This window comes from Apteryx mantelli, chromosome 15 (assembly GCF_036417845.1).
Source record: "Apteryx mantelli isolate bAptMan1 chromosome 15, bAptMan1.hap1, whole genome shotgun sequence".
NCBI lineage: Eukaryota > Metazoa > Chordata > Aves > Apterygiformes > Apterygidae > Apteryx > Apteryx mantelli.
The window spans coordinates 16,101,483-16,203,981 of record NC_089992.1 but is presented as its reverse complement, the minus strand read 5'-3'; the positions used below and the strand labels follow the sequence as shown (position 1 = coordinate 16,203,981).

Below are 102,499 nucleotides of genomic sequence, written 5' to 3'. Positions count from 1 at the left end.
GTAGCACCAGGGAGGATGAACAACAGGAGATCAACAGGGTCTTTGCAGAGACCTTGCAGAGGCAAGAGACCAGACCACACAGTGCCAGTGAGGAGGGGCAGCTAGAGGCCATATGTGGGCAGGTGGTGGATGGACATTCCCAAGGTGGGAGTGGCTGGAAACTTGTGACATCTGGCAGCAGAAAGGTTTTTTCTCCACCCTCAGATCCAGGGCAAGCCTTCTTGATCCTGCAGGTGCAGGGGATAGGCTGAGTTTGGAATTAACTTGCAGGATGCATCCACAACTGGCCGCATGGCTAGTGTCAGGCTTTGACTGTGGGGCTCTCTTTGAGGAGCTAGGATTGCTGTTGTGAAACAGGACCCATTTGACAGTAGGAGCTTCTTTGCCAGCAGGCTTACAACCTGGTGAGGAGGGCTTTCAACTAAGTTTGTTGAGGGATGGTGATAATGACTGGCAGTTACGTGAGGAAACTGAGGTCAACGGTGCTAAGTACTGGGGCAGGGTGATGGGAGTGAGACAGCCCCTGTGAAGTATGCCACAGGCTGGAGGGGGCCCACCTCAAATGCCAGAGCTAGGGAAAAAATTGCAGATGACTAGGGGAAAAAAAGGAGCGAGAGCTCTATCTGCAGACACAAAAAGTGACCGAGGTGTGGTGGGACAGCTTGTGTGGCTGGAGCCTGTGGTGGGTCTCCCTGGGGGGCACAGGCAGGGAAGAAGAGGAGGAGTCACCCTTGATGTGAGGCAGCTGCTTGAACGTGCCCGATCATGATGAGCAAGTGGACAAAGTTGTCTTTAAGCATCTCAAGGAAATCTCCACAACACAGATCCTGATTCTTGTGGGAGACTCTAAACTCTCTGACATCTGCCAGACAGGCAATGCAAGGGGATGCAAGAGACCTGGGAGGTTTCTGGAGGGTGTCAGAAACAACCTCTTAAGAGGCACTGGATTGACCAGCGAGGGGTGATGCTCTTCTGGGCCTGCTACTCACAAACAGGGGAGAACTGGTCGGGGAGTTGTAATGGCACTTTCAGCTACAGTGACCATGAAACAGTTGAGCTCAAGATTCCAAAATTTTGTGGAATAAGCCAACAGCTGATGTTCTCTGTTCCTCTGTGCTTGTATTTTCTGTACATCACACCTCCGTGTTCCTTGAAATGCATGTCTTCAGATTTTGGGGGGGCAACTCCAGAGATACCACAGTCACCAAATTTTTCACCAGAAACACTATTAATAGTATGGTTTTAACTGCCAGCTACAGACCATTTACCATTATCTTACAGATGAAAGAACTGTTTCCTTAAGGGTTAGCTACCCTCTCTTAGCTTTGCTGTAACTTCATTACTCTTAATACCCGTTTTTAACAAGCAAAATGAAAGCTAAGGCAGAAAAATTTCCCAGGTGGATAAGAGCTAGATATACCACTCTATTGGTAAGAGTTGCTATTTAATCAGACCTGCACAAAATCCCTTACTAAAGAGGCTAGCTATGTAAAGAAATTATCTTTTAAGGAAAATACCCAAGAAAGATGTTAGTTGTAGGTCCAACAGGGGCTGGACCACAAAGCAAGAAAGAGGCTGAGTGCAACAGGAATAACTTCACTTTCTCAGTTTTAAATACCACACTGAAAATTAGCAGGTACTTTGGGTATTTGTTTTCTGGGCTGCTCCAAGCCCAACAGCTATGAGCGAAAGAGTTCACTGCAACTGATTATTTCTTCTGAAAATAAATACTTAGTTCAACTTGGCTTAAATGGGATGTGAAACATGTAAGTAAAGGTTCTGGCCTGTATTTAATCCGTTTTTTTTTCTCCTTTTAGAGTGATAGCATGAGTGACAGTCTGTGCTTCCTGCAGCAGTCACTATCTTGGCAGTTTGGCTGGGTTTTCTTAGCAACACCAAGAGCTCGAGGGTTTGCTGGGCTCATCTAGGGCTTGTAGCTTCTGCTCCTTCGGTTCTGAAGCTGCTGCTGCTGCTGAATGGCAAACCGGGCTGTGCTGCGGACCGGCACCCGCCAGGTGGCACCGGCTACCGCAGCTGGGTCGGCGTATAGCCTGCAGGAGGGCTCAGGTTGGTAGGGTGCATAGCATACCGTGTTTTTAGTAATGTCCATTCCGTTAAAAGATTTTTAGCCTGGTTTTGGCTCCTGTTGGGGTCAGTAGCAAAGCAAATCCTAATTCTTAGCACTATCTGAAATGGAACAGGAAACAGAAGCGAAATAATTTCTATAGCAACTTTCCTCCAACGTGCTGTTAGATGCTCAAAGCACAATGTCAAACCTCTTAGAAAATTTTCAGGGGCTTAATTTTTCTGAAGTTAAACTATTTCACTTTCATTATTAATAAGGATGAATGGTGAAGTTTATTGTGCATTAACTATTTCAATTATATGACAAGTAGTGTTTCTGTTTTGGTTTTGTTTAATGTAAAGCCTGAATAAACAAGATGCTTTCAAAGAACTGAATTTATTTAGTCTTAATGAGATAAAGCATAGAGCATAATCACAACTAATAACTGAGCAAGGTTTGCGGTATAAACTGATTAGAATTCAAAGGTCTGCTTAGACTGCTTTGGGTGAGGCTTTCTTAGATTTTCAACTCATGTCATTAATTTGATTTGTATTGACTTCAAGTGTTTTGGCCTGAAATTATCTTTCTCTCAAATCTCTCATTTACTCCAAAGATTATTATGCATGTGTAAACGCTTAGCAATGTAGTGCTATAGAAATGAGACATTAGGTATGAATAAGAAGTGTCAGTTATCCAACAGTAACTTGCAGTTTGGGGGGTGGTTGGAGTTTTGTTGTTTTTTTTTCTTGAAAATTCATTTCTTCCCTTAACTGACAATTTTTAGACTGGATTTTAGATGTTTCATATCTTTCATTTTGCAGAAAGTGGTGTAGTTAATCCCTCTTCAGCATTCTCATTGTATCGTGAGGCAGAACTGCTGCGGATTATTAGAAAGCAAAAAAGATCATAGTTTCTTCTAAGTGTAACTGAGGCTTCACTTTTTTCTTGTGCTACTTGAAAGAAATGACCTGAAAGAAAAATATTTTTAGTTACTATTAATATGTCACATCTGTAATATACTTAAATAATTTTTTACTAGAGACAGGGTTGAGTACTTCACATATCAAACCTAGGCAAAATATATGAATGTATGCTGATCATTTTTCTACTTGATTCTCATTTTCCCTCTCTGTCCTCATTGTTTCATATCTGAACTTGCTTTGCAAGCTCCCTAGTGCCTTGGCATTTGATTTGTTCTGTCAATCCATAGCTCAGTTTTGGTGCTGTTTCACTAATTAATTGTCTTTACAAAAATCTGTGTGTCTCTCACTGATACCCACAGAAGCCTCCAGCATATTTTCAGCATGAGATGTGACCTGTTTCAGCCCATATTGCCTTTTTTTCTTTTGTACTTTTTTTCAGTGTAACTTAAATGTTAGTGTGAATTTATTTAGCAAATATACATCATTTCCACTCTGGGGACTTATCAAGAGTGGAAATTATATAATTAAAATGAGAACATGTTAAATACACATGAAGTAAATACTGGAGAGATGTATTTTTAAATAGTTTTTTATTCATTTCTTGTGATCAAAAATAATGTAGCTTGTTAAAACAGAAGACTAGCCTCTTTTGTCTGTCATTCTTCATGCTGTTCATTTATTTGTGTTTTCCTTTCTGCTTCTCATTAATCAGTTTTGTTGTGGTGTTGGATTCTTCACACAGGGTTATATCAAATGATTTTCTTTGAGATTCTGCTTTCTTAAGGCAGTTCATTTATTTTAATACCTCCCCTTTCTAATGATCCATTTCTTTAAAGGAATAAATGTGCAGTTCTTCTGATGTGAACTGAAAGGCGCTCGCTCATTTACCTGCAGTCAGACCACCACCTCCAACAAAAATCCAAACCTCTTGTCCCAAACATGCACCATATTGAAATGTCTATAGGTTTAAAACATGTTCAACACCTGCCTTCCTCCAGTGTTAGGAATAGGAACGAAGCACTTAAAAGCTGCCCTGTTGCTCTACCTCATCCCCAAACCAGTGTAAGATACAAGTGCATGCTTGGTACTCTTATACTAAATTATTTTTCTTTGAAGTAGAGACTTAATTGCTTTTTCTATGTGGAACATAAACCATTAGCACTCTAATCAGAGTACAAACAACTAGCAAAGGGGATAATTAGGTAGACTGTCCCTGTAATGCTTGGTTTACATTCACGTGACTCTGTAGAAAAATGTTTTGTTTTGCTGAGCTGTCCTTAATTTGAAGTTTCTGGCTTAATGAGACTTCAAACAAATTGTGCATTGAAGGTTTCAGGTTTTCATCCCAGAGAGAGGTTTGGGATTAAAAAAAAATAACAAAGCAGCTTGGAAAACCTGAACAAACATTAAGTGAGCATAGCTCTTAAGGAAAGGTGGCTAAGACAGCCTTCCTAAATGGGACAGAATGTAAAAGTTTCTGTTCAAACACATCGCAGCCTAAAAAATGCATCATAATTGTTTTTTTTTATACCCTCTTAAGCGAAAATTTAATTTAATGGAAAATATTTTAATAATTGTCTGACAGCTTTTCTAATATTATCTGCAGGTCAAAATATTTCTGACCCAGATTTTGCTTTGAGGGCCACAAAGTATGACCTTTGGGGGGCTGTGAACACACATGTCCGGCTATGCGCTGCTGCTTGGGAGTATGCAAAATGCTGAAGGTTTAAATCAAACTGCCCTGAGGACTGATTACTGACCTTTTGAATGCAAAGCTGTCAAAACCTTCAGCTAGACATCAGCTAGGGAAGAACACTTAAGGCAGATCGATGCGAACCGCAAACAATGTGGTTCTGACTTTTGGCGGTTCCTAGTGAGAAGCGCGGAGCCCGCAGCGGCCGTGCTGCGAGAGCGCCGGCAAGCAAACCCCCGCTGGCTCGGAGCTGCTGGAGCACACGCGATACTTTGTTTTTCAGGGAGAACTTTTTATAATCTTGCTTAAGAAATTAAAAGTTTCCATTAATTGCCAGATCCTGATATAGTTATCTGAGCAGGACGCTTCATTGACTTCAAAGGGATTTTTTGTCTACTTAAGGAATGCAGGGTCAGGCCCTGAACTGGTGATAACTTTCTTCATTGGGTTGTCAGATATGACAAACTATGCCATTTTTGCGGCGGTTGCCCTCGCCACACTGTGCCATCCCTTCGTCCTGAAGCCAGGCGGCTGCTTTCTTCCCTTGCTCGGGCAGTCGCCTTTCTGGGTGCTTGCTGGAGAGAAGAGCTCGGAAGCGACTCTTCACCTGACGCTGCAGCATTTCTGCGAATACGCTGTATTTTCTTTACTTTGAATAGCTATAGTGCATTATTTTCTAGTTACAATGCATTATATAATAAATTCAGATGGGCAAGTGTTTGAAGGAGTCATGAGTCCCCCTGTCCTATGAACTGCTGTCCAGCCATTAGTCCCTCCTTGATAGTTTTATTCCTAGTTATTCATGCACTATTGCTTGCCCCAATATAGAGTTTTAAATAAATGCCTTCCTGTCTATTTAGGCTTACAGAAACAGAGCAGAAAAAAGGGGCTTAGGAAAATGTTCATTCGTGTGTTGAGTCTCAGCCCAACAATTAGGGGCATCCTGTGTGAACGTATTAAGCAATCCTGTATATCCTGTGCTGAGGACTCACAGGTTAGTTACTTCATAGGTCAGTAAAAATAACTGTCCCTGCTTTGTCAGAAGGTTGTAACTGCTGTTCTGTGAGTGTAGTTGAAAGTTAGCTATGGGAGAATTGGAGGTGCTGCTTCGTCCAAGGCAAAAATAGTATCGTTGAGCTCTATTAACACGTGGCTAAAAGTTATGTCATTTATCAAAATAATTCCTCCTCACTGTTGTCCCTAGTCGAGAATTCTGTCAGGATTGTAAACCACTCTAAAATCTGATTTTCACTTATATAAGCATTTGCAATTTTTTGAAGAGAGAAAAGAAGTCGAATTTTTTCCGCATACGTAAGTAAATCTGAATTAGGAAAACAAACAACATGTCACTCATGTAGATGTATTTTCGTATTGGAAAAAGTCTAATTGATTATTAATTGATTAATTGATCACTAAGGTGCAAACAGGCTGGCTCAGCAGCTCCCTTGTTGTAAAACCATGTTTATTCTAATAATGCTGCATCTATCATGAAACTGGAGCAGGGAGATCACAGGCTGCAGCCCCGGGGACGGGACGGGACGGGACGGGACGGGACGGGGCGAGGGAGCGGTGCCTCGCCGGGCGCCCGCCTCGCCCAGCACCTCGTTACTTCTAAGAGATTAACATTTTGCTGTGCATGTGATGTGTACTTCTGATGCGCGTTACTTGCCCGACACCAGTTCTGCCACGTGCCAGCAGCTGGCCCTGCGCTGCGGCCTTGCGGGAGCATCTGGAAGTAAATACAAGCAAGACGTGATGCAGCGTTTCCCGAGCGCTATCCCGGGGCCATGGTCAGAGCCCTGGAAGCAGGTTGCACCATCGCTGCCTCCCTGCGGCTGCTCCTCCCGGCCCCACGCGGGAGACGGATCAGGGCTGCATCCTGCCGAAAAATACCCCACGTCCCCCCGCCCTGCGTGCCGCCCACCAGGACCAGCGCTCCGAGCCCACGCCTCGCTTGGCCGCACCAGCGCTTGCACCAGTCCGCTGCAGAAAAATCAGAAGTAACCTGCGGCATCAGACCGAGGGGAACCTGCACACGGGCGCAGGAGGGTGCATTTCACACCTGTTGCTAAACAAGCTGCAGCAGGACGGTGGGGCGTCAGGATAATCAGGAAAGCCACTGACAGAGGTACCTCTTGCTGCAAGACTGGAGATTCCTTTGTAGGTTCCAACATAGAAGGTGGTAACCTACCAGATTATTTTTGCTCACTTACTGATTTTATTGACCCAGCATATTAACATTTTGGTTTACAGAAGATGACATCAGCCTTCTGTACTGCAGCATATTCGGGGTTTGGCTTGGTTTTCCTACTGGGGAAAGGCCTGAGGGAGGGGACTGTACGGAGCTGATTAAAAAAGTATATATATTGCAGAAGCACGTTACAGGGCAGCTCTTCTCCATTCCCATCCCCTCTGCGCAGTCTGCGCTTGCACATAAGCACACAGTGAAGTTAGCGGGTGCGTTTCGGCGTGTGGCGCTGTGGGGCCCCGCTCGGCGGAGCAGCGCCCCGAAGCCAGGGAGCAGCCGAGCGCCGGCGGCCGCGGGCACCCTCGGGATCGGCCGCCCTCGCCGCGCGGAGGCTGAGCGGGCGCAGGGTGCCGCCGCCGCCGGAGGAGTGCCGCTCCGCGTGGCACCGGCCGGCGCAGCCCTCCGCCTTCCCCCGAGCCGTGCTCGGTTTGTGCTGCAGTGAGCCCGCTTAGGGGGATGAACCGGGAGAAAGCAAGCCCGATCGGGGAAAAAAGAGTTTTCTGAGAGTTTGCATCCAGAGAGCTTGCTGCAGGCGGAGGAGCACCCGCGCAGGCACCAGGGCCAGCAAGAGCGCTTGTTTGGCAAGTAGTTTTGTTTCTTCCGCTTTGGTTTATAGCCATGTGAAACCTGTGCTGCAACGCCTCTGCGACGGCGGTGCGCGCGCCCCGGGCCAGGAGCCTCGTCCGCACCGTGGGGCCGCCTGGCTGCGGGGCCGCGGGGCCGCCGCTCGGGCGCCGCCGCTCGCGGGGAGCGAGGCCCCTCGGGGACGGCCGCGGAGGCGGCGGCGGCGGCTGCGCGCACGTGCGAGGGGGCAGGAGCCCTCCGAGCGGCCCAGCGTGCCGGAAGGGAGCGTTCGCCTGCTGGGTCTCAGCGGGCTCAGTCCGAGGCACCGCGAGTCTGCGGATCCAGACGTAACTGGGACGGGAGTTTGGTGCGGAAAGCGGCTAAACACGCGTACGGTGACGCGAGAGCAGAAAACACGTTATCGAGAGCCATAAAGGAGAAAAGGGGCTTCCTGGGAGCAGGGGTTAGCGACGCCCCGCGGGGAGGCGACTGCCGCCGACTCGCGGGCGGCTGCTGGTCGGGACGGCGCGGAGCGAGCGGCGGCCGCACACAAGCGCTGCTGTGTCGCTGGGCCAAGGCCGCAGAGAGGCCGGGGAGCTAAAGCAACGCTGCTGCTTTTACCCAGGTAAAATCCCTCTCTCTCCTCCCTGGCTCGTAATGTGCCCAAAGTTGGGGATTTCACGTCTCGAGCCGAGCTCAGCGGCCCTGGACAGAGGTGTCAGCTGCCATCACACGCGCAAGGGGAGAAAGCCCTGAGCTAGGTTACATTCGTGTGCGTCCGATTTTTAAAAATCCCTCATTTTCAGGACACGCACAAACTGGGGCGGCCGGGGCTCAGGCGGAGGGTGAAACGCAGCAGAAGCCGCGCGGGGTTGTGTACAGGCAGCACCCAGGCAGCTCGCTGTTATCCCTGCTGTTGGCAGCACGGGGAAGAGAGCGCGTGGTGCTCGCTTGGCCTTTAAGGCATCAGGAAGGTGACTGCTAAAGTATCGCAAATTATTATTTCTTTGAAGGGTATGTGAAACTCATTTATAGACCCAGAAAACTAAGAAAAGGTGTTATATGGATTTGAAAAGAACCGGAGCACCAGGGACGTTTTCGTAGCTTCCCACATATGCCACAAATACGGATCGAGTCAAGTGAAAAAGTCTGTGTGGGTGACAGGAGAAAAAATTGCCGCCCTTGAGCAAAATAGGCCTCGGTGCACTTACGCTGGCTGGCAAATCTTGTCCTCGTCCTGGACTGTCATTCCGTCTTTCTCAAGATAACGCTGCTCCAGGACTGTTAGCCGAGTAGATAATTGTGTTTATTAGCTCCACGTTTACTGACGTGGTGTATTTGGCAAAGTTATGGCTGGCAGTGCCTTTAAACTGTGGCTCAATGGGTCTATGGGCTTGTGGCGAAGTATGAATTTAGATATGTTATTACAAGTCTGCACCATCTCCAATCCGATTAATTACTGGAAAGTGCGTTAAAATAATGACGTCTGACAAACTAGAGAGCCACAGTTTGGGCTGATCTAGTTAGAGCACTGCTTAATTCTAACATGGAATTGGTATTTGCTTTGCTCAACAGAAACGCCAAGGTGGGGATGTTTGTGTTGCTCGCAGCTGCCCAGCCCCAGCCACAAGGAGCGCGGAGCCGGGAAGCACTTTCCTGCCTTCGGCCGTTTAGGACAGACACTGCACGCGATCTAGCAGCGCAGCGCAGCGCAGTGCAGGGAGGCTGTGCAGCGATTTCACCACCGCAGCGCAGCGTGGCAGCTGGCGCAGGTGACCCCGCTGACGGAAAGCAGCCGCGAGCGGGGCCGCAGCCGCGAGCGGGGCCGCAGCCCTCCCCACGCGCCAGGCTTGCGCGGCAGCGTTGCGCGGCTGCCCGGCAGCTCGCGGGGCGCGTGCCCTGCCGCTCCGCGTCCCACGGGCCGCTGCTGGCCCTGCCTGAGGCAGCGTGGTGGGACGCGCTCTCCCCGTCCGCGGCGTCACAGCAGCGGCCGCTGGCACGGCGCGGCGGGTTTCTTTGGCGGTCACCTGTGAAACGCCATCTTCGGCAGGTAGCAACTCTTCTTCGAGCTTTTTTTTGGAAAAGAGAGTGCAGGCACGTTGCAACGGGGAATCTTTAGCGAGTGTTGACCCTGGCAAGGTAACCTGAGCTGCAGCGCAGGACAGGCGCCTCCGAGGCTCCGAGAGAAGCCGGGTGTCGGGAGCAGCCTGCCCTCTCTGAACCGCTGCTCTCTGACGAACGGGCCTGTCCTGCAACGCAGGACACGACGGTTTTGGAGGGCCTGCTCGGCAGCACCGCAGGGACGCCCCGGCCCGCGCGAGCAGCCTGCGGCGGGGACCTGCCTTCCGCAACACGAGCGCTTGCTTCGCTGCGTCATTTTAAAGGCCGCAGGCTGGCGACCGCTGTGAGCAGTGTGAACGGCTGCGGAGGCCAGGCCTCCCCGCCAGGCCGTCCTGAGCCTTTGAGAGCAGCCACCCCCTCCACGAGCACTTTGAACTCGCGGCGAGCAGGGGCTCGGCACCGCACAGCGGACGGGTGCCGCCGCCGGCCCCGCGCTGCCGCCCGGCCCGCAGCTGCCCGGCCTGGGCGTCACTCCCTCTTCCCCCAGCAGCACCTGCTGCCGGGAGCAGGACGCAGCTGGGACGCCTCACACTCTAGCTTTTGACTTTCTCCTAGTAAAAATGCCACGTGACTATATCAAATCATAACAGATCAGAGCTGTATCTCGAATTATATCTAGTCATCAGAAATCCATACAAAAACAAGACAACTGATAAAAGGTTATTTGGTAATTATTTATTAAAGATGATTGCACTTCTTTATCACAGCATAAACATCTGGTACTCTTAGACTTAATTAATTGGTAACAGTCACAGTAATGTGACTGAGGAAGATGCATGTTTCTCTATTTGGTCAGATTCGCCTTGGTAAGGTGCTGCCATGAAACATTTGGCATCTGTCCAAAGGGATTTAGCAAGGGGATGCAGCTCATCCAGATCTTGGGATACATTTTACATTGTTGTTTTGTAAATGTTATTGTTTGAAAGTCTCATAAACATTGTTTTTATCTATTTATTTTTATGCAACCTTAAATGCCTCAAATATAGCATATTTTTAATACTAACTTTTCAAATTAAGAAACAAGAATTGCAAAAATATTAAATGACACTTGCACGTGTTATTAGCATGATTTGGGAGTGTTCTGTTTAACAGTCGCATGGCTTTACACAGTTTCTTACACTCCCACTCTGTGAGGTCCTGCGCATTCCTGGAGCATCATGCTGCATTGAAAAGTCATTAACTTCTGAAAAAAAAACCCCAAATCTTTAGATGTACCCCAGATAATCTATCTTAAAGATAACACCTATTTTAAGACCCCTATCAGAAGGGAAAATTACAGATAAAAATGTATTGAATTATTATTTGTGTTTAACCTAGAGCCCGGTTTTTGGTTTGCCCTGGACACGAGCGGTCCCGTTTCACCACCCCAGGCTGGTGGCCGAGAGTGGGACACAGGGCTGGCGCAGCCGGTGGGGCCGCGTGGGAAACATCTTGTACTGGCTGGAGACGCTGCAGGTGTGCCAGTCCTTGGCGCGCTGGCTTCCTAGGTATGCCGAGGTCACCTAGGAAATCTCCGACTTGGGTCGCTCCGATCAGCCAGGGTGTAACAGGAGAGAGCGCGGGGATGAGCTGCAGATGGAAGCGGTGAGTTTGCTACAAGCAAAAATACACATTTAATCATAAGCAATTTTGCTTAGATTATTTTTGAGTACTAGTAAGTGATGCTTTCTTCATAGTTCACACTTTGTCTTTTGTGGCTGAACAAAACAAGACATTGAGGAAACTTCAAAAATACTGGGCCAAGCTGATCCTGTTGCTACATTTGCTCTTAGTTGGACAACAAAGTGGTGGATGTGCAGTTCTGCTCTGCAAAGTGACTGTGGAACCGCCAGGACTGCCTGGTTGGTCGCTATGATTTGCACGTAGAGCAAATCGGTCCAAATTACCTGTCCTGAAAACTCACGCTCATATCAGAGCAAGCTGAATTCTGCTCGTTTATTTATGGCACCTAAGGAGGGTGATACATGCCAAACTACAGCTTATGTCGTGTGTACACACCCCGTTTTTCTCCCGAAGGCTCTGGGGTTGTGGCAGTCCTGGCGGCGGTGGCGCAGCGCCGGGGCAGGACCCAGCTCGCAGGCTCCCACGGCGGTGAGCTTTGCAGCACTGGCAGGAACAAAAAGCAGTAAAAACTTGCTCATCACTGAAGTCAGCAGCTCTCACAGTGAATGCAAACAGGGGCCAAATCTGCTGAGTAAGAAGATGCCTTTTTACACGGTAACTTTAGAAACCAGAACTCTGCTCTAAGCAGACAAAAAGGAGCTTAGAGCCAGGAGACCGCATTTCCATACATACCGCGAGCACGGTGTAAAATAATGGGTGAATCTGAAAGCTTCAGTGATAATGACAGCATTCGACTTTATGGCATTTCCTATGCAACTTGTTCACAGGGCTGATGAACGCTTGTTGCATTTCAGCAAGCCGCAGTTTGGGGCGCAGGCAGCATGCACCTTGGGGCTGGCTCCAGGCAGGGCCGCTCATCCTCGGGGGCCGGCCAGGCGCTCCTCCGCTGTGCGACGTGGCCATCTGGAAGTGGTTTTAGCGACGCTGGAGCCAGGGGGCTGCAGGAACTGCAGACAAAAGGGCATGCCGTCGCCGGCTCGTTCCCATCCGCCACGTGTAGCTCAGCCTGCACGTGCGCGAGCGCAATTTCCATGCAGGCACAGGGATGCTCTGGCGAAACTTTGTCGCTGCCCCTGCTCTGCACACCTGCCTTGGCCCCGGTGCCCATCGCGTGGCCGGGGCAGCCAGCCTCGGCCCAAACCCAGGGAGCCCGCGGCACTGCTGGCAGCGAGGTGCTGCTGGAGGGAAGAAGGGCCGGGCACTGCTTTATTTGTTATTAATTAAGGTTCCAGGCTGTGGCAGCCACCGCGTGTGCTGGGCTGAGCTTGCTGCTCACCGATACCAGCGGAAAAGGGATATTGGGAAACGCCGTATTGCCACCCTGAGCCACAGACCTGGGCCTTGGGCCCCCTCTTGTTTTTCCCTGATAGAAAGGGACGGGGGGAGACAAACCATAGCAATTATCAGTATTTTTGGCACAAGCTTTTGGGAAAGTTTTGTCCAACTTCGCGTTTTGTAGACCACGTTTTCCAGGGGGCCCTGGGCTCCCGCGCGTCCCGCAGCGCCTGCCCTGGGCCGAGGGGCTCGGCCGGAGCCCCCGGCGAAACGGTGGCGGCGGCGGCGGCAGCGGCAGGCTCGGCCGCGCCGTCCCGGCGCTGCTTCTGTGGACGAGGGTGGCCGGGAACCGCCGTCGGGGCGGGGGGAGCTGCCGTCGCGGCCGGGGCTGCGGGCAGCGACCGCGCCGATCCGCGCGGAGGCAGCGCGGGGGTCAGGGCCGCCCCGCCGCGCCCGGCCCAGATGGCGCCGGCGCCCCCGGCCGCGGCCCCCCCCGGCGGGGCATTGTCCGCCGCCGCCGCCGCCCCGCGGCCCGCCCCGTCCAGCCGCGGCCCTGCCCCCGCCGGCCCTGCCCCTCGCCCCTCGCCTCCCCAAAGGCCAATGGGGGCGAGGTGCGGCGAGCAGGGCCGGGACGGGCGCGCCGCGGCCGCCCCGTCCGCCCCTGTCCCCTCCCCTCGCCCGCTGACCGCCTCGGCTCGCCCCGCGCCGCGTCCCCGCCGGCGGCCGAGCATGCCCGGCGCGTCCCGCTGATGGCGCCGCTCCCCCGCCGGGCGCCGCTCTGGGCGCTGCTCCTCCCCCTGCCAGGTGAGTCCCGCCGGGCCGGGTCGTGTCGAGCCGAGCCGAGCCGAGCCGGGCCGGGCCGGGCCGGGCACCCCGTCCCTGCGCCGCCGCCGCACGTGGTTTTACTGATGCGGCGGCGGCGGCGGCGGCGGCGCCGGGCGGCAGCGCGGGGAGCGCGGCTCGACCCGGCTCGGCTCGACCCTGTTCGGCTCGGTCCGGCTCGGCCCCGCGCGGCGCTTTGTTCGCGCGGCGGCGCCGCGACGGGGCGCGCGGCCCCGGGGGCGGCGGGGGGACGGGGGCGCACGCCGGTTAATTACCCCCCCCCCCCGCACCGAGGCAGCGCGCGATCAATTAAGCGCGCGGAGCGGGGGGGCCGGAGCCGTCCGGGGGCGGCGGCAGCCCCCCGGCGCGCGGGACGCAGGGGCTCGCGGGGGCTCCCCGTAACCATCACCCTTTACGGCTCGCCCCGCTCCGCTCGCGGGACAGGCTCCTCGGATCAGCGGCGGCTCGGGCGCCGCGGCTCCCCCGACGGTGCCGCTGAAGCCCCGCCGAACCGCGGCCCCGGCACCTGCCCCGGCCCCGCGAGGGGGAGGGGGGACGGCCCGGCCCGAGGCCCCGGCCGCAGGGGCTCGGCTGCCCCGGCCCCGCTTCCTCGCGCGCTGCCCCGGCTCGGGCGCTGTCGGGGCGAATCCCGGAGCGCTTGGGGGCCTCGTGCGCTGGCCGGACTCGAAGCCGCAGCGCGGTTTTCTCTGAAGCCCCCGGGCCGCGGCGTGACGTGCTCGAAGGCCTCGGAGATGGGAGTTTTGCCCCTTGCTGTAGGTCCAGCAAGGCTGCTCGCGGGCCGGGGGCGCCTCGGTCACGGCGCCCGGGCGCAGCTGTGCTCACCCGGGTCCCTGCTCTCTCCCGCAGGCGTGTGGTGCTTTAGCGAGCTGTTCTTTGTGAAGGAGCCTCAGGACGTGACTGTCTCAAGGAAGGATTCGGTGGTTTTAGACTGCCAGGCCCGCGGCGAAGCTCCGATAACTATTACGTGGCTGAAAAACGGAGGCAAAATATCTGAAAGTGAACGGATCTACACGTTATCCAATGGCTCGTTGTACATCAGCGAGGTGGAAGGAAGGAAAGGAGAGCCGTCTGATGAAGGACTTTACCAGTGCTTAGCTCTGAACAAGTATGGGGCCATTCTCAGTCAGAAAAGTCGCCTTACGCTAGCAAGTAAGTCCCGGCTCCCAAACACGGGGCAGCGATTCCCTGACCAGCACACAGCAGTCTCTTGTTTTGGTTGCGTATCTGAGCAGACAGATTACAAAAGCAAAGGGAAAGTCAGTTCTGCCGGTCGCTCGTTTCTTTTTCAGCGTATTCAGATAGCGAGCAAGAGCTGTCCGGGCCCTGCCGACGTCAGCGGTGCCTCGTGGGTCGGCTCCCCTGGGCGCAGGGTGGTGACGCGCGGCTGACCTGGCCTGGTGGATGCCGTATGCCACGTTACCCACACTCTCAAGTGCTGTTCTTGCAGCCTTACAAGGGTTATCTCCAAATCTGGTCTAGAAAAAAAGTTTTTTTCCCCTTGTTCTGTAGCTTGGTGTTGTGCCGATCAGTCTTGGGGCTATCGTGAGCCAGAACAGTATGATAGTGGAGACTGCTGTCTTTGGGAGGGGGCAAGGGTTTCTGCTCAGCTGAGGATTAAATTGCCAAGTCCTTGCTCTTCTGTCGCAGGCGTGCGGAAATGGGTGCCGATCCTTTGGGAACCGTTTCATGGTACTCTGTACCCAGCCATAAGGGTCTGTTACTTGGTGCCTCTAGGAGCTGAGGGTCAAATTTGTAAGGCAGTCTAGGCACCTAGGGCTAGAGGAACGGTGAGTAAAACAGCTGCATGTAAGTGCCTTTGAGGCTTTGATGGTCTGACCCCAAGCGTGCCTTGCCCTCAGTCCTCCCAGCGTCCTTTAACGTGGGAACGAGGGGTGCGTGTGGGAGCCGAACGCCTGCCTCTAGCCATGGTGGTGCCATGGGGCTTCGCCCACGGGCTGTGCAGCACTATTCCTTTTTACGTCCAGAAGCAAACTGAGTCATTTCTAAGAAGGACTGTAACACAGAGCGTACACAATCTACGTAGTCCTCTGGTGTTCCCTCTCTAATAGGACTTAACTTAATCTTATAGGAAAAGGTTTCCTTTGACCTATTCAGCCTTGTTCTTAGTGGCAAGTTGCACTGAACTGTGGCATCTCTATGGAAACTTGACATGAGCTGCAAATTGCAGGTTTTACCAAATTCAAGCTGAAACTAGTTAACACAGTTGGCACATTTGCTCTCATTGAAAATGCCTGGATGTTAGTACTTTCTGTGTGTGTCTGAACAGATTACAATAACTGTCCATAAGGTGTCACAGGAAGGTGTGAAATACCTTGTTCAGTGAGCCAGAGCTTTGGGCAGTCGAAAACCAGTCTAGAAGCAGGTGACTCCGAATAAGGGATGTGTTTTCACATGCTGCAAGAGGCGGATTTCCGAATTCTCCATTTCTAAACACCGGCTACTTATTACTTCATACCATGGCATCTTATTCATGTACAGGATGAGTAGACCAGACGGTTCTTGGATATTTCTGACTAAATGCTAAGAAATGATGTATTAATAATGCTGACACTTAAATTGTTGTCATTAGGTTTCAGAGTGTCAGTGCCATTAATAAACAGACTGAAGAAAGTCTTTCTTAAGAGGATAGGAATCTTGGTTTTTAAAAATATAAAGCAAAGCAGTGGAGGATGGATTCTGTGCGTAAAACTCTTTGAGCAGAGAATATTCAGGGACATGCGATATTTGAGGCACTGTAGGACAGGTTCTGTGTTCTAGATTTCGGAGAACTTCTAGAACAGTACAGAACGCCACAGTGGTGTAGCATAATAATAAACTCGTACCATCTGTTTTTATTCAGACACTACTGAACTTTTATAACTGTTTGTTTCTCACATAAACATTATTTCACCAGAAAGCTGGTGTTGTTTTGCTTTGGGGGTTGTTTTTTTTGGGAGAGGGGGATAAATGTTAATGAAAGATTTTCACAAAGGGAGAGTTGTGACCAATGGATTGCATGTTGTGGAATGACATTCTTGTTTTGCAGCCTCTGCATTTTTTTTTTTTTTCCCCTGCAAGACTGTGACAAAAGGTTTCTTTTTATTTTTTTCTCTTGGAATACTTAAAAGGTTTCCAATTTCTGTTGGAGAAAACTGGAAGAGATAGTGGATCTATCATGATCACAGTAGGTGTTGCTGACTTAGAGATTAAGTGGTTAAACAGTGACCAAACGTGAAGTTAGCCTGGGCGGCAGCCTCTTCCTTTTGGTCATACTCCAGTCTGATCGGGCTCCGAATGTCCTGTCTTTTCTGTAAAACTGTGAAATGAGGCAGGGATTGGTATAGTTATATTTTGAAGCCCACAAAACAGAGATGCAAAATCAGTTTTGTATTCTATTTTCTACAGTTGTTCTCCCTCCTATCATGATATGATTGAACTTTGCAGACATTTTAAATGAATGAAATTAAAATCTTATGGGGATTTTTTAGGCTTATGATTTTGTTTAGAAGCTGTTGTCCGTTGCTGCAGAGACGAATTACCTTGTGGCCAGGGTACAGAAGGAACTATACATATTAAACAGGTGGAGAATAGGCATTAAATGGGCATTCTTTCTATGGAGGAAAAAAAGCAAATGCTCTCCTCTGTCTCTGGTAGCAGCAGGGTGCGAGGATGTGCTTTTACTCTGCCTAGTCAGAGCTTTTGCCAGTAAGCTTATCTTTTACTTTGGAATTGTAATGTTTAGTGTTGCATTTGGAAACCAAAAACTTTAATCTGTCGAAAAGTTTAAGATTTGAACACACAAGGAGATCAGGTCTTGGTTTCTAAAGTTAGGAACTGGAAGCTGAAGGTTGCACTCTTGGCAAGAATTCCATTATTCATGTGCAAATTAAGAATTCACAGGGTTAAAAGGTTAGAAACTGGCCAGGATGAGGTTTACCCTTGTGATAAAGAGCAGATGACCCTCATTCATTGGCCAAAGCTTTTATGTAGCTCCTCTGCAAAGTTAGTGATTGCCATGAATTGTTCTTGAGGAATGCAGAAATTCAAATGTGAGCAGGCCTTTCCTTAAGTGTCACTATGGAGCCTTATCTCACGAGCACATCAGAGTAGGTCTGCAGGGACAGGGTTCCTCCCCAGAGGCCCCAAGGCTTTGCTTTCCTGTTGTTCATCCATGCACAAAAGAATTTGACTAATTTAGGGCTTTTTCCCCCCTGTAAGATCCCCCTACTTTTTTAAAGGAAACTGTGGAGCTGAGGTATTACTTAGGTAAAAATAAATATTAGTTTCAGTACGCGCTTGTAGTTGCTTCCAAAGCTGGCTAATTGACCTAGGGGGGAGAGGAGGAGGTTCCTGTGCAGTTCTTTGTAAGGCACCATGTGGGGGTAAAACGCTGCTAGTGAAGAGAAAATGACTTATTCAAAATACAACTTATTGCTGCTGCTAGAAGAGGTCTCTTTTACCAGAATATAAAAGGAATGTGGAATATCTGAGCATTTTTTGGTACAAGTTTGAGTCAGTCAGAAATGAATACTCTGAGACTTTTGTACTTCTGCATTTTTGAATTGGGAATAAAAGTTTGGACATAGAGAACTAAGAGTCTGTCTAAAAATAAAGCTGGACTTCCAATAAACTAGCATTAAGAAAAAACGGGAAAGAGGGATGATGTTCTGAAGTGAGTAATGCTGGCTTTGGGTAGTGATTGGACAGGATGCTTACTGTTTATTTCCTTTCCACAAAAAGTGGAAATTGAAGCCTTAAGATGGATGGATGGGATATATACAGCTGGTAGGAACATTCCTAGATAACCCTTTCTCCTCTCCTGGCTTGGCTGAATTGATCTTAATGTTTGGTTTTCAAAGTACAGGAAACACAAGCCCAATCTCTCACGCACCGGTCCCTGCATTACACAGGAATGAAAGGTTATGCAAGCAGAAGGTTTCTTGGGACAAGGCGTTGTTAACATGTTCCTGGGAGAGAAGCTGTTGGCACGCTGCATTGCAGTCCCTGAGCTCAGGGATTTTTGCACATAACGGAGTATACTTTGAGGAGGGTTTGTGCTTTTGCTTACCTGCTGCAGCAGTGATGTGACTATACCTTCCTCTGGTCCCATTACAGTGTCAGCTATTGGTAACATTTATATTTTGATACCCTAATAACATCTTTTGCTCTGGTTTTAAACATTTGATTACTTAAGAGTGCATCCAGCTGAGCTTTATGCTGTAATGTGACAATTGCTTTTTTTAGCACCAGACTGTGCTTGCTCCAGCTGTTTGCTCACACTTCTGTGCCGTCCCCTTGCCTGTGTGGGCACAGCTGCATGTGCGGCTAACTGAACAGGGAACTGATCTGGGTTAAAATAATAGAATTAAAACAAAAGACGGTGTTAACCCAAATGAGTTCCCTGATGCGGCATTGATTGTGCCGGCGTGACTGAGAGCGGCGCCGTGGGGGTGGGAAGGCTCGGGGGGGGGCGGAGGAAGGCTGCTGGAACGGGTGCTGCCACAGAAATAGGGGTTCATCAGGCTATGGCCTTTATGGACCGTGCCTGTAGGCAGCAACGGTGCCCTTCCGCTGCACGTTTTTACAAAAGAATCTCAGATTTTCGTTTTGCTTTCAAATGAAGGGATTACTAGCTGTGGTATAACCCGCTGTAGTTTTCATTTTGTATGGAATCTGTCACTTCAGGTATCGCCCAGCTGTTTATAGAGCTCCGTAATATGTTTATGTTAAAAAGCAGCGGTGTCATTATGCGCTGGAAGGGGGCGGGAGGCGGGAATGTTTCCTGACTGAGGTGGGAGTGAAGTGGCAAATGGCTGCAGGAGACAGTGGTCTTGCTTCAGCAGTGATGCACCACTAGTGTGGCCACCGGCAGTGTGAGGAAGCCCTCATCTTGGGTTTTTACAAATGCTGCCTCACTGCTATGGCTTCGTTCAGCTGATGCGAGCATCCCAAGAGGAGAACCCCTGTCTGAGCTGCGGGTCGATGGGGCCAATCCTCGGTGCCTTCGATTCTGATATTTAAAGCAGGAGGACGAACTTGGATGTCCCAGCTGGCAATGCCAGTTGATAACGGTAAAGAAGAGCAGTACACTTTTTGTCCTTTAACTGAGATACACTGAAGAAATAAGAAAACAGGGAGATGTTTGCCTTTTTTCCTCTCTTTTTTTTTCTTCTAGAATTTCCTTCTAGAGCCTCTCCGGACATCCTTTGCCCTGAACCCCTGCATCACATTTACAGAAGAAATTTTCAGCATCCTTTTAAGATGTAATCACCAGTTAGTTTTTTGCACTAGGACATTCCCCATTCTTTCAGCAGTGACTGGTCTATACTCGTAACAGCTCTTTCACAGGCTAATGGTTGGGTTTTTTATCCTTGCCAGGGCAAAAAATGTATGAAACTCTACTTAGTGCACATGAGCAGTGTTTGTTTCTACTACCCAGTCACCAGAGCAGTGGGCTTTTTATGGGCTTCCTCAACACTTCAGTTTCAAATTTGTGTTGACTGTAATGCCACACTGAGCTGTTTTATGCCCTTGCTTTTCTTCTTAGCTAGTAAGGCCAAAGCTGTTATGTTTTTGGGGTTTTTTTAACCGCTTTTTATCACCTTAACTTTATAATGTATAAAGTTTTACCAGCTTCTTTTTTTAAAGGAGCACTCCATCCTCCTGGCCTTGTGCTCTGTAGCTAATAAAGCCTTCACCTCCCGGAGAAATGTTGAAGGAAAGCACGGTGCCGTGCTGGCAGCTGGGACTAGAGGCACTCTTCTTGCCTTCAGTATGTGTGATTGTTGCACTAAACTATGAGATTTTTTTTTTTCTACTTGCAAAGCAATGTACTGCAGCAAAGGATGCTGCTCTGGTTTTGCAGTGTGGTGCTTTTGCTTCCCTGTCTCCCCCCTCCCTCTCTCCCTGCATTTCTTAGTGTAGAAATTGTTGAAAGGGCATTCAGTAAGGCCCCCTTTTGTCAGGCAGCTCTGATTATCCTAAAGAAAAGGATCTCACTCTGAGCAGTTGTCTGCCTAGAGACTTGTTGTCACGTCTTCACAATTTAACAGCTGTGGCTATTGATGGTGTGCAGAACAATTTAAGACAATGACAAAAGAGAATCTTGGAGGAAGAATTTAAAAGTTACTAAGCATTTTCCTACAGAGACATGGTCATTTCCGTTGTTGGACACTTTTGTGTTTAGTTTTGGGGTGTTTTCCTCAGCATTTCTTATTTTTCCACATCTTGTCTCCAAAATTCTGGACATAACCTTTTGTTTAGTTTTGCATTGTTTTCTTTTTTTTTTCTGTTCCATCAATAGGCCCAGCTGTTAAATTGGGATTGATTACTTCCAGTCTTTATAACTGGTAATCACCACCTAAGTGAAAAAGTAATCAACAATGTGGAGTCTCCACATTTTGTTGAGCAAGTGTGGGTTGTATGGTCAACATTAGTTACTAGGGTCAACCTCTACGTAGCTTTTAAGCAGCAGCATATCTACATTTTTAAGTTGATTGTCTCAACAATTGAGTTAGGGAGAAAAAACATCAAACTAGGTAATCTGTGTTGGGCAGTTTGGGCAATCTTAAAAATCCTGCATTTGTACTGGAAACATTTTTTGCCTTTTCTCCCCTGTGTGGGTAAAATTGTTACTTTTTTATATAGAGAGATAAACAGGAGACACAGGAAGGAGATGGATATGAAACCACCAAAGTGTGGGAGGGTTTATCTATGATTTAATTAATGAAATTTTCATAACATCCTTTTATGTTTTGTTTTTTCTATATATAAAAGATTCAGAGGGAGGTGGCCTTCCTTATATGTTGGAGGAAAATGTAAATAAGCAGTACTAGACAAAGAGATTTTCTTTACTGCTTTTGTTATTTCGATGTTTCCCAACTCAAAAGCTAATTCTGTGGGGGGTTTTTTCAATGAAATAGAATTTGATCTCCTCAGGGGAGGGGAAGTGCCTTTTTCTTTGTGAGGTTTTACCCCTTTTCTTTTTAACAATGTGAACATTCACGAAGGCAAAATAAACTAAGTGACATCTGGATAATACAATTATCATCCTGAGGCCCTGTCCCGAGATGCTTGTTTCTTGGTTGCCTGTTTCTGCTGGGCTGCTGGGAGGCGGTTTCGGACGCGTCTGCAGCGTGGGGGAGCACGTTCTAGATGTCGCGCCCCTCCAGGTGCACCGAGGCCTGCCACATGCTGTGGAAGTTCCCTTTGATTCTTCTCATTACTGTAACCCCAAAATGACAGAATTTGCAATGTTCATATTTTACAGGGAAGAGATTTCAGGGTGACTGAGTCTTTTGGTGCTGCTGTTGCACTAAAAGGCTTTTAAAACTCCTGCCAAGGTCAGGGGATCGCACAGATCTGAGTCTGGCTGATGGAGAACTCTGTCTGTAAGTTTTCCAGTAGCTAAACTGTTGAGGAAGTAATATTCACTTTTAGCCCCAGTCATTTATTGTAGCAACTTTGATACTGTTCAGTAAGGACTTTCTCGTTTACTTGAGTGAGAGCAATATGAGAAATGAAATACTGAAAATAAACATGTTACAGAAGATGGGGGAATGGTGAAAACAAGCCTTATATCTAATGCCAAATGTTACTGGAATTTTATCATTAATTTGAAGCAAAAGTTGTAAAGTACCAGGATGCTACCTGACACTTTTTGGAAGGGTTATTGGGGATGAGTGACTCGGTACTGGGGAGGGGGAAAACCAGCAAGGAGTGCTGTTATTTAATCTTTTGTAACCTTGGTCCTCAGGTTTGCAGCTGTATAAGCTGATTTCCTCTTCTGACTGAAGCAGTGAGAACACTTGTTGCCCTAAGTTATACAAAAATGATCTTACAAGCTTGTTTCTGCAAGTAAGCAATGTCTTGAGGAAAGAAATGACTTGTGGAATATGGAATAAATGGAAATGAGTGATGTGCTGATTGCGAAGTTCCAGCAGAATTGAGAACAGACAAGAACTTTCATTATAGAACTAAAAAAAGGGTAAAACGTCAGTACGTTGAGTTTCCTGCAGTCATGAACATGGAGACTTGTGGGGGTCCCAGGGCATGTGGTGCACTTGCTGCCCCAGTCTTGCCATGGTTAATGCAGGAAAGAGCATGAAGGAGCGAGGGACCATCCCTGTCTTACACCTCTGTGGTTGTGGGGAATTTGTTTGTCTCAGGTGATCTTGAGAAATGAAAGGAAAGTAGAAAACAAATACAACCATAATGTTTCCAGCTGGGAAGATAGTCCTTCCTGACACTAAATCTAGGGATTGGCTTAAAACAATGAGCATGCATAAGAAACAACTAGGTCATCTAATTTGACCTTGTGTAACATAGACCAAAGAATCTTTTTCTCCACCCCCCCAAAAAACCCCACCACCCTTAACAATAACTTGGAAAACTGAAAAATCAAAGAGCAGGTGATGGAGCTAAGACTTCTGTTTTACAAATATGTGCACAAATGATTTATAATGTGCAAGTGTGGAAGTCCTGCCTTTGGATAGTTCAGTAGACACTAAGCAACTTTCTCGATGGCCATTTTTGAAGGGACATTGCTGCATGAGAAAATACAGTTGAGCCATCTGCTCATTAAGTCAGTAGAAGAAAAAATCTCAGCAGACCCTTCTGTAGGCATAGTGATCAGCACTTTTCCTCTCCAGACTTTACAGTTATGCTTAACCTCTATTTTACTAATTTTTTGTAATAGTGGAAGAATACTGGACAAATTAACTGTCCAGCCTTTGAAAAGAGCTATGCTTGAACATGGTGATTCCCATGAGAGCCCTGGTAAGATTCTCCTGGACAACAAGGAATAGGATTTTTTTGCTTCTGAATTATGACAGAAAGTTGTTGTGGAAAGCACAAACCTAACTACAGAGAGGATCTTTGACATGCTTTTCCTATCTATAGAGTCTTATGAAGAAAACTTTTTACATACAGGCCAGTGTGATGGGACTGGTGGGATGGGTCTGGTCTCAAAACACTGCATTTCACTAAATTTGTATTCAGATGGGAAATATCTTTGTCAAGCGCACACTTCAGTAGGTGTTGGAATGGGCAGCAGATTCCATTCTGCGCAACTTTAAAGTTGTGTCCAAAATCGGCATGCTTTTCTGAATCACAACTTCAGAAGGCCTGAATGAAATACTTCAGAAAGGAGGGAAGAGTTTATCTCTAATTACAGGCTACACTAAGTGGTATATTGCTGCAAAAGGAGCAATTCTTACCTAGTACACAAACATAGTTGTCTTGTTCTAGAGCATGCTAAAATTCTGCTTTTGATCTTCATGATAGCAGTGCTTTACGTTATGCAAGAAGTACGTGTAACGGGAATTTGCTCTTTAGATCTTAGGTGTGGTAGTTCCCTTCTGAAGTGATTTGGGTATGAGAGACAGCTTTGAAAGAAATAATCAGCCTGATTGACCAAGGGTAAGGGGTATGCAAAAGTTATTACAAGCATTGAATGTGTCATCTGGTGTTCTTCTAGTACATAGCTAGGGGGCAGTTAAACTAAGTCTTCACGGCTTGTGATGTATATCTCACATACGTGGATGCATGAATGATGGAAACTGAAGGGGATTCTGTGAACAGAAGCAACTCTGTGACTTCAGTTGAGATTCCCGGGCACGCTGATTGATGGCATCGTTTGTTCTCATTTCATTCGAGCCAAATTTCTTGTGTGCAAAACCCCCAAGTCTTAACGCTATCACTGGTAAATTGATAGAATTATAAAAGGAGAGAAAAGGTTGGATTTTTTAACTGATCAATAGGATTTTACCGCATTGTAATATGTAATCTGCTTTAGCTGTCCTGATAGATATACATGGCTCGCTTTCTGAATCTTGTGTTGCACCAAAGATCTTTCTGAATCTTCCAGTCAAGAGGGTTTTGGATTTTGATTTTTGGCTCTCCTTTGAGTCTTGTCAGATTAAAGACAACACAAGAGAAAATCAGATGAGAAAAATAACTTTCTCTTCTATCTCTCGTCGGCCTCTGCAGCACGAGTTTCTCATGTGAAGTAGCGACAGTCAGCTTTCTTCTCTCCCCCCAAACTCTTTAAGGCTATCCGTTGGTCTGCTAGAGTGGGATGGTCAGTTCTTTTCAGCGGTATCATGAGACACTCGCTTCCTGGGCACCTTAAAATAACTTGCAGAGGAAGGAGTACCAAATGGAAAAGCTCATCGTTTATTTGCTGAGCAGTCTTATGTTCATAATCCCTCTTTGCTTGTGTCCTTTCCAATGTTCCCACGTGCTCCTAGTTTTCATGTCAGGTGCATGTTGTTTCTGCTGCATGTAGTCAGTTTTTTTCTTTTTCTCTTTACAAATTAAATCTCTCATATGGTATATTCTTGCTCTGGATTTTCAAAACTGTTCCTAGTAGCCCCCCCTTCTTATTCATTCATTATGTTTAGTGACTGGAAGGAGGTCCTGTTTACCAGGGGAGCTTATTTTCACAGCTGTGGCTGAGGAGGGAAGTGTCATAAGATATTTCGAGGTCACTTTTGACCCCAAATTTAGATTAGGTAAAAATGATTGGACAGCAGTGTAACATCTTGCTCAAGTGGTCTGGCTGTTGTTTCAGAATCCGATAATAATTATGATTAAGGGAAAGCTGTTTTGATAGCCCTTGCATTATACATTAAAAAGGGCTTGATGTTACCCAGTATTGTTTTTTGTTTTACATCTTATTACAACTGGAAGTTATCAAGCCATTTTCTTTTCAAAGAAGTTTCAAAATCAAACTCGGGGTCTTTGAACATTGAAAAGAGTTGTAAATAACTTTTTTGCTTACTTTTGCTCTTATGATCTTCAATATATTAGTAATTATTAGGTAATTTATCAGTAGATTAACTAGTGTAAGTTGTTAAATTACCATTTCACTCTCCACATCAAGGTCTCTGGTAAACCTTTAATAACTGTAACATGTGCCTCAGGCAGAGCTGTGCATTATGTATGCTCTTTGTAACTAGAATTCATTGACTTTATGAAGCCATTGACAGACATTTATCATTTTGTTCATTAAAGTTGTCTGTGACATCCGGCAAATTGATGTTAACTGGAAAGAGTCTCTGGGAGTTCTGGCACGACTCCGTCATTTTGCCTGAGGAGAGAGAAACTTTGTACGTAGTGTGTCCCAAATTACAAGGGTGAAACTTCCTTCCCACCTCCCCCCACTCCCAAAAGCGTCAATGAGCATACGACCAGCTCTTTTTTCTTTTGCCTTTTAATGCTCGTTTATGCAAACAGCCCTGTGGCCCACAGTTTGCAAGCAGATTTGTCATTGATCTTCAACAGAGGTTGAAAGTGGATACTGCTCTTATTAATTTGGCCAGTCTGTGCCAGGAAGGCAGCTCAGTTGTATCGCATAACCACACTGCTGTAAAAGTGGGCATAATACTGATCTGTAGTGCTCCATGCACCGTGGCCAGTGCAGCCCGTATGTTTGAGTTTGTATGCTGGTGCGTTACCCTGTGTTCTCAAACTTAATGTTTTGTTTGCTTAAAAAAAGGAGACATATTTATTTGTTTAAGAAAAGGAGACATAGTTGGGTATGGGGATTTTTTTGGTTTGTTTTTGTTTGTCATTGGTAGAAAATTTTTTTTAATCCAGTTAATAACTTCTTTTTCTTAGGGTGTGAACCTTATTTCTAGCAGTGATTATGTTTTCTAATGTTTGGAATTCTTGGATACACTGAACACCAGAGAAGACAGGTATTGATACAGTGAACAAGAAACTGGCTGTGGATTTCTTGCTAATATTCATGGGAGCTTTGTGATGTTCCTAGCACGTGGCTTTGCATCCTAATTGTTATTGGTCATCATCTTTACCTGATATTGCTTATTGCTGATTGACATAAAATGATACGGTAGGTGACCAAATGCTTTGCTGAAAGACTTTGCGATATTTGTTGTAGAGTAGTGATTCATTTGGTCTTTTAAAATTAGTATGTTAGGAATGATGGACAATATCTCATTCATCCTGCTCTTGAGCACCCATGGAAAAACATGCACTTATAACACCTGCCTGTGTTTCATTCTTGTGGGTAGCCGTCTCTAATGACGGTGGAGGCTTAATAACATATCTGCCCACCTGCTGGTGTTCCTGTATGCTACCTGAATCCAGCGGTACTGGGGATCTTTCAGACTGGGCATGAAAGTACTGGTGATTTGTAACATAAACAACTAAAATGATTATTAGTGGGCCAAAGATAATGTTCAGATTTTAAAACCTTCCAAAACTGGAGTATCCAAAAACCCATAAGAAAAATGTTCTTTTGCAAGAAAGAACAGTTGGCTCTTTAAAATATATTGTGTCCTGCTACATAATAGTTCACTAGATTAAATGAATTTATTGATTTCTGCTTCTTTACTGACACACATTTATGAGCAGTTTCTTTGGCACCATAGCCACATGTCAAAGGTCATAACTTTCCTTCACTGTGGAAGAATAAAAGCTTTCAGATGGTGAATCCCTAAAATCTACACAGTGCTTTTTTTTTTTCCCCCTCCCATGTATAGAATTACTGGGATTGTATGACTTCAAAAGAAAAACAAACAAACAAAAACACCCCCAAAGCATGTCCACACTAAAAAAAAAAAACCCTATACTTATCTATCATAAATTAATTGTAGGGAACTATTTCTCTGCACAAAGGAGGAGTATTTAATCTGCTGATAGTCATCATTGAGAGATACAAAATAATATATTAGGCTTTCCTATGGTCATAGATTTTATTGAAAATAGTCCATCTTAAGAATGTAATAAACATTTCTAATGAAGAATTTCATTTCACTTCAGTTTAGAGACAGGTTTTTTTTTCTTTTTGAGCCACATAAAGAAATATTACACATTGTGCACCAGAGGTAATATTGGAGGTAGATCCTTCTGAGAGAATGAAACACGTTCAAAACCTGTGCCTTGCATTTAAGTGAGCCTTTAAAAGATTGACATTTACTTTAATTCTTTCCATTAGTGTTAGGCTGTGGGATTTGGGATATGGACTGTATATGAAAATCTACTGGTGACATAATCATGAAGCTATTAAAAAAAGAAACTGCAATGGAATATAAAGAAGTTTAATCAGCCCAAGTGCTTGCAAAAAGAGTATAATAAATTATGCTTTAACCATAATGTGGCAGACACTAGTTTTGTAGTTCTGAAAGTGAAGAATAGGATGTAGTAAACGTCACATCCCTTGTGCAGTCAGTGGTGCTCATCTGTTTGCTAACCCTGTCAGGAACCATACTTTTTTGGCTACCTGGCTAACCTGGTTAGGTGTGGGGAGCTGAACTGGCTCCCTCTGTGACCGGACAAGTGCGAGAAGAGTGGGCTGGAGGTAAGCGGCAGTGGTGGGGATTTGGTGCAATCTGGGAGAGCTTGTCTTCTGGTTTTGGAACTACTAACAGTTAGATGAGCTCTGACTGTCTCAAGAAACAGAAATGTGAAGGTCTGACATGTCGACTGTTTTTTGTAACTTCACTGAGGTGTTATTTTAATTTTAAAAATCATGAAAATGTCTGTGCCGTGTAAAGTGAAATAGTTTTGAGTTGTTAGCATGGCCTGGCCCTGCAACTTTTTTTTTTTTTTTTAATGAGTTATATAAAAAAAAAACTTCTTCCCCTCCCCCCCAAAAGAAAGTTGGCTGCAAAACTTTATTTTTACATAGTAGAGATGAAGCCTGTTGACGCTTTTAATCATGCAAAAAATCTTGCAAAAAATACTAGTGATCACTTTTTCTGGTTTGTTGTTTTTTGCAAGTGATGATCTTATTCGAGGGGGGACTGGTGGCACTGTCTGCTGTTAAATTTACCAAATATTTATATCGCGAGACTGCCGTTGCTAACTTTCTGGCATGTTAACTATTTGGAAAAAAAAAATTTCATGGCAGTATCTGTCCCTCTTCATATATTTCCAAATTTGTTCTATAAATTTTGAGGAAAAAGCTTGATTTTGCACATGTTCAGGGTAGACTTACTCAGCTTGACTTGCTGGAGTGACAGAAGATGCCATTTGTGCTGAGTGTGTTGTCTCTGAAGGCTGAGCTGGGCTTTCCCTCTAAGCTGTCCTAGGCCACTGTGGCCTTGCCTTTTTTCTTGTTCTGAATTAATGAGGAGCTGAAGTGTGATTTAACACTGCCTGGAGAAACCAGCTGGGATAGAAAGCTGAAGTAAGTGAAACCAATGGTCTAATTACCTGGAGAGGAAGTTTGAGATGGGAAGCCAGTGAGGTGGAGGTGTGAGGGGTCTAATGTGTCTAGAGGTCAGGAAGGGGAAGAGAAACACGTCAGTGGGAAGAGACTAGAACTGAGGAAGAACCTGTGGAGTGATGCCTAGGGCTGGCGAAGTTTGGAAATTGCAACGGGTACAAGGAGATGGGGATAGGAGAGGACCAGGAGGCCAGCACGGTCTGGCTTGAGAAATGGCAGACTGGGGCGTGCTCGTTGGAGCAGCCCATCTCCCAGACACCAAAATTAGTTAATATTTTGGGCCATCATCCCACCGTTTGTCCATACCCAACAGTAAAATTGAAATAATAACAGATCCTCACCTCCTCGAGGTGTCGTGAAAGTAAATGCATTAACATCTGTGAAGAACTATAGTGCAGGGCCCGACAGAACAGTCCGGAGGGAAGTTAATAACTCTGCCTTTGGGGCAATGCTTGGCAGAGTGCAGTAAATAAGGAACGAGGCCACACGCTCACCAGAGGAGGGAAAAGAAAATATCGAATGGATGCTCACTGCATGAGCACCGTTCATTTGGTGCCGTGAATAGTGGGGAATCATGCTGCTGGATTGCTGCCTAGAGCACGTGTCTGCCCCGGGCAAGTGAAGGTACAGAACTTTATTTCTCCAGTTTCCGAAATTCTGAGCATTCAGATTTACCACTTTAATTGTGTGTGTATGTAAGAGGTGAATACACCGTATACTGCATGAGTGGGGAAGTTTTGGGGCTATCTTCTTTTATCTAAGGTGCATGTAATGCAACACAAAATGAAATAATGTCATTCAAAAGATGCTTGAAAGTATCAGAGTTTGCATAGGCAGGGGTCAGGAAGAGACTCGTGACGAAACGGGCCACTGTGACAGCTTATAAGACAAGTTAGTTAGAAGTTTGTCTGAACTGTTTTATTTGGCTAAAACATGGACTGGCATCTAAGCACGTATTTAGCAATAGCTTTAATAATCCTCTTATCACTGAATTGTGTTATAAAATTATCAGCAAGGTGTAGATCCAGGTTTACTGACCAGTGAATATATGGTTTGTAAGATTTCTCAACCCGCTGGTGGTGGTGTTCATTGCGGTGTAAGCTGGCTTAGGACACCACGTTAGCACGGCGCTAACGACTCGCACGGTTGCTTCAGGCTCCGGGCTGTGGTTGAGGCTCGTGCGTGGATGGGACTTGTGGGTTTCTGCTGCTGCTGATGTAGCTTTAACCGGTCCTTTCCTCACGGTTCAGCTGCCACCACAGTCAGTCGTGCGCTTACCTACGCAAGCTGCCTCGCCTGGGGGACGCGTGGCGGGCAGGGACAGCGACCACCCGGACGAGTATCGCTGCCGCAGAATAGCTGGGGGACCTTAAATGCCCGGTGGGGCCGGTTTCCAGGGTGGGGGGCGGCTTCTGGGGCCGCGGCTCTGTGCCCCGTGGCTGCCGCTGCCCCGGCCCGGCCCGGCTGCCCCGGCCTGGCTGCCCCGGCCCGGCCCGGCTGCCCCGGCCTGGCTGCCCCGGCCCGGCCCGGCGGCGGGTTGGCGTCACCGCCCCAAGCCGCCCTCTCCCGCCGGGGCGTCGCTGGTCCCCCGAGAGGGAAGGGCAGCGTCACGCAGCTCAGCGGATGCCTCAGGGCCAGGGGAGCTCCTGTGTTGCTCCGCTTTAATGCGGCCTTCGGCCGAGGGAGAGGCTTCGTGTGTCGGGGCGGCGCGGTGCGCGTGGAGAGGGACGGAGCGCGGCAGTGCCCGCGGCGCGAGGGGGCTCGCGGGGTGTGCGGCACCAGTGGTCCCCCCTCCCTGGGACTTGTTCTCCCCACTGGCAGAGTTTTTTGCCAACAAATCCATCATTTTTTTGTGATTAGCTGATAGGACAGGGTTAAGAACATTCATTTCTATTAATCTAACACTTAATTTTAAAAGATACAGAATATAAATATTGACGCTCCTAATACCTATCATGTCTATGGTGACAAGCCATCCAGAGAAGCCTGGAGGAAGTGAAAGAAGGTTAGTGCGTTACCTCTATTTACTGTGGAGAAAACTGAGAAGAGAATAAATTCTGCGGGATCAGGCTGATAAATTACTTTCTACAGATGACACAGGCAGCAGCAAAGCCGAGGACAGACCCTAGGATCTTCCTCCATCCAGTCCCCATTTGCACCTGATAAACAACAGTTTTTTGTATAAATCCAGCATTTTCCAGATGCACAGGAGTGCCGTCTGTCCATTTTTCTAATGCTGTTGTAGGATCCCTTTTTTAAGAGAGGGAGGTGTTGCTATATAAAACTTGAATCATGTTTGTAATTTTACAACAAATGCACCCGAAAAAACCCTCCTCCTCTTCCCTTCAGCTGGGCTGGCTTCCCTCCATGCTGAGATCCTTTTCCTGATCCTCTTCCTAAAGAACCGAGGGGAAAAAAGCCTCGTTGCTTGGCTCCTTCCACTGGAAATAACAGGCATTAAAGAGCAGATCCCGCCAGTTAACCTTCTGCCTCTGTTTGAACGAACGTGATGAGCTGCAGCAGATGAAATATGACCTTCAAGTTTCTTTACCCCACTCATATAAACTATGTATTGTTTTGATTTGGCTTATTGAACGCATTATGAGGGATTTCTGACTGGCTGCAGGCCAAGGTGTTACACTTCTGCTGGTTGAAGTACCAGCGCGTAATTTAGAAGAAAATGCAGAGTGACTTGGTCTACTGTAATCCTTTCTCTCCCGCTTTTTGAGGGGAAAAGGGAGAATTTTGTATTTGTTGAGATAAATGAGTGGCTTAACTATCTTAAGAGCACAAGGGAGGAAGGAACTCTGAGATAATCTAACCTTGCTTAACTCTTCTCCATTACGATATGCTTCTATGTGTGTGTCAGAAATCTGGGATAAGTACAACATCTGTCAAATTGGCCTCCTTTACCACTTGCACATATTCTTTCACGGAGGCTTGGTGATCTTGTGTTCATGTCTGAAGTTGCATTTCCCAGGTATTTCTTGTCTGCAGGTATCAGTCCCCTCTGTCAGAACGTGTTCGGTTCAGTCTGGAGATACTGGCATCTCTCTGCTCCAGGCAGCGCTGCCTGGGGACCTTCCTGGTGGCTTCAGTTCAAGGCATTGATTTGGAGATAATTAGCAAGGCTTTAAAAATCAAGGAAAAGGAAAATGACAGAAATCTTTCATTAGACATGATCAGACTTGATTTGTAGGGGGTTCAATTGTGCTGCAGATTTTTCCTTACAATAAAATCGCAGAATAAAAATGGCTGTTTGTTTTTTTGTTGTGTATTAGAATATCTAAGTAATCTATTAACCAGGTGCGTTACCTACATAGCAGAACACAGCTACTGGCACTGTGACTGGGCAAACTGGAAATCCACCTGCTGTGCCCCCCTTTTCCCCCAGCAGTCATCAACTGTGGCTAGCAGCCCAAAATAATGGGGTTTGCTTGAAAATGAGGCCTTTTTTTTGAAGACAATTTTTTTTTTTTTTAGTTTCTTCTATTTTCCTTTGGTATGGGGACTTTTATGGTGCATTCAGAATAAATTTGCAGGTCATTTTCCAGACATGTTACAGGGTGCGAGAAAGATACTTGGGGAAAAAATTCAGGGATTTCCATAACATTGAAGGGAATATGTGTTTTTTCATCTGGAAGGCACATCACTGATTTGCTTTATACAAAAATTGCAAGAATTATAAACACCCCTCTACCCCCAGAAATTTTGCAGATAAACATTTAATTAGAGGATTTACACAGTTTTCAATACATAAGCAACACTGAAAAATACTTCTGTTACTTGCTTTCTCGTGTGAAGCTTATTTCTGCTTTCCCCATGCTGCTCCTGAACTTTCGGATGTTCAGAATTTTGCTGTTAGCTGCTACACGGTGTAGAAAGAGCATTACCGGGGGCAGTGGACTATGGTAGGGGGGCATTTGGCAACAGGGAAATGACTTAAAGGCATTTGGCCCTTGAATGTGGAGGCATCTCTTCTTTCCTTTCCCCAAGGGAAAGCAGCAGTGTTGACTTTTGGAGAGAGGGGGCAGAAGGGCTTGAATTCCCAGCGTCTCTCCCCTGCATTTTGCAGCGAAATCGTGTGTTTCATCCCAGAACACTGATTCTGAAGTGCTGTAAGAAATGGACAGTGCTCATATCTCTCAGGGATAGTGTTTCTGCCTGTCTGAAGACTTAAAACACCATGGTATCAGCTTACACTCATTCATACGCGGATGGTGTCAGTTTGCCACTGTAAGGAATGAAGCCTCTTCCTCCGCCTCCCCCCAGATGTGAGGGCCGGCACGGCGGCGCAGGAATGTGTGGGGCCCCCTCTGTCCGGGGATGCTCTCCGCCATGCTCTCCCTGATTGATGAGCTAGGCAGGGTGATGTGAAAAGCGGGCATTACGCTCTACTTAGAGAGCCTTGTGTGATTATTTTTTTGGGGGGGGGGGCCAGGAATAGCATTTATTTATTTTTAAAGGTACATAACTGATAACTAGAGGTCTTGCCCTTCGGCTGGCATCTGCATGAAATTCATTGATCAGAACGAGGCAGCTTCCGAGCTTGCAGCCCTGGAGGTCCTTGTTGCCTAGTGCTGAAATTGCCTTTTTGTTTCACCCAGTGATTCTCACTTAGGTTTCCTTGTTCTTTTTTTGGGTTCTTCTTTCAGGGAACCTTTAAGTCATAGCAGTCAATTTTTAATTTTCAACTACTGTTTTTCTTTGGGGATTTTTTTTTTTTGATGTCAAATTAGCATAGTTGTGAAGGGACTTGGCTTTTGTTGCACAGCCCTGCTTGTGTTCTGATCCTTCTCTTCATGTTGCAAAGCGCAAAACTGTGCTGGATGTTCCCCGTGCAACAGTTGGGCTATTAAGCAGAACTAATTCTTCACAGAATGGCAACAACTCCAAAGAAAGGCATCTGTAGGATTAAGCATAGACACTAGAAGGCAATCGCTTGGCAAACTGCTGAAGGAAAAGCAGCCCTTGCGAGGGAAAAAGTGGTGTGTTCTTTCTCCTGAATGCAAGCAGCCACACAAGTTGAACAGCTTTGAAGCTGGTTAATGTGGCTTACTGTGTGCCTTTTCTGTACTATTTCCTGCATTTCTTGTCTGCAGAAGAGCAGAGGGGAATTCCTTGATAAGTGCATTAGCATTTATTGTGCACTTCTGTGACCACACACTGTTGCCTGGATGGATGATAGATAAGCTGGGAAGGGAAGACCCCAGCTGGGATGCCTTCAAAAGTGAGAAGATCAAATTTCCTGGGCTCGTTTACATGATATAACCAATAAACTGTTGAATATACAGAATCACATATTTCTAAGCATCCATCTTTTACTACCTTGAAAGCAGCACAAGTGATAACTCCTACAGTGATATATTTTATATATATATATGTGAACTCACTATATATATATATATATATATATATATATATATATATAAAAGCCTGGTTTCATCAGGAAGGGTGGTAGTGGTATATGTCTTGCTGCTTATTTAATGTTAGAGGTGTGGTAATGCAAGATATGTGGTTACATGAGTAGCTTGCACAGAGTTGCAGGAGCTGGAAAGCGCTGCTGTTGCAGTTATCACTAGCTGCTTTGACCAGAGTAAAACAGAAAGACTGGTGTGCCTGTGCTCTGTTTCTTCACAGACTGGGAGTGCTGATGTGTGTCCCTCCATTGCAGTCCTCCTGGATCATCACCTCAGTCTGGCTCTGAGGGCACCTGACGGGCAGGAGAATGAACATGAGAATAAGGCTCTTTCCTGAGTTGGTAGTATGTCAGGATCCTGTTATTTTCTCTAGCACATTGGTGCTGCCTAGGAGGCCATTTATTGTCACAGTTGTGTTAACATATCATGAATAACAAGCTGTCTCTGTCTGTTCCAGTGGTTTGAAGAGGTGAGGAGGCAATAGTGCAGTCTAACAGCAGCTTTGCCAAAGTGTACTCTTCTGTTGTTGCATACCCATCTCTGCATTTAAAAGAGATCTTCCTAAAGGGCAGTTAGCATCTTCTGAGGAGCCAAATTTCTTTAAATGTTTTGATATTTTTCTTAACATACAGCAGGCATGTTAATTATGAATTCTTTCTGTTGCTGAGGTTAATGCTTTCCAAAATCTATGGTATGTGCCCCTATTTAGCAGAAGGAAAGAGTATCTTTCATAAAATCACAAATGTCCTGTGATCAGATGATAGCTTTTGTTGTTGAAAAATGGATATCTTAGAGATTCCTGGTCTGTTATGATGCTTATTATAATAATTTTGAACTCACAATGTTATCCAAAAAGGAAAGTTTTAAACAGCCAGCCCCATGTTTAGGTGTTGAGAGCTTGGTGTGCCAGCTGATTTGTCCTATGCCCAGAAGAAAAAGATTTAGAGGACTGAACACTTGTGAGGCATTGGACGAATGGCAGTGGCGGAGCTTGCTTCTGCCTTCAGGATGCCCATGTGTGCAGGAAGGGGTTGTATATTCAGAGCTGCCTCACCAGTGGAGGCTCTTCCCCAACCCCGCGCCTCATGTGTTTTGCTGCTGGTTTTTTTCTGGAGCGGTTGAAGACGGTATTCTCTCTTTGAGACCTTGTCTCCAGCTCTTGCACTCCTCAAAAAATCTTGCGGAGGGGAAGAAAGCTTAAAAAAATAAAACAAAACAAAAGCCTTAGGGAAAGTCACATCAGGGAAGAAAAGGGCCTTTCCCAGTTCATTCTGGGAGGGGAGGAAGAGGTTTCCTTTCTTTATCTCACCTCCACAAGTCTCTTCTCCTTTCCTGTGAACTGTCTTTGCCATACCTCCATTTGCATTTCTTCTCCTGACTTTCTGCCCTGGGAAAAGGGCAGAAGTTCCCTTCTGTCAGGAAACTTGCTCTCAGCACACAGTTTCAAGTCTGGATGTGGAAAAGACAGTGTACTTTTGGACTTTCTAAGATTCTGAAAAAAATAGAGCAGGAAAGAAAGAATAAATTATGCATGCATTTCCCTTGATACCTAGTCCAGAATAGTCCAGCTGACTTCAAAGTTTTCAGGAATAGAAGATACTGCATATGAGAATTCAGATTGGTTTAATTTTGAGAAGCTCATGGTGCAAAGTGTGTGTGTGTGTCTGTGTCTGTCCGGAAACAGTTTTACAAAATCTAGCCCCAATGCTAATTGGGGAGAGCTTGGTGATCTTCAGTGGACGTACCCAGACTTGGTTATTCCTGTACAGAGATTTTTAAAGTGATCATTTGTCAGCCACTGAGTTAGGAGCTTTAAAGAAAGGAGCAGGGGGACCTGAAAGTGTTAGAGGAAACAAATGAGATTGCAGCTGACATCTCCAAGGGAACTTTTGTTCAAGGGTGCTCAGGCTGTTGACCTCTTTGCTTCTCCATTTCATTGCCTTTAGATTATAGCATTCTTCAGTACCAGAAAACTAGTGGCTAGTTTGGAATAGAGCAAGTGCTGCTTAAAAAAAAAAATCCATAGACATTGTTGTGCAGAGATTTTAATGCATAAAGTAACTGTTTTGCATTGTATTGCAAAACAATATTCTCTATGAAGTTAATGATTTCTTTCCTTTCCCCCTCCCATCAGGAAATGGAGATTAATTCCTAGTGGTCTGTATATTTGTTTTGAAATCACTATATAAAATTATACTTCTTAAATATCTGTTAGCAAGTTGCTCAGAATAAGAGAGAGGAAAAACTAAAATATAGTTGGCTTAGTACAAGGTAAAAATATTAGCCAGGATTAAAAAATAAATTAAGAAGTATGCACACAGAGCTAGGAAGTATTGATCCTATGGAGCCATATGTGAAGAGACTTCAGTGTTTAAGGAGATACTGTCTTTCCTTCTTTTTCTAACAGTCCTTTGAAAGTCAGAGGCAAAAATCATTTTCATGGCTTTAGTTAGCTTTTTTTAATACATTTATTTATGAATACGCGTACCTGCATTTAGACTGGCGTTAACTAACAGAAAATAACCTAGTCTTGGTGCATGGGACTCTGGTATTTTGTTTATCACCCTTTAGATTAATACATTGTTTTGCTAATGTTTGTTTCATAAGTTTTTCCTTTTTTGCTATAGCTGCTGCGTTGGCACAAGATTATTTCTGGAGATGCTGTTGATGGATAACATCATTCATTTATTACACCTGTGCATCTAAAAAAAACCTTTTATTGGAGGTTCTGAGTTTTTTATGCTATTTCAGTTTCTTGGTGCTGTTCAATCATGCAAACAGGGATCTCAGTTAAAATATAAGAAGCAGATATGAAATGTTATGGTAAACTTGGATTTATGTTGTTTCTTCCTTCTCCCATTCCTCTCTCTGTTGCACCTCCAGCTCCTTGCTTAGTTTTAATATGTGGCAGAACTAAGTTCAGGTGAGCTAGATGTAAATGTTTTTTCAACAAGGTGACCATAAGCTTTAGCAGAGCAGACTGTTTCCCAGATGTAACCACGTGCAGTTTGCTGGAGGCAAAGCTGCAGTAAGCTCTGCAGAGGAGCTCGCCCTTTGGCTTAGCGATCGGGGCCCCGGCGAAGGTTTGGCTGGGGCAGAGGTGATGAATCGAGGACAGCAGAAAGGGCAGATGGCCCAAATCCTCACTCATTATCTCATCTGGGGTCCCCTTGGTATTTATCGGTGAAAGCTGTCTCTAATTACGCCTATATGCAGAGCAGATTTTGGTCCTTCCCAGACTCAGAACACGATTTTTGAAAGGGTCTTGCAGACTAATGCCTCTGAAAGATTTGCTCCTTGCTGACAAGCTGCCAGTGCTGTTGGATTCTGCATGAGTACCGAATACCTCCTGAGTGGTAATACCAGTACAAATACTGTGTTCCTTGAAACGCAATGTGAGGAGCACATTGTGTGAAGGATCAGTTTTTTCTATAGGGAATGTCAAATCTCACTGTCAGCCCTGGCTCATTAGGTATGCTTACGTGATTCTCACACTGTAGAAATGAGGTTTCTAATTTTGCTACTTTTTTTTTTAATATTTAGAGCTTTTTAAACATTTTATTTTCTAGGTTTGTGTTCTCAGTTGAAGAACTGGCAAAGTTCACGCTCAAAAAAATCTTTGTAAAGATTATAAAACAAAAGAAAACAACTGCTTTTCCTTTGCAGTCTTCCTTCTTCCCTCCTTCTGATCCCAATGAAGCAATATATGCCAGAGTTCTGGCATCGTGTGCACATCATCTACAGAGTAGATTGGAAGTACAATATTTCCTTAATAAAGGGTCTGTTATCTTTAAGATAAGGCCCTGACTCAAAGCCAGTTGAAATCAAGGTAAGACTCCCTATGGATGTCAACAAACTAGAAAAAAAAGAAATATTTGTCAGCATTCTTAAATGTCTGGCCCTCATTCTGCCTTGATTTGTGAGCATAACTTTCATAGACACTAATAAGCTACTTCAGTAGCTATCAAATTTGTCACCCCATTTTGATAAAATCTATCCTTTGCCTTAGAAAAAGTGCGATGGGAGGGGAGGAGGAACCCAAGTTGTAGTGCTAAGCTAGTGGCTCCAGAAATGCAGCTCTGACTTTTCCCACTCTACAGGCTTTTCCAAAGCATCAGAATAATAATGATCAGTGTCAAATATGATTGGATTCTGTGCAAGCTGTAATTCTGATTCCCCTTCTTTACAATATTAATACAGTACCTTCTAGGAGATTGAAAAGGTAAATGGCTAAAAAAATCCTTGGGATAAACAGAATAAAAAGTGCCCCATATCAGTTATTGATAGAGCCAAATCAATGCAGCAGCTTTAGTCTCAATTAACCTCCCTATTAGTTAATTGTAATACGCTAAGGTAATTACTTGAGCCTGGACTTCCTTTCCAATGTGATCGTGAATTGTCTCCTTCAAAGCTGCTGCTAAGGTGTTCATACTATCACCATCCAAGAATCTTTTGATATTGGTAGACATTTCTTTATCTTTTTTTTTTTTTTCCTCATTTTAGGAAAATTGTTTTGTTAGCTTTATCCTGGAAATGCGTTTACCTTGGGAAATATCTGTGAAAATACACGCTGTAATCCCTTTCACAAATAGAGTGTGATACCCTAAATGTTATTCTGCTTGCTGATATTTCCAGTTTACATAGCGGGCTGCGGAGTTTTTCTTTGACGTGTTGCTGAACGCTGTAGCGAGAATGTCCCTGCAGAGGAGGGAATGCTTTCCGGCTGCCGTGACTGCTTTGTGTTTTGGTGAATTCCACTTTTGTCTCCATCTAGTCTTTTTCCTGAAAAAGTGGTGATGAATTTAAACTCGCATCCTTTTGTTTAGTGACTAAGAGAAAGAGTTTTCCTTCTCAGACTTAGTTTCAATAAGCCAAAGTATAAGGTGTTTGTTTGTTTGTTTGTTTGTTTGTTTGTTTTTAAGTCCATTGCTACTTGAAGTGATTATAGAGGCATTTTTTCAAAGCTGTTCTTGAGGAAAACATCCTGATATTTCTGAGGTACTGGCAGTAAAGATTTAGGGCTAAATGCACAGTTAGGGTGGTTTTTTGTTGTTTTGTTTTTTGGGTTTTTTTGGCATAATTTTCTTCCTGATGATAGCATGATAGTTCTTACTTCTATAGTGTATTTGAAACAAATACATAAATATACTCTTTGTCTCTTCAAAAAAAGTCTCTGCCTATTAACCTCTATGTTCAGATGTTTCTGGAGAGAGGTATTACTGGAGAAGCTGAAAAGTAGTGAAATGTAGAAACACTAACTTAGGTGCAAACCAAACCTTGTTTTGTGGCAATAAAAGTAACAAAAAAAACCCCAAACACCTGGTTATAAGGACTTTTGAACTGACAAGATACTGTGGTTTGAGGAATCCTTTTATTTTATTTAGGTAACAATACTGTGTTTGATTCATTCTCTCATGCACGTGTGCTCTCTCCTTTTTATTCTCATTTCATCCTGTTTATCTTTCTTCTTTAAAATAATCACTTTCTTTTATGTGATATCTGAATCAAGTCGTTCTGCCTCCCCTGCCCTCATTTTTGATGTGCAACCTCTAGGTTTTCCAGGTAAAGTGATTTTGTTTTTCTTATTAGGAAATTAAATGCTGTATCCACTAAGGGCAAACTAGCAAGTGTCTGTCACCTGATGTTAGCTCTGTATCCTGTCTTCTTCCTCCAAACTAAGGGCTTAATAACTACCTTGATGGGATAAAGGAGATGTAGAAATTAAAGCTAAAATGTGAAGCTGGAAAACAAAACAGAAAAGCAAAAGGAATACCCTCTAACAGGGACCAAGCATAGTCACGTTTCCCAGCTGTTCAAGAGAAAGAGTAGTGATTTAAAGTCGTGTCTAACAGTGCAGTGTTAGTGCCTCATTAAAAACCAAGGATTAATAGCAGCAATCTCGTTGTTGCACATTAAAAGGATTTAGTTTAATTTGGGATTAGAGGGTATAAGGTGCTATTCTAGCAAAGCTACTGCCAAAGTATCAATGAAGTAAAGAGGGATGATTTAAAGGCTGTGGCTTCTCTGACTGTCCCAGTTATACTAATATTTCTGTATGGATTTTAAATTGTGATAAACTGGTTCAGTAATCCTTTGTGACATACATTATAGCCCAAGGATATTAAAATCTGGGGATACTGGTGTGGGAGATGCTGTGCATCAGCTAAGGGTGACGTGCACTGTTCTTCCCTTCCCTCTTGCAAGCACGGAGGGGTATTGCAACTTGTGCGGTGGGTGGCAGGAGGTGCGACAGGGCTCTGCGTTCTTATTTCCTCCGTTCATTCTCCAGAAGTGTTTCCAAAGGTGCAAGTGAGAAGAACAAACATCTTAGCACTCCTAAATAGGCTTGGCCTATATGTTATATATTTATGAATATATTTCTATTTTTTTAACTGACAAGAGGAGAGACACAGGATGAATTTATGGACCCTGCAGTCCTCTCCATGTCATTAGGTTTTGGGAAGAAGGAGAGGAGGATTGGTTGGTTGTTTTATTGCTATCAGCTGCTTTCTGAAGTAGTCTTGTTAGGTTAACTCAGCTCATTCATATATCAATATGTGAAAGTATCTGCTGCCAGGGATTAATAGAGAGAAAAAAATTATAGTTGGTTGTAAATTTCTACTGTAAAAAGTTACATGTTATCCAGAATTTTCACAATGAGTTCTTAACATCTTGGATGTTGAGATCTACCATCACATCAGCAGCCTGTGTGATTTGAGCTCCTTCCGTCTTCTCACTAAGATACCAACCTCACTACCAGACTTGGGTTGTTGTAGTCAGAAAAACGCTTGTGGTCTGCATTTGACCAGTTCAGTTATGACATAAGTTGACACACAGTCAGTTAAAGCATCTCAGTTTGGGAAGGGCAACTAAATACTTGGATCAGTAAATTCTTGATGAAGATGGTATCAGATAGTCTTTTCCCCAAATGTTTAGCTCATATTTATATGAAAACATACCTTCTTCAGTATGGTGCAGCTGTCTTCATCTGACCATCAGTATAGTGCCACTTGCAGGTTTCTCCTCTTCATCTCCTTTCCTTCTGCTACAGCTATGGCAATGCCTCCGCTGTGACGCCAGCTGATTGTCTGGTTGCTTTCTCAAATGACTTCTCAGTTATGGATCTACTTGTCCATGTTTGCAAAGAGTGGCTTTTTCTGTTTAAACGGTCTAATTAGCTACAGTAATCAACATAGTAATAATACTCCTTTCAATTTATTTTCCTCTTTTTCACTCTCTCTTTACCCCCTCCTTTTTTTTTTTTTTTAAGAGAAGAAAATTTTTCATTGGGTGAAGTCTGCCTGACACTTTGCAAGTTCCTTCATATAAATCTTGGTACTATTCCACCATCCAGCCAACCCACAACGCTACAAGTTCTGGGTTTTTGCTGAACAGACCATGCTGGTGATGTTGAGTTCCAGATGTTGAGTTGGTGAGGAATGCTCTCTTCCAGGCAACTGTCCACAGCAGTTTTTGCTGAAAACAAATGTAAATGGGACAAAAAATCAATAGGAATCCCCAAGGAAAAGAAAGCATTGTAATCCCTCTCATCAGCTATAGTTTCTGTGTTCAGTGTGGTAGTTCCACTGAATAATACGTGTGTTAATGAAGGAAAACCAGAAAAGGATACTTTTAAAAAATACATATGGCGAGAGAGAGCCCGAGGGAAAGAAAAATCCAGCTTCCTTGTTAATGGATTTAAGATTGTTGCAAATTGAGATAAGGCCTCAGGTTAATGCAGATGAGAGCACATACTGTGAATTAAAATGCTTGTAATTGAGCAAGTGCAGAAAAAAGCAGTCCCTGTACCAAGAAATTCACAATTTAAGCACAAAGAAATAGAGATTCAGACAGAAGGAGACTAGGAGGAAATGATACTGGTTAATGTATTTGGTCTTGGTCTAGCAGCCTAACAGTAACCAAGTTTCTTGAGGGCATCATGGCAAAGGGAGTTGGTAAGGACAGGTTAGATCAAGAACCTTAAAGCAGTCCCTGCTAGAACTTGGGGTTCTCTAGTGTTCGTACTTTCTATGAGCATGAACATCAACTATTTTATATTAATTTTAGTGGTAACTGAAGATGTTCAGAATCTCTTGAGAAATTCTTCCTAATTTGGAGTCTATATGAGGAGAGGTCTATATGTCCCTTATACAGAATGTAAGTTATAACTGAAATCAGACCTGTAGCCATGTGCCTTGGTGAGCTGGGAGTAGCAGGTCCCCAGCCCCTGAGCAAAATACACATCCTCTTAGGAGTGCATAGACTGTAAATGTTGTCTGAGTCGGTTGATGTATAAGCTGCTTCCATAGCTGCTTACTAAAAACATGGCACTTCAAATGCTTCAAGATCTGTCATCTACCTGCATCCTGGAGACCTGGTGGTGATTTAGTATGGGACTCTGATATTTGTATGTAAATGTTGGGTATGTTTTTTTGTTTGTTTTTTAATAAGACCATGAATTTTGTATTGAAACATAGCATATTATAACCTGCTTTGTAATCAAAAAGGAGCCAGTAGTGTTTTACTTTGAAAGATTCGGGGTTTTCCTCCTCTTCTTGCACTCTGTATTGTTCTCTTTGCACAGATGTCTCTCTACAAAAGCAGCACTCTTTTGTAGATTGCTGGCTATATTCATTAAGGATTTTTTTTTTGGACTGAATGATGTAAGTTTGTGTTGCTGTAAAACATATCAAATTCAGCTAATTTTCAAATCTTTAATACAGCTACATTTTAAATAAGTAGGTTGATATTTTATATTTATATGCCAGTAAAGATACCCTCCTCTTTCCAATGTAATTGAACAGACGTTAATGTGTTAGAGGGGCTACCTTCCGGGGCTGTTGATCATCTTGTCACTTTTTTCTCTTCAGTAAGTTTATTGATTCTGAAAAGAATGTAGATGTGTAAGGACACTGCTAAAACTACTCAAATACATTAGCTATTGAATAAGCGTACAAATAGCTGTCCGACAGCAGGAGTTCCAGGTTATTTTGAGAGCACGACACACCTTATTTGTCTTTTATGTCTTAGGATATCATTTGCTGACACTTTTGTCCCAGAGAAGGAGGCTTCTGGCACTGCGTCTTTCTTAGATATCCTTTTGTTTATGTGCTGACTTCATTATCTTATCTCCACAGATTTTAGGGCCTATTGATGTAAAACGCAATATGCTGATAAAACTCTGAAGAGCAAAGAAGAGTGAAAGAGAAGGGCTGGGGGCGGGGGCTGGAAATGGAAAATCATTTATTCAAGGCTCTTCATACAAATTGTCTTTTTACTTGGCAAAAAAAGCTAACGGATTCTGGAGTTTTCTGACAGACGGAACGGTTCCCTTTGGGAAAGTGTCTCTACATTTGCTGTGAGGTCGTGGCAGGACTGGTGTTACTGCTGGGGTAGGTAGGTGACGCCCCCAGCACCCCTTTCCCTAGCTAGTCTGTCGCCTCCCGTGCTTGCCTGTTCCTCGGCATAACATTGCTGCTGGCTGATACGTCTCCTTCCAGCAACCTCGCTGATGTCCCCAGCTACAGCTAAAGCCCATTGCTGCTTTTCTGCTCTCGCTGATTGATGAGACTCATTCCTCCTTGTCCTTTCTAATCTCTCTTTTGTATATTTGTAAGATAGTCATTTCTCTCTTCAGTTTCCTTTCTCTAAGCTGATCAGGTGCCAACGCTTCTAATCTATCCTTGCGCATCAGGTTCTGTTTTCTCCTGAAATCTCTCATTTTTTATGCCTCACGTTTGAATTGGTCTTTATCCGTCTCTTTAAAAATAATAATTGTGGCTCCCAACACTTAATTAAGTTTGATTTAAGGGTGGAGGAAAGAAATCACCGTGCCTGTGGGTAGCGCATACAGAACCCTCTTCACGACAATCCCTTTTCACTTGTGGTTATGAATAACGTAATCCACATTGCACCATTTGTGTGAAATTCACCTCTGAACTGTAAGTACTTAGCAGAACCCGAGCTCCTAGATACTCTGTTTATTTAATTTTCACCAGCATCTCCTGGGTAATTCAATAAAGATCCACCCATTAGATGGCTCGGCTCCAGCTCTGCACACCCCAGCAGCTGCCACAGAAGCGGGGACAACGGCTGGGCGCGTGCAGTCGGGAGCTGGCAGCCCTCCTGTGAGGGTCGCTCTCCGTCCAGATCCAGCCCAGAGTGTGCCATTCGAGCAGCAGGTGGTTTGGAAATTTGCTTCCGTACAGCCAAAAGGCATGGCAGAGCTCCTTTCATAACCAGGGTTAAGCCTCAGTCCTGTAAAAACACATGTGCCCTCTTGAACATGCAAGGGATCTCCCTGAACTCAAAGAGAGTCTGTATGAGTTGGCTTCAGTGCTAAAACAGTCTAAGGAACATGTGTATTTGTTGTATATTTAAATGCTGTTTGAGAGCTATTATCATGAAAACTAGGTCAAAAAAAAAGAAAATTTGACATTAAATTTATCACATGCTGTGCTGAAATCCATTGCATTGAAATAGCCATAGCTTTTCATTAATGTACAAGCTTATTTTCTCAAGTGAAACCTCTTCACCTGAGAATTAAAAAAAGATTCTTGGTTTCATGTGAAGGGTTAGGGTTATTGTGTAATTCTCACAGCATTAATACAGGAGGTCTCCAACGGGCATTATGCGCTTTTGCTCTTTCCACCTGAGTAGCCATTATCTCTTGAGAAATACTTCGGTGGTCGGGATCCTGTGGTGGAGAGTTTCACAATATTTGCTACAGTCTGCTCAGATGAAAACTAATTCTGTGCTGCTATTTCAGGTCAGGGAGTAATTCCAGTTCCGTGGTTTTATCTTCCATTCTTTTGATTTCTTTATTATATAATTGCAGACCAAGCTTGCCTAGTGTCAGCTGGCCTGTGTGATAAAACTAGCAGGATTTAACAGTAATAAATATGTAGGTTGCTGAATTTCTTTTGCCTCTTAAGAAAGAGCTCATTCAGAAAATCACTTAATGACACAGAGTGGGCAAGAGGGCCGTGACCCACCCTGGCCTGTGGGTTCAGCATACAAGGAGAAAGTGCAGCCGGGAAGGGAGCAGCCCCTGTCACCTGGACCTGGGTTTGGAAGAGCTTCAGGACTGCATTTCAGGAGTGAAGGAAATTTAGGGGACGGAAAAGAGAGTAAAGACTGCTGTATTTAAACAAACAAACAAGTGTGAGGGATGAGCTTCTTAAGTGTTTTACTCTTTGGTTATTTAATCGGAAATCTGTGTAAACCTGTGTAGATACACCAAGTTTTGTTGCATTCATGCAGCCCGGTTTTCAATCAGTGTATGTTACAGTAGACACCAGCCGTGTTTCTCTAATATTTAATCAGTGTGTGACAGCAAGCGATCATCTGTTTTCTGAGCCTGAGGACATCTGCCGCGATGGTGGATGAGGGAGCTCGTACCACAACTGATTCTCTGTGCACGGAGCACATGCCAGCGTAGATGTGTGCATGTCTTACGCCTTCACGGATAGTCATACTCAGAAGTAACCATACAGGCACATGATCCCATCACATGAATTACAGGAATTTGTGAAAGTGAATACAGTTCATAACTATGGTTTCATTGCTCTGTGAGCAGCGTTCTGTATTTTACTCGTTAAAAATGGTGGGAGCATCAGCTCTTTGGAGTAACATTAATTGTTTTCTTTTGGCTATAAATCTGGGAACAAAATGATTAAATAGACTAGAGAAGAAGGGGAAACCTCAAATAAAAAGGCACTTACATTTATTGCATTTTGCAGGGTTGTTTTCGGGAACAACGCACGTCTCTTGAGACTTTGTTTCTTATCCATTTTATAGAGCTCTGGCCTCTTAACAGCACTGCTTTAATGACTTGTTTTGGGGGTTCTGAGTTGGTATCGGCGCTTGCCATGAAAACAAGCCTGTTACAAAGAGGTCAGGTTTCACAAGGCAGCAATAGACTTGTAAAAACAGATTTTACTGGCACAAATAAAGTTGGAATTAAGAAGAAACCAGAGATTCGCGTAAAGAAACAAGCTACAGAAGGAACAAGTATTCAGCTAAACTGATGAACAGTGTATGAATTGAGATGGATTGGGAGATAAACAAGTTTTGGGGTTCCCCCCCACCCCCGCATTTCACACTTAGTGGCATTAATGACTTTTTTCTGAAGATTTTGTGCAGTTCTCTGTAATTCTGACTTTTGCTATCTTGAAGATTAAATTTCTGAGGAAATATTTTGTTCCTGCTCAGGCATAAAAATGTTTTTTAAAAATCAGCTTCAATTAGTAACTTTCATTGGATTTTCTAAATAGCGTAACTGAATCTGCTTTAGCTTACTCTCATGATGATGTTTTGTTTTCTGTTAATTACTAATTTTCCTGAGTTTCTTTTGTGATTCTTGAGAGTCACACCTCTGTCTTTTAGTTTTCAGTGTAATGTACAGAATGCATGGGACTAAATCCTTTTATTTATTTATTTATTTATATTTTCCTGAAAACTGAATATTAGGTTTCTGTGTTCTGACTGTGGCCCTTTAAATAATCTCATCAATATAAAGAAATTCTGGCTGAGATTCTTCAGTTCTTATGGAGACCAAACTTTCAGAAGTCTGTGGGAGCTTTGCTGTGACCAGGCTGTGCCGTGCTGAGAGCAGAGCTACAGGATGACTCCAAAGCTTCTTTGCACTATGTTGATTTGTGTTGTCTTTACTATTATCTGAGCCTTTATAACATTCCTAGAGATTTTATTCTAAAAGCTGAGCAAAGTTGCCTGGTTTGCTACCACATCGAGCTTTCAGTAAAGAGATGATGAATGCAGAGCACTGCATTCTCTGTTCAAAAATCCATTAGGCACGTGCTGCTGGGAAAACGTTATTCTGCTTCTCCGGGCCAAGACGCGGTGCCGGTGTGCGGGGAACTGGAACGGAGCAGGAGGAAAGGAAGGGGCAGGGGACGAGCCTGGGCGCTTGGGGTTCGCTCCTCTGTGATGGAAAACGGCGGGGGAGCGGGGCTGCGTCGGCCGCGGCAGACCGCCGAGCTGCCGGGGCCGCGCTTCTGGGCCGGCCCGCGGCTCCCGCGCTGTCCGCCCCGCGCTTCGACGCTGTTTGGTGAGGCCGAACTTCTCGATGCAGGCAAAGAACGATGCAGTAGCTCTTCCTTCTGCTGATTGCTTTAGAAGCCAAAAGAGAATCCCTATTTGGGGAGAAAGTTTGAACTGTGTTCCTGTATTCCCCCCGGAACAGGCTTGAAACGTAAGACTCCCGTTGCTACGTTTTTTATGTAGGTGTGGTGTGGTGTGGTGTGGTGGTGGTGGTGGGGGTTGTTTGGTTTTTTTATTTGTTTGTCTTCCTAAGATATGCTTAATTAGGACATGGCGATGAGGTACATGAGGCTGGCACTTCCCACAGAATGAACAAAATACCAAAAAGTGGGACTGAGGCTGCTGGGTTGACTTTTGCCGGGGAGGATCTGGCCCTGCATGGCACGGGGCAGGGCCGCAGGGGACCGCGAGGCGCGCTGGGGCCACGGAGGCACCAGTGTCGCGCGCAGCTCCAGCGGAATCCCGGGAGTCACCTGCTGCCGCCCGAGCTGCCGGACCTGGTGCCCAGGGCCGCCGTGTTTGCGCCGGGCGGCAGCAGGTGACTTGGCTGGACGGGGCAGGTCTCCCAGAAACGGTGGTCAACAACCGTGACCCGTCTGCTCATGAAGCTGCAGCATGGTAACTCTGCTGGGATGGCTGGGAGCACGTGTTTCTGTAGGGCTCGTGCAACTCAATCGATGCAATCCAAAAAAAAGAAAAATAAGCATTTATTCTGACCTGGGGAGTGAAATAGCTATACTAATAATAGGAATCTTTCTACTTACATAGTTGGGTCCATGTTAGGAGTTATATTAGTATATAGAGAGGAAAGCAAGTAGGAGATTTTTTGCTACAAAATTAATTTATTGATGCCATGCAGGGGTGTTGCAGTGGGGGGAAGAGCACAGCGTACGATGGTACTCTGTGTATGCCTTACATAGAAGGACATTATTGAGAACATCTTGCAGTAGACAGCATGCAAAACCATTTGGATTAAGAAACAGGTAAAATAGAGGAATTCTTTCAACACAAAGTTTGAATGTTGAGAGACAGGTAACTTACTAACGTTGGTCTATGACATTGTGTTTTGTATAATTTTTACAGAAGTGAAAATCTGTTTGCAACCTGATTTTGAACGCAAATCAGAGAGTAAAATGAGACAAAAATCAGACACACATCAGACTGTTCCCTGTCCAGTTGCAGCTGGGAGAGGGAGGGGGGAATGTGTGGACTTATTCATGTCACGAGTCACCCAGAATGGGTTGTCTCTGAAGAGCTGCTCTTTGGTTAATTGTGTTGTGAGTAGCAGTAAATAAAGTAATTAATTAGAGACTTTTCTATTCCTTTCCCTTTGCTTCTTATTTCCTGAGCAAAGAAATCCAACTACTGATCCATTTCTTAGGTGTCTGTTGGCTGGAAAGTATTTATTGATCTGCCACTTCAGTTGGTTGAACTGTGTTAATTCCTGAAGTTGTAAATATGTGAAATTATATTGGGAAGTGCTGTGTCAGGCGTCATGGTCTCCGCTGCGGCTGTGGGGGGGAAGTTTTCTTACGTGTTTAAATTCTTCTGAGGTCTTTTGGTTTTGTGGTTTGGGTTTTTCTTTTCTTCTTCTTTTTCCATCAAAGATAAAATTGTACAACTCCACAGATGCTTTTCCTGAACTGAGCATTATTAAAAGACTAAAATATGACTGTCAGGATCCAAATGTTGTTTTGCAAATTTTCCATTTCGGTCAAATTTATCAAGTGTAGCGGGACCCAGCCCCAAACCAGATGTATTGACGTGAATTGCAGTGGTTAGTAATTGGTATGCTTTCTAGCTACCTGCCAGTCAATTTGTACGCTTAATTCTATTTGAGCAAGTCATTTTAATTTTGCTTGAAATATTTTAAACCAAATTAAGCTAAAGCAAAATTTTTCTAAATGCATCTTTACTTCAGCCAATGGAATTATGCTCTAGACAAAGTCTACAAGGTAATTAGACCAATATTTCTTTCTTGAAATGCAGAAGAGAGAACTATGGGGGATATTTCTGGGTAGTTTTACAAGTTGGTCTATGATCTGGAGTTTGATTTAGCCAGGAGATTTTTCTTCACATTAGTCCTTTGAATTCTCCATTCTCTTGTTTTTAGCCATTTCTGCATTTGAAGTCCAGCCACTTTCAGCTGAGGTCCAAGAAGGTGGAGTAGCTCGATTTGCCTGTAAAATAACAGCAAACCCTCCTGCTATCATCACATGGGAAGTGAATCGAACAGCTTTACCTTTAGTCACGGACAGGTATTTAGACCTGCACATTTTAGAGTGCCATTTATTTTCTGTGATAATTTTGAGCCTGCTCTGAGAAGATGATCTCAATACTTGCAATGCCATCACTTAAAAATGGTTGTACATGTATAGTTTGTCAACTATTAACGCTCCAAATAACTAATAATAGTTGTCATTAATGAATTTTATTGAATTTTAAATAGGTGTTGTGAGTGCAGACCAGAATCAGCCACAATTGCATACGCAATGAGTATGTTGACCTGTGGATGGACAATTTTACATGCAGATCATTCTCAGGGAGGTGGGAGTGCTGTGAGACACAGAATAGGTGGACTTTGGCTGGGAGGGATAGTTTGGACTAGTGGCATATTTTCACAGGGGCAATGTATAAAAATTGATGCTGAACATATTTTTCTTCAGAGGGGGCTGATAAAGAATTATATGTACAGAAAATGGAGTTGAAACACTTAATACTAGGGACATTCGCTGAGAGGGACTTCTCTCTTGAATCAATTAACCTGAAGTGTACAGCCTGCTCCCTGCTAGGTTCTCTCCCTGTCCAGACTGTGTTAATTGAACCTACTCCTTTCCTTCTTGACACGCCACTTTTCTTGAATATGTCCAAGATACCTAGCATGCAACAGAAGGTAAAAAGAAAAGCATAAAATTGAAAACATAAATTTTTTGGGGGAACCATATACCAGTTTTGCCAGTATATCGGAAATCACTGCCAAAAAATGAGCCAGCCTGACTGTATTAGCTGGCTAAAGAAGGCTGGGATGGTTGCTTCTGAGGATAAAAAAAAGATCTGCTGGTTAAAAGTAAATTCTCGTGCTCTCATGGAGGGGGGAAATGCAGGGAGGTGAGTCATGCGTAGAGAATGCTTTTGAGAGACTCCAGCCTGCTGTTCCAGGTCAGTGTAGCGATGGCTGTTTGTAAATCAAATATTCCTTTCCATGATTGAGTTTGCTGGTTGAACGTTTATCTACATTTCTTTTCTGTTTCCGTGGCAGGGTAACTGCTCTACCTACAGGAGTTCTTCAGATCTATGGTGTTGAACAGAAGGATGCTGGGAGTTATCGATGTGTTGCTACAACGATAGCCAATAGACGTAAAAGTACTGAGGCAGTGCTAAGCGTTGTTCCAGGTACCCAGCGTATGAGATATTTCCATGGCATTATAGTCTTTTTTATAATACAGTAAAAATGTTTACATGCAGTGAAAAGCTCTAACTGTTCTGTGACATGTTCACTTTGGAAATAACAATTTTGCTTCCTCGTATCATGTTGTTAAAAAATTACTCAGTATAAGTTATCAGAATTAAAGAAATAAGGTTTTGTTGTAAATTTAATTTTAAGCATCCTTTAAAAAATTGTCACATTTTATTTCAAGCTTAATTAATGTTTTTGTTTAATTTTTGATTTTTTCAAAGCCTCTGACTTGAAGCCTTTTCACAAGCCAGCTATCATAGCTGGTCCTCAAAACATTACAGCGTCTCTTCATCAAACTATCATACTGGAGTGTGTAGCCACAGGGAATCCAAAGCCGATCATCTCATGGAGCCGGTTAGGTAGGTCTTAAAATTGTAGCATGCAGCCTTCAGCCTGTGGAAAGGAAGTAAAACTGGAAAGAAAGGATTTCAGCAATTAGGTTACTGTTCTGAGGCTTCATGTGGTAGGTAGTGATTAGTAGGTTAGTGCAGGATAAGGGAAACCCTTTTAGTAGCACCTTGCCATGCCGATGTTCAGAAGCCCTGAGGTTTTTGGCGCTTTGGATTCGCATGCGTCCTGCTGTCCGTCCTGCGCTGCCCCCAGCACAGTGTCCGCACAACGCTGGGTGGGGTGGTGACTCGAGGTAGAATCCGTGGTGAGTTAAGGCAGGTTGGAATGGTTACATCCTACAAAATGATCCTGTAAATGTTTCTTCCTCTGTTCTTCTTAGCAGCACGTGAATGGGATTTGGACCCTCTATTAATGGGCCATTTGGTGTTCTGATAGCCATAGTCAGACCCCTAGCAGTCTGAGCGGAAGGGGAAAGAAGAGAGGAAATGCAATAAGAATAATAATGTTGATCAGCACATCACATTCTTCTGTGAAGATTACCTCAATTTTTATTCTCCTGACATATGCCTAAATGTGAAAGTCAGGGCTGTACCTGTAGAAGCAAACTGTCAAATGTTTTCCTATGTTTTATTCTGAAAGTAGGAAAAATATATGTGTATTTCCTGGTTGATTCAATGACTCTTCTAGACAAAGAAGCAGGAAAAAAGTAGCATAACAGTCAGCCTAAGGACCCAGTATAATCCAGAAGGAGATGAATTATCCCTGTTTGTAAGGATGATGTGGACATTGGAAGTGATGAACTGGATCTTAGTTGAAGGCAGCTGTGGGAGGCTAACTGGGAAAATGGCACTGTTTTTTAGCTGTCGTGGTGAATTTCAGATATAAACTACTTATCAAGTGATAAGGCCTACCCATCTGAATGGTCAGATAAGTAGAGTGAAGGCAAAGCAAATGCAAAATGTAGACCTCTGAAAACTCATCTGAGATTTCCCTTTGTATCTATCTTTTGATTTTTAAACCCTAATCCATGCCATTGCCATCTAGGCAACCATATTTAGATAGGCTATTTAGATACATCTAGGCTATTTGGATACATCTACATCTCGTAACCACACTTCTCCCACTTTTCCCAATAGACCATAAGTCCATTGATGTCTTCAATACCCGTGTCCTTGGAAATGGGAACCTCATGATCTCGGACGTGAAGGTGCAGCATGCAGGAGTGTACGTCTGTCGAGCCACTATTCCAGGCACACGAAACTTCACGGTCGCAATGGCAACTCTCACTGTGCTGGGTGAGCTTGTTTTGGATTCCACCGGGTGCTCAAACACCCTGTTTTTCTCTCAAGCCGCGTTCTGTGCGAGGATGATATTTTAATTTCTTTTTTATTTTGTTTGTTTATTTATTTATTAAAATCTCAAGCGTAATGCACCAAGGGCTGTAGGGAGTTCGAGGAGATGAAACGGATCGCAGAAATGTGGCTGCCTTCTGTCTGTTGACTTAGATGATAAGTGTCAAATACTCAATGTTTGGGAGTTATAAACTAGCAGTTTGTTTGCACCCAGAGATAGCCAGGTGCAATGTTTGCTCTGGGAAGACAGATTTTTCAACAAGCAAAGGGATCCTATGACAAAGTATATAAATATGTAGTATACACATGTGCTTTGTGAGCAGTGTGTCATAGGCTGGAATTTATGTATATTTGTATGTATTCATAACTGCATGAACAAAAATGTGTAGAAATGTTACTTCTGTTCCGATAATATGTATTTTTAAAAGCCACTCTGTCTACATGAAGAGTATGTGCTTTTTGCACGGATATATCTCTGTGTTCTTCAAGTGGCCTGAGCAGAGAGGCTTGTGTGTGGAAAATTCTTTATTTAGTAGTCTGGCTGTCCTTATATTTGTGTGGGCTTGATTTTTGCTTGTTACTTACCTGTAGCTCCCCCTTCGTTTGTGGAATGGCCGGAAAGTTTAACAAGGCCTCGAGCTGGTACTGCTCGTTTCGCCTGTCAGGCAGAAGGAATTCCTGCCCCCAAAATTTCATGGTTGAAAAATGGAAGGAGAATACACTCCAATGGCAGAATAAAAATGTACAACAGGTAAGGTTATTTTCACTGTATGAGAGCTGTGCTTGAACAGTATACAGTAGTTAAGAGTTCTTACTGAAGTATGAGATTCCAGTAAATAAATAAAGCCAGACAAGATATAACTCAAGTAATCATAAGTAACACTGGGTGTTAAATGTAGCATCCATAAATGTAGCTCTCCCAGACCAAAGGAATGCAGATTAGTCAATACCTAAAATCCTCAGAGAGAACCATTTGTGATCGTTGCCCTACCTGGGGGGAAACTGAGGTGATTTCACCACTTTCTGAGAAGTTACTGTAGATTTACAGTAGTATAGCCAGAATCTAACCAGTTGTTTGAGGCTCCACTTCACTACTTCTGTAGAGTGAGCAGCTCATAATAAAGAGTTAGAAAGAAAATGTAAAATAAAAAGTAAGAGAGTAAGAAATGACAACGCTAAGGTTGTGCTTTTTGCAAGGGGGAAGTAGATTTATAGGTTTGTTTTCACTCTGCCTGGCTTTGCAGGCATAAGCATGAATGCTGACATGGCAGGGTCTGAAGAACACTTCAGGTTGCTAAATTTCACAACCACACATCCGTTTCTAATTGAAAAGAAACATAAGGAGAGTGTGCGTCATTTAGAATAAACTCATGAAGCAGAGACAAAACATAATTGTGGTTGTGTTATGTTGGGCTGATTTTTATCCAAGACTTGACCTTTTTTTTCCCTCCCCTCTTTCTTCCTTTTGGATTCAGTAAATTGGTGATTAACCAGATCATTCCCGAAGACGATGCCATTTATCAGTGCATGGCTGAGAATAGCCAGGGGTCTATTCTGTCCAGGGCCAGGCTTACCGTAGTCATGTCAGAAGACAGACCCAGTGCGCCCTATAATGTCCATGCTGAAACGATGTCAAGTTCAGCGATCCTGCTAGCGTGGGAGAGGCCACTGTATAATTCAGACAAAGTGATTGCGTACTCTGTACATTACATGAAAGCAGAAGGTAAGCAGTGCTTGATTTAAAGTGTGTCTGTATACTTTTTCCTTATATGTGATAAGAACTTGTATGTTTGGCAAAGCTTGCCAAATTTGAATGGCCAGGGCTGCATCAGACCGTACCTACATAAAAATCCATGCAGTATCCAGTAAACTTGCTTGGGAAAATATGCTTTTGCCAAATCACCTCATCTCTAGGGCTGAGTGTTCCTCCACTGCGCCCTTGTCTGATCTCCCCAGTGAGCAGATTTTGGAGTGGGGAATGGGCTCTAAAACCTGGGACCTTCATGTTCCTGCCTGGATATCCCTCTCTGTCCTCAGCAGGAGCATCTGCCTGCTCTCTCTTCCACGTGTGTGCTTGGCAGGGAAGGACACAGTGCACAGCAGAGTCCCAACAGTTCTGAGTTGAACTTTTCACGGGATTCAGCTTTTTCATCTAGATCCCTGAATTCTTGTGACTTTTCCTATATTTGAAAGTAGAACAATTGATACCTCACTGGCTTAACCCTCGTCTCTTAGACTTTTAGCTAAATGAGAGACTTTTGCTCTGCTTTTGCCCCTTTCACTTCTATAATCAAAAGAATACACTCAGATTTAAAATATGCTGAAGTATAGCCATGAACACTTTGTCCTAGTCTCTGAAATGTTATATACTTTTCTATATAAAAGGAAATAGTTAACTAGGATAAAAATGAGTAATTAAACTTTTAAAATCACTTTTAGTATTATGTCATATCTTTAAGTTAAGGAAACCTTTATGGTGATAGAAAGCTGTCATATTTCATAAGCAAAAGAAGTGACCATGAAATGACTTTGAAATTTGTTAGGTGCATGGTTTAAAGAGAGGAGACACATCTCTGAGCTGCAGCTCTGTTTTCTAGGAGAAGTGATTGCTTTTTTCCATCTCTATTCAGTAACTAGTTTATTCAAGGACAGGGCTGCAGATGCTCAGCTCTCAGCGTGGAATACCAGTCTGCCATCTGCTAAGCAGAGGACAGGAAGGACGGCTTAATTACTCTAATACTGATGCAGGAATAGCTGCTTTTGCTTTTGCAAGTGGGATTTTTCAGGACACAAGAGAATTTTGTTTGAGGGAGGGAAGGAAGGAAAGAGTTTTAAAGGATAATGAGGACAAGAGGTGCGGGAAATTACCCCCTACACTTTCAGTCACTGAGGTATTGTGCTCACAGCCCCCACTCAAAGCTAATATGAATAAAGTCACACTAGATAAGCTATCTGGGTGATTGTGTGTCTGGTGCCAGTGTAGTGAGCAGGGCCAGGGCAACTTCAAAGGAAACTGGGCAGCTGTCCTAAGGGAAGGAAGTACTCCTGTGCAGGAGGGAAAAGGAGGTATCTTCTGAAAATTTGTATTCTGCAAAATTATTACTCAGCCCCTGCTTCACTTCCTTGTTTATCCAAAGGTTTTATCTTGTGCAGTGAGATTGTAGCTTGTCTTGGAACAACCGAAACCCTGAGTTATTTGAGCTTGCTGTCTCAAATACCCATTTTTTTCATCTTTCCAGACTGTCATGGAATATTTACTTTCATTTTATGTAAGGCAATTGTGCATCCTTTCACATCAGTAGAAAACTCCACACTGGGGGAGTGGGGAGGGCTAATGTTATGTGGAGTGATTCCAGTGCTGGAAATCAAAATGTAGCATTTTTGTGCATTTTTACTTTGATAACATGATTGGGTGGCACCAGCAGATCTGCATCAGGACATAAAAACACTTTTGTCTTGTTTTGTATTATTGAAAAAATGTCAGGGTTCAAAGATTAGTGGGCTGCATCTCCTGCAAAAATAATTGTTTTTGAAGTGATAGTCTATGAAGATTTTTGAGGGTGTTAGCCACATGTCAGAGGCATTATCGAAAAGCTAGAAAGCCTGCCTTTGTTTGGCAGTATCATATGAGTCAGTTCTGTAATGTTAAGTACAGAACCAGCTACGTTTGAAGAAAAGCAAATTAAATATTGAATCAAAAGTTTTTCCTTAATAAGATGACATTTGCAGCGATGCCTGGTGCTAGCATAGACCACTGACATTGTCAACACCTTACTTACTCTGTAAGAATTCTGGATAATTAGGTGTTCATGTAAATAGTCTACGCGAATGTATTGCTGTCGTTATTCCCTTCAGCCTACCTTTCCCCTGTCTACCCTCACAATTTGTTTCAGTCCCTAATGAATATTAATTTATTTCTTGGTGTCACAAAGGATCTCCGATGTGTCTGACTGAACTATATTTTATTTGCTTAAAGTTTGTAGTACATGTAACCTCTTTCTTTATACTTTTTATATTGATATATTGCTCTCATTTTATTTAGAAACCTCATTTATACTAATGAGTAAGCTACATTTTATTGTAAAAGAAAAACTAAACCAGTGCTTGCTAAATCTCCTGAGTTATACTGATGCCTATGATTCTGTTGTCCCAAATCTTTAAACAGAAAGGAAATTTGAATACTGCATTCGTCATATGCAGCTCCAGAGATTTTTCTCTGAAATGCACATGTGGTAGGTGCTTTGGATACAAAAGATACCGTCTATCATTTAATTTCACAACTTGAGTATTCAGATGGCTTCACTGTAAAAACAGGTTCAGGCCCTCATCCCTATAAAAAAGTTAGTGTTTTAATAAAGTTGGTTGAAGAAACTAACAGGTGTTTTTTTTGTTTTTTTTGCCTTTTTTTCTTCAAGCAGAATATTTTACATTCGAATCAGGGTCATGGTAGCAAGAAGAATAAGGGTCTGATGAGCGTGCATGTTGGAGTGTGTTAATTCCTTGTTAGTGCTTTAGGGGAGGCACAAAGGGGACACTGATTGTGGTGGAAGGGCGGCCTTGTTCTCTATTATGGCTGTTTCATTAGGGCCTCTGCATGAGGCCTAGCAATCCTTTCAATGAGAGAACAAGTCCTTTTAATTTGAGCTCAAGGATCTTGTTTAGCAGGTCAGAAATCGTGCCTTGCAACTCCTAATTAACAAGCCATTAACTAGTCTGTTGTGAGATGCTCGTAATCGTGTCTAATTAAAATGCTATCAAGTTAATTCATAAATGTGGGAAAACTTAATGGTGGAATTTGCCTTTCGTTTTGTTTATAAATTCAGTTGTGAAGAGGAGGAGCTGGCTCTTACAGAGTTTTGATTAAGTTGACATGCATTTGGTGTGAATTGTTCGTTAACACAGCAGCTTTCACCACACTTATTCCACTTTGTAGCCTTCCTCTATAGGGATAAAGCTCAACAAAGGCAAGGGCTGCTGCATACATTGCTATGCATATCTTAATGTGAATTGCTGAGATTTTTTTTTTTAACAACTCATTAAGGAGCAAAACATTTTTGAAGCTCGTTCTGGGCTGTTCCTATTGCCCTCTCTCTGAATTAAAGAAAAAACCATGTCAATCAAATGTAATAGAATTTGCAGAGCTAAAATGAGATCCTTTTGCTGAACAACTTCTTTCTGTTTGTTTTGTTTGTTTTTTGTTTTTGATAGAGTGGAGCCCTCGCATTCCTCCCAGTCTGCTATAGGAAGGCTCTGTAAATAGGTTTTGAAAAAAAGCTCTGACTCTAAACAAATAGATTTAAAGGTTTGCTATGAATGATAAGGCTATTAGAGCTTGTCTGTTGTGTTACTGTACATTGGGCACAGTTTGTTGTGACTAATTCTAAAAAGGGTTTTAGAATTGCATTCAGCATCCCTTATTCAGGAAAATCCTGAAACACCATAATCTACACCACAGCAAGACACTGTTACTCCTGTGCATAAAAGAGCTTCTACTTTGTAGGGCTGAAAAAATAGTGAGGGGTAGGTTGGGGAAGAACATGAAATAACCTTGAAAGATCTCAAAGACAAGATACTCTGATGTTTAGAGATTGTCAGCAATTTTGTTTGTTTAACTCTTGTTTTATGCCAGGTTTAAACAACGAAGAGTACCAAGTGGTCATTGGAAATGATACAACCCATTACATTATCGATGACTTGGAACCCGCTAGCAACTATACCTTTTATATTGTAGCTTATATGCCTCTGGGAGCCAGTCAGATGTCAGATCATGTGACTCAGCACACCCTTGAAGATGGTAAGACAAATAAATACCGTTGACTAAAGTGAGCATTTTTTTTTGCACCAAAAGGTGCAATCCAGTGCTAGCAGCTTTTGAGGATCCCAAATTCCACTGACATCGGTGAGACTTCTGGCTACACACGATGGAAAACTGAGCCAGCTAGTGAAAGGAATGAGAATAAAGTAACATTCTGACCGGACAATGTTGTGTGTTACATGAAGTGTCTTTTTTACATTGAAAGAGTATTTCATTAAATCACTTAAATAACTGTTCTATGTCTCCAAGAATTTGGTCATAGTCTAGGATTTTGTCTCTATGAATTTTTAATAGTAGGTAAATTAAAACTTTTTTCCCTCTGCCAGCAGAAGGCTTCATTGCTTGTGCATGTATGTATGTGGTGTTCTCAGGCATCTGAAATGTGAGTCAAACTGCACACCCACTGCATTTTCTTCAACTTTTGAAGGAAAATTTAGCATAGCAATTTGACATACCAGAAAGTTAAGGTATTTTATTTTTTGGTCTGTATGCAGTTACTACTGAAACCAGAATTTCAGAAAGACTATGTTAACCTATTTCTGTGCAGTGATTTGGCTAACCTGAACATAGTGGCAACAACAAACTGTTTGGTACAGTTAGAACTGATTAACAAGTTGTGTCAAGGCTAAGCTTTGGCAGGGTGAAACGTTTCCAGTTCCAGTTGTCCGCCTGTCTCTTTGCCAGGAGTTACTAGCCGTGCAACACGGTCGGTAGATAGAAACATGCAGTGACTCTTCAACACTCCAGGTTGTTGTCCAGCCTCCCGATTTAACTATGGCATCTTAACTTTGACAGCCAGTTTGTCAGAACAGTAAGGTGCTGATTGCCATCACCTACTGCTGGCAGTGGTTAGAGAGGATGGTGTTGAGTGTCTTACAAGAAGGAGTTTGTTAAATCTATATTGTGTGCAGAAGGTAAGAAGTATGAGCTGTGTCACGTTATCCCCAAAATAAACAATAGTCTACAAACCTTCTTGGGCAATACTCCCATATTGCTGGTACCTCAGCACAGGTTAAGGTGTCAGATGAAAATTTTACATCCCTCTTTTCCCTAAGCTCAAAAACTCTGTCCTTTTTCTTTCTAGTTCCCTTGAGAGCTCCTGAAATTAGTTTGACAAGCCAGAGTCCTACGGATATTCTCATCTCTTGGCTGCCAATCCCCGCGAAATATAGGCGAGGCCAAGTGGTCTTGTACCGTCTGTCTTTCCGTCTCAGCACCGAGAGCAAAATCCAAGTCTTGGAGCTTCCCGGGACTTCAGATGAGTATCTCCTCGAAGGCCTGAGGCCTGACAGCGTCTACTTGGTTCGTATCACTGCCGCAACGAGGATTGGCTGGGGAGAAGCGTCTCTGTGGACTTCCCACCGGACTCCCAAAGCTACAAGTGTGAAAGGTAATTCTTATGTTACTGGTAGCCTGGCGATGGGGTCAATTGCAGGCTTTGTCTGGAGGCTACAATTTTTTCTGACAAGTAGTGCAAGAATTTGAAATAGATTTTCCTGTTACACATACTCGCTTTGGTGATCTACAAAATAGTGTTCTAACCATCATTCTGAGTATAATCTGCACAAACTTGTGGTTGCTGTAATAAATTAAATGCAGTTAATACATAGTTTCAGGATCACAGATTGAAGAGGACCTAATCTGTCTTGTGCAAGGCCTTATATGTGACAGTAGAAGCAAAAGCGGATGTATTATTTTGTGTTATCTTTGGTTCTTTCCCCATGTTAATGTTCACATATTTGACATGGTAGTAGGAAGCTTTAATTTTTTTTTGTAAGCTGCTCAAATCTTGTTTGTAAGGTTTTATCCTCATTTCCAATGATAGTGCAGTCTTTTCTTATATTCTGCATAATTTTAATTAAAAAATACTTTGTTGTTCAATGTAAAACCCATTTCTGTAAATTAGGACATTAAACATGTTGGTTGTGTGTGCATTTACTTAAAGGAGCTGAGTTGATGCATGTATGTGTGTATTACAAGCAAAATGCACGTATTTTTTGACTTGATACTTGAAGTCTGCTTTTAAGTCGTTATAATTGATTTGGCTTACATGATTATTATTATTTAGTAATGTTATGCAGGAGAGCATTCAATTTTGGGGGAATGCCTTAAAGATGTAGATTTGAGTTTGTAACTTTGCTTCTTAGCTTTAGTCCACATCCACCCAGTTTGGATTTCATTGAGCTTTGACTTGTGTAGTGAATTATTAGCACTTAAGGAAGTGGGATGTTATTACTAATCATATTTACTCTGGCTTGTTTAAAGCAGGAGATAATTTGATAATCAGCTTTTGGATTGCTTTCATTTTCCTTATAAATTATTCTCTCTGTTCAAAAAAAAAACCCAAAAGGATGCTGAATTCCAAAATGGTTGTCTTCCAACTTGTCCTATATTTAGCTTTTAGATTAGCTATATAAGTAAGGCCAGCCTATATCATAAAGAAATAATAATGCGAGTACACAGATGAGCTGGAATCAAACCCTTGAGTGAACTTTGGAGTGATGGAAATCCAGATGGAACATGGACATTATTTGTTTCTAGAATATAAAAATATTATGTATATTCCTCTAAAACAGCACCTAAGTCTCCTGAGCTGCGTTTGGAGCCGATGAACTGTACAACCATAACAGTACAGTGGCAGCAGGACTCTGAGGACACTGCAACTATTCAAGGGTACAAGTTATATTACAAGGAAGAAGGTCAGCAGGAGAATGGACCAATTCTGTTGGATGCCAGTGATCTTGAATATACTGTCAGTGGTTTAGGTGAGTACATAAAATATTTTTAAACTGTTCTGGAAGAAAATAAAATCAAAGGATATCTTAAGAAACTTAAATCTTACTTGAGACCTCTAAGGCAAAAATGTTAGGTTTGGCTATTTTACCAACAGTAAACTATGCAAGTGTGAGCTATGTTGTTGATGGAATAATCCTAGCCTTAGAGAAGTTGCACAACACTTAGATGACCAGATCTTGCAAATTTTACATAAATTGGAAGAAGGACCCCCAATTACCCAACACAAGACCTAGAACTAGTAGGTAGTAAATACTGCTGGTAAAGGACCCAAGTCTTTCTCTTTTTTAATACTCAATTTAATGCTCAATGTTTTTAGCTTTTGTGTATTCTTGCCTGGACTAATAACAGTGAAAAAAGGTTGCAAAATGCCAAAGGGTTTTCTCTGTTACTTCTAGCTATGCCTTTTGTCACAGCTACAGTACACACCGAGCACTGTCAGTTTGCTCACCACTATATGGCTATAGGACACATTACTACAAATTCCTTAAAATATTACTGGGATACTAAGGTAAAAATAAACTACAAATACCTTAAAATATTAATGGGATGGTAACATGCATGGGGTAGCAGCTAGTAGCCCCTGTGCATGTTATTATCCCATTAATATTTTAAGGAGTACTGGTAAATATTTGCAGTATTGAACACAAAGATTAGGGCACAGAGCTTGCTGAGTCCTATTGGAGTCTTTCCATTTATCATTGGACTCTGATTTCTCCTGCAGCTCTTGCAGTCCATGACGGTTCAGATATGTTGGTATCATCCCTAGGTAGAGGTGTTTCTGTTTGCATATGTAACTGAGATACTTTTTTTTCATAAAAATATGTGATCTGTAATATAATCAGCAAAAATAGTATAGAACTTGACACTGTGTTTAAAATGTGTCAAAATACTTTACTTAGGGGTCGTGTGGAGATCTAATCTTGACTAAATTATCAAAACTGACTTGCAGTCTTAACTGGGTCAAATGGCCTCTTGACCACGCTCAGATATTCTCATCTGCTACGTATAGTTCAGATACTATTTTAGGGGAGATTTGAGGGTAGCATTCAGCTCTGTTAACTGGACAACTGACCATCTGTGACCATTCCTAGCCAGAGCATCTGGCAGCAGCCGACTGTTTAACAGAGCTGTGAGACAAAAGAGCAGTGGGCTGGAAGGGCTCTATCCTACAACATACATATATATATATTTTTTTTCTGTTTTCTCATTATGCAGTTACAAAACAATAATTCCAGATACCTGCAAACTTTTGAACTGTGTGACCCCCAACATAGAGGTTTTCTCAGTACATAAATCCCTCCTCAGATCAAAATCTTATTTGACAGAATTATGTTAAAATATGTATTTTATCCATGTGTTTTACTGTTTTTCTTACTGGTAAAGCGTGTAGGCAGAGGAGAAAACAAAAGCAAAGCAAGTTTGGGGAATTAAAACTTTCACGTGGTCCCATTGTTTTCCAAATTTTAAGTGGTGTGAGTATGGAAAAGCTCATATGCTTAGTTATCCATGCAGCCACGTTGCATGTGGTGTTTTGAGTATTTGTCATCATAATTCTGAGCCCAAACAGGGTATGTCTCTCATAATCTGATCACCATCCTTTGTATTTTTCTCACATGTGTGTAATTTATGATGCCATAAGAAAGATCCACTGAAGAGCATTTTTTTCAAGTAACTACATTAGAAGTCAGCTGTTGTTGTTTTTTTTTGGGGGTGTGTGTTTTGTTCCTATGTATTGATGAGTTATTGAACGTGGATATCAAATATGGGTAATTTTCTATAAAAATGTCTTTGCAAGTATCTTGTTTTTTCTTGTTTCATAGCATTTAAGGAAAAAGACATTTATTACTAAACCTGCTAGAAGAATCTTATTTGGCACAGGAAATTTTATTAGGTCATGATTTTCCACTGCTAAGATGACTATAGGTGTTGAAGCCTGGGAAGTTCTCACAGACTTCTGATAGTGATAGTACCTGCTTGACTACTTTATTTGTCCTTTGAGAATCTGTCTGTCTGAAATGCTTGTCCATGCTAAATTATTTCCTTGAAAACAGTACCTGACCAGGCTTTCTCTGCCCATAGCAGGTGTGCATGTGGAGAATAGAGCAGATAAAATTATATGTAACATACAGCTGCAGAAGATGTAGCAAGATGTACACATTAGTAATTAGGGACCAATTTGCTTTTCTTTTTCTCATGAGTAACTTAAATCATTCTGGACAACGATATTTCGCTTATGTGTTTCTAATTAAAATACTGCTTAATAGAAACTGGCTCTAGCTGGCAGAACTTGAGACAAAACAAGGCAAGCCTTCTCTAGATTTTCTGACTATGATAAAAAAAAAGATCTTAGTGAACTAGGCATAGGCTTTGAGGACTAATATTCTGTCATGCACTAGCCTCTCCTGAGGACATTATTTTAAAGAGGCTGTCAATAAATCAGTAGCTTAAAGGACCTTTAGTGTCTTCATTATGAGCTACAGGCATCAGTAGAATACTGGAAGAGTGAGATCTGAAGGAGAAGGGTTTATTAAGGATTTTCGGTTTCATACATGTTGGATAATACAGTCAAAAAAGCGCAAAAGATTATACAGTCAAAAAAGCACAAAAGATTATTCCTAATATGGAAGAATACACTAATAGTATTAGGTGATTCCCAGTAGCAAAAATGGAGCAGAATTTCCTGCATTATCTGTTGTCACTGAAGTTACCTGGCTTCTGAACTCTACTGAAACTACTGTTGAACAACAAATGACTTGCAAATGGCTACAGGACTTTTGATGGAAGGACAAGGCTGATAGACAAAGCAGAAACAACAGGGCCAGTGTAAAAGAGGTTACCATGAATGGACATTAAATACAGCAATTTGAATATTATGCTGTATGTTTTAATCTCCTATTGGTTCCTGCCCCGTGTTTTTCAGACCTGGACTCTCTCACTCCACTGTAGGTCTACCCAATTACTTCTGTGTATTTTTAACTGGATTATTTGGCATGATAGTCACCGTGTAAATAGAGTTAAATGCTCTGATCAGATTCAGGGCTGCTATTCTCAAAATAAATACCCACAGTTTCACATAGACATTTGTTTGTGTTAAAGGTCTTGGCATTTATTTTTCAACAGTAAGCCACTTCCTAGTCCAGTGTAAAATTCCATCAATGTTATCACTTGAATTTGCCACGGGAGCAGACCCTTGGGTGCATACCATGCATTTTTGCCTCTATTTTTAATTCCGCCTTTGCTTCCTCTTGCTCTAGAAAGTTCTGACTCTCACTGACAAGCTCCCGTATCGTGAGCCTTCATGGGCTGGCTGGTACAGCTTCTGCTTCTGTAGAGTTTCAGGACGTGTGTTGAGAAGTCAAAGCGAGTTTGCTTGGTGGAAGAGTTTGTCTGGGAACCTTCCCTGCCTGCAGCATGAGAGGTGTTGGCAAAGCTTGAAAGTTAAAGGAAATGTCAGAGAAGCTCATTTTTGCCTTTTTATATGTCTTTGAATTAGTTTTTCAAATAGCATTTTAGACATATGCATATGTATCTCTACTGTTTGCCTGTCCCAGCTCTCTGGGTTTGCACCTATATGGCCTGGAGGAGGGCTAGAAGCTATAGGAGAAGGGTAGTGACTCAGGAGAGCCCGTTTTAACCTTATCTGGTTTATTAGAGTCAGGAACTTCTTTATCGCAAGGTGGGAATGCTGATGGAAATCTCATACTGCAACCTGCATCTGGAAGGAATTAAATCGGATTCGACTTCTTGGTTACAAACTCAAGAAGGGATCTGTTACGGTGCTGGGTAATGCAAGGACACTGTTCTTCGCGCTGCCTGGAATGGGCATTCTCCCTCTCTTGGATCTTTTTTTAGTTCTTATGTGCATAGTTCCAGGCTGGGTGCCTTTACCAAAAAGTGTGCTAGTAACAGCAATATTTTTGCAAATGGAAGCAGTGCCCTCCGTGCTGTCAGTGGTGGGGAAACGCGGAGCGGGCTCGCGCCGTCAGTGCGCGCTGCCCACGGGCGAGGAGGCAGTCGCGCTGCTGGCTGCTGCGTCCGCTGCTGCCGCCTGGGAGCTCTGCCGCCGGGGGCCGGGCAGCTGCAGCGGGGATCTCCGAGAGTGGCGCGTTGGTGACGGGGCTGGTGTACGCTCTTGCTGAACGCGCACGAAACCCTGGGGCAAACGGGTTGTGGCAAAGATGTGCACAACTTCGGTGCCCTTTTGCTTCTGTTGCATGATAGCATCCTGCATAACTATTTTCAGTGAGACCCCTTAGGGGATGGAAAAACTGGTCTTTTAGCTTTGGTGAAAACGCTTTGGGCATCCGAGACCGCATACCTTAACCTTTCCCTGACGCGGGACCCCCCAGGAGAGCTGCCGGAAATTCCTGTCCTGCCGACTGCATGGCCACGCGGGACAGCGGTGCGCGCTGGTGGGCTCCCCCGCAGGCCGTGAAATGGAGCTCTCCTGCTCCTGTCAGTTTGGCTGGCGATTCCTCTGAGGCCGCGAGCCTCTCTGAAAGCTGCCGTACCTGCCTGTTGCCAGCGCTGCCGCTGAGCCCGAGTCATCGCTGTCCCTCGTTTCTTCTCCCGCTGCTCCTCTTTCGCATTACCAGAAACCAGAGGTCTGATTGAAAATGTTTTGTCATGCTACCTTCAAATGGAGGTGGTTTCCCTTCCCCCCACTCCCCTCAATCCCATTCTTTTGGGAAAACACTTACGTTCTGTCAGATTCACTTTTAATAATCTTTATGCAGTTTACTGCATGTTCTCAAAAAGTTTTGTCTGAATGAGAAAAACCTCCTTGTCTGGAAACTCTTTTCCGTCCCACCTCTTTCTATTACGGAGTGAGAGGAAGGAGGGAAAGTGCCTTTTCCTCCTCTCAGGCCAAAACCAGAGAAACTTCCAAGTGGTTTCGTGAGGAGTTCTGCAAAGTTTGCACGAGACGACGACATATCCTGGGACTGCGGCACTCGCCTCTGAAAAGGGAGCTTCTGCCAAAGAGTTAGCCAGCTACCTGCTACAATTAGCATTCCCCCAGAGACGTGGCCTTCAGCTGTTTGATTTCCCCTGCATCTACTGATACCTCTTTATAACCATGATTATAGCTAAGCTTTGTTCCAGGGCAGCAAAGACAACGAGGTGATTCTGCAGTCTATAGGCAATGGAATAAAAGTGTGTGAGAGGAGACAGCGCAAAGAGTTTCTCAGAGATTAAACTGGCTGATGTGTATCACCCAAGTGTCTTTTGAAGTAACTCCGTAAAAGTGCTTATGAAGGGTTTTTTTTTTTTTAATGTGATATTATAGTCAGATATAATGTAGTAGTTTGCTTTTCACCATATTGCAAGCGCTTTTCACCATATTGCAAGTGCTACAAACTTTCAAAAAATGTTTGAACCTTAGCTTTAATACATCTTTCTCTTTAAGAACTCCAAATACTGTAATATTTAGGAGGCATACTATAAGGGTTCTTTCCTTATTTTTTATTTCATAATTATCAATATGTTGATGTAGTTATTTCTGATAATTAGGGCTCTAATTTCAGCTTGATGACAGGTTTCTTGGATGTCAATGTAGTCTCATGTCTGGGATATCCCAAACTGCGTGTATGGAGATTGGTAGTGCTGTATCATTATAAGTTACTATGAAGTTTCAGCTTGGGATTCCTGAACAGTTTCAAGGAACCAAACATTTGTACAGCTTCATGAAATAACATTTCAGGTTAGCAAACCAACTTCCATATCAACTGAAAATATAGCCATAAAGAAAGCGTTTTTAATATGCACAGTACTGAAATCCAGGAGCATCACTTCCATATCCTTTTGCCTTCCAAAAATTGTGTCCCATATATTTCCAAGGAGTTAAAAAAAACAAAAACAAAAAAAACAAACAACAAAAACAGACCTTCTCCCTCAACACTCAACACAGTTCGTTGTTCCCCAAAGCCATTCAGTAAAATAGAATCTAATAATTACAGATCTCCTCTATCTTTGCCTGAGGTATTTTGTGTTGAGTCAGACACAGTCAGTGAAACTGTTGATTTGAATAAACTATGGCTGTGCTAGAAAAAATAATAATTGGGAAATGACGAGTTCTTAATAAAGATGAACAAAAAAGCCTTAGTATTGCTGTTTATAAGACCGTATGACAGTATGGCATGCTGTATATACTGTAGGCATTGGGAAGGCATTATATTTGCGTTGTTACATAGTGAAAAGCGTGTCTAATAGCTCAGTAGGTGACCAGGACAAATATTATCATTTATTACCACTGTTTACAGCTGGGTCAGTGTAGTGTTTACTCATGCTGATTACATCCTTAAACTAAACCTCTTATCTGTCACTTCTCCTGATTGTGTATAACAGGCATGCTACCACTGCTTATCAGCTAAAACATGAGGGATTTGCAGGGCGGGGGCGGAGGAATTGATCGTATGGCATAGCAATAAAACCAAAAGCCCTAGAAGTAGATCGGGCATGTTGAAAAGCAGCCTTTTCCCTCAGCTAACTGTGGCTTCTTACTCTTTTGCAGACGGGGCAGTGTATGTATATGTATGTTTAACAAGCCCGAACTCTCGGGCCAGCCCCGATACGACAGTACACTTGCGCTGCGCACACGAGAGGCACATTCCTTGCTGCATAATCGTGAAAGGCAACCTGTCACCACTTCCAGTGAGCCTGTCTCCAACGGCAGACATGGCGTAGCTGCATATCACTTCTTTTTTTTCAGTTTTTTTCCCCCAGGGTTTAAAAGAAAAAAAAGACCCTAGAGATTAAAGGGGACTGACAAGGGGAGGGGGAGGTTTATTACACTTTGTTTTGTTTTGTTTTGTTTTTTGTTATTGTGGTTTTTTTTTTTTTACCTGCAAAATATCAGAGCAAATGCTGCTTTAATAAGCTTTTACCCCTTTTATATAAGGAGATATATTACATTCTATAGGTTGTAAGTGTAAAAAGAGATCAGATTTTCTGTTTGAGTTTTGTGGTTGGAATTTGCAAACTGGTGCATTATGTTTTCTTTCAAATGTATTTCAGCAATGGTGATTTTTTTTGTAGAAGGTATCTCCTTTTAGATTCAGATTTACTTAGGCAAAACTTAGGCTGGGTGGTGGAGGCAGGGAAGGAATCTGACCTCTGCCTTGCACGGCGTGTTTGGGTGTGCGGCTCTTGGCACACCCACAGCTCGGCGGGCACCAGGGCAAGTGAGGGGGGAACCAGCAGGCTGCACAGTGCAAACGCAAAAACTGGGTTTTTTGTGCCTCCCTTATGGAAGAAAAACATTAAACTGCTCTCTCCAGATGAAAAATTGATTCATTCAGGTTGTAAATTGAATTCTTACTGAGCAAAACTGAAGCTGGTGTTCAGCTCTGTGTGCCTGTGTTGGAGCATGTTGGCATGGCATCCATTCTAACCACTGTCTCTGCCTCAGCTTTATTTAAGCTCTCTTATACGCACCTGAGTGGGAATCCTAGATAAATATCAGCTTGTTTTGAGCAGATTTGCTCAGGAGAGGGCAGTTAACTATCAGCTGCTAATGCTGCATACTTACTATGCAGTTCAAGTGCCACATCTGTAAAAGCCTAGTGCCTTCCTTCCTGTGTAGTTCTGTAATTATGTTATCTATTATACTGAGCACTGTCAGGGATTTGTCTCCAAATTACACATATTCATCTTAACTTTTGTTGTTAGAGAAAAAAAGTTGTTTACTTTGGACATCACATATTCTTTCTGACGCTATTTGTTTGCTTCTGTTCAAGAAGTTTCAGATTTATCAATTTTTAATGTTTTTAAATGGCATTACAAACACATCTGCCCATGTTTTTGTTTTTGAAAGTAAATGTCATTTTCACGTAGTTCATTTGTAATGGAAAGCTCAGTTGAAGTTTAATGTATTTGTCAATTTTAAATTACACCATCACACTTCTCTATAATTTACTGATTTAGCCAGTAATCAACTTTAATAGGCTTTGAAATACTGAAATCTGTAACGTCTGCATGAGCAACATATCTGTTTTGATATTGATTAAAGTGTGACACGTGACAAAATGTGACAAACTATTACAATAAGAGTAAGCTTTAGGTTTCTTTGGATTAAATGCAGAGTTGTGAAATGGCTTTAAACCTGACGGAAAGTTATTAAACTGTTTACATGTGCAGCACTAATCTTGGGTCTGAAAGTTGCATGCCTGCTCCCTTGGACAGATGGTAAAGACCTTTCAGGGACAGGCAGATTGTGTATTGGAAGAATTGCCTATTTTTTTATTTTATAAAAAGCCTTCCTGAATATGCTGTCTGAGCTTGTCCAGTTTGAATCCACTGATCTGGGAAAAAATAGTCCCAGCACCCTCATTTAAACATGCCTTGACTTCCGTGGTAGTTTGTTTTAACTTCCCGGGCTCGCTGCCCTTTGAAGGGGAAGGATAAGGCGAGGAAGGATACCCAAGCACAGAGCAAAGACTGAAGGTGCTGTACTCCAAAGAACAAAACTGAGTGTGCAGACCAGTGGAGCCTGGCTCTCCGAAGAGGAAGTGGGAGCGGTCCGGGGGAGGAAGCTTCGTTATTTCCTGGGACAGTGCCTTGTCACAACTGGAAAGATAAAATGTAAAGACACAGGCTCTGCTGAGGGAACGGTAGCGGTTATCTTCCGTGGGGCTGTTCCAGCAGCACGAAGGGCTGTTGCCTGTTTTGGGGCAGACTCTCTGCCTCTTTGTCAACTGTCCCCGTAGCTGAGGTCGGACCCAGTTGTTTCTTTAGGGACACGGGACTAATTGTGTAGCAACTGCTCTAAGGCCTGGACTCGAGGCTATTTGCTTCTGTCGAGATAATTTGCCAGCCTCTAGAAAAGCAAACTGTGTCATCTTGAATGTATTTAAAGGTAAAACTTTCAGCAGTGGAAAAGCGATTAGAATCTTGCAGGAAATGCTCGTTGCGTTCGTGGGGCCAGAAGTGCCCGTTTAAAGCTAAACCCGTATGGGAATGCGGTTGGGAAACTGTGTCATGTTGATTGAGTAACAGTTAGGACGTATTGGGTGTATGCAAATAGTGTTTCACTGTGCATTTGCTGGAGCTGAGAGTTAAATTTGCTTCATGAAAAGGACGTACTGATCGTCATTTAAAAAAAATTACAATTTTCTTAATTTTTTTTAATTAACCTCAAAGTTGTTTTTGGAAATGTTTCTAAGAATTACAATGAGTATTTTAATAGATATTTTGTAAAAATGACCAATAAATTTTGTTTTCTTATGGTATACCTTTAACTTAACTTCTACTCCCCTTTTAAAGAAAAAAAGCAAGCAGTTGAAATGGCAGGAATGACCAGATAATTGCTCATATTTCTTACAGGGGAAAAAAACCCTACATACATATATGTTATACAGCCTTTTTAGCTCTAAATAAAACTTTAAATACAGTGTTTTGTTTTGTTTTTTTTTCCTAAAAGAGGAGTCTGTGTCTCTGGGAGGCAGCATTATTTAATTTGCTATTTATTGGACTTCATTAGTAAAATACTTAAGTCCTGGATTGCAAAGAAACTGCTCCTTGGAGAAGGCTTAGAGAAAACTCCTGTTATAGGAAATTAAATCAACATTGTCCATTAATCATACTGCATGTCAACCCCCAGACCTCTCCTGATTGTTCTTGGTGAATGTGAGGAACCATTAGATGTGTGAGGTCCTTAAAGGTCTGAGTAAGTCAAAGGGGAAGAGTTTAAAAAAATGCCACCATTAGCACATGAAAGAGACTTCAGAGTGGACAGAAGAAAACATTTGCTGTACAGGGCTAGTTACATTTCTTAATTTTTTTTCCCTGTGTTTTTTTTATTTTCTTCATTTGTTTAACAAAAATCCAGATGTTGTGATCAAAATGTTAACCGAAGTGATTAATTTCGCCTGAGTTTTTGTTACTCTTTTAGGTCATGTGATCACTTGTGATAAAGTTATATGGGGAAGTTAATAGCAGGGGCGTTTTGCAAATTCTGTATTAGCAATAAGTAAATGCACTTCTAAAGCTAAGCTAATATGTTTCCTGGTAGCTCTCTTGCCTTGAGTAATACCTTGTTTAGAGTGTATTTGTCATGAGATCATTGTTGCTACCTGAACCTTTTTTTTTTTTTTTTTTTGTAAAAGATGCAATTGTGCAAAAGCCAGTGTTTCTTCAGGCTGCCCAGAGCTGCACTTTTCTGGCAAATGAAGGGAGGGTGTGTGGGAAGTGGGGAAAATCAATCTTTTCTTGCAAGAAGAAATTCTTGCCATGAAACCTCTCTTCCCAACCTTTGAGGTTTTTTTTTTCAAACTGGAAAAAAAAGTTTATTAATAAGTTTTGTATAAAATGTGGGATTTCAGCGTTTATGCCAACCTCTACAGTATTTTTGCCATTCTCATAGAATATTGTATCCTGCCTCAAACTGGTTAGTGTTACAAAACAAAGGTACTTAGTGTTAATGCACCTGCGTTTTTAGAGGTTAGGACAGGGAAATCCATTCTTGACGCCAGGTTATGGCCGGTGAAGGGCTGGGGTTTCCCGCCTGCTGTGCGCAGCAGTTCTGCACGCCGCAGCTCTCCGGGTGCCCAGCTGCGGGACCTGCACAGGCGAGGCGTCGGACACAGAGCGTTGCACCCGAGCGCGTGCTGGAAGCGCGTCTGGACGCTGGCGCTCCCCTGGAGGCAGCCGGGCGGGAGGAGACGCGGGGAGCGGGTCGGCCGAGAGGGAGGCAGGCGGCAAGCGCGCGCTGCGGGCCGCGCGGCCCAACACCATCGCTCGCCGCTCTGCCGGTGCGTGTGGCGCCAGGAGGGCTGCGCTCGCGGCCCCTCGCCCGGCGGCCGCAGCGCTGCCTTGAAGCGCTCCTCGAACCGCAGGCCCCGTTCAGCGTGCGCAAAACTGAATTAACGATGGGAAACCCTTTTAATTGTGCACTGGCAGATAGCTAGCTAAGAGTTGAGTAGCTGTATGTTTATTTTACTTAAGTAATCAATCAGTCAGGCTGCTTTCCATTTTCTAAGTGTTGTATAAACTTCATATGCAGAGGAATTGCATCAAGATATTTTTTTTCCCTCCCTTTTTCAATCAAGATACTAATGTAGCAGGGATTTAAATCTAGAATGCATTAGGAAAGATAACCAAAATAACTCTGATTATGATTGGCCTCCCAATCTATCGTCTCTAACTTTCAGCTTGTTAATACAGTGTTTGACATGTATTCAACGCTTGTTCTTCACAAAATTAGCTAATTAAAAAAATACAGCAGGTATGGTGAAAGATTTAAATTACAGTTGGTCTGTGATCAAACATTTTGACAACAACAACATTGCTTCCCATTAAAAGAGTGATTTGTTTAAAAAAAACTAAAGAAAAACATTTTGAAGGAAAAATTTCAGCTAGGCCAAATTCCAGTGTATATAATTATGGAAAATACTTTAAACACATAAAAACATTCTTGGAAAAGGAACACAGTCTGTGAAATTCTATTCCAGATACCGCAGAGTTGTAATTTACTTTTCCATGTTACTGCTTTTCTGTGCTATACTTTGAGCATCCTTTAAAGTACAGTGGTATTTACCTGCAGTAAGTAGTATTTACATTAAAACATGTTGTAATCCATTTCCAAATGGGGGAAAATACATATTTGTCATTACAAAACACCACAGAGATTAACGAAATAGTAGTACTGTGTTGTCAGCTAGAACAAAAAGATTTTCAGAAGTTTCAGGTAGCTACAGTCTTTCAGGCTACTCTTCCTGTGTTGATGCTTTTTTGTATAGACAATAAACAACATTTTGTAGAAGGATATCGGTGCCTGGAACGTAGTTCAGGGAGTGAAATCCCGCTGCTGAGTAAAGGATTTGAGCTCCTGAGCATATTAGGACCAAATTCAGAGTGCGCGTGAGCAAGCTGACCCCTTTTATACCACCTGCGAGGTCAGTCTATGGTGCTTTCAAGACTGTTCCAGAGATTTGGTCCTAATTAAATAGTCTTCAAATAAACCATTAACATCATCTATTTAACTAAAAGCAACAACAACATTAACTTGCCTGGCTGCTGCCGCTTGCAGAGATTCAGCAACTTGCTGGTGAACAACCACAGAGGAAGGGAGCTCAGGCTGGGCAAGAGATGCGAACAGGGTGTCTTCGCAGTGTGGCTTTACGGGGAGTCAGTGTGGGGGTGAAAAGTTAGTGTAAATCTTACAGCTAAGGAGCAAACTCTCCTGGCCTTCCAGACGGATGTGTGTACCAAACGCAGGCTTACTGAACGTGTTCAGGAGGCAAGGAGAGTAGGTAGTGTATCCAACTTCATTGCCTGGTGACAAGTTGTCACTTATTATATTCTTTTAATGAACTTTTCTGAAAATTCTACCACAAAACTCCTGTGAATAGCACATGCCAGTGTGCCATTGAATATAACACTAGTGCATATTAGAGCCAAGGACACTGTAGAGTCCTGGGTACTTTTCTGATGATTACAAATGGAAATTTTCTTCAGGGCATGTTTTAGAAGTCCAGGATGTTGCTGTATGAAAATGTAAAAGCTAAAAATAACCCTGCTGTGCCAAACCACTGGGGAGGTTGTTCAGCATAATCTAAACGTAATTAAAATGAATACCCTTGTTAAATGTCAAAGACATGCAACCAGTCAGAGGAGTCTGTAGAAAATGAGGCAGCTAAGAGGATATTAAGGGAAAGTAACAGCCATGCTCAGGTGTGGAGAGAGATGCTGGGATGGATTTCACGGTTGTGGAAATCGAGGCCAGTGTCCTCATGCCGCCACAGCTAAGGTGAAATTACTGGCTGAGCCGAGACATGCGAGTTGAGCACTTAACAAGTGATATTAGCTGGCTTCCTTGCTTCTTGGTTTATTAACCTGGATAACTGGAAAATGTTTTGCATTATATGCCAAAGTTTCAATGAGAATTGTGCATTACAAGTAGCGTACAAAGGCAGCTTGATGCCAGCCTTTTCTTTTCAGCCATTTTTAATGCACCTGGATTTAACTTGAGCAAATGGAGTATGAGAGCTGCCATACTAAAGGCAGTAAATGTGTGTCAGGCCAACTGTTAGTCTATGACAAATGCATCGGTCTAGCAAATTCACTATAAAACTTGTCTGCCTTCTAGATTAACCTCCCCCTCCACACTGTATGCAGCAAATGAGTGCCAAATTTTGAGTTTCTTGAAGCAGTAGCTTTATTTATGTCTGCAAAATGTCTGTATAAGTGCTTGGTGCTGACACAGTGGTGCATGCTGGCGAGCCCCCGTACGCAGGGTGTGGGTGAGGTGTCTATCTCGCGGGTACGTCGCCGCACACTGGCGTGTGACGGATACAAGGGAGTGCTGTGTGAGCAGGAGGACATGGGTCTGTGACACCTGCAAAAACAGAGCTCCCCACTGAAGTTTGGGCCCTAATTATATATGCAGCTGCATATGGACTATGTAACTAATAGTTGGCTTAATAAAAATATAGTGGTGGTTTCTACTTACACATATTTTGTGCTTAAATAACTGCTAGTTTTCCTGTCGTGACTGACTTGTTCTACATCTGGCAGTTTGGAAGTGTTTTAGTACAGTTCCTCTCTGCTGTCTCGAGGAGGAGAGAGCCAGGCTGATTTTCAGTTGATCTACCTGAAACTTTTGCATCTTGTGGTCATGCTTGCAGCAGCACAACTCCCAAAGCTTGAGACCTGAGATGAGTCACCAAACCACAGATGTTTTTGCAATGAAACTGTGCACCTCCTAGAAAGTCACTGTGCCGCAAGTAATGATAGATAGTGTTTTCATTTTGTTGCACAAAAGGGTCAAAATGGCATGGGGAGTCCATGACAGAGCAGCAGAAAATGTTAGTTCTGAAAGAAAATTTATTTCATAGCTTCGGGGGAAAGTTTGGGTGCTATGAATAGATTGCCTTTGTCAGTGTGTAAAAATGTGTCATTTGTAAGGTGATGCTGGATGGCAGGCAGTCGGTGTGCATGTATGTTAGTGCTTGGTACCTAAACAGATGTTAAACCAAACTTTGTAGAGTGCTTACTGTGTTGCGTTTAAATGCGTTCCTAGGAAGCATACCTCTTTGTACGAAGGTCAGAAAGATTATCTGAATTTCTTTCCTGTCTGTAACCCAGGCAGGTTGGTCTTCACTGGGGGGATGATCTTTTCGGTCTCTTCCATCTTACATGGAAGGAACTTTCTGTTGCTCTGGTTTGAGGAGTGCTTGAACCAGCACCCACCTTGTTAGCTGGACGCTGCAGCCACGCTGGACTTGCTGGCTGTGCGGCCGCTCGTGCGCAGAGCTGCCGCCTGCCAGAGTACCTGCTGCTTGGAGCAGGGCACGGCTTGGCGGGGGACGTATCCGTGGCAGTGACTGGGGGCGATGAAGGCTCGCTGGGGCACTGCTCCCCCCTCGCCCTCTCCTCTCGCGGAGATGGCCTCTCCGCGTAATTCCATTAAAGCGATTGTGCGCCAAGGGGTGGGCTGAGGGGCAGCGCGCTCGGCTTTCAAAGCAGGACCAATGAGCTATGCGCTTTCCACTGGGCAGCAACAAAAGAAAAGGTCTCTCAGAAGAAAAGACGAGCACAAAAGATCAAAATTAGGTGTTTGTCCAGGCCCCCGGTATTGCTTTCAAGTTAGCTTTTGAGGGCTCACTTTGAAAACTGTGAGCCAAGCTAGTTAACATAAGGGTGTCTGCTAGTTTTAGAGTGTGTTGTTAGAATAATATTGGAAGAGAGCTCTTTGCTCGTGCGATTTAACAGTTCTCCAGAGCACAAGAGAAACGTGGGGACTAGTTGGAAACGTTGCAAGCGTAGCAGAATGTTACACAGCTCCTAAGAAAATGGAGCAAAAGCGAGTTTAAAATCCTTGAGACTTGCTTAACTCCTTAGACAAGATCAGAGCCATTTAATCGCTCTCCTCTTGCACAGTCACCAGAGCCCCAAGTGCGGCGTGCTGGGAACCCGTGCGGGCGCCCGCTGGTGCGGAGCGGCTGGTGCCGCTGGTGGGCAGCGGAGAGGGGACGCTCCCCTGCGAGGGGTGAGGAGGTGGTTGTCCTGGGGCCCGCTCGGGGTGGCGCGAGCCTGCGGACGGGATACTGAGCCTTTCAGGTCTAGACAAATAAGCCAGAGCCATCCAAAGCCGTGGAAAGCCAGAGCGTTTAGCTGAATCAATTCACATATGTCATATGTTCTAGTTTCTACCAAAATAAACTTCTACAATGTTGTACAAAGAACAAATTGCTTAGGTCCTACTTTCAGTTATTTGGTTTGCAAAGGAAAACATGAGTATCACAGACAGTCTTTGTTCCTTCTAACTGTTTAAAGTTACCTTTAAGTTGAAAAACAAACCACGTGAGATGTAAAGTGTTGGTAATTTGTATCCTCTCAGAAACTATTTTAATCTGATATTGAAGAGTCAGTATTTAAACTGTGTGAGCTAATGGAATTCCAAATCCTTTTTAAAAAAAAAGAAATCACATTAAATATTATTGTATGAAACTACTAATAATGCTTAGAAATTGTTTATCCAGAGCCTAGAGAAGATTTAAAAAAAAAGCATACTAGAATGGATCACTAAATTCTGTTTATTTGCTTACTCATATGTACCTTAGCAATGTATAGGGGCATTTTTTAGGAAATAGAAATAAAATTCAGTGCTGCAGCTCTGCAAGGGAATAGCTCCTTTTGAGGCACAGACCTGGATTTGTGTTGTCCTCTTGCTTTCCAACTTTGTTATGTTATTGTTTGGCTTGATGTGCTTCTCTCCATCCCTTTTGTCGAGTATATTTGAAATGTATTTGCTTATTTTCCTAATAAGTTTCTGCTGTATTTACATTGCTTTGCTTCAAAAGTACATTTTTAAGGATAGTATTTCTCAGTGCTCTTCCTTTCCCACCCTTCCCCCTTAATAATTCCCCTGGACCTCTGTTGCTTGGAGCAGACTTTGGCTAGCCCAGATCCGATGTCAAAGGCCGCGACCCGATGTCAGAGCGGCCCATGCTGCCGGCCTCTGCTTTGAATAATTATCTGGAGGTTATTGTGCGGAGGGGACGGGCTGGGGGGCCGCGCCGTCGCCCCGCGAAGCCAGCCCAAAGAGCTCGCCAGCCGGACCACTGCCCAACAATGGGCCGGGGCCAGGCACAAAACGTCCGCAGCACAAAAGATTAAATTAAAAATGGACATTTGGCCACATAAGTTTTGTCCTTAGAGCAACCATTTTTCCAGCCTTTTGAGTACAATACTGTTTTGATCATTTTAATTGAAAGAAAAAAGTGTTATTTAACATTTTGTAGGCAGGCGAGAATAAAATTGAAATGATTTTCTCACCCCCTTCCCCAGCTATTAGAACCACCATATTGGACGGCACATAAGAAGTTGTTTCTATTCACTAAACTGGACTTAGAGCATCAAGCTACTTTGTTGTTGTTAAGAAATTCTCTAAGTTCTAATTCCCTTAGGAACAAGAACAAAGCCCCAGATACTTTTCTTTCTGTCAGTCTTTTGCTTTTAAAATGCTGAGAACGGGGGTGTTCAAAACAGGTATGAAAGTATGCTCAGTATCCAAACTTAATGAGTCAACAGTAAATGGTAGTAAAACGTCCATTTTCTTTGGGCTCCCTTATCTTTTTCTCTCTCCAAAGAGGACTTAAAAAGTCTGAAATCCAGCTTGTGGAGTGCTGTCTCTCTTTTCTTATCAGGACTGAATGAAAGGCTGCTGGAGGTGGACTTGCTCTTCTGGAGGGGTAAAAGGAAAAAAAAAAGTTCTTTCATGGTCTGACCTCAGATTCTTTCTTAATTTTATCTAGCCCTGACCTGTTGGCTCTGCTCTGACTCCTTTCAAGGCCTTCGGAGCTTCACAAACATGCAGCAGCTGAAGGAAACAATGACGGGTTTTTAGGGGTTGCAATATTACACTCTCTTGTAACCTTGGCTAAATAGACTGTAAACAGATGCTTTCTATGATGCATTTTCCAGAAAACCAAAATTTTGGCAGTGTTTACATCAGCAAACACAGCTCTGTAACACTCTTGATTTAGGACTCTTCATTCTCTTTTTAATATTAGCTTCAGCTGAGTGAGCAGTTGCCCCAGACTGTGTCTGCTTTGTGAAACAGAATCATGGAACCTGCTGTCACATGTTTTTTACCCCTCCTTAGTGCCATAGATTTATTTGGAATAGAAGAATTGTATGAAGACAAATTTTCAAAATCTGAATGCAACAAACAATTTGGTCTTTTGCAAAAATTCATTCAAAGACAGTGTTAAAATGTAATCAAGAAATATGCATCTTTATGCTTTTGAGAAGGGACGATGGATTTATATGTGGATTAGGATTTTTGATTGGTTGTGTTCTTAGTGGCCTGCTGCTTTAAGCTGAGAGGGTTTCAGTTATGTAATAAAATGTCTTGAGAATGGAATTTCTTCATTTCATTGTAAACGTGGAACTGACTTTATTGTTAGTAACTTTTTTCCTAAAAATTCAGTTTGTGCAATCTTGAAAACTTAATAATGAAACAGTTGCATTAAAAATTACTTCACCAGCTCCAAAGTGACCAGAAGCACTTTTTTTTTTCTTTTAATTGCTTAACTGCTAATACAGGCATTTCATCTTTGATGCCTCTCTTCCTTCCAGCTGTGTTCACTGGAAGTACATGAGGACACCATCTGGCAGTAGGGAGGTACAGCTCTGCCAGATGGAAATAAGCCGCCTTGGTTGGAGAGATGTTCCTTCCGCTCTCCATGTCACCTTTATCACTAGGGAAATATCTTCAAAAGAGAGGACCTTTTTTCTCTTCCTCCAAATAATGGCAGTTGTTACAGCAAAACACCCCAGCTAAAGCTAGGATTTCAGTGGATATATTTCAGAGGCCTGTAAGGGTCAACAGCAGCACCATTTATTCTGTTGTGGAGCAATGCCAGATTATGTTACATGCTTTTCAGTATTTGTCTCAGTGTTTTAGAAACCAAAGAGCTAAGTTTAAGAGACAGTAACTCTATGAAATTCCATGGAATTAATATGCTAATATACACTAAAACTAGTTCTGGCATGATAACATATCAACTTCTTTACTTGTAATTGCTTTTGCCTACTATTGTATATATTTATTAAATCATTTGTATGCTTTGAACACTGGACTTGGTACATCTAAACCATTTTTGACTGATCAATGTATATAATTGAACATTTTTCAATATTAAGTTTTGGAAAAGAGAAAAACAGAACATAGTATTTCTGGATAACTGTTGCTTTGCAGTAGCAACTTCTGCCCCTACTGAAAAAGTGGGAGATTTCCGTAGAAGCAAGACTGGTGACAGCAGGAAAGAATACTGAATACCTCTGGGCTGGTTCAGGCAGACGTGGACGTTTCAACGCTCTGCAGAGCAATGGAAGGACCAATAAACCAGGTCTCAGCTCTTCATGATATTGTTGCAATTACTCAGTTTCTCGCATCCGAGCAATAAGCAGTTGTGGTTCTCCCTCCATGCTGGGAAATGCGATGACTTACCACAAACAAGATTGGGACATCTGAGTGCGCTGTAATATTTTTCCTGAGGCATCTGTTTTTACAACAGTAGCAGTGGTATCTGCTGTGAGCTTCCTGTCTGCTTGCTGAAAAACTGAACATAATCTCTAAGATTACATCTCTGGGATGTAGTAAGATAATAAAATACAGAAGTAAAGCAGAACTTTTACCGAATTTCAGCTACTTTAATGTTTTTTTCCAAGTTACAATCCATGTGTTAAATGATAGTTCAACTTAAAATTTTCTATCATACTTGCAGTATTTAGCCTTGCCATACTTCTGTCGTAGGTGTGGAATCTACTTGTAGGTTTCCAGAGGACGGAGAGGGCCCCCCGAGTGCCTGGCTGCTGAAAGCCCTTGCAGCGCTTAATGGCTCCCTGCGGATTCTTACCGGAGCGAAGGCCGGGATACGGCACTCCGGAAGGGCGTCACCAGAGAGCACTGCCCGACCTGCCAAAACTGCCAGAGGGGAGTGGCGCTGGTCATATATATATATAAAAAAAACAAAAAACAGTCAAACAGTCATGCTTGGGATGGTATCTATTTTGAGCATTTTAAATTAATCAGCATAAGCCATATCTAGCTTTTTCCAGTTCTTAGTTTATAGGAGTGTTACTACCAGAGGTGAAACTGGTGCTTCTAGCTGCACTAGTATTCATTTGTTTTAGGTACTGCCAGGTTTGGGTGGTATCGAAGGGATGAGGCGGCTCCGCCGTTGCGCTCTGCAAAGCTGCGCCAGCGTGTCGCATCCGCTCTGTACGGCCTCTCGAAAGGCAGCCCCCGGGCACGCCGGAGGCATTCTTACAATAAAATTTGTGAATTAGCACTAGCATGCTTACATCAGCATCAGGGCTGCCCTCTTGAGTTGTACAAATAGGGTAGTTTTGGTGTCCTTTCCACCAGCTGATCTAATTATATTTAAGTAATAACAATAAAAATGCCCGTAAAAGAGCTGCAGGTGCTGTGACACTTACTTAGTTTTACAACATCATAATTTAGCCAGCAGCATTAATAAAAAACATTCAACAGAAACAAATTAATTAAAAAAAAATTCAGCCTGTTGGTGAATAACCTACAAAATCAGTCCTGTTTACCTCATGTCTGGGAAAAAAACCTTTAACCACTACCCAAACACCAGCAATTGCAATTGCAGTTGAATTAATTGAAACGGCGCGTGGTGTTGTCAGGCTGTTCAGAGAGATTACAGAAATGCAGAGGTGAAATCCCGATTCGAGTTTTTTACTTGAGCTGAATTGTGTGTTGAATAGCTGAGCGAATCGCTGGGCCTCGTCTGCTGCCGAGCAGCAGCGCTCTTCCGTGGAAGGACGAGTGAGTTCTGGGCCTGCCGCGAGCCTGAGCCGTGGCTCCGCGCTCGCTTCCCGCTTTCTGAGCCTCGGAAGCCTCCTGTTGCTGGCTAACGCGCGTGGATGGCATATACTAAATTTGAGACTGTCAGCCCCCCAGGTGGCCGTGCCATCCCCAATCTTTTATCAATGATTTATGTGTAAACTCTTCAGGATACCTATGCTGGTTTAAGATAAGGACGCTCCTTAAGTTTGTTTTCTCTGTGAGGAGATGTCTGGCTTTGAATGTTTGATCCAGCTGGGGAACTGCTAGATGAAAGTGTACGTGCCAAGTTTGTGCTGGGATTGCCATTTGGGAATAAATCACATCATAAGCCAGTAAACTAATCTAACAAATAATCGTTAATAAACAGAGGCTACTTTGGACAAAAGGTTTTTTCCTCCACTTCGAAAAGCAAATGGTGTGCAAGTATTTGCTGTAACTGGAGGCAGTAGTGATTTTATTTTGCATGTGGTAAAGTTGTTACCAACATGTAACAACATCTCAGCAGCTATTTTGAATTGTTCTTCACTGATGTTATACGTGTAATCTGTGAAGCAAGTTTTACATCAGTATCTCTAGCTGCTCAGTACGCTGTCTTTCTTTAATTCTTCTATTTTTTTCCTTTTTAGATTACCATAATATTTAGGTTTTTCTAGGCCAGTACGTAACGTAGCGCTCTTCAGTTACTAGTTCAGTTACATGTACCAACAGATGGTTTTTCAACCACAGCAGCTTGTCTGATGCAGTAATGCATGGCAGCTTGGTAAAAGTTTTGACTTCACTTTCAGATTAAACTGGTTTGGCTACCGAATGAACCATAATGTCCTGAGTACAAAGTGAAAAGAACCTTGCTTTTTAAATGGTAGCGACTAGTTGAGAAACTTTATATTTCTAAACAGGTTCTTTTATATAAAGATCATTTTTTGAAACTTTTTGCATTATACAAGAGTAAGATAAATGGTATTCAGTATTGTGCTTTGTCTAAATGTGTTGCATTAATAAAGACATTTTGAAAAGTATGATTCAAAAAGAGCGTTTTCCTTGAAGTCATTTGAAAAATTACTATTTTATTTTATTTTTTTTGGTGGGAGTTAAATTTTTCCGGCATTCTACCATGTCCCATTATTCTTCCTCTCCTCCCCAATCAAGTGTTAATGAGGAATTCAGGTTTAAAAAAAAAAAAAGGGCGGTGAGAATAAACAGACCTCACAGGCTTCTCATTGAGCTCAGCAGGGCACTAGACCTTAGCTATTCTTCATTTCACAGTGAAGATGATCAGTTCTGGGTGACCACGTTCAAAGGGCACGGAGTTTTTGAAGGTGCTCGGCAGGATGATAAATTGTCGTGTCTGTCATCCTGTGTCTTGCGGAAATGCAGCAGGGGTCTCTTCTGCAGGAACTTGCAAAGAAAAAAAAGATAGACTGTGACACTTGGTCGGTTGGATGCCGCTTGTTTATGTGGAATCTCTTCAAGGTCTGCTAAATAGTACTAGAATTCAAAATTTCTCTAAGAGCGGATGGGAGAATCAATTACTATAACCACCTCCAAAGCATACTTCTAACTAGATCTTGAAAGGTATCCTGGTGGTCTCCCTTTTTAACTTTGGCTTTGTTTTCTAAGATTTGAGTTGTGTGCTAAATATATGTGTTCCCAACATAGGTTAAGTAGGAACATGTGAAAGTATACATTCCTACTTCTCTGGGACATACTCTGTAATTCATCTCAGGAAGTTACTATAGTTTGATTTTGATGTATTCAGATCACTTGGTACTTGTGAGGTTTGCTTGTCTTTCTGGCCAGGCTCAGTGCTTTTAGAGCACCACTCAGCCCCCCTCCCTTCACATGTCTGTTATGTTTTCTACAGATTTTTAAGAGATTGCAAAGATTTAGAGATAATATCTTACTGTTTAAATTTTCCATATTAAAATTTCATGTTTTCTCTTATTTTGCCCTTAAGATTTTTCTATGTATTCGTGTTCATCTCCCTATTTTCTCTGATTGTGATTGATGGGAAGCAACAGACTTCATAAGCTGTTAAGGTGATATTGTTAAATGGAAAAAAGTTTCAAAACAATCGTATGAAGTGATAATTTTATCCTAGTGTAAGAAAAAAAAACTATTTTTATTTTCAATTTGCTATATATATTGTTTACTTGTAGCATAAAAACTACTTGAAAAATGGGAATAGCCTTCTCTTGCCTATTCTATCATTAATGTTAAACACATCAAAGAAATATTTAAATCCAAATTTAAGAGCCCCTTTGGGATACTTATATTTAGATTTGATAAAATAGTCTTTTAAAAATAAAATCTAAATGTAAACTTTACCTACCATTGATTTCTCATTAAAGCTTATGTGGTTAACTACAGCACACACAGATTTTTCAAAATAAACATGAAAACCTATTACAGAATGTGCATTAGGAAATTACTATGCCATCTTTAGGGAAGCATTGGCGATCTGTTTAGGATGGTACTGCTGGTGCGGAGGCTGCAGAGGGAGCTAACGCTCTGATGTAAACAAGAGTCCTGGTGGCATTAAGAAATGTCAGGGAATTGTGTTCGTGTTTATTCCATGAGAGAGGCCGTGTCAAATCCCAGATAAAACGTGAAAGAAGATAGCTTATTTTGAGAAGGCATAATATTATGATATTTTAGGGCAAGGAAAAAAATAAACAAGATCAACACCATTTTATAATATCTATGTAGACCATCTTAAAATCTTAATGGAAGGAGATAGATTCAGTGACCATGACAGTGGAAGAAACAGTGTCCTAAAATCTGCCTCAGCAGAGGTATAAAGCTCAGCTGGAACCCGGAGGAGGTTATCCGTGCTCATAGCAGCCCCACCACCTTGCAAACTGGCTTTGTGTGGAAGGGATTTGTTGCAAGCAGCATCCCGGGGCGCAGGCTGCAGACAAGCCGCCTCTGGCAGCGCAGCCATCCTGGTAGCCTGTACTCCTGGCCACTTGCTGCTGCCTCTGCCAGCTCCTCGCTTGTGGAAAGCTCGAGGTCACTTTCTAACTCGTCTCCCTGCACTAATTTTTCCCTGAGATCAAGGCCACAGAGCTGCACCCTTCACTGACTTTTAACAAAACCGAGGGCAGCAGCAAACTGCAATATGGGAACCCAAACCATGGCCAGAGAAGGGGGAACAGGGAGACCCCTGAAGCTGGGGACGGTGACCCGCTAAGCATGCCAGAATCGGCTTTCAAGAAAACGCCTGGAAGTGGAAGCTGCAAGTCAGAGGCAATATTGACAAGCACTGTTGTTTCACAGGACAGTCTCTGGGAAGCTGGAACTGAAACATTTCCTGTTTCTTCACTGGGTGCTGTCTTGACGCCTTAGCTTTACCCTGCTTCATTCCAGCCTGTTTCTTCAGAAATAAATGTTGGTTTCTCTGGAACGTATCTTCTGCTATTTGTTTCCACAGACCTTCATTACAGATTCACAGAAAGCACTTTCAATGGGCTGAATAATACTACTAAAAAAGCTAGCTCTGTAGCTGTGAAGATGTGAATTTGTTATGGATAGAAACATGACATTAATCCTGTTCCCACTGAGATCTGTTACAAAATTCTGATTCAGGCCACTGGAAGCAAGACTGGGAGATGTGACTAATTCCAGAGCAGTCTGTGAAGAAAGATTCAGGAAACTCGCAGGGCTAGAAAAAAGACAGATTTTCAGTCACACAGCCCATTCACCAGTCCACTCGTTGTAGCAGACAAGTTTTGAATCAAACTTGCAGTGGAATCAAGTTATCTGACTGTCTTTGGAAGTCTGAAAAGCCGTATGTTTTGACTTGAGTCCTTTTCTGTCTTTGCAGATCCCAGAAGGAAGTATCATGTAAGGCTGCTGGCATATAACAGTATGGAAGAAGGTTATCAGGCAGACCAAACAGTCAGCACCCCAGGATGTGTCTGTAAGTGTTGTAGCTGCATAGAGAATTTACTATGACCTGAGCTGTTTCAGGATCCCAGCAGCTCTTTTTATGTGTTTTTAACCTATAAATAATCAATTATTTCAACTTAAAGTAGAGAATGAGAAAGATCGTATTTGTGATAAATATTATCCTCGATATCCTGCATCTCTGAGGCAGTCTGCTGTCTTCATGAACTGCAGCTAAGGAAACAAGATAGCTACCAAGCAGCGTTTTCTGGCCTTGTTGGATTGTCTGCATCATCTCATCAGTGGTGTATTATATATCTGTCCCTGATTCCTATTTACAGTCCTGATTTTCTTATAACTAAACAAAGGGGACTACTACAGAAGTAATACATGAACCTGTATTAGGTGTTAGTAGGGATCTCTGATCACTTGAACTAAATTCCTGGATGTGAATATCAGGCATTACTGAGTTAGGAGCAGATTTGGAGCTAAACCTGTGGGTTCAGACCTATCTCTTAATCTTGTGAGCATCTGTATATGGTTCATTAAATAATTCATGCTTCTTTTTTGTTTTAAACAGCTGTCCGTGATCGGATGGTACCGCCGCCACCCCCCCCTCACCACCTCTATGCCAAAGCTAACACGTCATCTTCTATCTACCTTCACTGGGGAAAGCCTGCCTTCACGTCTGCACAAGTCATTAACTACACCATCCGCTGCAACCCGGTGGGGCTGCAGAATGCTTCTCTGGTTCTCTACTTTCAAACGTAAGTGCAGTGCTACAGATGAGTCTTGTCTTCCCATTTCCAGATACCTCTTCCTCAGTTTCCAATTTCCCTGACATCTTTTAATTGCCTTTTACTGTAACAATGTATATCAGCCTTCAAGGACTGTGTGTTTCACCCTATGACTGCCAGTTCTGTTTCTTGGGTTATTTTAAGATATGTTCTTAGAGCCCCTTAGTTCTCTACTGTGATCCTTGGACTGGATCCCTGGACAAGCTCTTGAATTTTTAACAGCTTCTTAGCTCTCTAAGTTGAATTTAATTTTAAGCTCTTCTTTGATCAAACAAAAGAAATTGCCAGAACAAGCTACCTATAAAATAGGCAAAGATAGGGCTTAGTCCAATGTCTGATCGTAGGACTGGCAGCAAGAATTCTGAGTTTTGAGGGTTGAGCGTTTCATTGCATGAATGACACATTCCTGAGTGTGCGGTGACCTGTCAGGAGGAGGCTGAGGAGGAACTACAGCTTGCTCTTCAGAGAAGCGATGCACGAGCCACAGAATAGTAGGACAGGGAGGAAATTCTGCTCAAGTTTAGCCTTCAGCTCTGTACCCTGATTATCCAGAAATATAAGACTTTGCTGTGTTGTGACTGCCTGTGGGTTGGGGCCATGGTGCTGCAGAGGGAATACATATGTGTGTAGCTCCCTCAATACTCAGGTTTACTCAAGCCTTCTAAAGAAGAAAAATGCTGCATTAAAAGATAGCCTCCATCCCGATACTGATGTTTTTCTCTTCAAAGAACACATCCCCTGCTGTATACCTCCTGACTTAATGATTAGACACAGTACAACTGCCATGTTAATTTTTTGGTGGGAAATAAATAGCATAGCAACGAATACTACTTTTTGTGATGGGATAAAATTATTGCAAATATTGGTGGCTGACTTTGCAGCATAGAAGATGAAAATACTAAATGAAATTTAATAAAGCAAGTTCTGTGTTTAGTAACACCACTATAAATTGAGATTTAATCTCAGCTTGGCTATTATTGCCCTAAATTCACCCAGGTGTATCTGAAACCAACATTTTTCCCCAGAGTTAAAATAGAGCAGAACATCTACAATTGATTTTTGTGAGTATTTTAATTAACTTAATCAATTTTACAATTTATAAATTACCAAATGTGAATGACTACAAGAGGAGTAGGGAGCTTTCACATTCTACGGAAAACCCCTAAACATGGGGTGAGAGAGGCTGTAAGTGCAAGGGGGAATTGCACACGTAGCCTTTGTCTGTACTGTGAACTGAAAAGCAGATCCAAGCATAGCCAATAGAGCCAACAGCACGTACCTTTTCAGCTGTGGGTCTAGTTGCAGTTCTGGTGTTACTCCAGCTTAAAACATAGTGTCCTATGGATGAATGGAAAGAGCCGAGTTTGGGAGACCTTAGCTCTCTGGACCGTAGTATTCTTGGACTCGCTTATGCCTCAGCTTTCCAAAAACCTAAGCTTAAGTTAACATAGCAAACATAGTGTCTTCCAGAGAGCTCCAGAGTTAGCACGAGTATGAATGAATGTTTTCAGGTAGACGATGCAGATCTACTATGTGCCTGGGCTTGAACTGGTTTGTCTTGTGTTGAACTGACAGTGGGAATCACTCTCCATGACTAAGGGACCTCATACAAGTTTGGGATCATCAAGTCAACTCCTGCTGTTAAATTTCTTTTATTCCTTCTTCTGCACAGGTCAGAGACTCACATGTTAGTTCAAGATCTTGAGCCAAAAACCATGTATGAATTTGCAGTTCGGCTGCATGTGGACCAGCTCTCTAGTCCCTGGAGTCCAGTGGTCTACCATACTACTCTTCCAGAAGGTACGGGCACAGCTGCTTCTAAAAGAGAAGTCCTGTAAGCCAATGGTCTAAAAAACCTGTTGCTTTATTAATTTTAAGCTGTCTGTGGGAGAGAAAAATACTTTATTTTGAGATAGATATTGCTGTTCTCAGTGTAAGATACAAAAATGCTCTTGGGAAAATCCACATGTTCTGGAACTGTGAAATTTTTAAAATCTGCCTAAAATCAGCAACTCTTTTTATATAAAATGTGATATCCTTATGCCATTATCAACAACTGAATGGAAATAACTTTAGTAAGAAGTTTAAAATATGTATTAAAGAAGCACAGGTGATTCATAAGCATATACTATGAAAATATAAAAATAAAAATATAAATAATAATATCATAATATAATAATATAAATATAAAAACAGAAGTTTTAGAAACTGTAAGACTATTACACATGCATCTTCCTTTCTACTACCCTAGCTACTGATTTGCTGTTCTGTCAGCCTGGTCAATGAAAATCAAAAACTTCAGTGCCATATTCTCAGCATTGCAATATTTGGGGCGTACCCTTTAATGGGAATATGATGGGATTTCTTTTTTGTCAGTAACTGTTTTCCTCTGTAGTTGAAGGGAAAATATGAAACTTTTATAAACATTTGAACATTTACAAATGAAAATGATTGAAATCATCATTTATGAAAATATGAACATTTACAAAGTCTAAGCTATTGACCAGACCAGAGTTAACAGGAGAGTGTATGTTGAGAGACATTCAATATCTGTTTGTTTGTTTGTTCGTTCATATTTGTTTATCTGGGATGTAGCAGTAGCCACTGGGTCTGCACAACAGTTTCTTTTTGAGCAATTTAATTGCATATAAATTAGTTTAACCTAATATTATTGTGTTACTGTTCTCACAGCACCATCTGGCCCTCCAGTGGGAGTGAAGGTGACTTTGATAGAGGACGATACTGCTTTGGTTTCCTGGAAGCCACCTGATGGTCCTGAAACAGTTGTTACACGATATACTATCCTCTATGCATCCAGGAAGTCTTGGATTGCTGGGGAATGGCAAGTGTTGCACAGAGAAGGTAAACTAAAATAAACATACGAGCTGGACAAACGATGTTACTTATAAGATGCTCTGTTACTTTCAGCTCCCTTGGACTACAATAAAAAAGAAAATCATATAAATGTTCACATAAAAGTTATAATTAGTTTGGAATTATTCCCAGGGTTGTGATGAAAATGTATTAAAAAGCGGCTAATACTCAGAAGGTGAGGGGAGAGGAGCTGTCTGTATTGCTTTGGAGCTCAGTGGTGCATGTGAACTAAAATGTCTCATAAATCCAATTACATCCATGTTAGTTCTGTTGTAACAATGATTGTGGCGGTTTCATTTTGTAAATGCACTCTTCAGATCTGAAGTCTCTGAGATGCCTTGCTCCCCAGAAATAAATTTATAAATATGACTGTGTGGGTTTATATGTTTCTTTCAATCACGGCCAATCTAGTTAGCTCAGTTTGCTTAATGAACTTTCCCCCGCTCCCAGTAAATAGCTCTGCAAATTCAATTTCGTTCCCTGACTCTGTTCCGCAGCTGAACCCTAGCTAGCTAATCTAACAGTAACTCGGGTATGCTCATGTGAACTGCAGTCACATCTTTTTGATTAGATATAGACATAGTCCAAATTTTTATAGGCACTTTCTAGAATAAAGCTACAAGTTGAAGAGCTTCATCAAGAACAGATTTCTATTATAGCCAGAAAAAAAATAAAAAGGCATTTACTCTTATTCAAAATACACAGAAGCAGTACAGAATAAATAATACTCTATTAATGTGTTAAACCAGAGAGGGGAACTCAGCGTTACAGAGTAAAATCATGTACTGAGTAGTTTCTTAGGAGAATTGCCTAGAAAGAATTACAATTTTGTTGGGTTTTTGCTGTTTCATGACTGAAAGCTTACTTGTCAGCAGAGAGTGATGCTTTAAATTTTCTTTATAGAAAATACGTAAAACTTACTGATTTTCAAAGCGCACTCACAGAGGAAAATTCTCCTTGCTATCAGTGAGAGTGAACTGTTTTAGTCCAAAGATGGTGGTTGTCCCTTATGTGGCTCTTAAGGAGAACATGAGGCCCCACGGCCATTTTGAAAGGTGGCAGTTCCTCGTCGTCTTGGCTGGAGTAGAATATTGTTTGTCTGGCTCTGCTCAAGTAGTAATTGTCGGCTGTAAAGAATAACAGCAAAATTACTGATAGCTTTGGCAAAATTTATGAAAATTAACTAGTCTCTGAAAAGTCAGTGAGCTCTAACTACAAGGGGAAGATTGAGCTCATGGTATTGCCCTACTAAAATTATTCAAGTAAAAAGTGACCTAATGTCAAGTTGTCATATTAAAGGACCTATTTAATATTAACTTTTATGCACTAAAAATAGAGCAGATTTAATTTTAAATTCACAGAGAGCTTGTATTTGAAGAATAAATACTGTCATTTTAGCAAAGATATGCTGTATTTGTTGTACGCAGCGCAGTGGTTGAATTGTTGTTTCAGGTATATACTTCAGCTTAGCCGTGACTGTGAAACTCTGAACAGCATCTCAAATAATACTTTACCAGAGGTATTTCAAATGAGGGGATGGCAATAACAATAAACATTTTCATGTGTTCCCTTACTGAAAGTGTTGGAGGGAATGGGCAAGTGGAGAGCTATAAATCTCAGTGTATTACAAAGTCTATCAACTTTAGAGTCACTAATTTTGTATTTTGACAGATATATTAGGGATTGAGGCATGGCGTGGAATTTAGGCACCTTGACACGTTAGAACAATCAGTGGTGCTCTTAGTTAAAGTAAAGGTAAAATGCTCGTGAAAGAAAATGAGTGTAGAGGGAGGATTGGGCAAATACTGTAATAGACCTGTGACAGTCCTTTCATAGCTAATTTGAGACAGGAGTAAGATTTGGGTTTTTTTGTTTGTTTTAATGCATTTATTCTGACAAGATCAATTAACTCTATGTGATAAATGGCATTGCTTTATCTTGACATTAAACTTGTCCTGCAGAATATTTCTGAAATCTTAACCCCATTCCTCCCCTGTACTTATAAAGACCCCCAAAACCAAGAAAAAAAAACCAACCACCTATAAAAATCCTAGCTTAGGCTTTAGATTATATATTGAGATTTCTACCAATCCACCAACTTAAAAAACAAAACCCTCTACTGTGACTGAGCCTGTGTTAGCCATGGTGGAATTTAAACTGTAACTGCAATTTGTTGCTGATTTGTGATGTGAGTTATCTTCCATCCACCTCCCCCTTTTCGCTAGCTCCCTTCAAGTGGATCAGGAGTTACAGCCTTTACACACTTGGTGTGCAGTAAATCAGTACAAAGCGCTTACTTGCAGTAGCAATGGAGCAGATTTGAAAGGAGCTGGTGGGGAAGAGCCTCTAATATTGAAACGTGACCTTTCGCCCTTGCTGGTGCTAAATATTACAGCTCCTTTGGTTACAGATACCTCACATTTTACTTCAAATGCTTTCAGCTAATGGGTGTTTTTTATGGAAGAGCTGAAATAGCTTTTGAAGTAGCTTCCCTTTTGCCAAATGTATAATCTTTTCTGTCAACAAAACAACCTTATATTTTATATGCTCCCATGATGCTGTAAAGTCTGGCTTCTGAAAATGATTTGAAAGCCTGTTAGACTTAAATCTGAGAAAGTGAATAGAATATGTGAAAGAGAATAGGGGATAGATTTGGTCCTATAACTGCAACTATTTCAGAAAGAAAATAGTATATTTCTATAGCAGGAAGAAACAGGCGTTTTAGAAGGCAATTGGAATTTTAAGCAGCAATCTGCAGTCCCTGGACAGGCAAAACTCTCATTGACTTTTATAGGAGTTTTGCCTGTGTAAGGACAGTGTGAGTGAATCCTATTTATGTTCTTAATCTGTTTCTCTTGCCTTCAGGGACTTAAGGAAATGAATCCTTAGCATGTGAGAAAGACATTTTCCATAATATTTTTAGTAGCACTGCTTAGATGCACAGTAATCAAGCAAGCCTACACAGGTCTAAATAGAGTTTAATTTTATTTTGAAAGTGCAGTATAATGTACTTTTACAAATCTGTCCTGTTCATTTTACCAAATAGACCTGAAATTTGATAAACTAAACTATAATTATTTTGTTATGACAATTTCTATTCACATTCATGGTACAGTATGATTGCGGAAGAGGATTTAGGAGGCACATAGATTAATATATGAGTGATCTAACATTCTGCTTTCTGTGCCTGAAAGTCTAGTTAACTCCTGGGACACCTCCTCGCACATATGATCACAACGTTAACACTGTCACACTGAAATGCAGCTAGGGCTAGATTTAGGGTGAGGTTGCTGTGCACTGTAGCAAACACTTGGTTTTACACCATACCGGTACCTCTTTATACTGTGCTGTGTTCAAGAAGTACGGAGAGGGAAGACCCCCTAGGGACAAGCAGCCATTCTCAGCTAACCCTGCAGAGGCAGGTTAGAACATGTAAAATTGATCACAGTCTTCAAACAAGATTTGGAGGTGGCACTGGAAAGGAAGTGTGGGTCCCAGTATCTAAATCTCAGTCTGTTCCCACAGAGTTTGTCTAACTGGGACTGCTTATTAAATCTTTTCATAGGAGCGATGACCATGGCTTTGCTGGAAAACCTTGTAGCAGGAAATGTCTACTTGGTCAAAATAGCAGCCTCCAACGAAGTGGGAGAAGGACCCTTCTCAAATGCGGTGGAACTTGCTGTCCTGCCAAAGGAGACATCAGAGTCTAATCAGAGGCCTAAACGCTTGGATTCAGGAGATTCCACAAGTCAGTAGCGATGTTTTGGTTACTGTTGTCACAAGTACCAGAAAAAAAGGTCCCTGTTGGTTTTATCTTGTAACTGTTTCCTGGACAAACCATTCTGTTTATGTGAGGCAGTCCTAACAGTGTAGTGCTTTTTCCTAAATGAAGCCATTTTAGAATTTTATGTCTCAGGACAATTCAACACTGGTTTAATTCTTTTGCTCAGAAGTTTGAAATTTGCCTTTATAATGAGAAAATTTAACTATTTTGAATCTTACATCAATGCCAACTTTGCAGTCACTCTGCTAAGGTATTTGCTATAGTAGGTCCCCTATTTGACTTGAGATAGTAGTATCACTTGGTCAGTTAGAACCAGACAGCACAGCAGAGATGAGATGGCATCTCAGATAGGACTGCAGAAATTTGCTGGTTCCTGAAGCAGCCCAAGCCGACCTGTCAGTCTGTGATTTACCAGCATATGTTTTCACTGAAGAAGTCAGCCCACCTGCAGCTTGCTGGAGAAAACTGTGTGTTACTTTGAGTAAATTTAGATAACTTCAGTGGTTTCTCCGTGTAAGAATGGAATAACAAATTGCCTTTGTCTGTCACAGAATGGGATTTATCTGGGTGACTTCTCACTGATTTTAAAGCTGTTTGGGGACAGAATAGCTAGTAATTATTCAAGTATATTACCCTTTTAGCCTTTTCTAGGTGCTACACACTGAATTGTGAGTAAAACACAGGGATTTTTCTTACTCAGGTTCTCTTCCTTCCTGAAATTCAGTGGTATTTTAGGTCTGGCTAAGCAAACAAAGTAAGGCCCTCAGGATTAGATCAACAGACATAAGAAGTCAAAGCATAAAAATAACTGAACCCTCCTAGGGGACAGTGCCTGGAATTCTCCAAGCCTTTTCCCTTTTTTCTCTAGTAGCACCCCCCGAGGATGGGGCTGGGGAGAGCTCTGCTGATGCATGCTGTAGTGACCTACAAAGAGTCCGTGGTGTGGGGCAGTCCCTTCTTCCCCTCCCACACCATGCCTGCATACACTCCTCTGTCTGTGCTACAAGTTTTATTTTCAAAATTGTCAAAATGTATGACAGAGAAGGTCTGGAAATCGCATTAAAAGGAAGCATTTGTCTGTGTGGTTGTGACTGTAACCCCATTCATTTCCTGATAGGGAGCAGGGGGTAACTATTCTTATTTACTGAGCCTTTCCATGTTCTTTTTTGCTATAGCTTATTCTGACTATTACCATCTGGACCAGAAATCAATGACTGGCATTGTTGTCGGAGTGTGCATAGCCTTGACCTGCATCCTTATCTGCATCCTGATCTTAATTTATCGCAGTAAAGCCAGGTATGCTTCTGTTCTTGAAAAGTGACCTCTTTTTCGAAGTTCTGCTTCTGTATGAGCATGAGTCACTTGGGACATGCCTTCTCCTCCAAAAGTGCTAAGTTCTTTGAAGCACTCTGTTTCTTCACCTATTCTTATCAGAAATGGTAACAAAGCCCCAGGCATTTTTGATTCTTCCTATTCCATCTTAGCTCCCTCTACAATGAAAAGAAGGAAGAAGCAACAGCGGGAGTCAGTGGTGCTTTGACAACTAAATATGAGGCATGCTTCCAAATAAAAACCCTTTCAAGTCAGATAAACATGCTTCTTTCCATCATCTGTTTTTTCCTGCATAACCCTACAGCTTGTCCAGTCATGGCTTGCAAGGTGTTAACCCTTTGGTGTTGCTGGAGAAGAGCTTTCTCCAGTCAAGGAGAAGTCTGGGGGAAGTCTGACATGAAGCAGTTCCATGATGCAGTTCCTTTGCACTGATGCACTCCACTCTCTCTCTCCCTCGTCATTAGCTGCTATGGAGCATAAACTGGTCCAGTGACTTTGCCCATAATTTGGGGATCAGAACAAATATATGTTACGTGAGAAAAATAAAATAAAAGTGCCTGAAAGACTATTTTAATAACAAGGGCTTTGTAGCACACATGCAGGAGAAAGTGTGGACTGGGAGATGGTCTCTGTGTAGCATGGTAGAAAGGCTTTAATGTCATTATTGGCTACTTCTTCCAGGTATTATTACTAATCATGAGAATTCCTGTCTGCTCATAAGCTTGTAGCCTAGTCTGTATGATTAACTGAAAGCAGATGTTATTTTTTTCACAAGCAATGGCATTTAAATTCCAAGAGAGTTAGCACTATCATACAGTAAAATGTAAATGTCAAGAATATACCAATATTACTAGATTAATAATAGCCTTGAAGTTTTAGCTTTGATTTTATGCAATTTTTTCCTATGGGTCAATTTTATTCCTGCTTAACATTGTGCAGGAAAACATCTGCTCCTAAACCTGTGCAGCAAAACACTGACCAGCTGTCACATACCAGCATCTCATTAGCCAGTGCTAATGAGGTGGGGAAGAGTATTGAAGGAATTGCAGAGAATGAAGAATCCTTATTGCCAATGATAGTGGGAAACAGCTTCATTGATGCTAAGGTACTGTGAGCTTTATTCAGTCTCAAAACAGAGATCTTTCTTTAGAATTCATTGCTATTACATCTGAGTCCTTACCAAAATTAAAATATGTAAACTACAAATTAACGGCAGCTTTATTAATGGGACAGGCACAAGTATGGCAACCCAACTGTCAAATTTTCAAGACTCATTTTAAAGTTCAACCAGAGATGTGCTTTAATACATTTGTCTTACACTGCACTCTGCAGATTGCCAAGTTCACCTCTGGCACAGTGTCAAAGGATAAACACTCCGTAGGCTCAGGGCTCTTAGGAGGTCCCTGCTGGTCCAAAGATTTTCTATTCTAAGACCAGGAAATAGGTGAGAGAGTCCTTTTCAGCACCTACTCCAGTTAGTGTCCGTTCAGTCTAGTCAGGTATGACACTAAACAGGTATGAAAGAAAATACCATTATCTTTTCTGTATTTTTATTAGTAAGATAATGTTATACTTTATAAACTCATATTTGGTCAAATTGTAATATAATCTAGATGGCAGGATATATCAGTGGATCTGTAGTCCCTTTCTGTAGAATCTTACAGTCCAAGTGTCCAGTCTGATAAAAACACAAGTCTGCCCTACTTCTGCATGCAGACCTACTGATTTGAGGCATGTTTTGTATGCATTGCAAACTCAAAGGGAGCTGTTCCCTAGGGGTATTTGCAAGAGCTGGAAAACTGTGGAAAAGAACTCCAGTGCAGACACAAATAGTGTGTCTGTGAATGGTCACATTCAAAATAGTAGAGTGAGAGCAGTGGTGGAGGGAATATTTTGCGGTATGTTTGCAGTGCTATACCCATTGTGTCTGGCCTGTGGGTTTGCCAAGTTAAATGGATCCAGTCTTTTAATTGTCTTGAGCAGTAGATGGATACTAGGTGAGTATGAATACTAGACCACAAAAACTGACTGAGCGCTAAGACTTCACTTGTCTCTCTTTTCAGTTTGGAGCTGATGGGTAGGAATAAGAAAATATTTTCATATATCTTAGAAATTTAGTTTGTTAAAACAAACTGCTCTGTCTTTCTCTATTGTAGGGAGGATCTGATCTGATTATCAACAGCTATGGGCCTGTCACAAAGGCCAGCTGCAAGAAAAGGTGGCTGTTCTTCCAAGATACTAAGAAGGCAAAAACAGAGGAGGTAATTGGTCTAACGGGCAGAGTTTACTCTAGTATCCTGTGTTTGCAAAGAAGGATACTTAGATTTCTGTTTATTGAGAAGCATAATTAGTCACCTAAACTTTAATGGGATAGTTTCAGTTGTGTTAAGGTTGATGTTGTTCTATCTTCTAGCAAAATCACGTGGAGAAGTTTTTCATTTTCTGCCCCAAGTTGTCGGGTATTGTAGCTTTTCGCAGTTAGCTGATTGCCTGTGCTCTATCAGTGAGCCAAAGGATTCCTGTATACAACTGCAGGGACTTAATATACATATGGGTTAAACATGTATTTCTAAATACAAATTAAACAGAAACACATGAAGACTCCCCTGCTACTGTGACAACTATAACCTTAAGTTTGTTGAAGAGAAACCAAAAGAGGGAAATTAAATGATTTACCCAAACTATTGAAGGATTTTGAAATCTGAGCGAGAGCTGGCTGGCTTCTGAAACTGTTGCTCTGGCTGCACCTGCTATTTGCATGAAAAATATAGCAGTTTAAAAATGAAGTGTTAAACCAAATCCTGAACATTGTCATGCAAATTCACACCCACAAGGCATCTAACTTATGTTTACTGAATTGTAACTTGTATTGTGCTCTTGTATATTTAAGGAATAGGAAGTCTTAATATCCATGTTGTGAATTCATATTTCAAAATATTTGCAGGAGCAGCTGCATACTTCCAATGCTTCTCTGAACAAAATATTTGCTACCATCCAAGGAGTAATGCTTAAAGAATATGCATGAGGAGATGGGAGAGAGCTCTACCAAGTGTGTTTGTAAAATATCAGACAGGTCTCTCCAGTGAAGTCATTCTTGGTTAGCCATGCTTGGCTGGAAGGGATTATTTTGTCTAGTATGAAAGAGAAAAGTATGAGCAAGACTTGAGATTGATTCTTTTTATCCTCCTGTAGGAAAGCCCAGATTGTTGTTCCAAGCCAATGCTGTTGTAGGCACTCTGGCAGAATATAGGATAGGAAGTGCAGTAAAAACTCAAATGATGGCTCAGCTTTACAGAGACTGAACAACCTTTTTCTCCCTACTTTTTATGCAGCCTCAGAGAAGATTTGTCCAGGCAGTGTGTCTGTATCAGCCAGGTACCACTGTGCTGATCAGTGAGGATGACTCCCCCAGCTCCCCCGGCCAGCAGTCGAATTTCCAAGTGCCTTTCAGTGTTGTCGCCGATACGGAGCATTCGGCCAACAGTGAAGGAAGCCACGAGACTGGAGACTCTGGGAGATTCTCTCATGAATCCAACGATGAGATACACCTCTCCACTGTGACAAGTGACACCCCTCCCACCACCAGCCCTTTTGTAGGCAGTGACTTAGGTATGAACATGATGAACCCTGCCTTAAGTAACTGCAAAGAGTGTCCTCTGCCATTCGCTACTGACCAGACTCCTACCTCATCTCTTCAGATACAGTCTGCAGTGCACAACTGACATCCTTAGGGCCATGCCAGACATCCTCACAGTATATGTCTGTTCGAAGGACAATGAACAGGAAGCCAAAGTTTTTTGTGGAAAGCCTGACTAACCTAGCAGGTGATCCCATATTTCTGTTGAATGTTTTTCTTTTTCTTTTTTTGTTATTAAAACTCACTCATTTTGAATGTTCAGTAGTCAACAAATGCGAAAGGACAGTGAAGATTTCTGACTAGAGTTAAAAATGTATCACTGGAGCAAAGGGAAGGCTGTTGGCCTTTTTGCTGACTATCTACCTCAGTTTGCCGAGAGGTGAACTCTGAATGACAACTGCTTTACCTCATTTGTGTTCTAGTTGGTCTCAGCTATGGAACTGATGATACTTCCTAGTAGTGTTGTTTTATTTTGAGTTTCTTTTTTTTGGTTGCGTGTAGAATGCATAGGTGTGTGTGTGTGTGTGTGCGTGCGCATGTGCGCACTCAGTGATCAGGGAGTTGTATAGGTAGATGAACAAGATTGTTTAGCTGAAGCTCTGTCTTTAAAAAGAAGGAAACCTCAGAGTATAAAATATATTGATTCAATGTGGCTGACTCGAAGTTAAAAACTGGCAAAACTGGAGTTGGTGCTTTCATGTATACAGCCACATCAAATCTTTTGTACCTCTTGGTTTCTTGTAGCCCCAGTAAGCCTAGGACAGTGCCTTCCCCCCAAAACTTGTGCCAGCAACTGCTGACAGGGTATATGCTAAATTTTTAGGGCTCTGGGGCATGTTGGGTTCCCCAAAATGACAAAACATTGCCTCTGTTGACAGTTAATGCTAAAAAGCATGGCAAAACAAAGAAGTATTTAGCATTTCCAGCCAGTTTGTCTCTGCCTGAGAGTCATGGAATAGATAGTAATGCTGAGTATTCCAGTATCTCAGTACTTCTCAGCAACGGTGCCTTGTGTTATAGATTGTGAAATTACTGATTTGCCTTATGCCTTTTTAGTATTCATAAAGTTGCTTTGGAGTACAGAAAGATGCCTTAAATGCTTCTTAGATGTTATCAAGTGAACTGTGTCACAAGTCTATAGTCCATTTTTACCCAGCCATGAGTTGCAGGTACTGCTAGCGCTGCAGTATATCTCGGAGCTGTTGTTAGGATGCAGCGCTGCTCCTTGCCTTTGCCTACTATGCTCTTAGCCAGGAATTTTAGCTCAGGGAGTGACTTTACCCACATGCCAATCTAAAACTCTGATTAGTCCACCATGAGAAATAAAAAGCCAGAGCTTTAGTTGAAGAGTCTGTTGAAGGAGGTGAGTACTGCTACTGCCTTGAACCCATACAATTCCTGTTTTATACTACCTCCTTTAAAAGTTATTCTAGTGTTTTTTCTTTTATTTTTTTTCCTGTACTCAGGGAACAGTTTGTTACTTTTGAGCTGCCTCACTGAAACGTGGAGCAAACTGACAGGGTATCTTGTTTTGTTTTTTAATAGGAGAGAAAGGGGAGGTTGGATTCATCCAATGTTATAAACTAGCCCATATCCATATACAGTCCTGTTCTCACCTCCTCCTCTTTCCTCATTTTACTTAAAAAAAATAAAAAGACAAAATTAAAAAATAAAAAGAAAGTTTAAAGTGTGATGTTGTGACAAAGCAACCATAGGAACTCCTGGCTCTATTTAAGTCTGTCAGGACTCCCACTGACTTAACTGGGGCCAAGATGTCACCCTTAAGGTAGGCAGGTTGACTTTTGTATTGTTCCTTACGTATCAAAAGATGGCCAGAAGTCATCAATAAGCCTTACTGTTTTGTCTGTTTTATTTTGATGAATTGGCCTGTAGTTACTGTAGATCTTCAGCTTGTAACTGTTTGCTAGTTCTAAACCAGACAGTCCATGTCCACCTTTTCATACTAGTGTTGATTCAGAGGCTTTAAAAATAATCTTGTACCAAAGAATTTTCTGTAGAAGAGAAGAAAGCTGCATATTTTCCAAAAATGATTGAACTAGTTAAAAACTATAGGTTTGAAGAGCTGAACACGTTTTATTGTATAAGTAGTTACTAACCAAAAACAATAGGGCTTCTACTGATTGTAGTAGTTGATTGCATAGATGAGTTGTATTCTTCTACAATTTTTAACTACCTTGTTGTTGCAAAGCCTTTAAAGAAAGTTCTAGTAATACCAGCAGGTATCTCCAAAGACTTTCAAGTGTATTTTTTTTCTTCAGCATGTAGTTGATCAACGATACAGTATTAAATAAAATATTTTTGAACAGTTTTTATCTACTTGCTGAAGAAAAAGAAAACCTTTTCACCAAAGATTTATTTTTGGTCTCATCAGGCAAAATGTTTAGTGTACAGCAGAGAACTGTTTCTAGTTAGGTAAAGTGTGAATTAATTGAAACTAGATTAAGAATGTGTAACTGTAGCATGAAGTTTCACACTTCATCTTTCAGATTAGCCTCTTTTATTAGTTTCATTCGGAAAGAGCTGATATGCAGATGGTAACTATTTGCTTCTCCAAAGACTTGTTTGCTGTAAGTACTGATGAATTGATTTCTTGATTGATTGATTGGTAATTTTTTGCCCTTCATTACAGGTAAATATTCTAAATCCTAAACTTCTTCATGCCAAAGACACACTTTGTAGTTTAACCTGTGAATAATTTGGGAGGAACAGACTTCACATAACATTTATCAGTCTGATAGATGCTCTACCTTCAATAGTCAAAGAGATCAAAATATTCAATTTATTAAAGAACAGTACATCCAGAATTCTATTTGTCAGTTAATGTTTTTTCTTAAAGTACTTTTTATCAGCAAATAAAGAAAACCAAAGATATTTAAGGTTACCCTCAGCATATAGGCAAGCTTAGTTAGACATTAATTATTCTGTTTCTTTTTCTTTATTTTTATGTTAACCAAATATAATGTTTCTTCAGAACCCCGTTCACATTCATATGCTTCCCATTACTTTGTCATACAGTTAATTCTAGATTTATTTACATTTTTCTTCCAGAACAAAAAATATGATCTAATCAAAAATTTGTGGCCTATTATTAATTTTTCACAATATTTTGTGAGAAATTGTCTTATCATTGAAACGACCACCAATGTGAGCAAAGAAATCTCCAGAAAAACTATATATAATTTGATATTGTCTTTACTGAACTCATTAGCAGAATTCCTCATGATTGAAACACTGCAAAATCAGGCTTAAAGTTTAAATGCTTCATATCATTGAGGCCAAAGCATCTAATTATAGGTATGATATTAATGAATGAAGTTTCTTAAAATCATACCTGTTGCAGACTAAGGAAATCACAGGTTTTCATATGTAAACTTAATTCATTTCCTTTGCCTAGAAAGAGCTGGCGGAGCACAGCAGGCAAAATGGTTACAGGTTTTCTTGGTTATGTCTGTGGTAACTGGGTCCTGGAGAAAACATTATCATTTTGCTAATTACGAATTTTACTAAATATGTTCTGGAAGATGAACATAAATGTGGAATTTAGTGTTACACTATGTGAATTGATTTTGTTTAATTGTATTAATAACTAAAGAGCCATGGCTGGTGTAATGAGCGTATATGCAACCCCTGTACTTTAAAAACAAAACAAAAATGTTACTGTTGATGTGACTTGAAAAGCATCAGAACTTACAGAGGAAATCTTGAAACTGGCTTTCCAGGTTAACTGTGTTTCCAAATGAGGACTCCGATTGCCCTTCCATTACAACAGTAACGCCTGCTCTGCAGGATCTAGATCCAAACCGAAATGTTCAGTCTGCCCAGAGTTACACATTTTATTTTCTTCACATTTTACAAGAAAATAACATTCCCATCTTTCAGGAATTATCTAGGAAAATTGGGAATGTGTATGCCATGCAGAACTGGGCTAAATCAGTTCATTTTTTTAATAGCTCTGCTTTTGTAAAAGAAACTTGAAAAACTACATATCACTTAATAATTTTCCATATTAACTGTCCATTTTCTGCCTACTTGGATTTTACAGAAGAGAGTATTGAGAGATTCCTGTACCTGTTTTTATTGTATTTAATACTTTCTTCCCTCTTTGGTTCTATCACTTGCTTTAGACTATGAGCTAAATCTTGTTTGCCTTGTTCAAATTGGGGTCCTCATCCTTTTTCTTTTTAAGTCAGTGTGAGAATTCACTTTAATTTCAGTGACGAGATTCACATAGGGTTCTGCTGATTTCAGTTTGCATGATCTGGACAAACAAAATCAGATGTTACTTTTTTTTTTTTTTTAAGATCTTCTCAGTGTTACTACTTTTAAAGGACAGAATTCTTGATTTTTAAAACTCCTATTAGCAAACAGGTTTTTGCAGAATAACGAGTTACCATGCACCAGAAGTCCACTGTAACTCTGTATGCATGCAGCCTTAGCCTATAGCAAATATTGAGTATTTCAAGTCAGTTTAACTCTTTTTCAGTGCAAGCTAACTCAACTTGAACTACTTAACATTTGCTGCAGCTTGAACATGCACAAGAATAATTATGATGGACTGTCTGGGTCTCAGTAATATGTTAATCTGAAACAATTTGTAAGCCCCGAGCAAGAGCAGGAGCTCTTGCTCTTTGTATTTGTTACAGAGTGAAGTTCTTACAGAAAAAATCACTTTCCTATCAAGGGGAATGATTTTCAGTTCTGCAGGGCACTATGTGTTTAGCCCAAAACCTCATTCAGACCAACTGAAAAGGTAGCTGCCCAGATGTAACTCTGGTGGTATTTCACAGAAGTCAATTTACTGGATTTATTGTGTTAAAATTGAAAGCAGAATTTCACCCAGTAAGTGCTAAAGAGGTACTTCATAGTTTGAATAACTCTAATGAAGTTTATTTTCAGTTCTTACTTGCTGGAACTGCAGCACTGCCGATACAGAGTAATTCCTAATGGAGAGGTATGTGAGCATCTCCAAGAAATACTGAGCACCTTTCTATAATAACATAATTACAAATATACTTTTCATGAAAATGCATATTTTGGAGGCTGTGTTAAAAAACACTGTTCTTCAATGTGAGTCCAAAATCCAAATCACTTTCTGTTAAAATAATCACTTTCTGTTAATGTAAATCCACCTTAAAAGAACACATTCAATTTGGGTAAAATTCGGCTCTCAGTTCTGATATAAATGAAGATTAACTTTATTTCTGCGGAATATCTCTAGATTAAGACTAAGACTGGTCCTAATTTACTCCAGGGGGACATAAGCTCATGTTTAATGTCTTGCTGTATTGGGTCCTCTGGTTCCATTGTGAGTTGAGCTCATTATGGAATTTTTCAGACTTTCCACTGTTACATATACCTACGTTGCATCTGCCTGGTGTGTTTTCAGTAAAGACTGACTGTATATGAAAAACTTACTTATACAAAATGTTGCTTTTTGGTTGTTTGGCTTTTGTGTTTTTTGGTTTTTGTTTTTTTGTTTTGGGTTTTTTTTTTAAGTTGTGAATGAATTGCCAGTGTAGGAGCCAGGTACGTATCTCATATTG

The 102,499-nt window shown here is 42.3% G+C and overlaps 1 protein-coding gene across 1 annotated transcript; it reads left to right on the top strand.

Moving 5' to 3' along the window:
* Positions 1-13,261: 13,261 nt before the first annotated feature.
* On the top strand, positions 13,262-97,020 carry PRTG (protogenin). The gene is made up of 20 exons (XM_067305796.1): positions 13,262-13,316; positions 14,202-14,504; positions 49,147-49,291; positions 50,293-50,426; positions 50,712-50,849; positions 51,978-52,136; positions 52,785-52,944; positions 53,669-53,916; positions 57,823-57,987; positions 59,093-59,398; positions 60,585-60,773; positions 84,450-84,545; positions 85,092-85,278; positions 86,981-87,108; positions 88,000-88,170; positions 91,748-91,930; positions 93,142-93,262; positions 94,238-94,403; positions 95,455-95,559; positions 96,631-97,020. Exons 1-20 carry the CDS (start codon positions 13,262-13,264, stop codon positions 97,018-97,020), a joined length of 3,549 nt encoding a protein of 1,182 aa, XP_067161897.1.
* Positions 97,021-102,499: the final 5,479 nt, after the last annotated feature.

Coding starts and splice junctions, on each gene's coding strand:
- PRTG (XM_067305796.1), top strand. CDS start 13,262: ATGGCGCCGCTCCCCCGCCGGGCGCCGCTCTGGGCGCTGCTCCTCCCC. Junction 50,427..50,711: donor AGTGCTAAGCGTTGTTCCAG/GTACCCAGCGTA, acceptor ATTTTTTCAAAG/CCTCTGACTTGAAGCCTTTT. Junction 52,945..53,668: donor AGAATAAAAATGTACAACAG/GTAAGGTTATTT, acceptor TTTTGGATTCAG/TAAATTGGTGATTAACCAGA.